General features: G+C 42.0%; 7 protein-coding genes across 10 annotated transcripts; 4 read left to right on the top strand and 3 right to left on the bottom strand.

The window, feature by feature from the left end:
- The first annotated feature begins 80,592 nt into the window (after positions 1-80,592).
- LOC109874960 (B-cell lymphoma 6 protein-like) lies at positions 80,593-87,173 on the top strand. The gene is made up of 8 exons (XM_020467041.2): positions 80,593-80,649; positions 83,302-83,473; positions 83,599-83,820; positions 84,003-85,000; positions 85,112-85,270; positions 85,480-85,610; positions 85,762-85,899; positions 86,172-87,173. The coding sequence occupies exons 2-8, from the start codon at positions 83,313-83,315 to the stop codon at positions 86,313-86,315; spliced, it is 1,953 nt and encodes a 650-aa protein (XP_020322630.1). The 5' UTR covers positions 80,593-80,649; positions 83,302-83,312; the 3' UTR covers positions 86,316-87,173.
- Positions 87,174-89,708: 2,535 nt separating this feature from the next.
- On the bottom strand, positions 89,709-95,097 carry cmpk (cytidylate kinase). The gene is made up of 6 exons (XM_020466722.2): positions 94,810-95,097; positions 92,753-92,899; positions 92,226-92,378; positions 91,952-92,028; positions 91,284-91,380; positions 89,709-91,035 (listed from the first exon to the last, which is right to left on the bottom strand). Exons 1-6 carry the CDS (start codon positions 94,951-94,953, stop codon positions 90,994-90,996), a joined length of 660 nt encoding a protein of 219 aa, XP_020322311.1. The 5' UTR covers positions 94,954-95,097; the 3' UTR covers positions 89,709-90,993.
- LOC109875225 (protein FAM78B) lies at positions 95,089-98,703 on the top strand. Its single transcript, XM_020467486.2, has 3 exons — positions 95,089-96,527; positions 96,925-97,204; positions 97,734-98,703. The coding sequence occupies exons 1-3, from the start codon at positions 96,193-96,195 to the stop codon at positions 97,974-97,976; spliced, it is 858 nt and encodes a 285-aa protein (XP_020323075.1). The 5' UTR covers positions 95,089-96,192; the 3' UTR covers positions 97,977-98,703.
- Positions 98,704-99,543: 840 nt separating this feature from the next.
- slc35a3b (solute carrier family 35 member A3b) lies at positions 99,544-118,427 on the bottom strand. 3 transcript variants are annotated; one of them, XM_031810359.1, is made up of 8 exons: positions 118,314-118,427; positions 107,972-108,242; positions 107,620-107,774; positions 107,349-107,471; positions 106,880-107,054; positions 103,854-103,972; positions 101,971-102,104; positions 99,544-101,597 (listed from the first exon to the last, which is right to left on the bottom strand). In XM_031810359.1, exons 2-8 carry the CDS (start codon positions 108,174-108,176, stop codon positions 101,504-101,506), a joined length of 1,005 nt encoding a protein of 334 aa, XP_031666219.1. In that variant the 5' UTR covers positions 108,177-108,242; positions 118,314-118,427; the 3' UTR covers positions 99,544-101,503. The 3 variants fall into 3 exon arrangements, with proteins under 3 accessions (XP_031666219.1, XP_020322659.1, XP_020322658.1); XM_020467070.2 differs by lacking the exon at positions 118,314-118,427 and adding an exon at positions 117,048-117,780; XM_020467069.2 differs by lacking the exon at positions 118,314-118,427 and adding an exon at positions 112,086-112,219.
- Positions 118,428-124,967: 6,540 nt separating this feature from the next.
- On the top strand, positions 124,968-127,211 carry imp3 (IMP U3 small nucleolar ribonucleoprotein 3). Its single transcript, XM_020466655.2, has 7 exons — positions 124,968-125,223; positions 125,570-125,677; positions 125,814-125,888; positions 126,016-126,095; positions 126,266-126,317; positions 126,411-126,483; positions 126,648-127,211. The coding sequence occupies exons 1-7, from the start codon at positions 125,087-125,089 to the stop codon at positions 126,672-126,674; spliced, it is 552 nt and encodes a 183-aa protein (XP_020322244.1). The 5' UTR covers positions 124,968-125,086; the 3' UTR covers positions 126,675-127,211.
- LOC109874653 (vesicle-trafficking protein SEC22b-B-like) lies at positions 126,823-131,482 on the bottom strand. Its single transcript, XM_020466654.2, has 5 exons — positions 130,728-131,482; positions 130,405-130,514; positions 129,718-129,878; positions 129,292-129,438; positions 126,823-127,700 (listed from the first exon to the last, which is right to left on the bottom strand). Exons 1-5 carry the CDS (start codon positions 130,800-130,802, stop codon positions 127,546-127,548), a joined length of 648 nt encoding a protein of 215 aa, XP_020322243.1. The 5' UTR covers positions 130,803-131,482; the 3' UTR covers positions 126,823-127,545.
- On the top strand, positions 131,243-138,907 carry LOC109874656 (uncharacterized protein C1orf21 homolog). 2 transcript variants are annotated; one of them, XM_020466656.2, is made up of 7 exons: positions 131,243-131,536; positions 132,805-132,965; positions 134,013-134,148; positions 136,812-136,894; positions 137,041-137,111; positions 137,253-137,313; positions 137,493-138,907. In XM_020466656.2, the coding sequence occupies exons 2-7, from the start codon at positions 132,963-132,965 to the stop codon at positions 137,529-137,531; spliced, it is 393 nt and encodes a 130-aa protein (XP_020322245.1). In that variant the 5' UTR covers positions 131,243-131,536; positions 132,805-132,962; the 3' UTR covers positions 137,532-138,907. The 2 variants fall into 2 exon arrangements, with proteins under 2 accessions (XP_020322245.1, XP_020322246.1); XM_020466657.2 differs by lacking the exon at positions 131,243-131,536 and adding an exon at positions 131,677-132,525.
- The last annotated feature ends 5,272 nt before the right edge of the window (positions 138,908-144,179 follow it).

The following is a 144,179-nucleotide window of genomic DNA, read 5'->3' as shown; positions in this document are numbered from 1 at the left end:
CCAGTAGCACTCAGGTCTGTAGCCATTAAGTGCTTTGAAACGCTGGTCATGGCTCAAATCAACACCGTTATCCCAGAAACCCTAGATCCACTCCAATTTGTGTACCACCCAAACAGATCCACAGATGACACACTCTCAATCGCACACCACACTGCCCTTTCACACCTGGACAAAAGAAACGCCTGTGAGAATGCTATTAATTAAAACCATAAACACGTCCCTCTGCAACTGGATCCTGGACTTCCTGACAGGTGGTAAGGCTAGGTAACAACACGCCCTCCTGTACTCCCTGTTCACTCATGACTGCACGGCCAGGCACGACTCCAACACCATCATTAAGTTTGCAGACGACACAACAGTGGTAGGCCTGATCACCAACATCGACAAGCAGAATATTGGGAGGAGGTCAGAGACCTGGCCGTGTGGTGCCAGGACAACAACCTCTCCCTCAACGTGATCAAGACTAAGGAGATTATTGTGGACTACAGCAAAAGGAGGACCAAGCACGCCCCCATTCTCCTCGATGGGGCTGTAATGGAGCAGGTTGAGAGCTTAAAGTTCCTTGGTGTCCACATCACCAACAAACTAACATGGTCCAAGCACACCAAGACAGTCGTAAAGAGGGCACAACAAACCTATTCCCCCTCAGGAGACTGAAAAGATTTGGCATGGGTCCTTAGATCCTCAAAAGGTTCTACAGCTGCACCATCAAGAGCACCCTGACTAGTTGCATCACCACCTGGTATGGCAACTGCTCAGCCTCCGACCACAAGGCACTACAGAGGGTAGTGCGTATGGCCCAGTACATCACTGGGGCCAAGCTTCCTGCCATCCAGGACCTCTATACCAGGCGGTGTCAGAGGAAGGCCCTAAGAATTGTCAGACTCCAGCCACCCTAGTCATAGACTGTTCCATAGACTGTTCTGTCTGCTGCCGCACGACAAGCGGTACCTAGCACCAAGTCTAGGTCTAAGAGGCTTCTAAACAACTTATACTCCCAAGCCATAAGACTACTGAACAATTAATCAAATGGCTACCCAGACTATTTGCATTGCCCCCTCACCCCTCTTTTACACTGCTGCTACTCTGTTATTATCTATCCATAAGTCACTTTATTAACTCTACCCACATGTATATATTACCTCAATTACCTCAACTAACCGGTGTCCCTGCACATTGACTCTGTACCGGTACCCCCTGTATATAGCCTCGCTATTGGTATTTTACTGCTGTTCTTTAATTATTTGTTACTTTTATTCCTTGTTTTTTTAGGTATTTTTCTTAAAACTGCATTGTTGCTTAAGGGCTTGTAAGTAAACATTTAATTGTAAGGTCTACTACACCTATTGTATTTGGTGCATGTGGCAAATAAAATGTGATTTGATTTGATTTGTAAGGGCTATTTGACCAAGTAGTATGGTGATGGAGTGCTGCATCAGATGACCTGGCCTCCACAATCACCCCAATTAAGATGGTTTGGGATGAGTTGGATCGCAGATAGAAGGAAAAGCAGCCAACAAGTGCTCAGCATGTGGGAACTCCTTCAAGACTGTTGGAAAAGCATTCCATGTGAAGCTGTTTGAGAGAATGCCAAAAGTGTGCAAAAGTGTGTTTTTTCCCCATCAATCTACACACAATACCCCATAATCACAACGCAAAACAGGTTTTTAGAACAATTAAGCAAATGTATTAAATATAAAAAACTTAAATATCACATTTACATAACTGTTCAGATGCTTTACCCAGTACTTTGTTGAAAAATATTTGGCAGTGATTACAGCCTGGAGTCTTCTTGGGTGTGATGCTACAAGCTTGGCACACCTGTATTTGGGGAGTTTCTCCTATTCTTCTCTGCAGATCATCTCAAGCTCTGTCTGGTTGGATGGGGAGTGTCACTGCACAGCTATTTTCAGGTCTCTCAAGATAAGTTTGATAGGGTTCAAATCTGGGCTCTGGCAGGGCCCCTCAAGGACATTCAGACAGTTGTCCGGAAGCCACTCCTACATTTTCTTGGCTGTGTGCTTAGGGTCATTGTCCTGTTGGAAGGTGAACCTTTGCCAGAGTCTGAGTTCTTGAACGATCTGGAGCAGGTTTTCATCAAGGATCTCTCTGTACCTTGCTCTGTTCATCTTTCCCTCGATCCTGACTAGTTTCCCAGTGCCTGCCACTGACAAACATCCACAAAGCATGATTCTGCCATCCCTCATACTTCACCGTAGGGATGGTGCCAGGTTCTCCAGATGTGATGTTTGGCATTCAGGCCCAAAAGTTCAATCTTGAATTCATCAGACCAGAGAATCTTGTTTCTCATGGTCTGAGAATCTTTAGGTGCCTTTTGGCAAACTCCAAGCAGGCTGTCATGTGCCTTTTACTGGGGAGTGGCTTCCATCTGGCCACTCTACCATAAAGGCCTGATTGGTGGAATGCTGTAGAGTTGGTTTTCCTTCTGGAAGGTTCTCCCATTCCCACAGAGGAACTCTGGAGCTCTGTCAGAGTGACCATTGGGTTCTTTGTCACCTCCCCGACCAGTGCCCTTTTTCCCTGATTACTCAGTTTGGCCGGGCGGCCAGCACTAGGAAGAGAATTGGTGGTTCCAAACTTCTTCCATTTAAGAATGATGGAGGAAACTGTGTTCTTGGTGGAGGTCACTGTGTTTTTTGGTATCCTTCCCCAGATCTGTGCCGACACAATCCCGTCTCAGAGCTCTACGGACAATTCCTTTGACCTCATGGGTTGGTTTTTGCTCTGACATGCACTAACTCTGGGACCTTACATAGACAGGTGTGTGCCTTTCCAAATCTTGTCCAATCAATTGAATTTACCACAGGTGGACTACAATCAAGCTGTAGAAACATCTCAAGGATGATCAATGGAAACTAGATGCACCTGAGCTCAATGGTTATAAAACCCTTAAGGGTTTGACATGTCCTAAAGCAAAAGGCATAACTCCTCACAGGCACAACACGTCTATTATAAACTTGGAGTCTCTTACTAACTTAGTGGATAACTATGTGCAGGTAAAAAACTAATCTTGTTGTAATTTGTATGACCAGTTCCAAGGTCTCATTAGTCAAAAGTCCTTGATCGCTTTGCGTCACACCTTCAAGCATAATACACTCATTATATTCATCTCATAATAACATGTACAGGTGATAACAGTGAATCTCCGGACAATTCTGTATGCAAACGGTCACCTGGACCGTCTTTAAACTCTGAGGCTCTATGGATCAAATCATCCAAAGTATAATGAGTAAATAGAAAGTTCCAAAATTATTTATTCCAGCATTTACAATACCTTGGAAATGTAAAAAACTGTCTGAGTTCCCACACTGCCAAAACAATCACATTGTGTAATCCTCACATCTTCAAGGCCACCACCCTGCTATAAGATATCGTTATATCTCTCAAATTCTGCAAGGTTATCATGTTGAGAAAGCACTGGTGAGTTTATGGGTGTAGTGATTAGATTAGTATTAATCACCCCACTGTTTATCTCAGCGATTAAATCTTGGACATTTTTAGGCATGTTTTTAGGCATGTGTCAGGGCTGAAGCCAATTCCTGCCATAGCGTATCTTTCAAAATCATTAGGGTCATTGTGATAAGAAAGCATCGGAGAGTCTGACGGCAAGTCAACCAAATGTGTATAAAATTGTGCACAGTTTATTTCTTGCATCAAAGATTGCAAGTGTTGGTTAGGGTTTGTTGGCTTTGTAACATAGTTTTGGGGTGTGTTGGAATGAGCGTGTGGGTAAGGTATTGGGTTGTAGAGGGGCTGCTTGTGTTAATGTCAGTGTCATGGATTGATGCATGTGACCGGGTTATGGGTATGATAAACGAGGTGGGTTGGGGGGGCGGATGATTAAGGATGATTATTTAATCTATCAAAGATTGATAGTGATGTGGTATTTCTACAAGCGGAGGGTAACTTCGGAGTACAGTTTTGGACTATGGGCTTGGGAGTATGATTAAGATTATTGGTGGGGGGGGGGGGGTGAGCTTGAATGAGAGGTGTGTGTGTGCTAACAAATGTGTCTGAGGTTGATGTAGATGGGGGGTGTGAAGGGGTTTGGGTTAGTGTTTGGGGTGGCGTTCAGGATAACATTTTCACAAATGTTACGTGTTTTAGATTTCTCTTTACGAGTCAAAGATAATCTATTGGATCGCTGATGTGTTGTGATGTTCGGACGATTTGTTGCTGTAATGTGTGGGGTGTGTGTGGTGGATGAATGATGGGTGATGGACGTGGTATGAATCCTGTCAGATTGCTGTTGTGCTGCGTTGTTAGAATGGTGTGTGGATGGGTTGTACAGGTTTTGTGTAAGAGATGGCTGTTGTACAATGGATGAATTGGCGGCGACAACTGTGGGGTTTGGAGGTTGTAAATTGGGTAGTGGTTCGAAGTTCACAGCAGGATCACTAACTCTTCTTGCCTTGCTCTTATTTGTCAAAGTCTATTTGGCCATTTAGGACCCTTTTTGTATACCGATCAAAAAATAAAAAGGACAACATAAAAATACAATAAAGACAGTGGAAAATACTGCCAAAGGTTACATGAATATGATAAAGCTTAAAGTGACAAACCATACAAGCAATAACTGAAATCAAATAAATGTGGACAAATGTGGACCAGACCATATTATCAGTAACCATTACAAACATAAAGACTTAATTGACAAAACTTGATAAAAATACACTGCACAGTTGTGATAATAGTCCTGGTCTGTAGGATCATCACAATAGACGTAAGGCCGTTGTGCATCATCTGTTATGGTCAGGGCTAAACCAACACACTAGGGAAAGGGGGATACCTAGTCAGTTATCCAACTGAATGTATTCAGCTGACATGTGTCTTCTGGATTTAACCCAACCCCTCTGAATCAGCGAGGTGCAGGTGGCTGCCATAATCGACATCCACGTCTTCAGCACCAGGGGAACAGTGGGTTAACTGCCTTGCTCAGGGGTAGAACGATAGATTTTTACCTTGTCAGCTCTGGGATTCAATCCAGCAACCGTCCAGTTACTGGCCCAATGCTCTACCCCTTAAACTACGATTTTATTCCCTAAGAGCATGAATTTCAGCACGAATAGTGTCGTTTCCATACATGTCTTCTCTCGTATGTTGCAACTGTGTGTGTATATATCCAGGGTTGTGTAGGTTACTTTCTAAATGTAATCTGTAAATCCAAAAATGGATGTAGCAACTACAGATCCCTTTAAGCCTATCAAAAGTATACGAGTTTGATCATGTGTCCATTAGGTATATGGATGTTTGTTTTTTTATCAGCATAAATTATATTGAGTAATAAAGCCCTACTTTTATTCCATAGGCTGGGATCTGTTGCAAGAGCACATTTTGCACTGGCTGTCCACTGGTTTCAAAAACAATGATTGATAGTCAGATTAAACTTCTTAAATTCAACCATTATTGGGTTCAAATATAGATTTAGATTTTTGAACAGCCATCCACAACAAGCACAATCCATGAGGCGAAAATAGCTAAATGAGAGAGCAGCAGTGTGATTCACATCAATGCGCTATTGGATAATCTTTGGATGCAGACAGCAGTCGCACCATTGGAAGAAAACTTGGACTGTAGCCTACGAAAGCGCATTCCTGCTCTTTTCCCGCGATCCATCAAACACATTTGGTGGGTCATCATAATGGTCTCTGATTTGTGGTCAGACTCGCTCAGGTGGAACAAACTTAAATTTGCGCCGTTTTTCAGTGGTGATTTGAATGTCATTGAGAAAACAAAGAATTGTGAAAGATTTTTTTCCGCAAACATTATTTCTGAATTGAATAAGTAATCATCTAGTTTTTCAAAAGTATCTCTTATCTGGTTACAATATTTTTGCTTGTAATGGATTACAGTTACCGGGGTTTTGTAATCCCTTACATGTAATGGATTACATGTAATCCGTTACTCCCCAAACCCTGTACATATCCCAGTGAATTGTGTACACCACATGTAAATTTCCCCATGGATTCACGCAATTCACTAATGTAGCGATTGTTGTCAACAGCAATGTTATACAGTTTGATTGTTTCATTTGCACCAATAGGAGCGTCTCCTACCCTATCTGGCTGTACAATGTCTTTAGAGTTGTTGATGCTTAAACTTCATCGATGGTTGAACTTCCCCCGATTCTTCCGAGCCCCAACGATCCTGTTCATAGACACTTCTTTTTCTTCTCCTCCTCCTCCTCCTCTTCTTCTATGATATCATGGCGGTCCACAAACAATCATTTAAGTGCATGCCGTCACCTACTGTGCTGGAATGTACGATCAATCATGATCTGTCCCCCCCTCCAACCCTCCTACCCCATTAAACATTTTTATCTGTATCATGCCGAAACACTCCACCCTTAGGATCTGTTCAGCATGTCAACAACCTTTTCAACAGTAACATCTGTTACCCCCAATATCTCTTTTGCCGTCTCTACAATAAACTTCAACCTGGCACTTCTGCTTTACACAACCCGAGTCGTATTGATAACCTTACCAATAAAAGCTATGTAGTCAACTTTATTCATTATCAAAGTGTCCTTTGTCACCGCACATTCTGAACAGGCCTCCAAACCATGCCAGGACCAGCAGAAACACCAGCCCCGACATAAGGTCCACTTACTACAGGAGCGGCCATTGAAGCGCCATCGTTCCACACTGTAGTTCCACCCAATCTGTTTTACAGCCTCTGCATACGACACCTCATGACTAATTCTATATCTCTGAGCCTCTCTCTGCACCTGGCATCCACCAAATGCTGCACTATGTTCCCCCTAACACTAACAACACTTAACCTTCACCATCACCTTATCTGTACTTTCCCAGGCATAACCTTCTCAAAACTCAGCAGCGCTGATAGACTTTCACTTTTTTGACATTCTTTTCTACTGATCAACTTTTTGGCCTCAATCATTCTTCCTCCCTTCACGTTTTCTTTAATATCATCTATGGACATCGATATTGTGACCCAGTGGTGACTCCCCTCAACCTAACATAAGCACTAGGGACACGGCTTTTAATCTTTTTCCCATTCAGCTTTCATCATTTTCAGATTCTTCTCTTGCTGAGCCTGGCTACCACACAATATTAACAATCTACCATTTCCAATGAACCGAGCTAATTTCACTTTACCTACCTCTTTCTCTACTGCATTAGATAGTCGGGTGTTAGGGTGTAAGTGAAGCCCTGTGAAGCCCTGTGATCTCATCAAACACTGTCACCACTTTCCACTCCAACAAATTATTGCTTCCTCTTGCTTCCTACCTTGTCTCTCTTTATGCTTTATTTATTAGAAACTCCACTGCTTTCTGTATCATGATCTCGCTTCTTCCTATGTCTCTCCACTAACGACCATTCCGGTCCTGGTCCCTCATCCGCTCGCTCCATACCATCAGAACTGACACCCATATTGTTCATATTCCAGCACAGCTGTTGCCTCACCAACTTTTTCTCAATTTCCTCCATTTCGCCGCACTACTCGTCTCCAGTTCTGACCAAATGAGAGGCTGCTCCCACCAGCCCTAGACACTCTGGTTCACTGCGACCTCTTCACCTAGTGAGAACGCCTCTCCGGATTCTCCAAGCTGTGATGAAAATGCGCCTAAACGAGGGTGCACCACCACAACAGGCCTTGTGAGGGTGCTGTTCTACAGAACGGGTATGTCTAACAACTAATGGTGCTACCAATTGTGCTATTCCAGAATGTACTGTTAAAAGAAGATACAAGAGAAGGTGTTACACACATTTTTACATGAATAGATAATATTTTATCCGGCATCATCATCATTTTATACAAACAATATGAACAAGGTTACTAACCTTCTCAGAAGGTAGGTAAGGAGGATGCGCGCTGTGTTAAGAAGCAGTGCGGCTTGGTTGGGTTGCGTTTCGGAGGACGCATGGCTCTTGACCTTCGCCTCTCCCGGGTCCGTACGGGAGTTGCAGCGATTAGACAAGACAGTAACTACTAACAATTGGATACCACGAAATTGGGGAGAAAAAGGGGGTAAAAAAAAATAATATATATATAGAGAGAGATTTTGATTGAACACACTGTGAATAGTGGACCACACACATTGAGAAAGACAGTTTAGAAAAAAAGGTATAGAAAAAGAATAATTGAAAAAAAAGTTATAAATATTTACAATTATTTAGGCAAGTCAGTTAAGAACAAATTCTTATTTACAATGATAACCTACCAGGGAACAGTGGGTTAACTGCCTTGTTCAGGGGCAGAACGATAGATTTTTACCTGGTCAGCTCAGGGATTCAATCCAGCAACCTTTCAGGTTACTGGCCAAACACTAACCACTAGGCTACCTGCCACCCCAGGTAAACAGAAAAGGGAAAAGAGAGAGATAAGTGATTATCTCATCGACGAGGCAACAACATTTTAACCGTATAATACAGCAGGATCTCCAAACAACTGGATCATCCTAAATTCATTCTTACATATATCTCACAGAATACAGAGTGAAAAATGTACTTGCGTCTATCCATCTGTGTCTTTTGTTTGCTTCCTCTTGTTGATGAACAAATACAAAAACAAAAAACAAAAAATATTTTTATGTTGTTGGCCTATCAAAGATTCAGCACATCACTGTATTAGTAGAAGCCCTTTAAAACACACTCCCTCACAAATGTCTTCCAATCTCACAGGCTAGAAAAGTTTACACAATGACGAAGGAACCACAAAAGGCCACACAGTCACACCTGGTGACACACACTCACACACATACCCTCACATCCAACACGGACGCTTAGATACAAGAGCCTGACAAACAACCTATTGTCTAGCTTGCTCGAGCTGCTATTTGTTCCCTCCCCCCAATTGTATTCAAATTGGTTGGCTTGATCACGGGACAGGACACCTCTTCTCAAAATGGATTCATCCTCTCAGCCTTGAGTGCCTAAACGAATCAAAGTATAATGGCACACACACAAACAAAACCTACATGATTACATACCATTCAAGGTGACCACTTGGTTCCCTATTTTAATTACCCCTTCCTAAATCATGAGGTGTGAACTAGAGTTTGACTCACACCGCCCTACATTAACAACAATATACACTGAACAGAAATATAACATGCAACAATTCCAAAGATTTTACTGAGTTTCAGTTCATAGAAGGAAATCAGTCAATTGAAATACATTCATTCTGCCCTAATCTATGGATTTAAAATGACTGGGCAGGGATGCAGCCATGGGTGGAGCTGGGATGGCATAGGCCCACCCACTTCAATGCCAGGCCCACCCACTGGGAAGCCAGGCCCAGCTAATCAGAATGGGTTTTTCATCACAAAAGGGCTTCATTACAGGCAGCCCCCTTCCCCTCCTCAAATGACCCCGCAGGTGAAGAAGCTGGATGTGGAGGTCCTGGGCTTGTGTGGTTACATATGGTTTGTGGCTGTGAGGCCGGTTGGACGTACTTTCAAATGCTCTAAAATGTTGTTGGAGGTGGTTTATGTTATAGAAATTAACATTAAAATCTCTGGTGACAGCCATGGTGGACATTCTTGCAGTCAGCATGCCAATTTCATACTCCCTGAAATGTTGAGAAATAAGAAGCATTGTGTTGTGTGACAAAACTACACATTTTTTAGAGTGCTCTTTTATTGTCCCCAGAATAATCATCATGATGTTTAATCAGCTTCTTGATATACCACACCTGTCAAGTGAATGGATTATCTTGGAAAATGATAAATGCTCACTAACAGGGATGCAAACAAATTTGTGCACAAAATTTGAGAGAAATAAGCTTTTTGTGCAAATGGAACGTCTCTGGGATCTTTTATTTCAGCTCATAAAACATTGTACCAATACTTTACATTTTGTGTTTATATTTTTATGGGATCTAATGGGATCTAGAGAGGCGCGTCTTTGATGTTGGAGTTTAACCATGCAAAGGCTTCTGGGTTTGAGGGGTTATCTACTGAATACCGTGAGGGAAAAGAACATTCAGCAAAGTACCTCAACCAACCTATACCATGCTTCTTACAGCTTCCATCCCACTTATACTGGGATGTGGTGGACTGTTCACTTGTTGGTTAAAAGGGTGTTGTGTCTGATTATGACCCGTCAATTGATCCCTGGCAGGACTGCGATAATAACAGTAGCTTCTCTGACCACAACGTGAGAGATTGTATGTGTGATGATGGTTATCTTATAGCATAAGAGGTTTTCCATCACCAATGTACTTCTGTTCAAAACTGTTGTCTGCAGCATCAGTGATAAAGAATTGTTCAAGAGATCTTCAATGGTCTCACAAATGTAATTTAAAAAAAAAGTGTCATAAAATCTCCCTTCGTATAGTACAAACACAAATCACAGGTATGATATCTGTGGTCATAAATCATGACTCCTGGGTCAGGTTCTACCTAATGTTGCAACATGTGATATAAATATACATACATCAATCACAGACAACCCCCAACGCCAATTTAGAGTCTTAGTTAACATAACTACAGCCACAGGAGAACCCTCCCCTACCCAAATACCATTCCCTGAAAGCAGTCCCTCATGTTTACAACCACAGGTGAAACCACCTGGTTATCTATTATAAATACCCAATTTCATTGCCACTGGACACACTCCCAATCTAAATCAAGAGGCGTGCACTACAGTTTGTCACAAACTGCCCCTCATTAACTGCTCTCACATCTCCCACAATCTGTGAGAGTGTGAGAAGTGTGTGAGAAGAAGTCGCAGCCATCCCATTCCCCCATTCATATCCTGTTACAATTCATGACACATTGTATTATGACACATTACCTCAAATTGAAATTAAGTTTATATAGGTGAATTGACTAAATCTTTAGGACCTTTCTATCGAAGTAAAATGTGGTGTAGGTTCCTCGCTAGTCTAGTATTCAAAACCTTCATAGCATAAAATATTAAGAGGTGAGCTGAGTTTTCCTCCATTTTGTCATAATTGTGCAAGCTTGTCTTGTAGCCGACGACAGTATATCTATGAAGCAAGTTTGATAAGGCTGAACCATCCTTGCCAATTTTGGATAAGGATCTGAAGAGCCCAAGAAGAGATCAGGAAGGTGCTAGCCAGATCTAGAAACAACCCCTAGCCCCTAGTTCCTAGCCCCCAATTCTGCATACTGTGTGTCTTGAAGATCTGAAAAAGTTGGGTAGATATAAACAACATGATAGTAGGTTTAACCATTGAGATGTATTTATTTTATATTAATATGGCAAGTCAGTTAAATAACAAATTCTTATTTACAATGATGGCCTACCCCGGGCCAAACTCTAAACCGGACGACCCTGAGCCAATTGTGCACCGCCCTGTGCGACTCACAATCATGGCCAGTTGTGATACAGCCTGAAATTGAACCAGAGTCTGTAGTGACGCCTCTAACACTGAGATGCAGTGCCTTACCCCATGCCCAATCAGGATGTGTGCATGCTACCACGTGCGCAAATTGATTTTGTCCCCCCACACGAAACAATCATGACACATAGGTTGAAATATCAAAACAAACTGAACCAATTGTATTAATTTGGGAACAGGTCAAAAAGCATTAAACATTTACGGTAATTTAAATTGCTAGCTTGCAGTTCCTAGCTACTTTGTCCTATTTAGCTAGCTAGCTTGCTGTTGCTAGCTAATTTGTTCTGGGATATAAAGGTTGAGTTGTTATTTTACCTGAAATGCACAAGATCCTCTACTCCGACAATTAATCCACACATAAAACGGTCAACCGAATCGTTTCTAGTCATCTCTCCTCCTTCCAGGTTTTTTCTACTTTGGACTTTATATGGCGATTGGCAACTAACTTTCATAATACGGTGTATTACCACAACCAATCACAGTTAATCTTTCAATCACCCACGGGGGTATAACCAATGAGGAGATGACACGTGGGTATATGCTTCTAAAAGCCAATGAGGAGATGGGAGAGGCAGGACTTGCATCACGGTCTGTATCACAAATAGAAGCAAATTCCGTTTAAGCGTCTGGCAATGTAGATGCTCGTTGGCGCGCGTGAGCAGCGTGGGTGCAATGATTGAATAACATGTATCTGTAAATGTATTTTGCAACGCTTGTCCATGCGACACATCCAGTTTGGGCAGCGTGTCAGACCGCTGCGCCACTCGGGAGCCCAAATTGTATAGAGATCGCTGTCCCATTATGGTCTCTGTGAGCGCATAGGCAGCACCATCTCCATTTTGAAGTTGTACATTGTCTTCTTCACCTGCAGTGCTGGAGTCTTGAACCGAATCTTGTGTTTCATTCCTTTATTGTGGCCACTAGATGGCAGTGATATAGCTTAATGCCATTTACAAACTAGGCAATTGGTTGATGGCTCCAAACCCACAGAAATGCTCATCCAGTTGACTACTTTAAAATGGTGGAAGCCCTCAATGGCAATGTCCATGATGTGATCTCTATAAATTTGCTAGATGTAATGTCTTATTTTGCTCATAGCTATCCACTCTTTTCAAATCTACAAAGGTGCTTGGGGGGTACGACTAGAGGGGTGGTTTATGAACCACACAAAGGTTTTGGTCACGTTCCCCTACTCAGACGTTGCATGCATCAACTAATGGTTGAGTGCCACGTCATCGACTGGGCCATCGGGCACCAGTTAAGTAATACTTCAAATGCAAATCCAGGAGTTGTCAGATCTGGCATGCACCAGCAACGTCTGAGCAGGGGAACACAACCTTTCACTTTTGCACTGATTCCTTTGCAGACAACACCACCTTCTGGCAACACATAGAATTGAAACATTTCACGAGATGTTCATTTTTCATAGACCATAAAAGGTCATTTGGGTTTGAAAAATAGGCTTTTAAATCCTAAGCAACATCCTTGGGAGATGAAACAAGTTATACTGCGAAGGCCAGTAAGTCTGAGAGCATCATTTCAGGGTTATTTATTTTATTGCCACCTGTGTGGCAACATAATGTCTCTATCTTAAAAAAAAATTGCAGCTAATTTTCTCTCTGTACCGGTATTGGAACACTTGATAATAACTTTAATAAATGAATAAGCATTTAAAACATTCATAATCATGAGGCATAAGCATACATTTTAAAATAGCTTCGTTAGCGTTATTATAAAGTGTCAAAGTATCGATGAAATATCTGACAGATAAATACCATTCGTGATAGTAATACTATATTGACACAACCAAGAATTGCCATGCAGGTAAAACACCACTAGAGGACAACAGAGGTCCAATTTAGTCAATTAGATCACACTCCTCTCCTGTGGAGATAAGAGCTTCGAGAGCTCATTTGTTCAGTATTTATCATCTTGGCCATTTCAACAAGTGATTCTTTCAGGCTAAGCTGCAGCGTCTAGCTGGGGGGGATAAGGAGGATGAACAAAAGTGTGCTAAGTGACAGCTATCTCTGAGATAGCTTATCCGAGTTCACACAGAGTAGTAACAGCAAATCGTTCACCTGAGTGGTTTATATTCGTACATACTGTACGTTGGGGTCAATTTCATTCCAAGATAAGACTCATCTCCCTAGGTGATATGGCTATAGGAGTTTTTTTGGAATCATACAACACATGGAATCAATCAACCAAATACACTACCCGATGCAGCAGAGTGACCTCACTTTTAATGCTTTAAAAGTGACGTTTTATGGCCCTTATTGATAGTATAGGAGGAGACGGGCATTTAGACTGATGAAATGCATTCACACAGCAGCACTTAACACAAAGCACCGGTTCCCCCGCTTCAGCACAAACGTATCGGATCTGGATTGTATCCAGCTCTCACTAAAGCAATCCCTTCTACTGCTCTAGAGCTGTGCTGCTGTGCTGCTGGTAAATGCAGACATTTCACCTGCATGGTGCAGTGTGTGTTAGGGATGTGTCGAACCTAGATGACAAATGGAAATCCGTTGCAGCATTAACATCCGCGTTACCATGCTATTTCATAGATGCACTTTGCAAACAGTATGAGATTCCAGATGATTCCAGATGATGTCGCTGTATCAGTTCGGCTTTTAACAAAGTGCAGCTTTATTATAAAAGCAAGGAGAGAAAGGGATAACTTTGTCCAAGACTTGGTCGAATGTAGATGCAAATCTGATAGACGCCTCACACATGAAGAGTTTTTCTTGTCAAACACACACAGCTTTGATTTGTTCATATCTGTCGACAAAGCTCTGGAACTTTTCAATCGTGTCCTCGTATCACTCTGATCTCACCTTCAAGTGTGAACTAGCATGGACAACTGTGTCAAGTGTGGTCATGAGATGAGAAATGGATTCATCTGAGTTACACTCAAGGCTATAGTGCCCCAACACCCACCCGGCTTTTTTCAAAGAGGTCGTTCAAGTCTCGGGAACCAGTTTGTTCAACATGAGTGGCTTAAAGAGGCCATTGTTGCATCTGCAGACAGCACTGTTCATCAACTGTTTAAACAACTTCTGTGTGGATGAGACAAATTGAGGAGGGCGGCTTCCTTTGAGGTTGGATTTGTTTTTCTTATCCAAAAAGGATCTTGCGAATTCAAGGAACTTAGTCAATAATGCGATAGAATGGTTAAGGCTTCTACTCTATCATGACTTTCAGTAAGACATTTATCCGTAGATAAAAAGACCAAGGTACAATTTATAGAATTGGGAGTGCATATTCTATAGTGTTTCATTCTATAGTGTTTCAAGTGTGGCTTGGTCTTCTGACTGTAGGGCTACAGGCCATGTACATTCTAAAGTCATTGCACAACACATATGTAAATTAACCCTGTATCATCCTCACCTCTTGCTATACACATGCCACCAAGCTTTCACACGTATCTCAGTCACCAACTAGTTAAGCATTTCCCAATAGCTCTCTTGAACAGGAATCTGTGGTGGCGCTCCTTCCGGATTAACACTTTAATAGGACAATAATCCCTCAAGGGGCTCAGTGGAGATCGTCAGAGCTTTGCTTTAGGGACTGTTCGTATTCCTCAACCTCACCTAACATGACCTTTAACGAAGACTCCGCAGACCTTTAACCAGAGAGAGTTGGCATTTAGCCAAAGACCATGTGGGGACACCAAGGGTTAAACCAGGCAGAAACACCTGCCAGGAATCTCCCTTTGACAATTAGTGAGATTTAGTTCAAGTAAGTGGATTAGTTGATTAGTGAGAGTCAACAAGAATCTGTGTCGGTGTAATCTTGACCTCTTTGCTCGGGCATCCAATCGTCATCACTGACCAACCCTCATGAAAAAGTACTACTAAATTACTACACAAAACCTACTTTTGCCGTAGTGACTATAGAGACTTGTAGTTGTATTCATTATGGATCCCCATTAGCTGCTGACATGTCAGCAGATACTCTTCCTGGGGTCCAGCAAAAATTAAGGCAGTTATACATTAAAAAAATTAAAATACACTACATTCACAACAGATTTCACAACACATTAAATGTGTGCCCTCAGGCCCCTACTCTTACTATCACATATCTACAACATGAAATCCATTGTACGTGTGTGTATAGTGTGTATGTATCATATGTTTGTTAGCATGTGTCTGTGCATATGTTTGTGTTGTTTCACAGTCTCCGCTGTAGTTACACAGTCATTAAAAACGTCTTAGGGATCGGCCCCTTTTTTCTCCTTTCCGCCTGAATGACCTGCCCAAAGTAAACAGCCTGTTGCTCAGGCCCTGAAGCCAGGATATGCATATACAATTGGTAACATTGGAAAGAAAATACTTTGAAGTTGGTAGACATGTTAAAATATTGTAAACTAATATAACACAATAGATATGGTAGGAGAAATTCCAAAACCAACTGGAATTCTTTTTTTGAGAGAGAGACCATCCTCTTAAAAATGCAAGAGAAAGGTCACATTGTAAAATAGCTGGGATGGCACAGAACCTACAGTAAGTGTCTATGCTTCGTTGAGTCCACATGGTCTTCTGAGGAACTTGACTAATTTACCACACCTTTCAAACATCTAACAGGAGCTTTTTCAGAAACTGTATTTACCCAAATGTAATTGTATGAGACATCACTTGTTATGGTACAATGCAGAATGTTGTAGTTTGTAGTACATATTGGAGACTCACTGAAGAGCCAGTGATCTGACCTTGCAGTAGATGATGGGGATAGGACCCACAGGATCCTACACAAGGAAATCTAAGCAGAAAGAATCAGTGATGCAGGAAACATATAACCTATGGAGAGCAAATAGGAGATGTGTGCAACCAGAGCAGCTCGCAGGGATCACAATTGACAAGATTATGGCAACTTGGCAAGACACACCTAACCTTTTTAGCTTCAGATAATCTTCAACTGTTGCTTTTGACAGTGCGCTACAGGTTTTAATTTTAAGATGAATATAAGCCAAAATGAATGATTTGCAGTCAAGATGATCTTTTTTTAAGCTAAGGTAATTAGATCCTGCTCTGTTGATGCCAATTGCAATTGACTCAGCATCACTCAGCTAGGCTGAGTAGCTGGGGGTGGGGGAGGGGGGAAACCCAGCTGACACATAACGTTCTGAGAACCACATGTTTCTTAGAGCTTGGTGAAAGCGTGGTTGTCCTATGGTTAATTTGCATACAACCTTCCCTCAACTTTCTGGGAATGGTGCAGGATAGTTGCTTGGCTTTGGAACATTCTCAGCACATTTAAGGAACTTAACATTTCATTACTTTAACAGAACGTTTTCTAAAAGTTCAAACATTATTACATTTCAATTTTGGTAATAGTTCAGAGAACCCCCTAGAGTCGATGTCCGTGCCTCCATAATTTAAAAAAATCCCCATACAAATAATTTGAAAATCATTTTTTTCTGAGCTTTCTTATATCTCTCAGATATAGGATAGACACTTCAAAACATACTTTCTTTTGATTTACATTTGGACTATCTGTTCATTGGAGTTACCAGCCTCAGAAATTGCAGTCCAAATAAATGCGTCACAGTGTTCAAGTAACAGACACATCTCAACATCAACTGTTTAGAGGAGACCGCGTGAATCAGGCCTTCATGGTCGAATTGCTGCAAAGAAACCACTACTGAAGGACACCAATAAGAAGAAGAGACTTACTTGGGCCAAGAAACACAAGCAATGGAAATTAGACTGGTGGAAATCTGTCCTTTGCTCTGGTGAGTCCAATTTTTAGATTTTTGGTTCCAACTGCTGTCTTTGTGAGACGTAGAGTAGGTGAATGGATTATCTCCGCATGTGTGGTTCCCACCATGAAGCATGGAGGAGGAGGTGTGGGGGTGCTTTGCTGGTGACACTGTCAGTGATTTAATTAGAATTCAAGGCATGGCTACCACAGCATTATGCAGCAATACGCCATCCCATCTGGTTTGGGCTTAGTGGGACTACCATTTCTTTTTCAACAGGACAATGACCCAACACACCTCCAGGCTGTGTAAGAGCTATCTGACCAAGGAGTGATGGATTGCTGCATCAGATGACCTGGCCTCCACAATCACCCGACCTCAACCCAATTGAGATGGTTTCGGATGAGTTGGAAGGAAGAGTGAAGGAACAGCAGCAGTGCTCAGCATATGTGGGAACTCCTTCAAGACTGTTGGAAAAGCATTCCAGGTGAAGCTGGTTGAGAGAATGCCAAGCGTGTGCAAAGCTATCAAGGCAAAGGGTGGTTATTTGAAAATATATTTGGTTACTAAATTATTTCATAGTACTATATATATATATATGTGTATGTATGTGTGGGTATGTATGTTCTAAAATTCTATGACCGTCTTCAAACAATTACATATGTTCGCTTCATAGAAACCCAGCTATGGGCTCTTACGAAGAAACCACGCTCTTCTGTGTGAGAATTTCAGTACTTCAGCATAACATTTCCTACAGGTTTCCTCATTAAGAAAACTTTAGTAAAAAAAACACAGCTTTAGTAAAGTTCAGAGAATGTTCTAAGAATGTTATTTTAAAACATACATTTCCGTTCTCAGAATGTGAAGAAAACTTTCCATAAAAACCACAGCAACACTTTAGGGTGTGTATAAATTTACTCTGGAGTGCCAGAGTGTGGTCAGAGTGCGCTCTGGGTGTTCGTAAATTGAGAGCATTGTCAGATTGTCTGTTTCTAAATTCAGAGCGTTTTGCTCTCAGAGCGTTCAGAGCGCAGACTGGACGCTCTGGCCGAGGAGTAGGGTTGATCGGAGCCTTCTGTCCTCACAACAGCAGTCAAGCACCCAAGCTAACTGGCTAAAGTTGGCTAGCTTGCTAGCTACTACCAGACACAAATGAGAGAACAACTCAGTGGTTAGGCTGAGAATGTTATTTAAAAACATATACATTCCGTTCTCTGCAGCAACAAAATTCTTTCTATCCCCTATCTTGTTAAGTGTGTTCAGGTGTGTTGGCCATTCCCTCTAATTGTCCACACCTGGTCTTAATGAGTGCTTGTTTCCTCAGAAATGGGGTTTGTTTGAGTAGACTGAAATGAACAGCTTTGTATGAGTTTAAAAACACATGGCCTGCTAGTTCCATCCTGGTGGCGCAGTGGATTAATTCCATTGATCAAGAACAGACGATTATAGGTTCCAATCTCACAGATGCTGTGTCAAAATAAAAAAAATATGTATGTTTGCATTATTAATGCTTGAGGAAATAAATGTCTATATGTTTCAAGTTTTAATGTCACGTGTATAAGCACAGTGAAATGCCTTTCTTGCGAGCTCCAAACCCAACAATGCAGTAATCAATATCAATGTAGCACTAAAAATAACATAAAGGTAGAACAAAAGTAACAAAGTAATAAAAATAGGAAATAAGAAGAACACGAGAAAGTAACGGTCAGATTCAATACCATATTTACAATGTGCAGGGATACTGGAGTGATAGAGGTAGATATGTATAGGGGTAAGGTGACTAGGCAATCAGGATGTATGATAAACAGAGTAGCAGCAGCGTAAATTATGATTGTGTATGTGAACGTGTGTAGAGCCAGTGTAAATGTTTGTACATGTCGCATGTGTGTTGGAGTGTCAGTGTGCATGAGTGTGTAGAGTCCTGTGAGTGTGTAGAGTCCTGTGAGCGTGTAGAGTCCTGTGAGCGTGTAGAGTCCTGTGAGCGTGTAGAGTCCTGTGAGCGTGTAGAGTCCTGTGAGCGTGTAGAGTCCTGTGAGCGTGTAGAGTCCTGTGAGCGTGTAGAGTCCTGTGAGTGTGTAGAGTCCTGTGAGTGTGTAGAGTCCTGTGAGTGTGTATAGTCCTGTGAGTGTGTAGAGTCCTGTGAGTGTGCAGAGTCCTGTGAGTGTGCAAAAAAAAATCAAATATAAAATATGCACTCTGGGGTTCAAACATATCAAAATATGCTAGCAGTGTTATTACAAGTCTTATTGAAACATTCACTGAAAGTTAAGGAAGTTATAAATATATATAATGTTTTACTCTGGTTCCTTGAAAGTGTCCCTGGGAGTTTTTATTCATGCTCTGAGAACTGAATTTAAAAAAAAATATATATATATATATATATATATATATATATATATTTTTTTTTTTTAAATTCAGTTCTCAGAGCATGAATAAAAACTCCCAGGGACACTTTCAAGGAACCAGAGTAAAACATTCTCAGAACCTCCCCACAACCTAATGAAATTTTCACTGATGTTCTCAGAATGTTTCAAAAGCTCGTTTCACAATAAATGTGAAACGAAAAACATACATACCCACAACTTCCAGGGAACCAAATGTGCTAGCTGGGAAACAATCTGAACAGCAGCATCTCCAGTAAACAGCATGTCCATAATATTCCCGTCTCCTTCTCAACAGTATCATACATTCCACTGACCTGAACAAGCTACGGGATCACACTGTACACCAACTGAGAATGGGTTACCGTGGCAACACATGTGTCATCCATTATCCCTTTATTTACCTCAGCAGGGATGTTATTGTCTCTGTCCATTCGGCACGGTGTGTGTATGCGCGTGCATGTGTATGTCCCTGGGTTTGTGTGTGTGCGAGTAATAGTGTGTCTCTCTCTCTCTCTCTCATCTCGTCAGACCATTTTGTAACAGTATACTAAAATAATATAATGTGCTTGTTTTAACAAGGTGTTCCTTGTTAACACGGAGAACTTCTTTTATCCTAGAAACATGGGACGGTTTCCCGCCATGCCGTGATCTAATTCATTCAATGAGCCCCGCTAGCACATGGCTCCTATGACGGGACTCAGAAAACCAAAGAGGTAGGCTTATTTTATTAATAGATACTGTGTATGATTAGAATCTATCTACATTAGTTCTTGGGTCGAGTCGGGAAAGCGCACCTGGAGCACAAATTGTGCATACTGTATCCACCAACGTCGATTATTCATGCCAGAAATGTAAAAGGAAAATCTTTAGTGAAACCATGAAATAAGATTTCAAAGAGTGCTCCAACAAAAGACAGCAGGTGCAACCTGGCTATGGACATTTTACTTGTGACAGAAGAGTCATATGACATAAGAGTTATATCTTGAGAATGTGTCATGACAGGCTGCCATGGCATTCTGTTTTTAGATAAAGTACTATTCAAGCACCCTGTTTGTGGGACTACTGCCACTACTACCGTGCTCAAGATAACAGCACAACACGTACAGATAGATGAGCCAAACATGGTACGTTGATTTGCCCAAGGTTCCGCTTTCCATAACAGAAATCATGTGTGGATCGTGTAGATTATGGAATGTAAACATTTAGCTTTCCTCGGGCAGGAAAGGGTTAATGGGCAATAGAAATATGTCAATTCCAATGAGTTTAGAGGCGCTGTGGCGGCAGGAAGCTCGTGGGGCCAGCTAAGTTCACGCTGTGCGGAATGTGGACGGTGTTTCCAACTGACTTAATTTACAGGCGACGTAGGCGTATCGTGCAGCACTCAGAGGCACGTCGAGAGGGGGGACAGAAAGGGGAAGAGTGGGATTAGAGGAAGCCAACTGTGAACGGCAGTAGACATTGTTTCATTGTGAAGTGTAACAGTATTTTATTTTAACTAGGCAAGTCAGTTAAGACGAAATTCTTACTGACAATGACGGCCTACCAAGTCCAAACCCTGGGCCAATTGTGCGCTGCTCTATGGGACTCCCAATCACAGCCGGTTGGGTTACAGCCTGGAATCAAACCAGGGTCTGTAGTGACACCTCTAGCACTGAGGTGCAGTGTCTTAGACCGCTGCGCCACTTTGGAGCCCACATAATACAACCTCTCGCTACCTGTGGCTTTCCCGCCATCTGCCTCCGTATGTGCTCTCTCAGATACCTGACAAAGAGGGAAACCAGCGTGGTCGAAGATATGCAAAGCTTGTTTGGAGAGCTGTATTTGTCGCTACCAGCGGGGAATAGGTAATTTTCTGTGATCATTTCCCTGTAACATGCTGGCCTTCTTGGTCTCTGTCTGCTGACATGAATAAATTGCAGGTTACTAACCTAACATTGTCTTTGTTTGTCCCTTCCTTGCTGAGAGCGGCAGTGGTGATCAGAGGAGAGTGTGCAGTTGAACAGCCGGTGACTATTGAGCCTGAGCCCCTTCAGCATCAACTGGAAACCCCAGAGAGCTTCTGTTGCCAAGGCCCATCTCAGGCAATAAACCCACGGGTCACTAAGTGTGCGGCTCAATGTGATTCATCTCTATGGAAAAATCAAAGGGGGCTGGCTACACTGCCCTGCTGGCAACGCAGCATTGCTGGACTTTCAGAGCCAGAGGAGGCATCCCAATCCAAATTAATTGTACGGTTTACTTTCAGAAGACAGGCCTCACAGTGTGAACTCATAAAAGTCAGAAGTGTTGATCACAATGCACTCCATATCTACCAAGTTCAATGTGCCATTATAATGTTAAGGGTAGTTAAAATACTGTCATATCTCTGTGTTAGTAGAGCGTTTACATCATATGTAAGATAGAACTCTCCTGATATATACAGTGCCTTGCGAAAGTATTCGGCCCCCTTGAACTTTGCGACCTTTTGCCACATTTCAGGCTTCAAACATAAAGATATAAAACTATTTTTTTGTGAAGAATCAACAACAAGTGGGACACAATCATGAAGTGGAACGACAAAAATTGGGCGTGCAAAATTATTCAGCCCCCTTAAGTTAATAGTTTGTAGCGCCACCTTTTGCTGCGATTACAGCTGTAAGTCGCTTGGGGTATGTCTCTATCAGTTTTGCATATCGAGAGACTGAAATTCTTTCCCATTCCTCCTTGCAAAACAGCTCGAGCTCAGTGAGGTTGGATGGAGAGCATTTGTGAACAGCAGTTTTCAGTTCTTTCCACAGATTCTCGATTGGATTCAGGTCTGGACTTTGACTTGGCCATTCTAACACCTGGATATGTTTATTTTTGAACCATTCCATTGTAGATTTTGCTTTATGTTTTGGATCATTGTCTTGTTGGAAGACAAATCTCCGTCCCAGTCTCAGGTCTTTTGCAGACTCCATCAGGTTTTCTTCCAGAATGGTCCTGTATTTGGCTCCATCCATCTTCCCATCAATTTTAACCCTCTTCCCTGTCCCTGCTGAAGAAAAGCAGGCCCAAACCATGATGCTGCCACCACCATGTTTGACAGTGGGGATGGTGTGGTCAGGGTGATGAGCTGTGTTGCTTTTACGCCAAACATAACGTTTTGCATTGTTGCCAAAAAGTTCAATTTTGGTTTCATCTGACCAGAGCACCTTCTTCCACATGTTTGGTGTGTCTCCCAGGTGGCTTGTGGCAAACTTTAAACGACACTTTTTATGGATATCTTTAAGAAATGGCTTTCTTCTTGCCACTCTTCCATAAAGGCCAGATTTGTGCAATATACGACTGATTGTTGTCCTATGGACAGAGTCTCCCACCTCAGCTGTAGATCTCTGCAGTTCATCCAGAGTGATCATGGGCCTCTTGGCTGCATCTCTGATCAGTCTTCTCCTTGTATGAGCTGAAAGTTTAGAGGGACGGCCAGGTCTTGGTAGATTTGCAGTGGTCTGATACTCCTTCCATTTCAATATTATCGCTTGCACAGAGCTCCTTGGGATGTTTAAAGCTTGGGAAATATTTTTGTATCCAAATCCGGCTTTACACTTCTTCACAACAGTATCTCGAACCTGCCTGGTGTGTTCCTTGTTCTTCATGATGCTCTCTGCGCTTTTAACGGACCTCTGAGACTATCACAGTGCAGGTGCATTTATACGGAGACTTGATTACACACAGGTGGATTGTATTTATCATCATTAGTCATTTAGGTCAACATTGGATCATTCAGAGATCCTCACTGAACTTCTGGAGAGAGTTTGCTGCACTGAAAGTAAAGGGGCTGAATAATTTTGCACGCCCAATCTTTCAGTTTTTGATTTGTTAAAAAAGTTTGAAATATCCAATAAATGTCGTTCCACTTCATGATTGTGTCCCACTTGTTGTTGATTCTTCACAAAAAAATACAGTTTTATATCTTTATGTTTGAAGCCTGAAATGTGGCAAAAGGTCGCAAAGTTCAAGGGGGCCGAATACTTTCGCAAGGCACTGTACCTGTAACTGCCAAAATAAAGGAAACACTTGGGTAAATTAGGGATACAAAGTATATTGAAAGCAGATGCTTCCACACAGGTATGGTTCCTGAGTTAATTAAGCAATTAACATCCCATCATTAACATCCCATCATTATTTTGGCTACTATGGCTAACAGAAGAGATCTCTGACTTTGAAAGAGGGGTCTCAAATGAGCATAGGGGGTTTAAGTGTGTGTGTGTGTGTGTCACCAGATGTCAACCCAATTTAACACTTCAGGAGCGGTGCCATAGACAGCGTTTTCCACCACCATCAACAAGACACCAAGAAGAATGGTGTCGCATCCCTCCAATAGAGATCCAGAAACTTTGCCAAGGTGCATTGAAGCTGTTCTGGCCGCTCATGTTGGCCCAACGCCCTATTAAGACCATTTATGTTGTTGTTTCCTTTAGTTTGTCGGTTACCTGTAGGTACCCTTTGCATTGCTACGTGCAAAATAAAAATAGCCTTGGGTAGATCACGAGTTGGATATGGTGGATATGGGGGTGTTGATAGTATGCATATTTTCTCCGTCCTAGTTAGGCTGGTTAGAGTTGCTGAGGAGGCAAACTAGATTTTGAAGGTGTGGCTGGACTTTAAAGGGATAATCAGTCATTCTGATTTATTTTATTTGATCTTTATTTAACTAGGCAAGTCCGTTAAGAACACATTTTTATTTACAATGACGGCCGACACAGGCCAAACCCGGACGACACTGGGCCAATTGTGAGCCGCCCTATGCGACTCCCATTCACGGCTGGTTGTGATACAGCCTGGAATCAAACCAGGGTGTCTTTAGTGACGCCTCTAGCACTGCTGCGCCACTCGGGAGCCCAAATTATAAACTATAGGTGAGACCTAAAGGTGTGTGGTCATTCAGATGTGATGAGACAAAGATCAAGAGGTCTCATAATGACTATGAGTGATGAATAGTGAATGGGGATTGTAACAGTGAAAGAGGAGTGCCCATGTTGTGTAACTTGTTTCCAATCACAGTGTGAGCAGTGTTCCCATGGGAACAGTGCCCAGCTACAGCAAGGGCTGCTGTGCTGTGTACACAACTGATCCCTTTACAGGAAATACATGGGGGTTACATTTCCTGCCTTTTAATGACGTTTGTAATAAAAAATAAATCTTGTGCGAATTATATGGAGACTGTACATAATGTAGTTTGTGGTTCAGAGAGCTGTTTATTTTGGTTCTTGACGCCTCAGGTCTGCCTGAATAACTTTTATACTTAGAGCAAAAACGCTGAGCCGACCATCAATATCTGTTCTGGTATAGTTCTTGAGTGAATCCTTAGAGACATTTGGAGTGTCTTTCCACTGTATTGTACATAAACGTCTTGCTTATTACCTCGAGTGGTAAAACCAACCGGCCAGTGGGCCAGCCTGTACATTTTCCAACTCGAAAGGGGACATTTTTGTTACGTAACTGTGTCAGATATGATCAATAATTGGACTTTGAAAAACCAGTTGTAAGATAAATAAGTTTATGTTTTCATCTGTATATGTAAAGAATATACTTATAGTAGTGTAATAATAAAGCAACAACAGTACGTGAAGTCCTGACCTAGTTGACTCTTGGAGGCTTCATAAAAATATATCCTTTCACCTCTATATCCTCTCTTGCTCTCATTGCAATACTGTGGGGATGTGTTGCAATATGAGAGTGCATCTACGTGCGCGTACACAGACAGACACGAGCACACACAGCCCTTTCCAGTTTATCCCCTCACTTTGATTATACTCATCTTTGGCTGGCTGGCGGCCAAGCGAAGGAGTCCTGAGCAGAGGAGATGCTATGACTCTGCGCCTCCTCTACAGTAGGCCTGGAAGGAATGTTCCCAGCTCTGGGAATCCACCCAGATCTCCTGTAAGATTCTCCTGACTGTGGCCTGTATGTGAACCGGAATACCTCAACTGAAGCTAGCTAGTTAACTAGCTACCAGCTATCAATCAGCTAACCACTGCTAGCGGTCATCAGCTTACCTTTAGCTCGGAAAGCTCTCGCCAGTTTGTACAACGCGCTTCAAACCAGAGCATACCGGACCTATTTTTCTCTCCATATCCCCGAATTCCTACCACAAACTCTGAACCTTTTCATCTGAATCATCACAGCTAGCTAGCCGCAACCCGGTTTGACTACTACTGGCTAACGTTTCCATTCCGGAGCTAGCACCAACTAGCCTGGGGCTGGCCCATGCCAGACCCATCTCCCGGCTCACTACTGTGCTACAATATCCGGACCCCTTCTACTGCCGGTACGGGGCATGGAACACCACCGTTCCTCTACGACTGGAATACCGACATAATCTGCCCGAGGATTCCAACAGGCCCCTCAGGCGCTACGCCCGCTGAAGGCCCATTCTGCTAACCGGCTAGGCCTGCTAGCTACCTAGAGCTACTTGGAACCCTACTAACTCCACGACGTCGCCGCACGAAGAGGCAAAAACAGACTTACCCCCATCACGACGTCCCCCAAAGGCTAACTTGCTAGCCCCGGTCTACTAACTGCTAGCTTGCCTGCCCCGGTCTGATAACTGCTAGCCCCTGCTAACTGCTTGCTAACCCGGTCTGCTAACTTCTAGCTTGTTTAGCCCCGGCCTACTAACTGTTAGCATCGGCCTGCTAACTGTCTGAATCGCCGTGTCCCCCAGTCAGCCCAACCACTCACTGGACCCACATGTTCACTTGGCTATGCATGACTCTCTCTTGGCTATGCATGACCCCAAAGGGGACGGTGTTGCAATCTACTGCAAAGATAGCCTGCAGAGTTCTGTATTACTATCTAAGTCTGTACCCAAACAATTCGAGCTTTTACTTCAAAACATTAACCTTTCCAGAAACAAGTCTCTCACTGTTGCCGCTTGCTATAGATCTCCCTCCCCAGCTGTGCCCTCGATACCATATGTGAATTGATTGCCCCCCCCATCTATCTTCTGAGCTCGTGCTACTAGGTGACCTAAACTGGGACATGCTTATTAACACCCCGGCCATCCTACAATCCAAGCTTGATGCCCTAAATCTCACACAAATTATCAATGAACCTACCAGGTACAACTCCAAATCCGTAAACACGGGCACCCTCATAGATGTCATCCTAACTAATTCGCCATCCAAATACACCTCTGCTGTTTTCAATCAAGATCTCAGCGATTACTGCCTCATTGCCTGCATCAGTAAGGGATCTGCAAACAAACGACCACCCCTCATCACTGCCTTTCTAATCGACCTGGCCGGGGTATCCTGGAATGACATTGACCTCATCCCGTCAGTAGATGATGCCTGGCTATTCTTTAAAAGTGCCTTCCTCACCATGTTAAATAAGCATGCCCCATTCAAAAAACTTAGAACTAGGAATAGATATAGTCCTTGATTCACTCCAGACCTGTCTGCCCTTGACCAGCACAAAAACATCCTGTGGCGTTCTGCATTAGCATCGAACAGCCCCCATGATATGCAACTTTTCAGGGAAGTTAGGAACAAATATACACACGCAGTTAGGAAAGCTAAGGCTAGCTTTTTCAAACAGAAATTTGCATCCTATAGTACTAACTCAAAAAAGTTCTGGGCCACTGTAAAGTCCATGGAGAATAAGAGCACCTCCTCCCAGCTGCCCACTGCTCTGAGGCTAGGAAACACTGTCACCAATGATAAATCAACTAACCGGCACCCTCCACAGCAAATTCAGATAGCTGATGTTCTGAAAGAGCTGCAAAATCTGGACCACTACAAATCAGCCGGGCTAGACAGTCTGGACACTCTCTTTCTAAAATTATCTGCCGAAATTGTTGCAACCCCTATTACTAGCCTGTTCAACCTCTCGTATCGTCTGAGATTCCCAAAGATTGGAAAGCAGCCGCGGTCATCCCCCTCTTCAAAGGGGGAGACACTCTAGTCCCAAGCTGCTTACAGACCTATATCTATCCTACCCTGTCTTTCTAAGGTCTTCAAAAGCCAAGTTAACAAACAGATTACCGACCATTTCGAATCCCACCGTACCTTCTCTGCCATGCAATCTGGTTTCAGAGTTGGTTATGGGTGCACCTCAGCCACGCTCAAGGTCCTAAACAACATCATAACCGCCATCGATAAGAGACATTACTGTGTCAATCACCACATTCTTATTGGCAGACTCGACAGCCTTGGTTACTCAAATGATTGCCTCGTCTGGTTTAACAACTACTTCTCTGGTAGAGTTCAGTGTGTCAAATCGGAGGACCTGTTGTCCGGACCTCTGGCAGTCTCTACGGGGGTGCCACAGGGTTCAATCCTTGGGCCGACTCTCTTTCTCTGTATACATCAATGATGTTGCTCTTGCTCCTGGTGATTCTCTGATACACCTCTACGCAGACGACACCATTCTGTATACCTCTGGCCCCTCTTTGGACACTCTGTTAACTAACCTCCAGACGAGCTTCATTGCCATACAACTCTCCTTCTGTGGCCTCCAACTGCTCTTAGACGCAAGTAAAACGAAATGCATGCTATTCAACCGATCGCTGCCTGCACCTGCTCGCCCGTCCAGCATCACTACTCTGGACGGCTCTGGCTTGGAATACGTGGACAACTATAAATACCTAGGTGTCTGGTTAGACTGTAAACTCTCCTTCCAGACTCACATTAAGCATCTCCAATCCAAAATGAAATCTAGAATTGGCTTCCAACATTGCAACAAAGCATCCTTCACTTATGCTGCCAAACATACCCTCGTAAAACTGACCATCCTACCAATCCTCGACTTCGGTGATGTCATCTATAAAATTGCCTCCAACACTCTACTCAACAAACTGGATGCAGTTTATCACAGTGCCATCCGTTTTGTCACCAAAGCCCCATACACTATCCACCATTGCTACCTGTATGCTCTCGTTGGTTGGCCCTCGCTTCATACTCGTCGCCAAACCCACTGGCTACAGGTTATCTACAAGTCTCTGCTTGGTAAAGCCCCACCTTATATCAGCTCACTGGTCACCATAGCAGCACCCACTCGTAGCACGAGCTCCAGCAGGTATATCTCACTGGTCACCCCCAAAGCCAATTCCTCCTTTGGTCGTTTTTCCTTCCAGTTCTCTGCTGCCAATGACTGGAACGAACTGCAAAAATCTCTGAAGCTGGAGACTCATATCTCCCTCACTAGCTTTAAGCACCAGCTGTCAGAGCAGCTCACAGATCACTGCACCTGTACATAGCCCATCTGTAAACAGCCCATCTATCTACCTACCTCATCCCCATACTGTATTTACTTCTGTATCTTGCTCCTTTGCACCCCAGTATCTCTACTTGCACATTCATCTTCTGCACATCTACCATTCCAGTGTTTTAATTGCCATATTGTAATTACTTCGCCACCATGGCCTATTTAATGCCTTAACTCCCTTATCTTACCTCATTTGCTCTCACTATATATAGACCTTTTGTTTTATTTTGTTCTACTGTATTATTGACTATGTTTTGTTTATTCCATGTGTAACTCTGTGTTGTTGTATGTGTTGATTTGCTATGCTTTATCTTGGCCAGGTCGCAGTTGCAAATGAGAACTTGTTCTCAACTAGCCTACCTGGTTAAATAAAGGTGAAATCATTTTTTTTTAAACGTGGAACCCGGACATGGGCCATCTATATACATGGGCAAACTGTGGGGTAGACCCTGTCAATGAACAGCAACACTGGGGTTGTGGAAAACTAACACACATATACAGTAGTTGTAGTGCTTGAATGATCTGTTGCGTTACGAAACCAATAACTGACCTACTGATTTTTGCTGCACTCAATATGTCTAAGGGTCTTAGGCCTATCTACATGGTATGTAATCTGATTTGATGTGTGCATTAAAAGTGGGAAGTAAAGCGGGTGCGACTAACCATTGAATGTATGTAGGCTACCCAGGACACAGCCATCTTACCTTAATTCAAGGGCCAGCTCCTTCTTGACCTCTTGGTCGGCCAGTCCGAGCAGATTATTGTTTGTTCAGATGGTGACGAAGCATAAATACCCTGTATGTACAAAAAGGACAAAATACCAAAGGCATGCCCAAACTAAAACCTCCAAAACAAACGAAAGGCCTAATGGCTAGGGCTGTGGCGGTCATGATATTTTGTCAGCCGGTCACTGTCATGCAAATAACTTACCAGTCTCATGATAATTGAGCGTTAATTAACATAAACACATTTAGCATCTGCGGGTCTCCACGCATAGCCAGAAGCCACTAATGCAGACCTTTGGAACATCAACATTTGAAAAAGTCTAATAAATCCATTTAATATCGCCTACGCTTCACAATAAATCCATTATTTATTTTAGGCAGGTCTAAAGAAACATGAAGAAATGAAGAAAACATAGCCTATTTCAGAAGAAGAATATATTCTGAGCTGTCCTTATGTTAGGCCCTGATCTGGCTATTCCATATAGCTGTGGGCTACACTTTTTCATTTAGCAGTCAAGATTTGCTTATATTTCCCGTGGCATTATTTTATAGTAAGAAGAATACAATTGAACTTAGCCAAATAAAATAGAAAGGATGTCATGTCTTCTCCTGCTAACCCGCTCCGGGCTCGATGTCACAGGTTTACTAACCACCGGTTCTGGCAACCCATCATGACGCACACCTGGCAACCCTCATTGCGCACACCTGGACTTCATCACTACCCTGATTACTTCCCTTTTATCTAGCACTCCCTAGCATCACTCCTCAGGCAGTAATGGTTTAGTTTTCTTGACCAGATGCTATGATTGTTTTGCACTTGCCATGTTTGTTATTATTAAACGCACCTGACGCACCTGATGTGTCTATGTTACAAAGGATGTGGTGGTAGTATGTTGTTGGGAAATGCTGTATGAGTATTTTCCAATTATTTAAATATTTTTTTGCCTTCTTGCCATTAAATGAAGTTAATGAGGACCTTGAAGCTTATGCAGCCTGACTGGAGAATGAGGGATGTGCTTAATATTAGCAAAGTTGAGAAATAAATATAGTAGGCCTAGCCTATAGAAAGCTGATGGGATCCTCCTCTTTTTAATAGAGGCCATCAAAAGTCTGTTTTCTGACACAATTGCATAGCCTATAGAAATGTGGCTTAACATGGGCTTATAGGAACACTTATTTCATTCCATGCATCAACCAGCTATGAGGAGCTGACTCTCCCTGTGATCCTATTACGCTGAAACTCTGAGTGCCAGGGCTCTCATGAAGTGTTTGATGTGATTTTAGACTGCATTTGCATTGACGTCAGAGTGATTAGAGGGACAATGGAGCGCTGAATACCAGGCCATTAGCGACTGGCAGTTAGCAAGTTGGGTAGCCTACTAACGACCATCAGAGAAGCCTAGTTACCGGTGACTCAACGGTCACATGGAATTTGACTGTAGTCATGACTGCCGGTGTGGCGGTAATACGCTCACTGTAACAGCCCTACTCATGGCTACCAAAGAGAACCAGCAGCCTCACAGCTTTTGCAACTGGGACACTGACTGACAATCCCCTTAACTGGCAACACCTGTGTGCCAATGAAGGCTTGGCTCATCACCAATACCCGGTTGCTGCTGCGACCTGGGGATGGAGTGTGGAAGTGTATCATGGTAGCGTGTCTATGTCCTAACACTACCCCCCCCCTTATCATAATAGTTTCACTTTACATATTTGTTTTAAGGAGAAAGAATATTATTTTGTAATTGTACTTTTTTCATGACAGGACAGTCAGAAAAGGGGGATAGACAATGAAAGGAGTCACAGGCAGTAAGGGCACAGACAGTTGCTGATGCTCAAACCCCTATTGCCAATGGTGGTCTGAGGTTGAGAGCGTTACCATTTGACCAGACTCCGGTACTATAGTGTTTTTGAAGGTTAACATTCATTCTTTTGTACTTGTTTTCAGTGTTACCAAATACCACTTAAAATATAGTGAAACGAGGTTCAATGTGGAATGTGTAAAGGTATCATCTTCCTACATGCCTTTGGGCCATGTCTGTCCAATTTCCTAGACAGAAAATGTACTATATCCATACTACAAACAGGGTCATCCCTCACTTCAATGCGTGGCATTCTATACGCTACAAAGCAAAATTACGTTACTGTAATGTGCTTATCTGTAATAGGTTCAAACAGACCAGACAAGGGTAGTAGTGAGAACCTGTCACCTACAGCTTTCAAATACAAGCCCCAGGAGGGAGCCACTTGTGTGCTGTGGTAGGGACCGAAACAAGCCTGCTGACTTGTCTTCTCTTCCCTCCCCTTCCAGCCCGCTCCTAGACTGCGGGGGTTGGGTTACCGTTGAGCTATTTTGGCAGCATGTGTCTTGTGAAACCAGAGATGGCATGGAATTTGATCCTTTGACCGTTGAGACCCGTGAAAGGCACCCCTACATCAACGTTTGCCTACATCTCACCGCCATCCCATTGAACATTCAAACCATTCCCTTTGAAAGGTTTGATTCATATTAGCAATAGTTTCCAAAAGTTGAGCCAACATAGTGTAGTTTAAAACGTTTTCATGCAGGGCCAATGTTGTTAGCCATATTTGCACATGCAACAGTAGCACCAACTTGTGCTTTGTGAAACAGGATACAACTGTAGTGTTTACATAAACCATGACACTCATTGGAACAGCTATCTATTTCAAAAACCTTGGACGGGGCACATTTTTCACACAGGTTTGTTGAAAACATAAGAATCCCTCTGCTGTTGCTACTTGCAGTCTACAATCTAAAGCCTAGCTAAATTGGTGGCCATGACCACCAAATAGCTAAAATAGTTTTTCAGAAACCTACCGACCCATTAGGTTAAAAACCGCTCCAAAGGCATTAGTCGACTGACCTTCTGCTGTGGGGTGATCTGAGTGATAGTTTACCAACACAGAAATCACCCTTATAGACTGACTGGGCCTGTGTGGCCTAGAAGCACATGTAAAGGGTTACTGAAGTTACGTAAGAGACAGTTCAATAAACAGGAAGCTACTGTGAGAGTGGGAAAGTTCATGATGAAAAGGAGAGAGATTGTGAACATTCATGCTCGGGTACAGTGCAGTCCTTTGTGAGCCATGCTGTGACTAATGGCTTACTGCTCATGTTAGCAACCAGTTCTTCCATCCTAGCACCTGGTGAAGAAATGTTTGTTTTAGTGGAACGAGAATCGGACATAACAGAAAGTGCTCTTCACTGTAATCAGAAGGTTAATATTTATACTATGCATACCAGTCTCTCTTAGCTAAGAATTGAGAAAAGACTGACTGCGTCACTTATTTTTTTAACTAAGAAACTATGTTGGAAATTCCACATTTTTTGCATAGTCAACTTACTCACCGCACACTTACCCCACCAAACATGCCACCAGCCACCAAGTGAACAGAACGTGGTTTAAAAAAAAACAAATAAAGCAACACCTCACGGCACATCGCCTCTCCCCCATGTGACCTACTTGTTGTGGGTAACTGATAGATGCACACACACAGGTCACATGGGGGAGAGGCGATGTGCCTTGAGGTGTTGCTTTATTTGTTTTTTTTTAAACCAAGTTCTCTGTTCACTTGCGCGATATAATATGGAAGGGAGTTCCCATGCACTCATGGCTCTGTATAATACTGTATGTTTCCTTGAATTTGTTCTGGACACACACTACATGTTAATGTTTTAAAATGTATGTCAAGTAATTTTGTCTGTGTGTTTTTGTTATTTGTCAGACCACAGTAAGACTAGCTGTTGCCATTGGCTAATGGGGATCCTAATAAAAATACAAATGAAGAGGTCACCAGATGACGAACTGAGATCAACCCAATTGCACAGCAACCTTTGTCTTGACATCAAGCCAGAATATAATCCTTTAGTTTAAACTGGTTCATCATTATCTTTAGTCAATCTTTGTACTGAAACCCCAATTGTTTCCTAAATTAAGCTCTTCTAAGCCTGATTACAAGCCACTGTGCCTTACAGCTTGTAATTTATCCCCTTAGCTCGTTGGTTTGCTCATTCAACAACACTGCCTCAGCAATGCTGTTTGTCCCTAATTCATTCACTCGCTCTCCAACTCACAGAACATTAGATTTGGATCATTCAGTGACTCAATCCAACCATCATTGTCATTACATTGAGTCAACTGTTAAATGATGCCTTCGTGCGGGATACAGTTTTCCTATTCATTGCTTGATTAGATGAATTAGGTCAAAATGCATGACCATTTACGTAAATTTGCCATAACGACTTTAGGAACACAGTGCTTTAAAGTGAGCGATTACATAAACGGTTCACTAACGAGGAAGAACCAGATATAAAATGCGTGAAAGACCACAGATATTAGACGGTCACATTTTGATCAGTTCAAACCACTTACAGTGATTCAATCTTCTGCACTTCCCAAAGTTAAACTCAATAGGGGCCATGTTGTCATATGATTTTTCCGAAAGGATATCTCAATTTTGCTTAACTCACGTCACACTGTAACAATCAAAGAACCAAATGAGTGTCCTACCCTAGGGGCAGGCATGATGTAGGGTCATGACAGTTGCCTGTTGTCCTTTTTCCAGCTCCGCCTCTCTAGAACATAAGAAAAAGCCAATCCAAACAAAGCAGCATAAATCCCCAATAGAGAGACATCCAATGGGCAAACAGAGACAGAGGGAGGCGGGGTAATCTTTCAAGGTGACAGTAATAGCTGGCTAATCCCATCAGGACAATCAGTTGTTTAGTTTATAAAAAGTTGTGAAATGGCAGCCTGAGTGATGTAACAAAAAAAAGTTGGATTGTCACATACAGTACACTGGATAGGCACAGTGAAATGTGTGGGTGTTTACTGAGTCAGTCATTGTAGTACAGCGCCCCCGGAGAAAATTAGGCTTACATATCTCACTCAAGGGAACATCGGCAGATATTTCAGCTTGTCGGCTCAGGTATTCGAAACGGCGACCTTTCGTTTACTGGCCCAACACGCTAACCTCTAGGCTACCTGCCACCTGTTTTCAACAGTTGTTATATTTACATTTGCACACTTTTGGCATTCTCTCAACCAGCGTCACCTGGAATGCTTTTCCAACAGTCTTGAAGGAGTCCACACATGCTGAGCACTTGTTGGTTGCTTTTCCTTCACTCTGCGGTCCGACTCATCCCAAACCATCTCAATTTGGTTGAGGGCGGGGGATTGTGGAGGCCAGGTCATCTGATGCAGCACTCCATCACTCTCCTTCTTGGTAAAATAGCCCTTACACAGTCTGGAGGTGTGTTGGGTCATTGTGCTGTTGAAAAACAAATGATAGTCCCACTAAACCCAAACCAGATGGGATGGACTATCGCTGCATAATGCTGTGGTAGCCATGCTGGTTAAATGTGACTTGAATTCTAAATAAATCACAGACAGTGTCACCAGCAAAGCACCCCCACACCATAACACCTCCTCCTCCATGCTTTACGGTGGGAAATACACATGCAGAGATCATCCGTTCACCCACACCGCGTCTCACAAAGACACGGCGATTGAAACCATAAACCTCCAATTTGGACTCAACAGACCAAAGGACTGATTTCAACCAGTCTAATGTCCATTGCTCGTATTTCTTGGCTCAAGCAAGTCTCTTATTATTGGTGTCCTTTAGTAGTGGTTTCTTTGCAGCAATTCGACCATGAAGGCCTGATTCATGCAGTCTCCTCTAAACATTTGATGTTGAGATGTGTCTGTTACTTGAATTTGAGCTGCAATTTCTGAGACTTGTAACTCTAAGGAACTTATCCTCTGCAGCAGAGGTAACTCTGGGTTTTCCTTTCCTGTGGCGGTCCTCATGAGAATCAGTTTCATTACAGCGCTTGATGGTTTTTGCGACTGCACTTGAAGAAACTTAAAAAATTCTTGAAATTTTCTGGATTGACTGACCTTCATGTCTTAAAGTAATGATGGACTGTCATTTCTAATTGCCTATTTGAGTTGTTCTTGCCATAATATGGACTTGGTCTTTTATCAAATAGGGCCATCTTCTGTATACCCCCCTACCTTGTCACAACACAACTGATTGGCTCAAATGTATTAAGAAGGAAAGAAATTACACAAATTAACTTAACGAGGCACACCTGTTAATTGAAATGCATTCCAGGTGACTACCTCATGAAGCTGGTTGAGAGAATGTCAAGAGTGTGCAAAGCTGTCATCAAGGCAAAGGGTGGCTACTTTGAAGAATCTCAAATATAAAATTATATTTTGGGGTTTCTACATGATTCCATATGTGTAATTTCATAGTTTTGATGTAATCTCTATTATTATACAATGTAGAAAATAGTAAATATAAAGAAAAACCCTTGAATGAGTAGGTGTTCTAAAACTTTTGACCGCTTCTGAAGAATGTAACTTATAAATGCTTTGTGGGCTTATTTCAACTGTCATACCCCAACAGAACCCAAAATACAAGCTAGTTTTACTCCGATGTTAGTAAAGAAACACTGTACAGTCTCAACATGATTAACTATAATGTTGATATCATGGACGGACAATCCTTGCATCCATAGCTATGAATTTGAGTGGTTACATTTCTCCAGGCCCATCCCACACCATTCACCAAAACACAGGCGGGGTGTAGCTTTGTTATAGTTTCAATTAAGGATTCTAGCTTTAATTTAGGGTCTAATCTGCAGGAGCCCTCAAAAACAAAGGGGCTTTGTGAAAATAAGTTGTTTTCCCTTGTGAAAACATGATATTTAACGATAAATCAGATTCGTTCAAGACACTCAGAAGACACTCAAACAGCCATATTTTCTAACATACTTTAACACAACTGTAGCTACACCCATCTGCTTAGCCTCTCCAGTCATTCTCTCCATGCTTGTGGAATGACCACTATGTACGGTATTCCGACTGCCAAAGCCCTGACCTGCTTACAGTATGTGAGTAGTAGAGTGAACTACATTCTTAGACGTTTAGTAGCCTGGTACTTCATCGATTGCAACTCTCTTTTTGCTCATAGAAAAGAGAATCGCAGTAATCTTACTGAAATCTGAAATTGTTTAATGTCAATTTGGCACTGTGAAGTGTAATGCATTATAATCGTAGGACACAGCATACCCTTCGGTTATACGATAATACCAAACAATGCTCTTTTTGTGGATACCGGGCATACCCTTAAGATTCCAATAGTGTTATGAGATGGAAGTGAGTGAAAGTGTTATAGTGAAAATCCAAAGGCATGTTTATCTCATAACACTTGGTGTATTAGCATTGAATTATAGAACAATTCATTGATTTATTGTGACATCCTGACCACTTGAATATGTGCATTCAAGTCCAACTTGCACATTGATCCTCTCTCGGCACATTTTGTGACAACTATAAAACAGCAGTTGGCAGTAGCCGTTGCAATGCCGTTAGTATTACAATGGCCTTAAGGCGTGGTTAAGTGGCTTAGGTGTGGGGGATCAAAATGCAGTCTGGTGAATGGCTGACGCTCTGGGTCGGGGGACATGGGACAGCGCTGTCATGTGACAGGAACATGTGTGTCCTTGTGAGGATCAATTTCCCCAAAGAATAAATAAATACATTTGGAACTCAGTCTGGGTCTACACAAGGTGCAACTTGAAATTTGGTTGTGCATCAGCAGTTTTTCTCTTATGTCAGTCACTGACAGTGACTCAATTAGCCCATGTTGATTGGTAAATTAGTCTAGCCAGCCATCTAAACGTGTAGTAATCATGGTCGAATTACCGACCGGAGGGCCCCATTGATTTTGTTAGTCACTCTCACTCAGATATCCTATTAAAAACTACAAACATTTCTCTCCACCCTATGGCAAAATGTGCAAACAGACTAATTTGGATAGAATTGCAGGCAAATAGTGGTAAAACTACTAATTCTTCTCTCTGCCCAATGGGAAAATGAGTAGAATTGCAGGAAATTAACTAAAAAAAAGAAGGAAAAAAAAAGATCTCCGCTGTCAAGATTTCACTTTGGGTCTCCAAAATGCTACGGCTGGTTCTGACTGCATATGTGGGTATGGATGAGGGTACGCAGCCCCTCATGATGAGTGCAGATGTTTTGTGGCTCCCACCCCTTTTAAAGTTGCCCATCCCTGGTCTACATCTATGTAGGCTGGCATGTACCCTGGCAGGCTATATTACTTTCGCAGTGCAAAGCCAGTTCACCTTGAAACATGTGGAGCATGGATACCGTATTTCACTGGCTCACTGAAATGGGATCAATTATCAGCCTTTCATAGGTCAATGGCCAGAGTTTTGTCAGATTTGTGTAACGGTTTACATGGGGTTGGGTTTTGAGCATGCCCACTTGGGATTGTAACATCTAGGGATAATTATCCGAGAAACAGCAGTGCTGATTGTGTTCTATCCAATGCTACGGCAGAACAGACAGTAACCACGTTTCCATCCAACAATTACATGCAGATTAATTACCTGACGCATGAAAAAAGTCATGACTGGGCTGATGGAAACAACATGAAATTCTATAAATGCTGACAGACAATTTGTTTGTTTGATGTGGTGTGTTATTTTTGTGTTTGTGAAATTAATTATGTGAGAAATGCCAGTGGAAACTCCTTTATGGTCTAATAAACCATACAGTTTATTTGGCAACAGATTAAATAACTTATGAGGAACTTCACAGGCCGGTGACATGATGTAACTGTAGATGCTTGGCTGCCATTTGACAAATAAAAATATTCTCACTCTTATCCATTATAACCTCATGTAGACTAGCCTACCCGCACTGTATCTGCGAGCTATTGGCAAGACTGCAAGTCTGAATATTTTTCTATTCACAAATTTTTTATTTATTTATATGAAGGATTTAACTCTAGATTACTTAGGAGTTCAGCATCAGTTGCTGAATGTGTTGAATATTTGAGATCCTGTTTGTATAGTTTATTTTATGATCAGTTTATGTGTGCACGTGTCAACCAGAGTAGGTACATTTGTTATTTTACGCAACAGTTTTTGTGACAAAACTATCGGTAGAGTTGAAAATGTGATGGAAACACAGGTGCACGAGAATTTAAGCGAAGAAGTACATTTTTTTTTAGCACTACGTCATCACCACTGATTTAAAAAAAATCAACAACAAGTCCATTCGGTGGAAATACGCCACTGGTGGGGGAAAAACATGCATATATTCTTTATGCTGATTTTGGAATATCTGCATGAAAATCTTAGCGCAAATTGGATTGATACCTAGCTAGTTAGAAAGACCTGTCCACGTTACGCAGTGCCACGGACTTGTTTACATAACACATCCCCAATGTTATGTTGAAAGAACACTTGACCCCTAAACCCTTTATGGAGTGGCCACCTGTCGATGTGTTTGATAGCGATCACTCCAGTCTGCCCAGTGCTTGACTTGGACTGAAATGGGTGGAAGCCCGGTAGCCTACTCATTTTGGGTGTCGGTACTGTTTACATTTAGGTGCAAGAACTCCATAATACCGATTAGCTAATACTCTCTATAAGAGGAGCAGGAAGTCGAGCAGTAAAAATTGAGGTGTCGGTATTCAGTTCGATGACTTCCTGCCCAAGTCGAGCACTGAGTCCTCCACCGTTATGGGCTAAATGAGAATCAACTGAGACAATGCCCACTTACTTGAATCCCAACTCGTACCCGGATCCCCTCAGTTGAAACTCTTGCCACCTCAGTTTTAGTTTAATGTCCTTTTATAAAATTAGCCAAAAATATGAAATGATTGAGTGACAGGTTGGCACAAAATCTGTTTCTCCACTGCTCTGTGTCAGCACAATGGACATAGCACACAGTGGTGTGTGTAGGGGGCCTATGGAATGTCACTGGGGCGCATGGTTTCCGTTAGCCGGTCATTTCTGGCTTTTGGCAGATAAAATAAATGAAAAGCCAGATTAAATAAAATTATAGCAGGCCATATTGTCCAGGGCTTCCCTGCTTGCTGAGGAAAGAGAAAGTGAAAGTGGAACCTTGGCCTAGGCTACTGTTGATTGTGACGGATGGATGCCTTTTTCATTCAACTAAAACAAAAGTTTGAGTATGCCTAGAGTGAAAAGCCTTACAAGGTAGGGCTCTAGACTGCGATCATTTAGTCACGTTTAGGGCTCTAGACTGCGATCTTTGACACCTGGCTGTGGGAGTAAAACAAATATTGGTTGGATCGGTGTGTGCTGCGCATCCATTCACCTCACTAAAACGTCCTATTCTTTTTTAGGAGGCTGAAACCATGATTTGGTCAAACAGTTTTAGGTTGTAGTTATTATAGGAATATTTCTCTCTATACCATTTGTATTTCATATACCTTTGACAATTGGATGTTCTTATAGGCACTATAGAATTGCCAGCCTAATCTTGGGAGTTGATAGGCTTGAAGTCATAAACAGCACAATGCTTGAAGCACAGGGAAGAGCTGCTGGCAAATGCAGGAAAGTGCTGTTTGAATGACTGCTTACAAGCCTGCTGGTGCCTACCATCGCTCAGTCAGACTGCTATATCAAATCATAGACTTAATTATCATATAATAACACACAGAAATACGAGTCTTAGGTCATTAATATGGTCAAATCCTGGAAACTATCATTTTCTTTCAGTGAAATACGGAACCGTTCTGTATTTTAAGTCTGTAAGTCTAAATATTGCTGTTACATTGCACAACCTTAAATGTTATGTCATAATTATGTCAAATTCTGGCAAATTATTTACGGTCTTTAGGATTTAGGAAGAAATAGTCTTCACACAGTTCGCAACTATCCTGGCAGCCCAAACTGCTGCATATGCATGAGAAGTGACACAATTTCCCTAGTTAGAGAAATTCATGTTAGCAGGCAATATTAACTAAATATACAGGTTTAAAAATATATACTTTTATATTGATTTTTCAGAAAGGCATTGATGTTTATGGTTAGGTACACATTGGTGCAACGACAGTTCTTTTTTCGCAAATGCTCTTGTTATATCATCACCCGTTTGGCGAAGTAGGCTGTGATTCAATGATAAATTAACAGGCACTGCATCGATTATATGCAAAGCAGGACAAGCTAGATAAACTAGTAATAACTACACATGGTTGATGATAACTAGTGATTATGTTAAGATTGATTTTTCTAAGATAAGTTTAATGCTAGCTAGCACCTTACCTTGGCTCCTTGCTGCACTCGCATAACAGGTAGTCAGCCTGCCACGCAGTCTCCTCGTGGAGTGCAATGTAATCGGCCATAATCGGTTTCCAAAAATTATTATGAAAACTTGAAATCGGCCCTAATTAATCGGCCTTTCCGATTAATCGGTCGACCTCTAGTAGGAAGCTCTCTCATCCATTTATATGCAGATGATAGTCTTATACTCAGCTGGCCCCTCCCAGGATTTTGTGTTAAACGCTCTACAACAAAGCTTTCCTAGTGTCCAACAAGCTTTCTCTGCCCTTAACCTTGTTCTGAACACCTCCAAAACAAAGGTCATGTGGTTTGGTAAGAATAATGCCCCTCTTCCCACAGGTGTTATTGCTACCTCTGAAGGTTTAGAGCTTGACGTAGTCACCTCATACAAGTACTTGGGAGTATGGCTAGACGGTGAGGCTAGGAGGCTGAAACCATGATTTGGTCCAACAGTAAAGAGCACTATCATTATGATTCCTGTTATGAAAGTGTCTGCCAGCCTGCCCCTGTACCTGTTTCGCCTGGGCCTTCTGCTGTGTTTAGAGAGCCACTCTGCTTTCCCAGGGCAAAATAAATGCTCTGGGAGAAAAGTGTTCTGATTGTATAACATTTTAAAATCCAATTGCTGGGAATCCTGTTGTCGCAGATGGAGAGAGGATGTTCTCAGCTTTCTGTAGGTATACTTTTTATACCTACAGAAAGATATTTGATATGGCTTTGAGATATGGAGCGTGTAAAAAGCGCGTTGGCCATTGCAAGTGCATAGGCCTCATTGGATGGTAGGCTACAGTACAACTGCAATGTTTTTTTTGGACATTAAATGGCCAAAGCTTTTGAACCTTGTTCTGAACACCTCCAAACCAAAGGTCATGTGGTTTGGTAAGAATGCCCCTCTCCCCACAGTTGTGACTACTACCTCTGAGGGTTTAGAGCTTGAGGTAGTCACCTCATACAAGTACTTGGGAGTATGGCTAGACGGTGCACTGTGCATCTCTAAGGACATATCCAATCTGCAGGCTAAGGTTACATCTAGACTTGGTTTCCTCTATCATAATCGCTCCTCTCTCACCCAAGCTGCCAATCTAACCCTGATTCAGATGACCATCCTGCCCATGCTAGATTACGGAGAAGTAATTTATAGATCGGCAGGTAAGAGTGCTCTTAAGCGGCTAGATGTGCTTTAATATTCGGCCATAAGATTTGCCACCAATTCTCCTTATATGACACATCACTGCACTCTATACTCCTCTGTAACCTGGTCATCTCTGTATACCTGACACAAGACCCACTGGTTGATGCTTATTTACAAAACACTCTTCGGGTGGAATGAGGTCTAAGGCCTATCTGAGATACCCCTTATCCTCCACATACAACATCCGTTCTGCCAGTCACATTCTGTTAAAGGTCCCCAAAGCACACACATCCCCGGGTCCCTCTTTTCAGTTCGCTGTAGCTAGTGACTGGAACGAGCTGCAAAAAAACATTAAATCTGGACTGTTTTACCTAAATCTCTTCAAAGACTCAATCATGGACACTCTTACTGACAGCTGTGGCTGCTTTGTATGATGTACTGTTGTCTCTACCTTTTTCCCCATTGTTGTTGTCTGTGCGCAATGTTTGTGCTGCTATCATGTTGTGTTGCTGCCGTGTTCTTGTGTTGCTACCATTCTGTGTTGTCTTAAGAGTCTCTCTTTATGTGGTGTTGTGGTGTCTCAATCCTGATGTGTTTTTTGTCCTACTTTTTTATTTTTTATCCCAGTCCCTGTCCCCTCATGGGGCCTTTTGCATCTTGGTAGTTTGTCATTGTAAATAAGAATTGGTTCTTTACTTACTTGCCTAGCTAAATAAAGGTTAAATAAAAAATGCACTGTTTGATTTATAGATAGCTACTATGAGTGGTTCTTTTCTTAGGAGTTAATGATCTAGCTAATGCGTTTTGAGTTTCCACTTACTCAGGTGGTAAATTAGCCCCAAATAAATGTGCCTATGATATTAGAGCACATAAAGATGCAGGCAAATTTATATCTATTGAACCCCCCAAAAAATCTGAAATCCTGGTGCCCTATTTTAACAGTAAAATATAACAACAATGGGATAATTGTTTACCCAATATGCATGACAATCACTTGGTTTGGTTGCACATTAAAATATTTATATCTCAACATCACAAGATGATAACTAACAATACCATCTCAGCAGCCTATTACACTTTTTAATAAAGCACTGTGAATGACTTTATAAGATGATAGACATAGAACAAATTACTATTACGTGATGCCACAAAAACAATTGGTGCGACCAATTTATGGTCTGGTGCCACCAATTGAAAAAGGGGGAAAATATTAGTCTGCTACAAGGGGAAGGTCCTCCATATGGAAAAGTTTGAATATTGTAGTGGACAAAGAAGAATGTTGGCCCGGCCCAAGCAGGCTATTGTGCAACTAGGTATTCAGGAACGATGCCATTTTGGAACTTTTTTTGTATTTATAATAATTTGTTTTATCACTATTATTATTATTGCATATCATTGTCTTTATTGTAGGCCTATTTATTAATCCAAACCATTTCTTTAAATATTCCAAATGTATTTTGTTTCATTCTGAGACGTTTTCGGTGGAAAAATGTGTGTGCTCCATATTTATTTTAAGATATGTTAAGAAGGCCTGTTGTAAAATTAATATCATTAGCATATTGCTGTCATTTGTTGTGTCCGGTAAGGCACTAGCCTTTCTTGCTTATTGCTGCAAATTAGCCTGTTACATTTTTTTGTGACGGTTTAAACCAGTTTGCAAGTGTTTTGTTTCATTCTGTTGAGCCATTTTCTTTGGCCAAATTAAGTTCCAACTATAATGTTGTGTTTGTCGCAATATAATATCCTTCTCGTATTTTCCCTATAAACAATGGCTTGACTTACTGTTGATATTACCCTAATAAAGTTTACAAACTTTTGTGAAGGTTTGGTGTGGTATGGCTATTAGCCTATTATACTGCAGGTCTATGGTATGAAGGCAGTGCGCACAGGTGCTCCAAATGACTCCGACACTTGAACTTGAGGTGTTGAAGAATGGTTTAGGCCTATAACCTAACAATATAATGCTTAACTTTAATAAAAACATATTCTAATAGAAAATGTACAAATGAACATTCTTCTACTCCTTTATATGGAATGTATAAAGAAATTAATGTCGGGGTCGTAGCATGCCACCAGCATATATCTCCCCTCTCTCTAGGCCTTAGCTTTTCTCTCTTCTCTCTCTAGGCCTTAGCTTCTCTTCCCTGCATATGCAGTGGATGCCTATGCATGCAATGGCTTGATGTATTTAGAGCTAAACCTGAGGTGGACAATAAAGGCTATACAGTTTTGCATATGCTACATATAGAAGCACAAGGAATAGTGTTTTTGTTATTTGTTTTGCCTGTTTTTAAAGGCATGTAAATGTGGCTCTTCTGAAAAGGTAAGAAACAGTCCAGCTGGTTGTTTCTTAATCAATATTTTGCTTTCGTTTGTAGGGCGTGTCCATGGTGCAGATAGAGCACAGCTGAGATTTTGCACCAACCTGTCACTTCTTGGTCAAAAGTATTTGAACTGTTATGTTTATTGTGGTATAGTGCGATATAAGCAGAATATAATAATTCCAATGCAAGAAACCAAATGACGCCCCTAGGTATAGCTACATATCGGTATGTTTCATCATAGAAATGGATACAATCTGGTATGGTTTTCTTGGTAGCCTATTTGTTTTCGTGGTTGTAAATGGAACAGTATGTATTGGAAACGTGTTCGAATTTGAGCCACAGAAGGGTATTGTGCCATATCACAACGTGTTTGAAGTGGGCCTATAGACCTATTTATTTATTGATGGGAAATGATGTAAATATATCACTAGCCACTTTAAACAATGCTACCTTATATAATGTTTACATACCCTACATTATTCATCTCATATGCATACGTATATACTGTACTCTATCATCGACTGCATCCTTATGTAATACATGTATCACTAGCCACTTTAACTATGCCACTTTGTTTACATACTCATCTCATATGTATATACTGTACTCGATATCAGCTACTGTATCTTGCCTATGCTGCTCTGTACCATCACTCATTCATATATCCTTATGTACATATTCTTTATCCCCTTACACTGTGTATAAGACAGTAGTTTTGGAATTGTTAGTTAGATTACTTGTTGGTTATTACTGCATTGTCGGAACTAGAAGCACAAGCATTTCGCTACACTCGCATTAACATCTGCTAACCATGTGTATGTGACAAATAAAATTTGATTTGATTTGACAAGACAGCTGTGCATGGCTCCATCTCAATGTAGTAGGCTGTGTTTTGGTTATTTGGATCCCCGTTCACCTTTTTGTTTGCTGTGTTTGTTCACCATTAATGTCACTAGCTTAAATATAGATTGTCGTGCCTTTTATCGATCTGATATTTTGTTGAGTAGGCCTACTATTTGGTTCCACTGTTGTTCTGTTTTCTTTCATTCGCAATCGCAGTTGTTGGTATTTTAAACCAATGTTTAGTAATTGGTGAATTACCCCATCTATCTTTTGGCCAATATTCATTACCAAAACTGCCTCGCTTTACTGTGTAGGGTGTTGTCCGTTGTGCTGATAAAGATTGTTGTGAAATCTGTAGTTCACCTGTAACTTCAAAAGCACTCAATGGTGTCACTGACTTCAACTGACCCCTTAGTGACTTTATCCCGGCACTGTGTCAGTCCCAACTGCCACTTATGAATATTCAACATTTTTAAACCCATTTGCGATCATCTCGTGTCCAGCCGTATGGCGCCCACAAGCCTCACAAGACCCTGAAAGTAAAACATTACTGGTCCGAAACATTTATGGAAGGGAAAAGGGCATTTCCACGTCAAAGGTATATGGGTCATTCCAAGGTTAAACATTTTTTACAGGCTAGTGTCCGTAGAGGGTTTAAATAGCTAGCATGTTAGCTAACCCTAACTCTAACCTTAATAACCCTTTAACAACTTAGGCTTAGGTAACATGCTGGTGTCGTGTCTTTACTATGGATTAAATGATGACATGCTATTTTATAAAATCAATTCTCTGTAATTGATATGACCTGATTAAACTAATCATGTAAATGTAATTAACTAGGAAGTCGACGTACAAATGTTTATAGAGCTGTTGTCTTCCGAATAAACTCTTAAAGACCTGGTAATATTTTCTATCAATAATAGTCAATTATTAATCACCTTATTCAGTCTCATCTGAACGTCGTAAAATTATTGGTTATCTTCACGAACCCTGGCTAACAAGTTGAATCAGCAATACAAATTTTGGTTTAATTATTTATTTACTAAATAATTACACACAATTACATGTACACAGGATGGATCATACATTATTTACTAATTATGTCATTAAATAAAACGTCCCTAGCGGACAAAACCGATATGACGGCTGTTTACACAAAGAAAGGGGGTTGGGTTTAAATGAAAGCGCGGGAAGACTGAGGAAGAAAAGGATTGAGTCTCTATCGGAACTTATGAAGCAATGCCATCGTAAATACAGAATCTTATGCATTCTAAAAAACCGCCCATTTGGAAAAGGAAAATGCAAGAAATATTTACTCTGAGCTGCTCTTCAATAGATTGGTCGTAGATGGAAGGCTGGGTTGCCCAGCAGAAATCTCCCTTGTCCTTTGAAGAATATTTCTGGGTGGATACGTTGTAGTACCCTGTCGTCTTGTGGTCGAACGGATATTTTGTAGTACCCTGTTGTCTGAAGAGATTGTCCGACCTTTCCTAGGCCACGCACGTTTACAGCTGCTGCTGATAACTCGACGTCTAGGATGTATCCCTTCTTTAGTGAATAAGAGTTCAAAGTTCATACCAAGTTGCCATACTATAAGCTCATGCTAGATTCTGGCTGGTTTAGTCGAAATTCATCCTTCCAGTGTGGCGATTGTCACCTCCACATTGAAATTCTCCCTTCTAAACGTATGGACATCAGTCCTCACGTCATCGGGAACACAATATTAATTTTGTTAGGTTGTAGTCGTGCAATTAGAGCTCACGCTGAGATTGGCTTAGTTCGCTGTGATTTGGGTTACGGGTCTCTTATAGGAAAGGGGTTGGGTCATTTCCAACCAATGCCTATTCACGTGGGTGTGGCCACTGATTGAGCATATTTTACTTATGAAAACAATTCTCTAATTTTAAAAACTAAAATTACATTGAATCTTTTGACAAATAGTTTCATATTTAAACATTTAAATTGCACAACAATTCCATGTGAATCTGATGTGTAGACTTAGAATGTGTAGACTTTCCAAGATACAGTTTATGTCATCCTATCATCAGTAATAATTTCTCAGATGACTACTGATCTGACATCATATTCTTTAAGTACCAACGGATACTTTCAACAGGTTGGATTCCCGAAATATTGTTCCATTCCCAACCTTTTGATTTTGCCATACTTTCTCTGTGGTAGCAAAAGGCTTTCCAATAGTACATTCTGTAGAGTAGAGAGAAAAGGGGGAAAGGTATTTATGGGGGTCATAAACCTCACCAACAGGGCAATGTCATGACAGCATCTAAGTCCAAGGGTTAAGGTTAGAGTTAGGGTTAGCTAACATGCTAGCTAACGTTAACCCAACCTTAAACTCTAACCCCTAGCCTAGCTAACATTAGCCTCCTAGCTTAGCCACAACAAATTTGAATTTGTGTAATGTACACAAATGATTTATGAAGAAAGAAAAATTGTGTTATACACCCAAAATTAGTTATGAAAACAATTGTGTAATACACGAAATGTAGACTTTTTCGTGTGCCTGTCAAGAATTTTGAATAAGTAATTTGTGTCTATTTCACAATAAGCTGTGATAGTGTGTTGGATTTTGGGCACTGATAAACAGCGAGTAGCTTGTGTGTTATTTAGGATAGTTTCACAGTTTGCTCAATAGTCTGCAATGCACTAGAAGTTTTCAAGCACATTTGAGAAATACTGCACCTTAGCTAGATGCAAAATTGCATGACTAAAAAAAACATCCAAAGGAATTACAGATTTAAAAAAATGTAGTTTCGATTCATTCTGACTATTTTGAGGAAGTGGTAGGCTAGTGGCTATGTTTTTGCTACGATGTCTCAAGAGCAACCAACAACAGTAACTACCAGGGTATGATAACATACCCACATCGAACCACACCCCCAAGACTGAAATCTCATTTGTCTTTATGAGCAACATAAAAACACATGGGGAATCAATGATTTCAGTCATTCTTTAAACTCTCACAGGCCTGTGTTTGTTTCTGTCTCAATTCTCTTCCGCTTTAATTGCTAACCTCTGTTTGCTTGTTTGGCTCACTTTGAGAAGATGGTGATTCTACTGATTGACAAGACGACAAGGGAAATATAGTGTTCTTGTTCAAATTTTCCATCACCTTTATCCCAATGTGGTCTCAGGGCAATTTGTATTTTTCTGTACAAAAATCTGTGACAATCCATTTGGTATAATATACAGTACCATTCAAAGGTTTGGACACCTACTCATTGAAAGGTTTCTTTTCGTTTGACTATTTTCTACATTGTAGAATAATAGTGAATACATCAAAACTAAGAAATGACACATGGAATCATGTAGTAACCATTTTTTTTTTAAACATAACAAAATATATTTGAGATTCTTCAAAGTAGCCACCCTTTGCATTGATGACAGCTTTGCACAGAAATACGTAAAGTATGCTCCGTATGGCTCTGAGGCCAGGTTGTTTAGCCACAACATGTTTCAGGGTGCATTAGCATTGGCTGGTTTCAAGGGGGATCAAACAGACCTTATTTCACTTGAGTAATGATAATATCCAATATGTTCTATATGTTTCCCAAAGTGTTTGGATTTCATCTTAAGCCCATCATGTCAGAATGATATACCTTTACCAACCTGGAAACATAGTGTACATGATGAGCTGTATGTTACAGCAACGTATTTGACAACTTTGTCTGGAGATTATAGGCCACATGAAGGGGGTGCAAGTTGTGCAATGGGCCTATTGATAAGTTCCTAGACTTCCAAACATTTTAATCTTTGAAGAAACATATCAGTGAGAACAATTGACAAAATGTAATATTGTGAAACTACTAGGCCTCCTTATCCAAACAAATTGATTCACACTGAATTGTCTCAGGTTACTGAGGAAAGACTCTCAGATGGAAACCTACGTTGACATGAACACTAACCTGTATTTGTGTGCTCAAACATGGTTTGTTTATGTAAACTGATACTTGCTCATAGAGCTCGATAAACGGCACAGGGCCATGTATTCCGTCCATGGCTATAGCATGCTCTGTCCAACAGCTGTCACATGGTAGATGTATGCTTGTAAACCAAGGCCCAACTGATTTTGCTGGGGGTGAAATCAGACGACAGAGGTAGCTTTATGATGAATGGGGGAAACAAGGGGTTACTTGTGGGGGAAAAAAACAGATTCAGGATGATCAGGGCCTCATTTACTAAAGGCTCTTAATCGCAAATTTGATTGTAAATTGTGCTTAGCCTATGTCACAATCAACCATAATGCTTTAGAAACCCTGAATTTTGTGATTTGGTTTGATTTTGTATGTACATTTGTGATCTGACTGTAACCATCTGGTTTGTAACTTGTTTAACTTTATTCATGCGTTTAGAGACCTTAATAAAACTTATTTCCTCACTTTTTAAGAAAATTATATTTTGCCTACATGTTGTATATCATAAAGCACTTGGTCAGTTCATGGTGCGACTGTAAATGAAGTGTAAACAAAAAAACAGCATTAAAAAGATCTTGGTTGTCACTAGTTACCACAAAGTCAAAATTATAGAGCGCAATTAGCACGGCTGTTTCTCCATGCAATACCATGTTCGTGGGAATGATCGAAATCAAAAACCCAACCCCATGTAAATCGTGACGACCTTAGTTCACAAATCTCACAAAGCTCTGTTTTGGAATATACTGACTTTATGACAAATGTCCTACTTACACTTCTTAGTAAATTTTGACACTGGAATAAATGTTTTAGACTCATATCGATGCCACGTAGGCCGTTTTGAACCAGATATGTTGTTTCTTGCATTCAGTTCCCCTTTAAAGCATGAAGTCTAAACTACAGCATGAAATGACTTAATACCGTGGGAAACATTTTATTGACTGTTGGTTTTAATACATGGTTGATGGTCCAACATATGGGCCTGGTCTAATTAGCTCTGATTATAGGTATTTGTGTAGTGGCCTTTTGAGTGAGTAGAGAGAAATCCTGTGAACAAGCTGCGTTGCATTTGAACTAGACATATTGGCAACCCACAGAAATGTCGTCAGCATAAAGACGGGATGTTTCAGTTAGCTCCAGTTTGTAAAGTATGTGGCCGTTGGGGTGTTGTGTTGCTGCGGTTGTTTTTACCTTGGCGAAGGCGTTCATTCTACAATGACATTACTGGTCATATCAAATATGGGCAACTTCAAATACTGTTCAAATGAATTGCTATGAAACGCCATTTTAATCTGCAATTAGCAGTAGAAACGACGATAAAGCGCAGTCCCCGCCCCTTAAAGTAGTCTAAAGTGTTGTATTTGGTTCCATATTCCTAGCATGATTACATCGAGCTTGTGACTCGACAAACTTGTTGGATGCATGGGCAGTTTGCTTTGGTTGTGTTTCAAATTATTTTGGTCCCGATTAAAAATTATTCTTAAATAATGTATTGTGTCATTTTGGAGTCACCTTTATTGTTTATAAGAATAGAATATGTTTCTGAACACTTCGATATTAATGTGAAGGCTACCATGATTATGGATTATCCAGAATTAATTGTGAATAATGAGTGAGAAAGTTAGAGGCACAAAGATCATATTGTCCCCGCAGGAGCCCAGAATTTTCCCATATATGGGTGAGTTCTTGTCTCTGACCAGGGTGGGATCCTTTCGATATACCTACGGGGCTTGGGCACATGAATGGTCCTAGAGAGAAGGGGGAATACTGAAGCATGCGTTGATGACAGTTCTACGGTCTCCAGTTGGCCCTGTGTAGGGTGCCGTCTTTCGGATGGGACGTTTAACGGGTGTCCTGACTCTGAGGTCATTAAAGAATGAAAAATGAAATACAGAAATATATCATTTACATGAGTATTCACAGTCAATAATTTGTAGAAGCACTTTTGTCCGCATTCGATATGCTGATGAAGATGAGGGAGCCTTTGTTTTCAGATTAGCCTTGTTATAATCCCCAGCTACAATAAATGCAGCCTCAGGATATGTGGTTTCCAGTTTACATAGAGTTCAATTAAGTTCTTTCAGGGCCGTCGAGGTGTCTGCTTGGGGGGGGGATATACACGACTGATTATAATCGAAGAGAATTATCTTGGTAGATAATGCGGTCGGTATTTGATTGTAAGGAATTCTAGGTCAGGTGAACAAAAGGACTTGAGTTCCGTATGTTGTTATAATCACACCTCGACTCATTAATCATAAGGCATACACCCCTGCCCTTCTTCTTACCAGAGAGATGTTTGTTTCTGTCAGCTCAATGCGTGAAGAAACCAGGTTGCTGTACCGACTCTGATAACGTATCCCGAGTGAGCCATGTTTCCGTGAAACAGAGAATGTTACAATCTCTGTGTCTCTGGAAGGCAACCCTCGCTCGGAATTCGTCTACCTTGTTGTCAAGAGACTGGACATTGGCGAGTAGTATACTCGGGAGCGGTGGGTGATGTGCCCGTCTACGGAGCCTGTCCAGAAGCCCACTCCGTCTGCCCCTTCTGCGGCGCCATTGTTTTGGGTTGCCTGCTGGGATCCGATCCATTGTCCTGGGTGGTGGACCAAACAGAGGATCCGCTTTAGGAAAGTTGTATTCCTGGTCATAATGTTGGTAAGTTGACGTTGCTCTTATACCCAATAGTTCCTCCCGGCTGTATGTAATAACACAAGATTTCAGGAGGCTGAAGAAATTTGGCTTGAAACCAAAAACACTCACAAACTTTTACAGATGCACAATCGAGAGCATCCTGTCGGGCTGTATCACCACCTGGTACGGCAACTGCCCTGCCCACAACCTCAACGGTCTCCAGAGGGTAGTGAGGTCTGCTCAACACATCACCGGGGGCAAACTACCTGCCCTCCAGGACACCAACACCCCCCGGGGTCACAGGAAGGCCAAAAAGATCATCAAAGACAACAACCACCCGAGTCACACACCTGAGTGTGTAATTGTTTATTGTTAATGGTGTATGTTCATGCGCTATACTTTTGTTTATTTGTTCCGTGTTTTTTGGGCACTTAGATGTCATTTTGTGCCTATTTTTTTAACCGGAATAAAAGTGAGCCTCTTTACTCTACTCTGCTCTCCTGCACCTGACTTCGCCTCCCTTACACAGCCTTAACAATAAGAATGTTTCACTGTCATATACAAAGAAAATCAGCTCCTCCCTCGACGGGGATTGATCAATCTCACGTTTTTCGACTTCGGCCGACCACCTAATATGGATGAAAATACCCTCCAATGAAAGCTGATAGTCTGCACTTTAACCTCATAGCCATTGTATCATTTCAAATCCAAAGTTATGGAGCCAAAACAACAACAATGTGTCACTGTCCAACAAATACTTTGGACCTCACTGTATATTTTTCAAGACTCAATGGGTAAATATCATTCATTCATAAGTAAAGAAAACAGATGCAGCAACTGCTGATCACCCCTTTTAAGTTAAGGTCAATGGATAGGATAACTTGATATCTTGGTGAGTGTCATGTGAGGCAACTGGGAGTGGGCCAAGGTAATCTGGTATCATTGAGTGGAAACCAACTGCTGATCTGGGGATTGACGTAAGACTGGACATCCAGTGACAGCCATTTTGTGCACTGCTTATGGGAAGGATTATTTTTTATTTTATTTTTTTTTTATCTTCAAAATTGTCTGTAGCGTCCGAACAGTTTGGGCTACACGTTAATATTATGATCCCTCTGTAAAGGTGAGACTCTCACAGGCCTCACTTGGTACCACTTGAAAAAATGTGCAAACTATTAATAGCTCATTTGGAAACGTGAAAGAATAATTACAGGGGGAAGTGATTCTGGGCAGATGAGCACGTTGGGAATTCAGTTAATCACTTTTTTATTTTTATTACAGACCTTTATTATTATTAGGTTAAGCAAAGGCTATTCTAAACTCTGGTAACAACCTGTTGATTGGGATCACTTTAAAGCCTCTTTGTTGGAAAAGCTACAGTGCCCTGCGAAAGTATTCGGCCCCCTTGAACTTTGCGACCTTTTGCCACATTTCAGGCTTCAAACATAAAGATATAAAACTGTATTTTTTTGTCTGCCAACAAGACAATGATCCAAAACATAAAGCAAAATCTACAATTGAATGGTTCAAAAATAAACATATGCAGCTGTTAGAATGGCCAAGTCAAAGTCCAGACCTGAATCCAATCGCATTTGTTCACAAATGCTCTCCATCCAACCTCACTGAGCTCGAGCTGTTTTGCAAGGATGAATGGGAAAACATTTCAGTCTCTCGATGTGCAAAACTGATAGAGACATACCCCAAGCGACTTACAGCTGTAATCGCAGCAAAAGGTGGCGCTACAAAGTATTAACTTAAGGGGGCTGAATAATTTTGCACGCCCAATTTTTTAATTTTTGATTTGGTTAAAAAAGTTTGAAATATCCAATAAATGTCGTTCCACTTCATGATTGTGTCCCACTTGTTGTTGATTCTTCACAAAAAAATACAGTTTTATATCTTTATGTTTGAAGCCTGAAATGTGGCAAAAGGTCGCAAAGTTCAAGGGGGAAGAATACTTTCGCAAGGCACTGTAGCAAGAAGGTGCATGTATTTTTGTCTGTAAACATGCCAAACCAGCTCTAAAGGCCTACTGGTGGCAAACGTCAGCTAACTTTAGCTACCACTAGATAACAATCAATGCGAGTGAAAGGGGCATGCGGCACATGTTTAAAAAAGGAGACAAATCACCTTTTAAAGTAACGTTAAATCAAATAATTGAGTTGATTTTCAGTTGATTTGTCCATGATGTTTTTAACAGGCTGCATGACTCCCATTGAATCTTAGCCAGCATTTAGTTGAAATTGGCTGAAATTTGTAGTGGCTTTTTAAAGAAAACCAAACCATAGATTACAGCTGACCATTGAATACTCAGTGTGAATAACGATCTAACATAACGTTAAATACGGAACTTCCCCTTTAAGTAACTTTCAATTAACATTGTGTCTACTTGGGGCACATGATGACTTGCAACTAAGGGGAAGAATTTAGTAAGCTGCAAATTCAATGCATCAATACAGAATAGAAATATGTTTTTAATATGTTAGTAACCGTTTTATAAAAGCTAAGAGGCACCTCAGGCGTTTGTGATATATGGCCAATTATATTGAGTTGCCCTCAGAACAGCCTTAATTCGTTGGGGCATGGACTTTACAATGTGTCGAAAGCGTTCCACAGGGCTGCTGGTCCATGTTGACTCCAATGCTTCCCACAGTTGTGTCAAGTTGGCGGTCCACCTTTGGGTGGTGGACCATTCTTGATAGACACGGAAAACTGTTGCGTGTGAAAAACCCAGCAACGTTGCAGCTCTTCACACAAACCGGTGCGCCTGGCACATACTGCCATAGCCCGTTCAAAGGTTTTGTCTTGCCCATTCACCCTCTGAATGGCACACATAGACAATCCATATCTCAATTGTCTCAAGGCTTAAACATCCTTCTTTAATCTGACTCCTCCACTTTGTCAACACTGATTGAAGTGGATTTAACAAGTGACATCAATAAGGGATCATAGCTTTCACCTGTATTCACCTGGTCAGTCTGTCATGGAAAGAGCAGGTGTTCTTAATGTTTTGTACACTCATTGTACACAAGGCAGAAACATTGTTTCCTTGCTGAAAACATCAATGCAACTTTGTAGAAGCTGACCCCGTTTTTCCAAAGCCAAACCCTCCCATTAGCCTCCGAGTCGACATTTTAAGGTGCCAAAATGAAAAATTATATTTTAGCAATTGTTTTCAGTATCCTAATGTTTTTATGTTGTGTTTTCTGTTTCAGTGTAAATCTGCTTGAAAATCTGTAGCAACACTTTTTCAACACATTTGCAAACATTTCAAAAACACGTTTTCACTTTGTCATTATGGGGTGTGGATGAGTAAGGAAAAATATACATGTGTATTTAATCCATTTTTGAATTCAAGCCGTAACACAACAAAATGTGGATGAATACTTTCTGAAGGCACTGTATATCAGCCTAATCGAAGTGTAGGTTACATCACACATTCCAATGTTCAAACTTGCAACACGGCTGCATGAGATTTCTACTAATGCAATTCGGTGCATCCAATGGCAATGTCCGTAATAGGTATAACGCCGCAACGATATATTATGCATTTGCCGCTTGTCGCAGGTTATTCCTGAACTGATTTGAATCCTGGCCATAGTTGAATAGCATGAGCAACTTATGACCAAGAATGTATCAGTTCCTCCTCGTCTTGTTTGTATGCGTACACTTCAGAGAGTGTGGGCACACCTCAGAGACACAATCGCACACCTGCTTTGGAGTTGATTTGTCACCCTACTTTCCACACTCCACTTTAGAAGAACCTTCACTTATGGCCAACAAATATCGCTGGCATATATTCCTACACATACAAGTGATAAAAGTCCAAGTTGTGTTGGTCTCTGGTCTTCAGGCTGTTTTACCAGATGTCAGGCTGCTTTAAGTGACTTGAATTACGGGACAGCCATGCTAGATTGCGCCGGTCACATTCCACCCTCATCAACGCATTGGAAACACCCCTGGTGGTTTTCCACTGGCAATTATAAAATACAGTGCATTCGGAAAGTATTCAGACTCCTTGACTTTTTCCAAATTCTGTTACGTTATAGCCTTATTCTAAAGTGGAATAAATAGTTTTTCTCCCTCATCAATCGACACACAATACATTTTTTTTTGCACATTTATAAAAAAATATATAACAGAAATATCACATTTACATAAGTATTCAGACCCTTTACTCAAGTACTTTGTTGAAGCACCTTTGGCAGTGATTACAGCCTAGAGTCTGACATGTCGCAAAGCCACTCCTGCGTTGTCTTGGCTTTGTACTTAGGGTCATTGTCCTGTTGGAAAGTGAACCTTCACCCCAGTCTGAGGTACTGAGCAGGTTTTCATCAAGTATCTCTCTATACTTTGCTCCGTTCAACTTTCTCTCGCTGAAAGACATCCCCACAGCATGATGCTGCCACCACCATGCTGCCACCACCATGCTTCACCGTAGGGATGGTGCCATGTTTCCTCCAGACGTGACACCTGGCATTCAGGCCAAAGAGTTCAACCGTGGTTTCATCAGACCAGAGAATCTTGTTTCTCATGTTCTGAGAGTCCTTTAGGTGCCTTTTGGCAAACTCCAAGCCGGCTGTCATGTGCCTTTTTTTACTGAGGAGTGGCTTCCGTTTGGCCACTCTACCATAAAGGCCTGATTGGTGTAGTGCTGCAGAGATGGTTGTTCTTCTGGAAGGTTCTCTGGAGCTCTGTCAGAGTGACCATCCTTGTCAGAGTGACCGTCCTTGGTCACCTCCCTGACTGAGGCCCTTCTTCCCCGATTGCTCCGAGTTTGGCTGGGCGGCCAGCTCTAAGAAAAGTCTTGGTGATTCCAAATGGATTTTCAATGTTGCAGAACATTTTTTGGCACCCTTCCCCAGATCTGTGCCTTGGCACAATCTTGTCTCTGAGTTCTACGGACAATTCCTTCAACCTCATGGCTTGGATTTTGCTCTGGCATGCACTGTCCACTGTGGGACCTTATATAGACAGTGATGTGCCTTCCCAAATAGTGTCCAATCAATAAAATGTACCACAGGTGGACTCCAATCAAGTTGTGGAAACATCTCAAGGATGATCAATGGAAACAGGATGCACCTGTTTTTGAGTCTCATGTCAAAGGGTTTGAATACTTTTATAAATAATGTATTTCCGTTTTATATTTTGAACACAATTTGCAAAAATGTCAAAAAACCTGTTTTCACTTTGTCATTATGGGGTATCGTGTGTAGATTGATGAGGGAAAAAAATATATGTAATAAATTTTAGAATAAGGCTGTAATGAAACAAAATGTGGAAAAAGGGAAGCTGTATTGTTAGCTCATGTCTGTATAGGACCCTTAAGGCCAAGTGATAAAGCAGCTCAAAGCTTACTCTATATGGACAGCATGTGCTATATCATGGGGATAATCTTAACTTCTACGGTTTAACTGATGGCCAGATTTACTAGACGTTTGCAGATGAGTCATCACAGTCTGCCTCTTACATCCATGAGGCATTAAAGTCTGCTTCCTGTTATCTCATGAGGAAATACATACTTAGAAGGTAAATAATAAAGGTTAATGAGAAGGAAGAGGATGTGAAGTTTCATGTTTTGGATTTGTTTTTTATGTTGTACCCAGTGTAAATGCTCTCCTTTTTGCTATGTGAAAGGACAAAAAGATAGCGTGTAAAAGTATTTCTCAGAGTTCCAATTGTAAAAAAATATATATCTGTATACCGTATGTCTGAAATTAAGTTTATGGGGGAGTTGTGATAAGCCAAGAAAGTAATACTAACCTATTTGAGACATTTTTAGATCCCATTCTTCAAAACAACAAGGGAAAGTATTTTCAAAAGTTGAAATATATGAAATATTGCAGGTGACTCCAACACCTGTCTGTAGGTCTCCTGAGGACACGATCAATGCAGGTTAAAGTTAAATCCATATAGATTGCATATGGCTTATCATGGGTAAATAAACCCAGCAAAAAAAGGAACGTCCCTTTTTCAGGACCCTGTGTTTAAAAGATAATTGCTAAAAATCCAAATAACTTCACAGATCTTCATTGTAAGGGGTTTAAACACTGTTTCCCATGCTTATTCAATGACCCATAAACAATTCATGAACATGCACCTGTGGAACGGTCGTTCAGACACAAACAGCTTACAGATGGTAGGCAATTAAGGTCACAGTTATAAAAACTTAGGACACTAAAGAGGCCTTTCTACTGACTCTGAAAAACACCAAAAGAAAGATGCCCAGGGTCCCTGCTCATCTGCGTGAATGTGCCTTAGGCATGCTGCAAGGAGGCATGAGGACTGCTGACGTGGCCAGAGCAATAAATTGCAATGTCCGTACAGTGAGACGCCTAAGACAGCGCTACAGGGAGACAGGACGGACAGCTGATCGTCCTCGCAGTGGCAGACCATGTGTATCAACAGCTGCACAGGATCGGTACATCCAAACATCACACCTGCGGGACAGGTACAGGATGGAAACAACAACTGCCAGAGTTACACCAGGAACGTACAATCGCTCCATCAGTGCTCAGACTGTCCACAATAGGCTGAGAGAGGCTGGACTGGGGGCTTGTAGGAGTGTTGTAAGGCAGACATCACTGGCGGTTTTGTCTCACCAAGGGTGATGGTCGGATTCACGTTTATCGTCGAAGGAATGAGCATAACACCGAGGCCTGTACTCTGGAGCGGGATCGATTTGGAGGTGGAGGGTCCGTCATGGTCAGGGGCGATGTGTCACAGCATCATCGGACTGAGCTTGTTGTCATTGCAGGCAATCTCAACGCTGTGCGTTACAGGGAAGACGTCCTCCTCCCTCATGTGGTACCCTTCCTGCAAGCTCATCCTGACATGACTCTCCAGCATGACAATGCCACCGGCCATACAGCTCGTTCTGTGCGTGATTTCCTGTAAGACAGGAATGTCAGTGTTCTGCCATGGCCAGCGACAAGCCCGGATCTCAATCCCATTGAGCACGTCTGGGACCTGTTGGATCGGAGGGTGAGAGCTAGGACCATTCCCCCCCAGAAATGTCCAGGAACTTGCAGGTGCCTTGGTGGAAGAGTAACATCTCAGCAAGAACTGGCAAATTTGGTGCAGTCCATGAGGAGGAGATGCACTGCAGGACTTAATGCAGCTGTAAATCCCCGACATAAAAAAAATATTAAAAAAATAATGTTAAGCTTTTTTTTATAGCCCAGTTTAAAGTAGGACTTAATTGTTATTTGCATGTTAACAATGTACACTTTCTGGTACTTATCTAAATGTCTGAAATATAGTTACTTCATGTAATTAAAATACAATATTAGGTCAAAAAAGAAGCATTACCAATTAAAAAGAAACGGATCAACTTTGTGGCTTCTTGAGGTACGATTTTATCAAGAGAATTAAACAAGATATCACTTTCAAATGGACTTCTTACCTTCACACTATCTGCGGTGACTGAGCTGAGCCCTATACTACCGTGTGGGGGTTGAGGAGTTAGCGAGGGTAACTTTGGTCAACTCTGAGTTTAACTCCAGATTACCGGTACCACAAAAGTGGCTCACCTTTTAGCCAGGTAAATTTCTATGGCAAAGAATCCTTCAGAACTAACCTCTTCCGGGCAGACAAACTCAGGGCTAACTCCAATTGTCAGATTCCCTCCCCCTCGCAAAGATCGCGTCATCATCCACTTCATTTGAGGAAGAGGACTGATTTTAAATAGTTTATCAATCAAATGTTCTTTTGTATTGAACAAAAATATGAATGTTAAAGTACCTATCACATTTTACATTTCGTGATGACAGAATGCATTTGAAACTTCACGCACGGTAAAACTTGTGTATGACAATTGCAATTATTTTATCACTAGGGGAGGCAAAAAAGGTGCTTGTGCATTGATTAAGACGTCATTAACGATAAGTAATCAAATAAAGACGCCACTTCAACAAGCCTATTTCACGCCATAGCCTGCTGAGTTTGCTAGATAACTTTTCTGTCATTTTGACTTCGGCACAAATGAAAATGTGGCGCTGAATCCCACATGGATTGATGTTTCAGCGTTGTCTCGATGAAGAGTTCGACATTCGACTTGCCACGTGTGACATGCACGTGCAGCTACAGCCTGCTTAGGGTTAGCGGCAGGCGGAAGAGCAATACCCACCTCCGTAGTACGGATGAAGCCTGAGCTGGAATATGAACCTAACTAAAGCTGGATAGCTTTAGAAAACCCTGAGTGGATCTCGCTTCAATCGTAGTGTTTTTCCAAGATGTTTTGCAAACATGACCTTTGACCCCTGTCAGGTAACTATGCACCTGGGCAGTAGCGGTACGTAGGTAAAATAACTGGGGAAGCTAAGCCAGCCTATGTGTTGTGATAAGTGAGTTGTTTGCTCTATAACCTGTTAGTTCATATACCTTGTCACTGTGATATATAGACCTAAGGCCGGTAGAAATCTGTCATTCTGCCACTGAACAAGGAAGTTAACCCACTGTTTGTAACTGACTTGCCTAGTCAAATAAAGGTAAAATAAATAAAGGCCAAGACAATAAGAATACACAGTGGCAAAATAAATTCAACCACACCTTTGTTTAATCACAAAACAGGAGAGTAACTTCTATCTGGTGAAGTTCACAAAGCATATTGTATGTAACAAACAGTTGCATGACTTACAGCACGGTCAAGTGTAACAGTATAAGTTTAGACCGTCCCCTCGCCCATACCCGGGCGCGAACCAGGGACCCTCTGCACACATCAACAACAGTCACCCACGATGGATAGTTACCCAGGGTCTCAGAGCAAGTGACATCACCGATTGAAACGCTATTTTAGCACGCCCCACCGCTAACTAAGCTAGCCGTTTCACATCCGGTACACAAGCAAGTTAACGTTTTCAACATTTTCGTACTACTTAACAACTATTGATTTAGAACCACAGAGAGTTACCGCAAATCACCTATGCTTAGTCTAATACAGTGACAACTAAAAGATACCAGTTTTTGTTGTCCTCGGCCACCTGCCTAAAATGCTTGCACGCTAGCCTAACTTCCTTTCATGGGCAACGATGAGCCAGCTAGTTAACATTAGACCACTACATCTAGCTACATAGTGAACCTCCATCCTCTCAAGCCAGGGGCACGATGTATGAATTTATGGTTGGATCAGAATCGCCATTTACAATAATTAGCCAGTACAGAGAATTAAGTAAATCCACAAGTCCAAATCCCTATCTCCATCCATGACTAATTTAGAGAAGCTAGCGAGCCACCGGAGGATAACGACAATGAGACGCAACATTTTTATTTTTTTATTCTGTCAATGACGTTTTGTTTTTGATTTGATTGGAGCTGGCTTCCTTTGACACTTTTTTTGGGTGCGCCAGGACCATTCACAGTTGAGCTCGCTCAGTTTAGCTCGATGCTGATTGTCTATAAATGCTTGCTGGCTTCCTTTGCATTCAATGCTACAGGCAGCAACAATGGCATACTCTTTTTGACCAGACGCACCAGATAGGTGGGCTACACACACAGTGACAGAGGGGTGCTTTTTCGCCCAATCGGAAGCTTTCTCCAGTGAGATACATTTAGCCTCTTGCGGATTGAAAGAAAATTATGAAACACAGAGAGAAAATAAAAACATAGTTTTTTGGGGGGGGGGGGTGGGGGCAGGTTTGATCTCATGTGAAATGTGACATTGGGATGCAAAACTTCAACATGAAACTACACGTGACAACATTTGAGCAGATGTGAAAACGCAGGGCTCAAATGTGATTTAAAATATTTGACTTTGAAAGGCATAATTGACATTAATTAAATTGGTCATGGTCCCCTGCAGGTTTTGTCTATTTCCCGGGTTTGTTCCAAGGACGTCTTTAGGACGTTCTTAGAACATTGTGTCATGGTCCCATGGAGGTTTGTGTCTAGTTGTAGATTTACCGTATTTTCAACACAACTAGTTACTGTATTTTTACAGATAAATTCAGGTGTTAACAGACAGTATGCTGCTGTATACTAATTACTTGGGAGTCAACCTCACTTGGGATTTGAACTCACAACTCTTTGCTGCTAGCTACCTAAAGTTCCTGCTGTGTCACCACATCTGTGGACATGAGAGATTGGCAAGAATACATATCTGCACTTTGCCTAAAGTTGCAGTAAAAATAAAGTAAATATACACAAATTGAAGGTGTTATTTCTATAAAATGACAGTATGCTGCTGTATTCTGATTTAAATTACTGTAAGATCTTGTACAATGACAGCAATTGGGACTCTAAGCTTTAAATGGGATTTGAACTCATTACCTCTTGGTTGCTAACAATCTGAAATGTCCAACAACAGTGCAACTACACCATCAGATCTGTGAGCATGCAAGATATTTGGCCACAGACTTATTGACAAGAATTCATTTCTGCACTTTGCTAAAAGCTGCCCAGAATCAAGTAAATAATTGTCAAATTATCATCACCAACGTTGAACTATCAGTGCTCAAGGACACTTGACATAGAGGATAGAATCATGATTTGGGGATTTCAACGTGCAACCTTTTGACTAGGAGTGTATCGATGTTTCTGCAGTGCCACCGAGTTCATAAACTGTCAAAAAATAAGGTTATGGGCAGTGTGCACTACAGTGTTGTAACCTGGGGGACAAAAACGTCAAAGGTACACTTCACAGGTACATACAGTTGAAGTTGGAAGTTTACATACACCTTAGCCAAATACATTTTAAACTCAGTTTTTCACAATTCCTGACATTTAGTCCTAGTAACAATTCCCTGTCTTAGGTCAGTTAGGATCACCACTTTATTTTAAGAATGTGAAACGTCTGAATAATAGTAGAGAAAATGATTTATTTCAGACCCAGTGGGTCAGAATTTTACATACACTCAATTAGTATTTGGTAACATTGCCTTTAAATTGTTTAACTTGGGTCAAATGTTTTGGGTAGCCTTCCACAAGTTTCCCACAATAAGTTGGGTGAATTTTGGCCCATTCCTCCTGACAGAGCAAGTGTAACTGAGTCAGGTTTGTAGGCCTCCTTGCTCACACACACCTTTTCAGTTCTTCCCACAAATGTTCTATAGGACCGAGGTCAGGGCTTTGTGATGGCCACTCCAATACCTTGACTTTGTTGTCCTTAAGCCATTTTGCCACAACTTTGGAAGTATGTTTGGGGTCATTGTCCATTTGGAAGACCCATTTGCGACCAACCTTTATCTTCCTGGCTGATGTCTTGAGATGTTGCTTCAATATATCCACATAATTTTCCTGCCTCGTGATGCCATCTATTTTGTGAAGTGTGCCAGTCCCTCCTGCAGCAAAGCACCTCCACAACATGATGCTGCCATCGTGCTGCTTCACGGTTCGGATGGTGTCCTTCGGCCAGCAAGCCCCCCCTTTTTCCTCCAACATAACGATGGTCATTATGGCCAAACAGTTCTGTTTTTGTTTCATCAGACCAGAGGATATTTCTCCAAAAAGTACAATATTTGTCCCCATGTGCAGTTGCAAACCGGAGTCTGGCTTTTTTATGGCGGTTGTGGAGCAGTGGCTTCTTTCTTGCTGAGTGGCCTTTCAGGTTATGTCGATATAGGACTCATTTTACTGTGGATATAGATTCTTTGTACCTGTTTCCTCCAGCATCTTCACAAGGTCCTTTGCTGTTGTTCTGGGATTGATTTTCACTTTTCACACCAAAATACGTTCATCTCTAGGAGACAGAACACGTCTCCTTCCTGAGTGGTATGACTGCTGCGTGGTCCCATGGTGTTTATACTTGCGTACTATTGTTTGTACAGATGAATGTGGTACCTTCAGGCGTTTGGAAATTGCTCCCAAGGATAAACCAGCCTTGTGGAGGTCTACAATTTGTTTTCTGAGATCTTGGCTGATTTCTTTTGATTTTCCCATGATGTCAAGCAGAGGCACTGAGTTTGATGGTAGACCTTGAAATACATCCACAGGTACACCTCCAATTGACTCAAATGGTGTCAATTATCCATATCAGAAGCTTCTAAAGCCATGAAATAATTTTCTGGAATTTTCCAAGCTGTTTAAAGGCACAGTCAACTTAGTGTATGTAAACTTCTGACCCACTGGAATTGTGATACAGTGAATAATAAAGTGAAATAATCTGTCTGTAAACAATTGGAAAATGGAAAAATGGAAAAAGGACTTGTCATGCACAAAGAAGATGTCCTAACCGACTTGCCAAAACTATAGTTTCTTAACAAGAAATTTGTGCAGTGCTTGAAAAATGAGTTTTAATGACTCCAACCTAAATGTACAGTGCCTTGCGAAAGTATTCGGCCCCCTTGAACTTTGCGACCTTTTGCCACATTTCAGGCTTCAAACATAAAGATATAAAACTGTATTTTTTTGTGAAGAATCAACAACAAGTGGGACACAATCATGAAGTGGAACGACATTTATTGGATATTTCAAACGTTTTTAACAAATCAAAAACTGAAAAATTGGGCGTGCAAAATTATTCAGCCCCTTTACTTTCAGTGCAGCAAACTCTCTCCAGAAGTTCAGTGAGGATCTCTGAATGATCCAATGTTGACCTAAATGACTAAAGATGATAAATACAATCCACCTGTGTGTAATCAAGTCTCTGTATAAATGCACCTGCACTGTGATAGTCTCAGAGGTCCGTTAAAAGCGCAGAGAGCATCATGAAGAACAAGGAACACACCAGGCAGGTCCGAGATACTGTTGTGAAGAAGTTTAAAGCCGGATTTGGATACAAAAAGATTTCCCAAGCTTTAAACATCCCAAGGAGCACTGTGCAAGCGATAATATTGAAATGGAAGGAGTATCAGACCACTGCAAATCTACCAAGACCTGGTCCCTCTAAACTTTCAGCTCATACAAGGAGAAGACAGATCAGAGATGCAGCCAAGAGGCCCATGATCACTCTGGATGAACTGCAGAGATCTACAGCTGAGGTGGGAGACTCTGTCCATAGGACAACAATCAGTCGTATATTGCACAAATCTGGCCTTTATGGAAGAGTGGCAAGAAGAAAGCCATTTCTTAAAGATATCCATAAAAAGTGTCGTTTAAAGTTTGCCACAAGCCACCTGGGAGACACACCAAACATGTGGAAGAAGGTGCTCTGGTCAGATGAAACCAAAATTGAACTTTTTGGCAACAATGCAAAACGTTATGTTTGGCGTAAAAGCAACACAGCTCATCACCCTGAACACACCATCCCCACTGTCAAACATGGTGGTGGCAGCATCATGGTTTGGGCCTGCTTTTCTTCAGCAGGGACAGGGAAGAGGGTTAAAATTGATGGGAAGATGGATGGAGCCAAATACAGGACCATTCTGGAAGAAAACCTGATGGAGTCTGCAAAAGACCTGAGACTGGGATGGAGATTTGTCTTCCAACAAGACAATGATCCAAAACAAAAAGCAAAATCTACAATGGAATGGTTCAAAAATAAACATATCCAGGTGTTAGAATGGCCAAGTCAAAGTCCAGACCTGAATCCAATCGAGAATCTGTGGAAAGAACTGAAAACTGCTGTTCACAAATGCTCTCCATCCAACCTCACTGAGCTCGAGCTGTTTTGCAAGGAGGAATGGGAAAAAAATTCAGTCTCTCGATGTGCAAAACTGATAGAGACATACCCCAAGCGACTTACAGCTGTAATCGCAGCAAAAGGTGGAGCTACAAAGTATTAACTTAAGGGGGCTGAATAATTTTGCACGGCCAATTTTTAGGTTTTTGCTTTGTTAAAAAAGTTTGAAATATCCAATAAATGTCGTTCCACTTCATGATTGTGTCCCACTTGTTGTTGATTCTTCACAAAAAAATACAGTTTTATATCTTTATGTTTGAAGCCTGAAATGTGGCAAAAGGTCGCAAAGTTCAAGGGGGCCGAATACTTTCGCAAGGCACTGTATGTAAACTTCCGACTTCAACTGTATATGAACTTACACCGTACAGTTTGGTACCTTGTAGGTATAATGGGACATGTTTCTGGCCAGCTGCGACAGAGCCTGGACTCAAATCCAGAATCTCTAGTTAACACTGCGATGCAGTGCCTTAGACCACTGCACCATTCGGGAGGCCCATAATTGTAACTTTTTGCTGTGAATTTGTCCTCTCTTAACTGGAAACTACTTGTTAGTAACTCATTGTAAAAGTCACATTAACTTCCTGGCAAAATCATATCAGTAACCTACAGGACACACTTGCTAGTAACATACTGTGTCTTCACTGACGCTTATGTTTATAACATACACATCACTTGCTGATAGTCACTGTTACAGTATGCTGCCAATCAGAAGATTGCAAGCATGGCTTATTCGAGCCTTTGGTTTCAGCTAGCTCTTTTTGGTCTCACAGTGGGAATGTCATCCCAGTTAATGTGCTCTGTTCATAAACATTAAGGTTGGTGCATGTGATACAAAAGAACCATTTTATGTTTAATTTATAGCTAATCACAATGTAATTGTAATACTCACCTTCCTACCAGACAATCACGTAAGTGAGTGTGATGGATTAGCTACAGTAAGTTACTGTGAATTTTACAATAGCCCAGTTGTTGACAATAGGTTATTGAAAATGTACTTCCTGTGAACAAGCTGCAATTAAGAGTCTGGAAAATGAACTGTAACCTCTTAAAAGTGGCACTCTTGATTGTTACAAGTTCGTACAAAGACAAAGGAACTGGCAATGTCAAAAAATATGCTCAACCTTAATTAACAGAACGATCAAACAACTTAAACTGGTAAAACATTTCCACTAATGGATAGCACAATACAGAATATTTTAGACCATACCCCAGCACATTGCTGGCCCTACCTACATTTCAAAGTGCAGTAACGATTGTACCTAATGCTGCATTCGTAACCAAGTAGGGATTTACCACATACGACTGGGAAAAATCCACTTGAATGGTCCTCCAACTCGTAATTACTATTGGGAAACGTGTCTCTCATCCCTGAAATCCGACTTCTCACACATACTGACCTCTGACGTAACCTACTAAGGTAATTACCACAATAACCACATTTAGGTCTAAAATTTTGTTTCTGGTTTCCTTTGACAGCTATTTGGTCTTGGCCATAGTGGAGTTTAGAGTGTGACTGTTTGAGGTTGTGGACTGGTGTCTTTTATACTGATAACAAGTTCAAACAGGTGCCATTAATACAGGTAACGAGTGGAGGACAGAGGTCACAGGTCTGTGAGAGCCAGAAATCTTGAGGATTAATATGGAGTGGTCCCCCCTTTGCTGCTATAACATCCTCCACTCCACACTCCACATGGGAAGGCTTTCCACTAGATGTTGGAACATTGCTGCAGGGACCTGCTTCCATTCAGCCACGAGCATTAGTGAGGTTGGGCACTGATGTTGGGCGATTAGGTCTGGCTCGCAGTCATCATTCCAATTCATCCCAAATGTGTTCAGGGCTCTGTGCAGGCCAGTCAAGTTCTTCCACACCGATCTCCACAAACTATTTCTGCAGATTTAAGCATGTTAATCTTGGTGAGGCAAAAAAAAAATCTAAGGTTTTAAATGCATTCCAGCAAACCCACGACACAACACAATACTAAACAATACATTAATTGCACTATCAACGGTGACACAGTGCCCACAAACTGTTAGGGCCTACGTCAAGCTGTCCCAACAGCAAAGCTTTCTTTTCAGCACCAAGGAGTGAATCCTTAACACCGCTACAACTGGCTATCAGTGGAGCCTTGTCTGGCAGGTAAACAGTTCATTCAGCCTCATTTACTGCCTTTTTAACAAATGTGGTTTCTACTGACAATTGAGATGTACAAACTATGACAAGGGATGAGAAGCGGATAAGTGGCAATCCGTAAATTCGATTGACATTAATGAGCGAGCTAAGATGGACGTAGTCAATATAACTATTTGCTCAGCACTTTCAAATGTACAGCAACAGAATTCAGAACAAGGGCCATTCTTACAGTATTCTCCCTGTACACTAAGTCAGAACTGTAGGAAAATAAAGTGGGCATATAAGCAGACAATGAAAGCTCGTTTTTTACAGAGTTCCCAGGTGTCTTGAACTCACTGAAGCCTGAGATTTCTCAGTTCCGAGTTTCCAATTGTTTTGAATATGGCAGAAGTCATGCTGTATTGACAGCATGGCCAATGTATTGAACATTTTCTGGCCCATGGTGTTGCCTGTGCATGATTTTCCTTTTAAGCTTGGAAAAGAGACCTTTAAACACAGACTTGGACCACACACATTTTCCCACCAAATAGCAGGCAGGGGAAGCAAAATAGGGATTGCTTTGCAACGTTTGCAGTTAGCCACTGATTCCTTCCAAACCACTCATTGCTTAATTTGTCATTTTCAACTTGTTGTGTAATGTTTGTCCAATGAACACAGATACACTTTTATCTATAATTTCTCTTCATATGACAAGGATTGAAAAGAATTTGCCAGTAGATTGTCTACATGATTCATGATGATGACTGCTTGCCTAGCTTGCTAGCTACGGTAGATATAACGTGATTTGAAGTTATTTTATTTGTGGCCAATGACCTTGAAACTTCTTGGATGGACATTTCTAATGTATATTTATTGCAGCACCCAAGGGGGCTTGAACTTTCTAGCTCCCTGTTGATTTTGCGGTGACGTAGTGTACCCATGAGTGACAGAACACTGAGCCAATCACGGCACAACTAGAGAAGATTACAGCTTTATTAACTCAATGTTGTTGTTTTTTTAACATTGTTTGCAAACTGATATGTGACACATATTAATGCCAAAATAACATGTAAAACAGGCAACAATCATTATAAAAAAATATATTTTAAAAAGCCACACCTGCCCTGAATGACGTGTCACCACTGCATTTCTGTATGGACCCTGCTTTGTGGATGGGGACATTGTCATGCTGAAAAAGAAAAGTTCCTTCCTCAAACTGTTGCCACAAAGTTGGAATTACAGAATCACCTAGAATGTCATTGTATGCTATAGTGTTAAGATTTCCCTTCACTGTAACTAAGGGGCCTAGCCGGAACCATGAAAACAGCCCCAGACCCTTATTCCTCCTCCACCAAACATTACAGTTGGCACTATGCATTGGGGCAGGTAGCGTTCTCCTGGCATCCGCCAAATCCAGATTTTTCGGTCGGACTGCCAGATGGTGAAGCGTGATTCATCACTCCAGAGAACATTTCCACTGCTCCAGTCCAATGGCGGCGAGCTTTACACCACTCCAGCAAACGCTTCGCATTGCGCATGGTGATCTTAGGCTTGTATGCGCCTGCTTGGCCATGGAAACCCATTTCATGAAGCTCCGGACAAACATTTATTGTGCTAATGCTGCTTCCAGAGGCAGTTTGGAACTCAGTAGTGAGTGTTGCAACTGAGGACAGATGATTTTTACGCGCTACACGCTCCAGCACTCAGTGGTCAATTTCTGTGAGCTTGTGTGGCCTACCACTTCGCGGCTGAGCCGTTGTTGCTCCTAGACATTTCCACTTCACAATAACAGCACTTACCGTTGCCGGGGCAGCTCTAGCAGGACAGATCTTTTTTATTTTCTTTTGTACTGTTTACCCCTTTTTCTCCCCAATTTCGTGATATCCAATTGGTAGTTAGTCTTGTCCCATCGCTGACACTCCCGCACGGACTAGGGAGAGGCGAAAGTTGAGAGCCATGCATCCTCCGAAACATGACCCTGCCAAGCTGCACTGCTTCTTGACACACTCCTCGCTTAACCCGGAAGCCAGCCGCACTAATGTGTTGGAGGAAACACCATACAACTGGCGACCGAAGTCAGTGTGTACAGCCTGGGATCAAACCCGGGTCTGTAGTGATGCCTCTAGCACTGTGCTGCAGGGCCTTAGACCGCAGCGCCATTTGGGAGGCAGCAGGACAGAAATTTGACCAACTGACTTGCTGGAAAGGTGGCAGCCGATGACAGTGCCACATTGAAAGTCACTGAGCTCTTCAGTAAGGCCATTCTGCTGACAATGTTTGACTATGGAGATTGCGTGGCTGTGTGCTCGATTTCCTACACATGTCAGCAACGGGTGTGGCTGAAATAGCCGTATCCACTAATTTGAAGGGGGGGGCACATACTTTTGTGTATAGTAGTAGTTGTCGCTTATTAATCATTCTAAATATTTCATATTTGTTGTTGTCCACTTAAAGGATTGCTGTAGATCCGGGGTATTCAACTCTTACCCTACGAGATCCCGAGCCTGCTGTTTTTTTGTTCTACCTGATAATGAATTGCATCTACCTGGTGTCCCAAGTCTAAATCAGACCCTGATTAAAGGGGAGCAATGAAAAAGAGTTTGAGGGCTGTAGATGGTGAGTTATTATTTCTCCTATTGCCATTATGTCTCTTTTTTTCCACCTTTATGCTTCTACCCTGAGAGTATTCTGAATAAGTTAAGTTTATATGTTTACCAATACTGATACGTGTTACGTTTGGGTCCTGTCTAATTATTTCTGCAAGCAGTTCAATTTCCAGTGCAAACGGGGAGAGGGGAAATCCCTGTCTTGTGCCCCTTTCTAAAGCAATTTCATGAGATAAATGTATTATTTTCGCTTTAGGGCATTTATATAATGTTTTTATTAAATGTATTATTTCAGCTGGAAAGTTGAAAGCTTCCAGTGTCTTGAATGGAAAAGGGCATCAAGACGGCCGAAAGCCTTTTCGGCATCAACTGCCATTATTGATATATCTATATCTTGTTTTTGTTGCGTATTGTATTAAACTGAAATATGTTCTTGCATTTGCTTGTAAGTGTTTCTTTTTAATAAACCCTTTTTGATTGATACAGTATGTTTCAAGCCTGGTAAGACTTGCCATTCTATTGCGTATAAGCTTTGTTATTGTTTTATTGTAAACTCATGGGTAGGGGACTTCAGATTTGTATATAACTGAAATAACTGTTTGATACATGGAACTAGGAAGTACTGAATTTTCTCAAAATCTTGAATAGAATTCTATGGGAAAGCAAACCATTTCTGCTGCTTTTATCTGCGCAAATGTTTTAACAGTAAATATTTATTTCTGGGTGATCTCTTTTACCAACAAAAATTTTTTGTCTGCTGATGATTGCTTCAGGGTTGTTGAGTCTAAGAAGGCTATAGTATCTGTCCAACTGTTGTTTTATTCTGATTTATATACATTTTCATAGAAGCCGTTAAAATGGTAATTTATCATGTTGTTATTTGTAATTACTCCATTTTATCTTTATCTTTAAAAACTATAACTGGTTTAATTGTATTCGTTTTGTGAGAGCTGCAAGATATTTGTCAAGTTTATTTGCCATTGAGTTTAACCTGAAATTGTTGCCTCTCTTCAAAAGTAAAAGATACTATTCCAAGTTCAGCCATTTTATTTTCTTCTTTACCTTGTAAAGATGTTTTATGGGCTTTTTATAAGATAGTGATTTATTTTCCTTTCATTTTCATTTCTAAATCAGATTTAGCTTTTGCTGAGTATGAGATTATCATTCCCTTAAAGGCCTCCCAGATTATATCACGGTCGGATTTTCTCTATCCTCTATGACTACATTTGTAATGGTAAAGGTTTAAATATTTTCGTACATTTCGGGTCCTGAAGATGCGCTCTGTTCATTCTCCAAATTGTATTTTCTATTGGTGCAATTAAGCATGATACTGGACAATGATCCGATATCACTTTATTATGAATTTTTGAATCCAGTAAATTAAGTTACTTTTTGGAAATGACAATGTAGTCAATTATTGAATAGCTTTTCTTACTTTGAGAACAAAAGGAATAGTCTTTTGTAGTTGGGAATAATAATATTCAGGTGTCCACAGCTGGTATGTGGACTGAGCAGACATTTAACAAAAAACACACAAAAAACATAAAGCAAAGGATGTCTTTATACTTGAGGCGCTATGCCTTTTTTGTGTTTTTAAGCTCCATCTCCTCTCCTAATGTACCCCTCAAAAACAGTGGATTATGTCATTATACATACATTGGACAAAGATTGCCACTCGAGTACAGCGGTGGGTTTATATTACCTTAGAAATTAAATGAAAGTATAGTGGAAGAAGATCTACTTGGGGAGAGTGACAAATGGGATGAGTGGAGGCCAATCACCCTGTAACGGCTGTCTTCCTCCTCCGACGACGAGGAGGAGTAGTAAGGATCGGAGGACCAATGCGCAGCGTGGTAAGTGTCAGAAAATAAACACCCACAAGGCACAAGTGGGAAAAGGCTACCTAAGTATGATTCTCAATCAGAGACAACGACACCTGCCTCTGATTGAGAACCATACCAGGCCAAACGCAAAACACAACATAGACAAACCCACCCAACTCACGCCCTGACCATACTAAAACAAAGACATAACAAATGAACTAAGGTCAGAACGTGACAGTACCCCCCCCCCCCCCCTCCCCCCCAAGGTGCGGACTCCGGTCGCAAAACCTGAACCTATAGGGGAGGGTCTGGGTGGGTGTCTGTCCGCGGTGGCGGCTCTGGCGCGGGACGTGGACCCCACTCCACCATAGTCTTTGTCCGCCTCCGTGGCCTCTTTCGAGCAGCGACCCTCCCCATCGACCTTGGACTGGGGACCCTAGCAATGGGTCCCGAATGGACAGGAGATTCCGGCAGCACCGGACAGGCGGGAGACTCCGGCGGTGCCGGAGTGAAGGACAACTCTGGCTGCGCCGGAGTGAAGGACGACTCCGGCGGCGCCGGACGGTGCCGGCGGCTCCTGGCTGATGGGAGGCTCCGGCGGCTCCGGGCAGGAGGAAGACTCTGATGACGCTGGACAGGCGGGAGCACCTGTAGGGAGGAGACGGAGAGACAGCCTGGTGCGGGGAGCTGCCACCGGAGGTCTGGTCGGTGGAGGTGGCACCGGATAGACCGGACCGTGAAGGCGCACTGGCGCACTGGAGGTCTCGAACACCGAGAAGGCCCAACCCTACCTGGCTGAATACATTTTTGGGGCTGCCTCTCGGGCTTCCAGCCGCACTGCCGTGCTGCCTCCTCATACCACCGCCTCTCGGCTTTCGCTGCCTCCAGCTCAGCCTTGGGGTGGCGATATTCTCCAGCCTGTGCCCAGGGTCCCTTGCCGTCCAGAATCTCCTCCCATGTCCAGGAGTCCTGAGATCGCTGCTGCTGCCCGTTACCACGCTGCTTGGTCCTTTGGTGGTGGGTGTTTCTGTAACGGCTGTCTTCCTCCTCCGACGACGAGGAGGAGAAGTAAGGATCGGAGGACCAATGCGCAGCATGGTAAGTGTCCATATTTAATAGAACAAAATGAACACGACAAAATACAAAAATAACAACGTGAAATAACAAACCGAAACAGTTCCGTGTGGAACACACAGACACAGAAAATAAACACACATGAAGCACAAGTGGGAAAAGGCTACCTATGTATGATTCTTAATCAGAGACAACTAACGACACCTGCCTCTGATTGAGAACCATACCAGGCCAAATGCAAAACACAAACAGAACATAGACAAACCCACCTGACTCACGCCCATACTAAAACAAAGACATAACAAAGGAACTAAGCTCAGAACGTGACAGACCCCATCCCAATCCCCCGGCTAAAGCCCCTCTCCATTCTCACCATGTCACAGAAACATTTCCTAATTACATTGTAGTTTAATTAAGTCCTTCCTTTCCTCTCTCCCAAACCAAATCCATCCTTCTCTTACCACCCCTTCCCAGTTCTCCACCATCCTCTGCGTTCCCTACCATACCCACAGCACTGCTGGGAATCGGAGTTGAGTCTTGATTGTTTTTTCCTCCAGTAACTGTCTAATCGGAATGAATTGTTTACATTTTTTCCTCAGCTTAGCAGACAGATCCTAGATGAATCAAATTGACTGGACATGGATTTTAATCTCCTTTCCTTCCTGTGCCTTCAGAATATTGACTTTGGTCTGATAGTTCCACATCTTAAAGATTACCATGCAAGGGTATTTAGCTTTCTTCTGTTTCACACTGATCTGATGGCATCTCTCCAGGTCCTTCGGTGATACATCCATGCCAAGCTCCTCCGATAGCAGCTTGATCACGTAACTGGAAAGGTCTCCTTTTGCCTCATCTTCCGGTAGGTAGAATATTCTATTTTTTTGTTCTTGTCTCATTCTGTTTTCTTGCTGGTCCAATTCATCATCTAAAGTTTGCATTTTGTTGTCCTCTTCGTCCACATGCCGGCCCTGTATATGCATATCTGACATGATAGACTCTACTTTCCTTTCAAACAAATCAAAATGTTTAGGTTGTAACAGTTTGTTTGTTTTGGTGAACATTGAGAGCATTTTAGCTATGTTTTCCTGAATATCCTTTAGCTGTTCGTTCCTTTCATTTGCATCTCCAAGTAGTTTTTTGTCTTTTCCTCTAAGGGAAGCCATGGTTTGTTGGGTTCGAGGCGCATCGTCGCTTTTCCCACAGATTGGTTCACTCTTGAATTGAATGTTAATTTCACTACCATAAGCTGCCTCCAATGTCGTTATAGAGAATTTGGCAGTACATCCAACCGGACTCACAACCACAGACCACGTGTATGGCGTCATGTGGGTGAGCGGTTTTCTGATGTGAACAGAGTGCCGCATGGTAGCGGTGGGATTATGCTATGGGCAGGCATAAACTATGGACAAGTCCCACCCATATTCTGAAATTTCATTTATGTCCCAGTCAATTCAGAAAGTAAACAAAGGAGCAATTCCTACTTTTCTGGAATTGAAAATAATTGAATTCGAATTTGAATATTTGTGTACTTCCTGAATCCAGTTTGTTTGTTTGTTGTTGTATATTTAGTAACAAAATATAGTTCAGCTGTAAAAATACATTAAAAGTTGTTTCCACTATGATTTCAGGAATTATTATTGTTATTATTATTTTTACCATTTTGTGCTGTAAGAGCATCTAAAGTATCCTATAAATTTAAATGCAATTGCAAGGGAGGCATGCCAAGTTCATTTGCAGGATGGGCCAAAAAGTACCCAAGTGCATTATTCTAAAATGGATTAAATTGTTTTTTCCCCTCATCAATCTACACACAATACCACATGGACAAAGATAAAACAGGTTTTTAGACATTTTTGTAAATGTATTCCAAATTAAAACTGAAATACCTTATTTACATAAGTATTCGAACCCTTTACTATGAGACTCGAAATTGAGCTCAGGTGCATCCTGTTTCCATTTATCATCCTTGAGATGGTTCTACAACTTGATTGGAGTCCACCTGGGGTAAATGTAATTGATTGGACATGATTTGTTAAAGGCACACACCTGTCTATATAAGGTTCCACATTCAAAGGAATTTTCTGTAGAGCGCCAAGACAGGATTGTGTCGAGGCACAGCTCTGGGGAAGGGTACCAAAACATTTCTGCAGCATTGAAAGTCTCCAAGAACACAGTGGTCTCCTCCATTCTTTAATGGAAGTAGTTTGGAACCAGAGCATTCAGGACCTCAGTCTGGGGGCGAAGGGTCACCTTCCAACAGGGCAACAACCCTAAGCACACATCCAAGACAACGCAGGAGTGGCTTCGGGACAATGTCCTTGAGTGACCCAGCCAGAGCCTGGGCTTGAACCCGATTGAACGTCTCTGGAGAGGCAGTGACACTATCCATCCAACCTGACAGCGCTTGAGAGGATCTGCAGAGAAGGGGAGAAACTCCCTAAATACAGGTGTGCCAAGATTGTAGCGCCATACCCAAGAAGAGTCTGTAATCGCTGCCAAAGGTGCTTCAACAAAGTGCTGAATAAAGGGTCTGAAAAATTGTGTTTTTCATTTTTTATAAATTTGCTAAAATTTCTAAACCTGTTTTCTCTTTGTCATTACGGGGTAATTATGTGTAGATTGATTTTTAAAAAAATCCCCTCATCAATCTCAGAATAAGGCTGAAACGTAACAAAATGTGGAAAAAGTCAAGAGGTCTAAATACTTTCCCGAAAGCACTGTCGCAATACACAAATACAGTATTATATTACTGTAGAAATTTACTGTATGACTGTAAAATCTACCACAAAATGAATAGCAATGGCTGATGGTGTCATTTCAGGTTTTCACAAGTTGAATCACATGATTTCATTTATGGGAAATCATATATCACACATGAAGTTTCACATATGAAATCATGTAAAAACTTATTTTTGGAGCACACTTCTGAAGTGTGCCAAAAACACATGATTTCACTTGTGCAAAATGTGGAAATGTCACGTGAAATCATGTGGTTTTTCCATCTTGGAAGACCTGATAATTGGTCTTTGTTTAAGTAAGTATTTACCACAAGCTGTGTGTGTGTGTGGGCTTGTTCTTTCCCGTGTTCAATTTACACCAAAGGGTACATCGAGTCTCAGAACGATGCCGCTAAGATGATTACACCGCATGATATTTCAACTACTGAAGATAACAGCGAGTACGACAGACCTACAGATTAGGCATCACATCCTAAAATAGACCTCTTAGTTGCCATGGTCACCTAAACCTCTTTACCTTTTGTTAAATCTGTAGGCTTGAGAACAGCTGGAGATGTTCCAGCTTCAAATGCCTTAATTAAGATATTACAGGGTAGCGTTTTATTTTAGTCTAATTTCAGCTGGTGTTTGTCTGTTATTTACTAAGCAATAATGTAGTAACAATGAGTACTTGCTGTTAGTTGCTTTTAAACACAGTTAACTACAGGTATGAAATGGTAAGTCATATTGTTTATTCTTTACATCATTATGTAAATAAATGCCCCTTTCACAAGTCTATACCATTTACCTTCACCTCCTCAGTCTTACCACATCATTGGGTTTAGATTAGCCTACTCAGGAATCACAATATAGATTAGAATGCAAATAAAATTGACAACTCAGAGAGTGCTTTTCCAAATGTTTCATAACTCACGGCTAGAATTGCATCACTGCCATACGTTGCACGCAGCTTCTTGCCAAAGGCTTTGAATGGAAACATATATTACATCTGTTTTAAAGAATGCGGAAACATGTTTGGAGTCCCATTGGACTCTGTTTAAAAAGAAAAAAAGATTTTACCAAAAATGAAACCTCTGCGATACTAGAGTGAGGTCAATAGATGAAACATATTTTGCTGTGCCTTTGAGCAAGACTTTAACCCTCATTGCTCCTCTAATTTGCTCTGGATAAGAGTGTCTGCTAAATGACTAAAATGTTAGTGGCTTTAACTAGACAGCATAAATCTATGATAAAACACAATTGTATTGTATCTTTGTTTGGGGTTGGCCTGGTTATTTAAAAAAACATTTAGTACAAATATGTAAATGTTTTCCTTTTGGGCTATCTGCTTATCTGAATAGATTGATTCTAGTATTTTACTTTGCAATAATTTACAATTAGCATGATTGTATTCTTGTTTCTATTATTCTGTCATAATGCGTAATAATGCATGTTGTCCAACATGTATAACATGTAGCAAAACAGGGCTTCATAATAAATAATGGTAGCCTTAGTATGTGTCCCACACACCCCATTAAAGACGTTCTATTGAAATGGCTTCATCTGTCCGTTGTTCCATTTTCAACATTTCAAGTACAGGGAAGTAAGCACAGGGAAGATTTCTTGTCACAGTTCTTGAAATTGACAACACACAGAACATTATAATTCATGTCATTGTAATTAGTAGACTTTATGGAACACCCATTTGACAGTTTTCGGTGTTTAAATGAAAAGAATATAGAAAAGTATGTTCAAGAATCAGGACATTTGGTAGATTTTTGGGCACTTCACCAGTTTTCTACAACATATCTAAAGGATACATAGATATGGCATACTTGGGCCATTTTATTGTGTTCTCCAGACCCCCTCAAACATTTTAAGCCATCTTTGGTCTGTGTACCAACTATTTATGGAGATACGACCATATGAATCTTGTCCAATATGGAACTGGTTGGTGGTCATTTTGGAAAACGATGTGTAATCAGCGGTGTCGTACAGCCATCATTGAGAGCTGTAGAACAGAACCCAATGGAATTAGCCAAGTATGAGACTGTTTTTGTTGATGTTGCCAAATGTTTTGGATCCTATCTGAAACGCTCATTCACTCACACACTCTCACTCACTCACTCACTCACTCACACACACAATGTTACTTGATTTCAAGTATACATAGTAGCCTACTAAACAGGGAATTCCAGAAAACCCTATGGGAGAGTTAACTAGGCAAAATAGGCCAATGTTGTATATCTCCTTTAAGTGTTCCTGAAATTTGTATTATCTGGGTAAGACCAAACGTGAACTTCAGAAGGATTTGTGAGCATAAGAGCTCCATTCGCAAACATAACACCTGTTGCCAGGCATTTCAAAAGCCAGAATTATGAACTAAGTGCCTTACGGTCATATGGTCATTGAATGGTGAAGGTGAGACATAGGGGAGGAGATGGGGATAAATGACTTCTCCAAAAGAGAGATGTATTGGATAGGCTGCTTGGGCACTCTTGCCCCAGCAGGTCTCAGTGAGGAATGTTTCTGTCCTCATTTTTTGTAGGCTATAAATACCCTGCTGACATTTAGGCTTTATTGTGTGTTTGCGTATAGATTTTGTATTTATTTGATTTTCTTGCCTCCCCCCCAGCTCCCTCTGCTGGGATCTTTTGATTGGGCCATTACTGACTTTGTGAATCTGTAAGTATGCCCACCTGTGTGTGGCCTGTATTATTGTTGTAACATTGATTGCCATTGCGTCTTATGCACGCTGAAGAAGAGCTCATACCCCAAACGTTAGTGCATAAATATAACTGTTAATTTAAGTTTATTCACCGGAGTGCTGTCCTGTTTTAGATACTTTTGTATATATAGTGCATGTGAAAACTCCTTCAAATATGTGGATTCAGCTATTTCAGCCACATCCATTGCTGACAGGTGTATAAAATTGAGCACACAGCCATGCTTTCTCCACAGACAAACATTGGCAGTAGAATGGCCTTACTGATGAGCTCAGTGACTTTCAATGTGGCACTGTCATAGCTTGCCACCTTTCAAACACGTCAATTCATAAAATGTCTGCCCTGCTAGAGCTGCCCCGGTCAACTGTGTGCTGTTATTGTGAAGTAGAAACGTCTAGGAGCAACAATGGCTCAGCTGCGAAGTGGTAGGCCACACAAGCTCACAGAACGGGACCGACGAATGCTGAAGCGCGTAGTGCATAAAAATCAACTGTCTTCGTTTGCAACACTCGGTACCAAGTTCCAAACTGCCTCTGGAAGCAATGTCAGCACAATAACTGTTCATCTGGAACTTCATGAAATGGGATTCCATGGCCGAATTGTCTGGGGCTGTTTGTCATAGTTTGGGCGAGGCCCCTTAGTTCCAGTGAAGGGAAATCTTAATGCTACAGCATACAAGGACACTCTAGACGATTCTCTGCAACATTTTGGGGAAGGCCGTTTCCTGTTTCAGAATGACATTTTGTGCCTCCGTGCACAAAGTGAGGTCCATACAGAAATGGGTTGTCGAGATCGGTGTGGAAGAACTTAACTGGCCTGCGCAGAGCTCTGACCTCAACCCCATCGAACACCTGTTGGATGAATTGGAACACTGACTGCGAACCAGGCCTAATCACCCAACATCAGTGCCCGACCTCACTAATGCTCTTGTAGCTGAATGGAAGCAAGTCTCCGCAGCAATGTTCCAACATCTAGGGGAAAGCCTTCCCAGAAGAGTGGAGTCTGTTATAGCGACAAAGGGGGGACCAACTCCATATTAATGCCCATGATTTTGGAATGAGATGTTCGACGAGCAGGTGTCCACATACTTTTGGTCATGTAGTGTAAGTAGGCCTAAGGTTTTGTTTAGCCTACATTTTGCCTGGCACCTGCACTTCATAGGTTGGGCTACTTAAAGCAGCTATCAGCAGTTGAAACAATAACAAAGTGAATTCCCCACCCGTTTTTGTAACAAGCTGGGGGATGGGGCTGGAGAAATGTAACCACTCTAAAATTCATAGACAGAGCAATGTATGCAAGGACTGACCGTAAATTTTTTACATTTACTTACTTTACAAGCATTGGAGTGAAACATTTTGGGGTCCTGATGGGGTATGACAGTTTAACTAACCCCATTAGGCATTTATAAGTTATATTCTTCAAGAATCAATGGGTTCATATCATCAATTTCAAGTCCAAAAATGGATGTATCAACTTCAGATTTCCCCTTTAAGTTACATGGATGGAATAGCCTAAACACAGGAAAAGTTCACACCTAATTTTGTGTCTCAAGCAGCCTACTCGTCGGGCAATATGCTATCCCTAAAGGAATGATCTCATCTTCGTGTCCCAATCTCTTTATTGACCGCGCGTGCTAGGGGATATTGTAAACGAGTCATGTAACAGTAGGTTAAATAAAATAGGGTTCAAGTGTAAATCCATTCCAACATGTGTATTACAATGTAATCAATAGATAAACAATACAGAGCGGTTCCGCATGACGCCTAGCCTATAGCCATATAACGTTAGCGCATAACCATTGCTGCCTTTGTAGCACTTGCGCAAGTTTTATTCACGCCTATGTAGGTGGAGATTTCTGTACGTGTTTTTGCCTATACTTACTATTAAATTACTACTAATACAGAGTCCAACCACCTTAGACTACAACGTTGGGCATTGTGGTGCTATAGGCTACTATTTCCTGAAACTAGCGTGCGTTTCAGTCAAAGATTATAACTGTTTTGTCCCCCACAATACAAAAATGAATGTAATTGCTCCTACTTCCACACAACAGTGAACGGAAAAAGGTTTTACAATCCAAAGTGGATAGCTGAAACTGAAGACGTCTCCAAAAAGTAGTCTGAACATGTTCGGCAACAAATAGTAGTGATGGTAGGGTTGCGCATAAAATAAAATAAAGCATCTAATGACAGGCAACCCACCTACCTACCTATCGCCTGATTTATAGATCAAATCTCTTTACGCAAAATCTTGCTCGTGTCCATCCTCGTGAACGAGCTCGTTTTCTTCGAGGTCTATATAGAATGGTCAGGTGACCTTGTATGTGGACAGTTACACTACAGAGGTATAATAGAGCAATAATGAAATAGTTGTCATAGTTAAAAATCCATGTCACCGTTTATTTTTGAAACTTGATCAATAGTATATCGTCTCTAATTTACGGCCTAAATAGAATATCCAAATATATGTCGTGTAATGACGATAAAAAAGACACACACAACACCATGTACCCTCCCCACTGATTTGGAAATGGTATGGCCCACTGGTAGAATTCCGAGAATTAAACCCTTGAGTTTCTTAGAACTTGATTCTCAGAACTGGTGATGCACGAAGTTTCCAGGAAAGTTTTATAAGGTGAATTTTTTCCCCTCATTATTTTACAGTATAACGCTAGAAGTTGCTTGTAGTGGTAGACATTCGTTGTGGCTCATTGACCTCTATTGATACACTTGAAATACTTAAATTCTTTAGATGGTTTTATGTTTTATTTCGTTTTGGGAACAGTAGGGTCTCTTAGGCTGCAGTTGCTAGACTTCTTGCTGATGTTTATACTTGATTAATGGTCAAGTCGTCTAGGATCTCCTCTGCTTAAGCAGCATGCTTGCCAGAGATTCAGTCGGAAGTTCGTGGTTCATTCTGTCATTGGGAAACTGTATTGCCACATTATGCTCACTTTTTTTTAAATCATGTTGGTTAATCGAATATCTAGATATTATCGAGAGATAATATATTAGGCCGAATGTGCAGTTCCTTTATAGCCTATCCTACTGTACATAAAGATTACTTTTGGGTTTATATAGTCAGAATGTTTTTGATTTATAAACCAAAAAAATCCGGATAAAATGAATTTGATATTATCAAAAAGTATGCATCTTTAATAGTCGTTAAATATCAGTAAACTTAAGAGCAAGAAAAATTCGCGCAACAGGGCGAGTCTGTCTTGTTAGATCACTGCGTACTACATTTTATCTTTGAGCACTGTACTTTTCTCTCTCTTGATGTTGGTTTAACTTCGCTGGTAGATATCCACTAAGGATCTGTCGAATACTTTTTCGTTCAATGCTGAGACAAAACAAACAATATGTTGATGTAGGCCTACATTCTTGATTTGTTTTAATGGACCGTTATTATCAATAACTGCCTACTCGTTTTTGTACTACATTTACAGTGGGAGCCTCTGTGCAATGTGTAGTCCTGTGGGTACATGAATTTGAAACTCCTAAAAATCCCACAACCTATTATTCGCATAGCCGTATTCCAATTTCTCGTTTATTTTTCTAGTTCAAATAAATTGGGTATAGCCAGTGTTAAATGTCATATGTTAAACAAGCTGGCATTCCACGTACAGGCCTATCGAAGAACAGGAAGCGTATTTAGAAGCAACCTAATCTGTGCGCACCCCAAAACGGAATGTACTAAATGCGAAACATGTTCCAAGCGTGAGCCGTCAGCATTTATGGGCTTGGCTATAGGTCAAAAGCAAATAGGAAACGGGGTTTAAATGTGTATTTTATTAAAGTGTTTCTTAAGTAATGTATAGTAAAATATTTGCAGTGAAATAAAGGTCATAATTCCTAAATGTACAAATATTTTATTTGTATGTTTATTGTAAGGGTTAATCATATCTATGGTAAGTCTAATATCAATATGTAATATTTGGGTACCAGCAAATGGCCTAACTTGTTTACTGTAGCCTGTATAAAGTCTACCTTTCCACAACAGTCATGGCTTGGCACTATTTTTATGTCATTAACATGAGTTCAATGCCTCGGAGTTAGCTATAGTTGACATAGTATATTAGATCTGTAGCCTCCCTCAGACGTGGTCCCATTTCCAGCAATGCTTTTTACTTCGTTGGACATTGAAATGGTGCCGCCTACACCAAGTTCAATAGTAATAGGATTACAATGGTAATAGGATTATGATGCTACAGTATGTCCTCATATACACTATATATACAGAAGTATGTGGACACCCCTTCCAATTAGTGGATTCTGCTATTTCAGCCACTCCAGTTGCTAACAGATGTATAAAATCGAGCACACCGCTATGCAATCTCTATAGACTAACATTGCCAGTAGAATGGCCTTACTGAAGAGCTCAGTGACTTTCAACGTGGCACCATCATTGGATGCCACCTTAAAAACAAGTCAGTTTGTCAAATTTCTGCCCTGCTAGAGCTGCCCTAGTCAACTGTAAGAGCTGTTATTGTGAAGTGGAAACATCTAGGAGCAACAACGGCTCAGCCGTGAAGTCGTAGGCCACACAAGCTCACAGAAAGAAAGCGTAGCACTCGGAAGCTTCATGAAATAGGCTTCCATGGCCGAGCAGTCGCACACAAACCTAAGATCACCATGTGCAATGCCAAGTGTCAGCTGGAGTGGTGGACTCTGGAGCAGTGGAAACGCATTCTCGGGAGTGATGAATCACGCTTCACCACTTGGCAGTCCATCAGGCTGGGTTTGGCGGATGCCAGGAGAATGCTACCTGCCCCAATGCATAGTGCCAACTGCAAAGTGTGGTGGAGGAGGAATAATGGTCTGGGGATGTTTTTCATGGTTCGGGCTAGGCCCCTTAGTTCCAGTGAAGGGAAATATTAATGTTACAGCATACAATTACATTCTAGACGATTCTCTGCTTCCAACTTTGTGGCAACAATTTGGGGAAGGCCCTTTCCTGTTTCAGAATGACAATGCCCCTGTGCAAGCCAGGCCTAATCGCCCGACCTCACTAATGCTCTTGTGGCTGTGGAAGCAAGTCCCTGCAGCAATGTTGCAACATCTAGAGGAAAGGGGGGACAAACTTCATATTAATGCCCATGATTTTGGAAAGGGATGTTCTACGAGCAGCTGTCCAAATACTTCTGGTCATGTGGCATATAACATATGACAAATATATGACTAGAGCAGCTTTGCATACTTTATGTTTATGTTAATCAGCAACTCTCCCAGTCTGAGCTTGGTGGATGGTCCTTTATCAATACTGTATTTTTCCATGTTTCTCCAGATTCTAACATCATGGCCTCATTGGCAGATGGCTGCATTCAATTCACCCGCCATGCTGGTGATGTTCTGCTCAACTTCAACCGCCTCCGCAGTAGAAATATCCTGACTGATGTCACAATCCAGATTGACGGCCAGCGCTTCTGCGCTCACAGGGCAGTTCTCGTTGCCTGCAGGTACGTTCAAGACCCAGCTACGTGTTTTTCGGCCAAACGTCCTTCTTGTGCTATGCGACTGCCATTGTGAGAGAAAAGGGCACAATCGTAACATGCGATTTTCCATTTTTTCCCCCGTTTTATAGTGGGCTCTTTTACTCCATATTCACCGACCCCCTGAAGAGTAACCTGAGTGCCATCAGCCTGGACCCCACGGTGGACCCTGATGGTTTTGCCATCCTGCTGGACTTCATGTACACCTCCACCCTGACCCTGAAGGACAGCCTGGTTTTGGTTACCATGAACACAGCGTCATACCTCCAGATGGAACATGTGGTGGACACCTGCCGCAGGTTCATCAAGTCCAGGTACAAACAACATTTACATAATTGCTCGTCCATTTATACTTGGTTGGTAGCCTACTAGTACTTTTCCTGGTCGGGTCTGTAAATATTCCAGGCCCTATTTTTTTTATTTTTACTTATTCACATCTGAATAGTATTTGTTTGGAACTAAATGGGTGTTTCTCCTTCTTTCCTGGTCCTTTTAGAGAGCAGTCTGTGACTCTGCAGAGAGATGAGGTACTGACTAGCCCGATGCGTCTCTCTCAGGACCTCCCTGCTTTCAGGGCTCTGGATGGGTTGGCGACCAGCCCCAGCCACACATCCATGTCTCCCCTCAGAGACCGGAGGAGCTACTGCCCCAGTGTATTCACTGGTATCAATGCTTCGGGTAGCTCCCACCACGTCCACGGAAAACACATCCCAATGCCCATCGGAAAGCTGCCAGACGCCCTCAATTTCAGTGACCTCCACAAAGGGGATTCCATCTCTCAGAAGCTCTTCTCTCCCGCGAATCGCACAGAGGCCACCACCATCGTCCACCACCCTCTTTCATCCCAGTCCTCATCCTCCTCCGTTACGATCCTCCGCCCCCTCCCCTGCTCCAGCCGCCCGTCGGGGCCCTTCATGGGGCTCCAGGGACCTAAACACAGAGGGGCCTCCCCCATGGAGGAGGACAGCATCCAGCCCCCCCAGCCAGACTCCCTCAGCCTGTCCCCAGGCTGCAGCAAAGGTGTGATCTGCAGCCCGCAGAGCCCCCTCCGCTCTGACTGCCAGCCCAACTCCCCCACCGAGTCCAGCGGCTGCAGCAGGAATGCGACCCAGCCCTCTGGCTGCTCCCAGGAGCCCAAGGCCCGTAACTGGAAGAAGTACAAGTTCATCGTGATGAACCAGACCTCCAGGGAGAAGGACGAGGATGAGGCCCAGGGAGGGAGCGTTGAGGCTGGGGACTGCACCACTCCTCAGGGCTCTAACAGGACTAGTGGATCAGAGGGACTGATGAAGGAGCTGCAGGCTGCAGAGATGGTCAACGTGCACGGAGAAGAGATCCTTGTCCCACAGGCCAGCCATCACAACATTAACCAACTGAGATGCTCCTCCTGTGGTACAGATGCCCCTCAGCACCTGGTGGTGTGTCCCCGCTCCCCTGGCACCTACAGTGGGGAGGACAATGAGCTGCACTCTGAGTACTCCGACTCAAGCGGTGGTGAGTAGTGTACTTCAATTAGTGGGGACAGTGCTATAAACATTGACGCAGTACATTTACATTCATGCTGTTCCACTTTTCATTGACTAAATCTCAATGTTTCTGTTGTAGAGAATGGTTGCAACTTCTGCAACTCAAAGTTTGCGGAAGCGGACTCCCTGAAAGGCCACATGCTCCAGGTCCATGCTGCCAAGCCATACAAGTGTGACCGGTGTCAGGCTGCCTTCCGTTACAAAGGGAACCTCGCCAGCCACAAGACTGTCCACACCGGTAAGACTTCTGTTACATCTTAAAGGAGAGATTTGCCCATTTTCAATGTTTTATCGTATTTGTGCATCTCTGTGCGATGCACCAGGATTCACCTGGTCAGTCTGTCATGGAAAGAGTAGTTCCTATTGTGTTGTGTACTCAAGCGCACATACAAGGTCCTGGAATGGTATCAGTGTCATGTTTTTTTTTAAATACTTCTTGCAATCCAGGTGAGAAACCGTACCGCTGTAACATCTGTGGTGCTCAGTTCAACCGGCCGGCCAACCTCAAGACCCACACCCGAATCCACTCAGGAGAAAAGCCATACAAGTGTGAAACGTGTGGCTCTCGCTTCATACAGGTGAGGAAACGGCTATGAACTGTGATTCACTCATGAAGGACAGCTATGTCCAAAACTGTATGTGTTATTGTAATATAATTAATGTATTATTTTATATTTACTTGAATTTATCTCCGACAAATCTAAAGTATCTTATGGATTTTCTTCCTAGGTCGCACACCTCCGCGCCCACGTGCTGATACATACGGGGGAGAAGCCGTATCCCTGTGAGATCTGTGGGACACACTTCCGCCATCTTCAGACCCTCAAGAGCCACTTGCGCATCCACACAGGAGAAAAGCCCTACCATGTAAACACCTTATCTTTCCGTTCACTTGACCCAGTGTGTATCGGCTAAATTGGGACTGGTCCACTTCCTCAATCCCTTCCTGGCTTCCTGTGACTGTCTATCAATAGCATAAGCAGAGTATCGCTATATACAAGCCAGGGCATCAGCTTAAATGAATATCGGCTATAGCCTCTGTCCTCCCGCTAACCCTTCATTGAATGCATGAATGAACCCGTTGACAGACAGTTTGATTGAATTAGTGACTCATTGCGTTCCATTCTTTTCATCCTCAGTGCGAGAAATGTGACCTCCACTTTCGCCACAAGAGCCAGTTGAGGCTGCATCTACGGCAGAAGCACGGCGCGGTCACTAACACCAAGGCTCAGTACTGCCGGGCGAACACGGACATGCTCGTTGGCTTGGCCAAGGCCTGCTAAATGGACACTGGGAAGATGGAGTTTGATTGGCAAACAACCGTCTTACGGTTGTAGTAACACATCATAGCGTCTTAGTACCACACTGTCAGAGATTGTTGTGTTTGTTGGCAAATGGCAGATGGCTTCCCTCCAAATGTGAACATAGAACCATATTGTATAATTCATAGACATTCTACATTATGTTTGTATAGAAGTCCGGTACGTACTGATGGAATGTACATTTAGAAAATTAAAGTTTTGGAATATGAATTCTTATATCGTGTAATGCTTTTTTGCTGAATGTTTTCAATTGAAGGACAGTGTTCTTTTAGAAGACACTCAAAACTGTTAGAGAATGAGAAACACTGTTACATGGGGTACAATTATATTATAGATTAAAGTATATTGGGGCATGTTCAGCTAAAGATAAGCTAATTTATTATCCAGTTCTTTGTAGTTTCTTATATCTTGTATATTGTGAATACATATAATGTAATATCTATCCAGATTACCCTCTGCTGGCAGAGTATATGTCTGTAATTACTAAGGTACCAGCCGCTTTTGTCTTTCTACCTAGTGAAAGTTTGTTATTGCCTCTGTCATTTGGTCAAAATAATATATTATCCGACACGGGTACATATGCAATGTATTTAAGGTGCCTTACACTAAGTTGTTTTTTTGTCTATTCAGTTCATTACCGCAAAGTCCTACGTCAGCACTTTCTACCGTATTTGTTTTGTCTGCTTTTTGTCTCAGGCCAACAAGCTGTAAATACGCCAGCTCTCAAGCTACAAGTCCTCAGGACCGTTATCAACATTTGTCTTTGTAAACTGCAGAGCTTTATGTGAAATAGAAATAAAGGAATGTGTTATGAAAACACGAGTGCGTCTTTTGGTGTCATTTGTCAATGTGACAATGCAAATAAGAACGTCTCGGAAATATCACATCCTATCATGATCTGGATTGATATGTGATAAAGTTGATAGTATGTGTGGGGAGACGCAGACCGATGTATTACCCAGGGGGAAGGGAAACGGGTTAACCATGTATGTTTAAGAACCATATTTAAGTAGTTTTTTTTGTTTGTACTGATATTCTACCTTTGACCTGTTTCTTCTGCCAGTATCAAATGTCTGCCAGTGTTGACTGTTATGGTTCAAGTTTGATGCCAGACTGAGCAAAGGGCACACTGATAATGTTTTGGCGACACTGTGTTTCTGTAGCCACTGATGTGACTTCCTATTCAAGCCTCTCGGTGAATAAATGCCTTCTCATTAAATTCACCTTTTAAAATCTCTATTACACAGTGTGTTTCATTAAACTAAATAATGTGCATTCACAGAAAATCTATTTTGGCAACCCAAGTTTATCATTGAAAAGTTATTTTGTTGCATTGGGAAAGTTTCTGAAGATTTGTATTTATTTAATTGTGATTAGTGATTCATTTACATGTGTCAATCAAGTTTAAGGTCAACTCTGCAAGGTGAATTTTTTATTTATTTTTATTCTTCCCAAAAGAAACATTGAACATCTAATAGTCAAATGAGTGTCAAATTAAGTGTGCTAATTCTAATTTTTGCAATTGTCTGTTTTGTGGTGGAAAACTGAGTGTGCTGAGCATAATACGTCAACCCTGTTACCCATAGATAAGTAGGCTAGAAATGTTTTGTGAAGCTTGCATTCAATTGTCCATCCCTGTTGCACACAAGCTTCCGTTCCCCGTTACAAGGGAATGTATGGCTGATTTAAGGTGAAATCGTCAACCCTGTCACTTTAATTGGAGTTTTTTCTTAATTTAACCTTTTGAGATGGGAAAGCATGTTTAATATTACGTTGTTATTAAGTGGAATTAAGTTAATGACAGAATGTCAAATATGTGAATATTTTTTTTTTTTTACAAAATGACACTGCCCAAAAGGCACTCTATTCGTGGAATGACACAGGTAGTGAAAGGAAACAGGTACAGTTTGGCATTATAGTTGACTTATGATTGTGTAACAATATTGAATGTCCTCATTGGTCATGTACAGACAGACAACACATTGTTTTAATATTAGGCCAGAGTTGAAAAAGCACTTAATAATTACATTTAGTTTATTAGTGCTCTTTAAAGATACGATGATTCAATGGACATTTTCCTTGAGCACATAACACAGATAAGATACAAGATACAATTCGATGATGTGTATAATTCATTGCATAAGATGTGAATGCGGGAGTTTAAAGGGACTATCAGCAGTTGAAACAATAACAAAGCATGCTCCCATCAAATGTGGGATGGGGGCTGAAGAAATGTAACCACTCTCAAAATCATAGACTGAGCTATGGATGCAAGTCATGACCAGCCAGGGTATCAAAAATGCTAGTTTTAACCGTCGAGGCTCTAGTCTTTGTTTTACATTTACTTTGTTCAGAAATATTGGAGAAAAACAAGCTTGTATTTTGGGTTCTGCTAGGGTACGGCAAGTAAACTATGCTCATGAGGCATTTATAAGTTATATTCTTCAAGAAACAATGGGTACATAGCACTAAGTCAAAAAAACGGATGTACTGTAGCAACTGCCGATTGCCCGTTTAAATTGAGAAATTGACATGAAAAACTCAAATAACAAATAAAGTCAAAATGGCGACGTGACATTTCTCAACAAGTGAACCACTGGTGATGTCAGTCTGCCCTCTGCTGGCTTATTGGGTTGACTGACATAGAAGTGATTCCTATCTGTACCCATCAGTATTTCCATTGTGGTTACATGGTTAGGTAGTGTTGCAGTGGAACTGTACATTGTTACATAATACTTACTATGATGGCTGTTTGTACACTTAAATAACACAATTGCATTCTCAGTTTAAAAAAAATGTATAAATCAAATGTAACTATAACTCACCCTTGAGTTGAGCAATAACACACCAGGAGTTTAGCTAAAACTTTCTAAATGGCATATATTATATAAGCACATTTGTGATCATGGTAGCCGACAGAAAGCATGGATGAAATCAAATTAATGTAAACAACGTCGAAGGAGTTTGGTCTGATATGGCAAACTAGTTATGCCAACAATAACCGTTAGTACAAGGCTTGTGGTAGGCACAAAATTAAGAGATTATAAAATAGTTCAAAAGATATCAAAACCTCAATGAGGAACAATTATATTGAGCTCTGTAGAACTAGCCACATTAGTCTCAGGGACCCATCAGAAAACAGTTGAGACACCCTTGAAACAGTGTGACCTGTCTGACTGGAACTACTGGTGAGTTTGTCTGGTGCCATAAGTTTTCACCTGTCGAAGTCTAGATTCTTAGGTTGACTGTTCCCTTAAAATAGTGTGGCCTTCTGTGAATGCTGGAATTACCTGTTTCGAGTTGCTCCATAAGTATTCACCTGTCAAAGGAAATAAAGTACACACAGACACAGAAGGGGGTATATTTGGTTTGTTTGTTTTTGACGATTTCTCCCACTTTACATGGCAACATACTCCGATTCGACAAAACAGGTCCTTCATCCTTTGTCGCATAATCAAAGATTTAACAAATAACACACAACAGAAACTTAACTGTCGGGAGCTGATCTTTGTGCACTTTTGTAATGACACATACATAACACAGCCAAGTCCTTGTTGGAGAACACGGTAAGCATTGGACTTCACATTTTCAGCCACACTACATGGGGCGACAAAGCATGTCAGTATTTCAGCATTCGTGAGAACACCAAATACTCTTTCATGTGCAGTGACACAAACTTGCGGATAGTCCCAAATTTAAACTTGATTTAACAAGTTTAAGTTCAAAATTGGTCCCACACCGTATGTGCAGTAACAACTATCGTTGCCATGCCAGTTTAATCCACAAATTTGTAATACTGCAATCACGGCTGCTGTGACTCGATTCCCTGTGGTCCTATGGGACCGCTGTTCATATTTTTTCCAACATGAGACTGGTGCTTTATATATTTTATTAGTACACAGGGGAAGTTCATAAGACAATGTTCATCTCTGAGTACCTGTTCCTCGAGCTCTATCGTCCTGTAGGTTCAGTCCAACCCTAATCTAACACGAGGTTTCCCAACTCGGTCATGGCGCCCCCCCTGGGTGCAACCCTGATCTAATTAGCTGGTTAATAAACTGAATAAGGTTAGTTATACCTGGGGTTGGAGTGAAAATGGACAGGATGGTAGCTCTCCAGGAACAGGGTTGGAGAGCTCTGATTTAGTCCATAGAATTGGTTGGTCGGTGAAAATGCACGTTTTCGCTTAGGGAATGGCTAACAATGGTGTGTGTGTACGCAGATTTTATCACAAAAAAAAAACCAACATTAATTTAACATACAGTACTGTATATACCTCTGCTTGACAACAAAAATAAGTGCCTCGCCAAGCTAAGAGCAATTCTATTAGTCTTGTCCCTATACAAAGCCCCATGACTACAATGACAGGCTTGTCAGTTGGTGTACAACTACCATAGTGAAACCCAGTGCGGTTGGTCAGTAGAGCATCTTACTACCCATCTTATTCACTCTTACACACACATTCAATCACACACTTGGAAGAGCAGCTCGGCACTGACAAAAAAAATCTTTTTTTTTTTTTTTATGTAAAAAGTAATTTGAATGGACATGTAAACTGAGTATAGTGTTGCTGCAGTTGAGACAAAGACAAACGAAACGTAACTGTGAATGTTACAGTTGTTGGCAGTTGGCAGGGATTTCAACCCTCTTTGTCCAGGATGGCTTTGACGTTGTCAAAAACCTGAAACAGAGAGGGAGAGAAAGAGATGCATTAGAGAAAACAAGAGAGACATTGTGTTTTTTGACAAGTGTGTGATTGCCAGAGGGTGCAGGGAAACAGAGAGAAAACCAAAAGGGAAAGAAAACCTCAGACAGAGGGAATTAACACAAAACTAAAACATAAGATAAGAGTGAATAACTTTGCACTAATGAGTGTGTTCCAACTGCCCATCATGTGTGCCTTCAATGGCTGTAAACTCCTTTGCTTACCTCGTCCACACCGCACGAGGCATCCACGGTGCGCACCTTGCCCTGTTTCTCATACAGTGAGATGATAGGCCGTGTCGACTGCAGGTATGTCTGGATCCTTCAGGGGAGGAAATGGAAGCTTAGAAACATGCCTGACCAGCACCCAGGACTCAGAAGAGACCCAAAATGGGGTCACAGTGACGTATATACAGCCAAGCTAAAAATGAAAATCGCAATCTCAAAAGCAATGTTTTTTTTCACTAGAAAGTCCATTATTAAAAAGGTCCATTATGTCGTTTTGTGAACAACCCGACTGATTTCATACAGAAATACACGTTATAGATCTGTCACACTCATGGTAGATCTGTTGGGAAGCATAGAAATATTGCATATACATCCGTAAATTGTTTTAACGTCTTATTACTTTCAGTTTTGTATCACACCTTACAACTCCAGAAAATACAGTATTTTTGGTGACTAAAACTATATTTCACAGCAGTTTAGATGGTACAATGATTCTCTACACTTTGCTTATGTGTCGTATGAACTGAAATCAGGCAAACATTTTAGAAACCAGGAATGTAAGTACCCTTTTTTTTATATGAACAAGAGCAGTGTCTCCTTTTGAGAGTTCCAGTTCATATGAAAGAGGTCAGTGATCATTGAAAGCCTTAGTGTTTGGACGCTACCTTTTCTCCAGGCTCGCTCTGTTGTCATCGGTGCGCCCGCTGCTCTTCCCTCTTTCTAGACATCGGTCGATACAGACCTGTAGACAAGCAAAAACACAGAGCTCTCAGCATAAAACATTACACTGTCAGCTAAGCAATAAAGACATTAACACTAGGATTAACACAAATGTGGCTTATATCTGAGGTATGTCTTCCCCTTCCAGTGATTTTGCCCCTTCCATTTCATCCCCTCCCCTTCCTCTTGGGAGATCCTCCTCCCAAGGTGTTTTATTACCTCACTAGTACAGTCGAAGAAAAGCACAAATTTGACGTTAGCCTTCCCTTCCATGACAGTGGTCCACCCCTGGAGGTTGTCTTCATTTCGGGGGAAGCCGTCGATGAGGAAGCGGAACTTCTTCTCGTCCATCTCCATGGTTTCCTCCATGGCCTGAGGACAAAGGAAAGTGAATGTTAAAAAAGGGATATTCTGCCCCAAATCAAAATCTATTTTTTTTATGCCTAAAACATGGTGCGTCTTTATTACACACCAGCTGTAGACCTTCCTATATGCATCTGACATCAAAAATATTTTGAGGTGAACTATTTCTTTTGAGTATGGATTAATTCAGCCCATGGAGCAATGACAAGAAACTATTTCAGTAAGAGGAGGGAGAAAGACTTACTCAGACCACAATGACTGTATAGTGCTACTACGCTCTACCCCATGTTAACTAAGCGAATAGTAATTCTGATTCCTAACTTACTGTACGTCAACAGCCAACACAAACCTTGTAGCCATAGGTACCTGGAGTTGGTGCATACCTTCCTGAGTAAGTTAATGGTGATCTCGACAGGGACGATCTTGCCATCCTTGATGTAACTGTCAATGAGCTGTCCGAACTCTGACCCCTCTCGGCTTCGCTCGGCCCTCAGCAGGTCTCCGGCAGACAGGTGAGTGTAACTGTAGTTCTGTGAAAAACGCAAATTAATGCCAGCTTTTACTAAAACAACAACACACTCTAAGAATAATCACTGATCCAACCGCTTACGTGGGACAATAGTACAGAAACATACCTGTTCTGTACTAACAAAGTATGTTACTTTCCATAGGAATCAATTGGATATAAGAATTCAATTGTCTGGGACTAATGTCATTTATAAAAAGGAGTCCAATAGTAACAATGCATTAAGTAGAGAATACACAGAAAATAACATTGTCATAGGCATCGTGGGTTATTGTTCTAAAATGACGCTGCTGTGCTCCATTGACACTGAAAGCAAGGGGAGGGATTTTTATATTTCGCTGTATGAAGACAGGCTTTATAAGTGGGTGGCTGGCTTAAGAACGCGTGTGGTTTCGTCATGCTTGAACAGGATGCTTGCGCAAACACAAGTGGCCCAGCTCTGTTTGAATAAAGGTCTAAACAAAGTCATTTGCAAATGCAGGAAACAGAAGAAAGCCCATGGGGAGCTACAATGTAGTGTGTTAATAGTCAGACAGCTGAATAGCAGTAGTTTATCTTTTGACTAAAACCCCACCCAGACTCAGATACACGTCAGCCTTCATTTCTCAAGACTACTTGTTCAAGGGCATTGGCTTGAGGTTTAGAGCAGGTGCATTGCAGATAAACTGAACTTTACATAATGTGAATTGCAAAACAGCTGAACTGATAAGATGTAGACTACACATGGGTGTGACATCAAGAGCAGTGCATAGGTTACTCTGTGTATGTAGCTAGAAGCTTTTCACAACGAACATAGAGCTAGCCCATTCCGAGACGGTATATACCGTCCATTCACGAACCTGTCTGCCGGCTGAGGACAGCGTCCCGACGATGCCAAAATGCTCGGTCTAAAATGTAAACACGTCTCCCACGCGATACGGTTTGAGAACATTTGGAACATTAACTTTTACATCAGCGAGAAAATTTAAATAATAATAATAATTAAAAGGTTAATTTCCTACACTCCTTTATATGGTTAGGGTTCCCACACGGCAATATTTCCGTTCCAGCGCTTGTTTACCGAAGACGGAGGCGACTACCGTTGCTAATTAGCTTTCTGCGGGCGCCGCACACCTGTGTGTAACGGAAGGACGCCCACAAACAGGTTGTAACTGAAAAATAAGTGTCAGCTGCAACTGTTAAAACCGCTTAAAAGTGTACATTCTATCTCTGGGAAATTCTTTTTGATGTCATATCTAAGTAGAGGGCTTTATGTATCTATGTACTGCAATTGAGAAGCACATTTAAATGGAGTATTTGGCTGCCAGAGGCAATTCGCCTCTGAACATAATAGGTCTTTGGACTAAAAGGAGTAGGCTACCCTCTTCTGTCACTTGGTGAGTCATAGCCCACTTTGACTCATGGGGGGTATACTACCAAGCAGGATCAATGAGTTTTCCAGATAAAATTGACTAAATATTCTGAAAGAGTTCCTTTTTAAGAAAAACTAGAAATGGGCATGGTCTAATTTACTCAACAACCCCAAAAAACATTTCTGGATGTTTATCAACGTTTGCTAGCTAACACATTGATTCTGCTTTGTAGTACACCCTTCTGATATTCAGGAAGAATCTTTAGATAGTCAACCTTTCAACAAGAAAACTAATTGAAATATCATGTATTAATTGCTCACATGACTAGCTAGTTAGCTGGCTAGCTAGTGCAGTCTTGCATGGCTATGCTAGCTAACATAACAAGTAGATTACATTGAGGACAAGAAAGGGAAGTTGATCCATTTAGCTGGTCTCCCGTGGACAGAAGCCAACAAAAGTGAGCACAAACCCCTCATATCTGTTAGTGTTTCCCCCCCAACACAATTCAATGCCCTGTCAAATTATCTTTGTCCTTTTCATTGTTCTTTTCTCGCCATCTTACCTCAACGATTCTGGCACACTGGGTCCCTTTCCCCGCCCCAGGCCCTCCCAACACGAACACAACCTGCGGCTTCATGATCAACGCGGCCCTGTACACAACGCTCGGCACATTCGCTGATAACCTACTCAATAAATGGAAAATCATAAACCGACAAAACAATACACTAAGTGAACCCGGTTCGATGAAGAACAGATCTAATGCCCGGTTGATGCGTGTCAGTGGGAAGTCCGCCAAAGCAACACCACTTCCGCGTTTGACGTGGCCAACCAATGGCAACAAATGGGGGAGTGTCCATGGGGTGTAAATCACGCCCACATGATGTAAACTTTTCAATACAGGCGTCTAATGACGCCTCTCCCTCTGTTGTTGCCGCTGTCTTATCCTCCCAGCATCAGCACCTAGCCGAACTGAACAGCGACCGTTGTCGAGGAAATGATGCTCGACCAAGCGAGGGAGTTTGAGCAATAATGCTCAATCGGGAGACGGAGGTATTATATATGGATGATTCGTGTCACCAAAACATTTTAGGGATGTCTGGGCGTCTGGGTATCACACCTAGTCGCGGGCACGTTTGTGAATCTCTCGTTGCGTTCTCTCACCATTTATGATGCACCATTCATGATGCGAGCTTCCCTCATCATTGATCCCAAGAATGGAATGAAGAAAACGTTGAAATTGCGCTAAGGCGATTTATTGTCTCAACAGGGCACCATAGCCTGCCACGCGCACGTTTCGTTGATTTATATAGCCTATAGGCTATACTTAGCCTACTTATCGTCGGTTTTAGGTAGGATATGAGCCATTGTATAACGTCTTTTTGTTGTGACGACCAAGACTATCTCATTTGAGGGCGCCGTACAGATAACAGGGCTATGCAAGCCATCCAAACAAAGGCACCCGAACAACCCCATTGACACACCTGCTGCCCCGTCGCCACTGACATGACAACGCTGAGTCGAAGGAGCAGGTGCAAAGGGCACCGACCTGCAGCCGGACGCGTGGACTCGAAAAGGAAGTGGGACTTCGGGCTCGCAGAGAGTAAGCAGCATCCCGGAGGGGGACCTATTGCAGTTTCTGGGGACAAGCACCAAGGGCAGTGCGGCACACAACAGTCACACCGGGGAAGGCTGCAGGGGGCTGTTCAGTGTACCTTCCCCACACTCACTCTCCATACCGCACTTGCATTAACGTTCCGTTTTCCCAGTGCAGAAAAATGCTTAACTGCTGCTGTATTGATTTGATATCGAATGTTGCCTCAATGTCTGTATTCGAAATGATGCCTCTATTTCGTTTTCTTCAACCCAGTAATTTGACCGTATCAGTGATGGGTAAATGAAAAGATTGATATTGATTTAAAAGCTGGATGGAATCCGAGAGGGACTGATGTGCATACTGGTCAGGTATCATCTTCTCCCTTCGTCTCTGGTTCTGCTTACTCTGCTACTTGCCAGCACCATGGGCTGTATCCAGAGCATCTCCTGCAAGCCTCGCATTAGAAGGGAGAACATTGTAGTCTACGAGGTATCGGCCTCCATTGACCAGTGCCCAACGGTGATAGAGGAGAACTCGCCCATAGTGCTGCGGTATAAGACACCTTACTTCAGGGCCTCCGCAGGGATCGTGATGCCTCCGGTGCCCCGCAATGAGACCTGGGTGGTGGGTTGGATCCAGGCTTGTACACAAATGGAGTTCTACAATACTTATGGGGACATTGGCATGTAAGTTCTGAGTTGATGTCATCCACCATCAGTCATCTCGAAGTGCCACTCATTCAATCTCTTGACACACACTCTCTCTCTCTCTCTCTCCCTATGACACACACACACACACATTACGCCCACAGCACTTAAGTGTATTGGCCTAGGATTTAGTTCAGTGGGCTAACACAGTCTTGAGTCACTTGGCCAGGCAATCGTAGTCGGTCACGTGAGCTGTAATATTGTCTGTTTGTATCAGTTGTAGACCTTGGTGAATTACGAGCGCCGGTGAAATTCTAGCCGTGCATGGCCTACTATAAAAACAGAGTCCCATTAAGTGAGGTCTTTGCACATGTATCATGTTCTGTTGTATTGTTTTGTGTATTACTAAAGACTTTCTGCATGTCCACTACCCCAGGTCCAGCTGGGAGTTACCAGAGCTCCGTGAGGGCCGGGCCAAGGCCATCAGCGACTCGGACGGGGTCAGCTACCCATGGTACGGCAACACCACTGAGACGGTCACCCTTACGGGTCCCACGTCCAAACCGTCGCACCTCACAGTCAGCATGAACGACAACTTCTACCCCAGTGTGACCTGGGCCGTTCCCATCAGCAACAGCAACACGCCAATGCTGTCACACATCTCCCGAGACCAGAGCTTCATCACCTGGTTGGTTGCCATCAACTCTGTCACCAAGGTAGGATTCAGAAAATGGACTTTCTTGGATTTTGTGAACTGCTCTGTTAAATTGTATGTTTTTTTATCTTAAAGGGATAGTTCACTTAAAAATCTAAGTTTGTCAGATGTTTTCAGACCTCTAAAGTGGTCTAATCTCAAGATAAATCCACATCCCACACCATCTGTTGTGTGGATCCAACAATATGTAACTCAATCCCAAATGAATGGTAAAGATTAGCCCCATCTAACTAGTTTGAGCAACACAACGGATGGTGTGCAATGTGGACTCATCCCAACATACTTGAGGTCGGACTTTTGTCTGAAAACATCTGACAAACTGTGATTTTGAAGTGAACAATCCCTGTACATTTTTTGTCGCTCAGTGTTAATTCTGGACAAGAACAGAAATGTACAGCCTTGGGGTCAAAGTAGGCTACAGATTGTGAAGCAATGCTCCAAGTGCTAACTGTAAAGCACTTTTGGTTGCAACATATTACATATAAGTTGCTATAATAGTTAACTTCACTACTATGTTTCGAACTATCCAGGAGCGCATCGTGCTGCAGACTGTGCGGTGGCGGATGCGGGTGGACATCGCCGTGGACCCTGACATGCCCCTGGGTTCCCGGGCCTCCCTAGTAGGACGTCCTCACCAGGAGCAGCCCCATATTCTCAACTACCAGGAACCAATACCCCCCAACGCCCTGGGACGACCCAATGCCAATGACGCCCAAGTGCTGATGTGGAGGCCCCGCAGAGGGGCACCCCTAGTGGTGATACCGCCCAAATAAGGTTGTAAAGACTGAGAAAACACAATGTGAGTAGTTCATGGTAATGAGGAAGTGTGGCCCATCGAAGGAGAGGGAAATTAGGGAAATTTGATAAGGGAAGTTCCCTTATCAAACATGGCAGCTGCAGCTCTTCACTCGCACCTACTGTCAGGGTTCAATGGATGATAGAAATCGTGAAAAAGTTTAGGTATTTTCTCTGGACTGGACTGCATTGGAATTGACACAGCGGAAGCCTATAGAGCTAGACTGGTTTCGGAGGCAGGCTCAGCACTGCATCAGCGTTTGATTGAGTCCGACTGTTTTTGGACGGCCACAGTGCTGTACTAGAGTTCTATCTATCTGCCTTTGGAAAGAAAGGGACAGAGCTATCGGAGTTCTACTGAGGTGGACTGAACACAGAACCTATCGTACAGTAGGTCTTATTGCATGAGAGAGAAAACGGTCTTTGACTGGAATAAGAATAGTATTTTGTATCAGCTGATCACACTTAGGACATGGAATGGAACTTCTTACATTGGCCATGATATCCTGAAAGCTGGAAAACTCCCTCAGTGCCAATTATGGACGTAACAGCCTTTAACATAGAACACTTTAAGAACACTTTGTTAAGATATTTAAATGATGAGGCAAATAATATTATATGAATCTTCTGTTAGTTTAAGATAAACTGAATCATCCATCAGATTGTATTAAGAGCACCTACTTGGCATAAAGGTCTAAAACGAAATGGGCTGATTGTGGTCTCATTTAAATGTGCCATGTCTATGCACTCACATAGAAAGGTTTAAACGGTGTGGGTTTTCTGGTGTGAGTTGAGTATCTACATGCATACACATGAATGTCCAATGTCTCAATCCAACCTGCTAGCCCCTAACCATATTGCTTATCTATACAATCGTTTCAGATCTACACCAAGTGCCTTGTGTTAGGGGCTAGGGGTTGATTTTGGGATTGGGCCATAGCGCCACAGTACACTATCAAGGCAATAGCCTGGGCTAGCGGGTTCATTCAGAGGGGCCCCTGCCATATGACACAATGTCACAAGACTCATGCTCCATCTGTGCTGCTCACCAGTTTCAGTCGTCACCTTCCCATCTGTCTGTCCATCATTTTCTCCCCTCTCTCCAATCCCTCATCTCCACTTCAAGACTATGCAAACACAGAGGGACTGTTGACCGAGAGAGAAGGATACATGATCAGGAAAGACAGGGTGGTGGTAATATTCACAATGACGGCTTTGTCGTGTCCCCAAAATAGCTGCCATTGATTGGGTCTCTTTCTATCCACATTCACAAATTGTCATTCTTGTGTAAGATGGAAGCTTTTTCCATGTTAGATACACAATGCAATGAAAATATATTATATGAACAGTTTATGAACTTTTGAATTGGTACCAAACATATTCAGTGATCTCGGCTCGATAGGAACCAGGATTGCCTTCCTTAAGGGCACACCACAGCAAAATGTTTTTCCAACACAAAACGCATTTCTTATTGGACGAGTTCGGGCAGTCTGTCCCTGTTTCTGCCCATTTTGTTCCATTTGGTGCCTCATGAATATGACCCAGTTGTTGAGAAACATCAAATAATTTATGACCTCTTACTCATCAAACAATCCTGCATTGGGATTTCATACCTAGATGAAACAACATCCACAATACAAAACATCGGTTTAAACCCTTATTTTACATTTGATCACTTAATTTATTCATTTTATCTTGCACGACAGGCCATTTTTGCATAAAAACATCAGCAACTGGATGTGTAATTCTTTGGATCTGAATGGCCGGACAATGAGCAGCAAGTTTAAAGCATTCCTTCCTTTAATCTTTTTCTTCCTTGTCCCCAATAAAAGGACATCCAGTATCTCTACAGTCATTGGTCTCAACCCCTCCCCTCTGCAGTAAATGTGCTACAACCCAACGCTCCCACTGGGTGGAGCTGTCACTCAAAAACAAATGAGGGGCGGTAACCTGTGAGGCATTACATTCATTTAAATGTCCTCCCCCTTACTGACCATCAGTACCCTAAAATACATTCATACTACAAATTCCCATTCCCCTACTCCCCAAATACATTATAAAATATTTGTAAAAATAGAACATAAAAAAAACAGTAACGTTGGCAGTGAATTCTTGGATTCGTCGATGAATTCTCGTTGTTCCCTGTAAAGTCCATTTTCCTATGATTCCATGCTTTGGTGTGTTTGGCTCTATCACCCCTGAGGTGAGAGGTCACATGTGAGCATAACCGTTCATATGCCCGGCTTAGGCATCATAGTGGCTTCAGCTCCATGACGTGTGTGTGTGTTTGACGTGCATACAAGTGTGAACTGTGGAGGAGTCACATTCATGAGCCTGTTCGATCAAGAACTTGATGGCATCACTATGGGAGAGTGTGGTTGCATTACTAACCCCATGCAACGTAAAGCGCTTCGAATTTCAATAAAGAGCTTTAGAAATGCTATGACCTCCATCTTGACTACTAGTACCAGTATTGGACAATCAAAACCTTGTTTTGAAACCAGGCGACTCCCATCTGTTGTTGTGTACATTAAACATCTTACGACTCCTTCCGCCTACACTCCTTTCCCAGGAGTTCTGCTCCTCCTTGACTACGCGGACCTTCTCAGTAGCTCTGAGTGAGTATTGCTTTTCGAGGTTGTTTTGTGGTTTCAGATTTTAAAAGAAAATTTAAATAAAAAAAATGACATTAAATGCACTATGCATTACATCGAATCAAATGTTATTGGTTGCATACAGATATTTAGCAGGTATGTTATCTGGGTTGAATGCTGGAACACAGAATATTACCAAATAAAATAAAAAGTCCTATGATGGTAGTGACTGCACATTACTGCTTATTAAACTATCAGTTATTCACATGACTTTAATAAAATATTTTAGTTGTATATATTGCATTTGTTTCATTTGATGACTTTTATTATTTCATTCCAAGTCATCATCTCTTCTCTTATAGAGCTGCTGCCTATGCTCTCTGACAAATCTCTATTTTGTAGATCTTCACAGTAAATAAGGCATGCTTTTTATGACCGCTAAATACCAATACCTCACGAAGCAACTGCTCTCGGATGTATGCACTCTTGATCGCTCATCCCTCGTCTCTTACGTTGCAGGTGTAAAAGAAACAGACCAGTCAACTAGCCGCGCAATGAATTATGGTCTTTGTAGTTAATTATCACGTTTTCTGCACTAAACTATGAAGAACATTGGCCTGTTGGAAACTACAACTCCTTACTACACCGCACAGTTCTGGCATGGTCTTATTTATCTCTATAGAAACTGCAGCGCAATGTGTGTATTGAGCAAAGAAATTAAAAATTAAATGGAATGAAATTCAAATAATTGAACTAAGGTCGGTCAATTAGTTGTTTTAAAACTGAAAAATAACCAACATTTTGGTTAATTGCTCAGCACCACTTCTTGGCAACATATTCCTCCCTCCATCTTGCTCCGTGTGTCTCTTCTTTGAGGTTTCTGGGCTGTGGGGTGGTGGAGGGGAGACGCTCTATACTTTGCTGTGGTTGATGGCAGGCCTCTTGCCCTCATAGCCATAGAGGAAGGTGGCAGCAATGACCAGCATTGCTCCCAGGAAGAACACACTGGGAGAGAGAGAAAGATGATGTTGTTAGAGCTATAGGCAGAAATGCATAATCAGGGCGTTTTCACATATGAATTCAGCTTCCTGGTGCGGATGCCTTGAACAACTGCTGGTACTCTGGTCCTGGAAATTGGGCAGGGACCGGGATTGGTTTAGGCCAGGATTTGTTTGAGTTTCAAATATGCTTCATAGCACAGATCAGGGTATCAAATGCTCCAGGATCTAGATAATATAGGTATGTGTGAAAATGTCCTTGATTTGTATAGTTTCTTCTTCTTCTTAATATTATTATTATTATTATTATTATTATCTCTATTTTACCTCTGGACCTGGCCAAATGATTTATGAAAGTGTGTGTGTTTGTTTGTGTGTACCTGGTAGGGTCGAAGTCCTTCAACCAGAAGTAGGATATGAGTGTCGACAGGATGATGGAGAGTGACGTGGCGAAGCCCTTCAGGATGTTGTCTGCATACTTAATGACTGCTGCTATGACCAACCCGCCCAGAGCCTGGAAACACACAAAAGGACATGGGTTTGATGGAAGACACAATACACACAACCAGTCACACATAAAAATACACACAAATACATAGGCGTTCATGCATGAACACACATACACTTACTTTGCCTCTCTTTCTCATTAACTCTTGCTTTCTCTCTCACACACAAGTGTGTACACACACCTAGAGTAAATAGTCAGAATAGGGTAAAGGTTGTTAAGGTATTTTTTTAAGGAGTTTCACTTCCTTTTACGCTGGCTTACCTCACTTTACAGTAAATCAGGTTTGTATGGCCTACGTCAGGGGTCGGCAACGTAAGGCAAGCGTGCCAGCCTTGGCACACGACGGTATTTGCCTTGGCACACCAAGGCTTGGCAAGCAACCCCTCAAAATTAAAACAGTGGTATAGATGTTTTTTCCTCACTTATTTTTGCCAGTTTATTTTTTTAACTGGAGAAAATATTTGAAATTGAATGCAATGGTTTTGATATTGCATTGGTATTCACTGCAATGTAGTAGTTCCCAAGGTATGTAATTCCTGATTAGCCAATGGGCTTTCATGATTTTGCAGGAGTTTCATATTATTAGTTCAAGGCAAGACAACCCACCTCGCCTCTCCCGCCAAATTCAAATCCCAAGGCAGCGCTGAAGATGAGATTCATTTTCACATAGCTAGCAAGCCTTCTTTAGTTATTTAAAAAAGTTCAGGGTGCAAAATGTCATCAGTAAAGAAAAATGTATTGCTTCTTGGACAAAGGAATATGGATTCGTTGAACTGAAGGACCAGTCTGTTGTAAAACTTGTTTGTTGGACATTAAGTGTGCCCCGTCCTTTTGAAACGAGACATGAGGAAAAACTTCAAGGATGAGGGGGATGGCAGAAGGAATCACGAGGGCGGTGTCCAGGTATGAAAAGCAAAGCAGTGTGTTTACAAATCTACATGCAGTCAAAAATCAAGCGCTCTAGCGACTCCTAGTGGCAGGCTGGGCGCTTGCAGGCTGACCCCAGGCATCAGTTGAACTGTGTTTCCTCCGACACATTATTGTGGCTGGTTTCGGGTTAAGCGGGCGGGTATTAAGAAGCACGGTTTGGGGGGTCATGTCTCGGAGAACATATGACTCGATCTTCGCCTCCTGAGCCATTTGGGGAGTTTTTTGTTGTTGTATTAAATAGATGCACCTGTGATTAGTGTTGCTCTTGTTGAGAGTGTGGATGTGAATGACATTCCACGTCTGACAGTTGTTGCAAGATACTGTGACTCCGAGCAGGTACGTGAGGAGCTGCTTTGTCTTAAACCCATGCATAGTACTACTGAGGGAGAAGACGTAGCAAGAGCCTTCACAGATCATTTTGAGAGAGGTTGTCAATATTAAAAACACATTCGCTATTACAACTGATGGTGCCCCCGCTATGGTGGGAAAACAGAGTCGCAAAGCTGATTGAAGATAAGATCGGCCATCCGTGGTTAAATGCCACTGCATCACTCACCAAAGAGAATCTGCGTTCCAAGATGAAGTCCGTGGAGCTAAATGGACAGCGCGCCTCTGTTCAGCGAGCTATGGAATTCTTCCATTATTCGGGCAATTAGACATTCAATAGACAATTATTTGTAATGCACATATGAAAATCATAACTGGCACGCAGATCGTTAGAAATTTGTAGGATAAATTGTCAAATTGGCACTCCACACAAAAAAAGATTGTCGACCCCTGGCCTATGCGCTTTTTGAAACTATAACTTAAGCATATTTACAGTACCTGCAGGGCCACAACAGTCCAGGTGAGTGAGTTGTAGCCTTGGAACACTCCGGACTCCCTCACTCTCTCTCCGTCGTACACAAACACTCCAATAAGACCAAACACCAGACCAAACAAACCTAGGAGAGAGAGGGAGATCAAATCAAAGTTTATTTGTCACATGCACAGGATACTTTATTTGCATTTAGTTATATAACCTTTATTTAACTAGGTAAGTCAGTTAAGAACAAATTCTTATTTACAATGACGGCCTACCAAAAGGCAAATGGCCTCCTGCGGGGACGGGGGCTGGGATTAAAAATAAATTAAATAAAAAATATAGGACAAAACACACATCACGACAAGAGAGACAACACAACACTACATAAAGAGAGACCTAAGACGACAACATAAGGCAGCAAAACATGACAACACAGCATGGTAGCAACACAACATTGTAGCAGCACAAAAACATGGTACAAACATTACTGGGCAAAGTCCACAGCACAAAGGTCAAGAAGGTAGAGACACCAATACATCATACAAAGCAGCCACAACTGTCAGTAAGAGTGTCCATGATTGAGTCTTTGAATGAAGAGATTGAGATAAAACTGTCCAGTTTGAGTGTTTGTTGCAGCTCGTTCCAGTCGCTAGCTGCAGTGAATTGAAAAGAGGAGCAACCCAGGGATGTCTGTGCTTTGGGGACCTTTAACAGAATGTGACTGGCAGAGCGGGTGTTGTATGTGGAGGATGAGGGCTGCAGTAGATATCTCAGATAGGGAGGAGTGAGGCCTAAGAGGGTTTTATAAATAAGCATCAACCAGTGGGTCTTGCGACAGGTATACAGAGATGACCAAAAACACTCAAACTTTTATAGATGCACAATCGAGAGCATACTGTTGGGCTGTATCACCGCCTGGTACGGCAACTGCTCCGCCCACAACCTTAAAGCTCTCCAGAGGGTAGTGAGGTCTGCACAATGCATCACCGGGGGCAAACTACCTGCCCTCCAGGACACCTACACCACCAGATGTCACAGGAAGGCCAAAAACATCAAGGACAACAACCACCCGAGCCACTGCCTGTTCACCCCGCTAATCATCCAGAAGGTGAGGTCAGTACAGGTGCATGAAAGCTGGGACCAAGAGACTGAAAAACAGCTTCTATCTCAAGGCCATCAGACTGTTAGACAGCCGTCACGAACATTGAGTTGCTGCTGCCAACATACTGACTCAAATCTCTAGCCACTTTAAAAATAAAAAATTGGATGTAATAAATGTCTCACTAGCCACTTTATATAATGTTTACATACCCTACATTACTCATCTCATATTTAAAGACTGTACTCTATACCATCTACTGCATCTTGCCTATGCCGTTCGGCTATCGCTCATCCATATATTTTTATGTACATATTCGTATTAATTCCTTTACACTTGGGTGTATAAGGTAGTTGTTGTGAAATTGTTAGATCACTTGTTAGATATTACTGCATGGTCGGAACAAGAAGCACATGCATTTCGCTACACTCACATTAACATCTGCTAACCATGTGTATGTGACAAATAAAATTTGATTTGACCAGTTTACAGAGGAGTGTAGAGTGCAGTGACGTGTCCTATAAGGAGCGTTGGTGGCAAATCTGATGGCCGAATGGTAAAGAACATCTAGCCGCTCGAGAGCATCCTTACCTGCCAATCTATAAATTATGTCTCCGTAATCTAGCATGGGTAGGAAGGTCATCTGAATCAGGGTTAGTTTGGCAGCTTGGGTGAAAGAGGAGCAATTACGATAGAGGAAACCAAGTCGAGATTTAACTTTAGCCTGCAGCTTTGATATGTGCTGAGAGAAAGACAGTGTACCGTCTAGCCATACTCCCAAGTACTTGTATGAGGTGACTACCTCAAGCTCTAAACCCTCAGAGGTAGCAATAACACCTGTGGGAAGAGGGGCATTCTTCTTACCAAACCACATGACCTTTGTTTTGGAGGTGTTCAGAACAAGGTTAAGGGTAGAGAAAGCTTGTTGGAAACTAAGAAAGCTTTGTTGTAGAGCATTTAACACAAAATCTGGGGAGGGGCCAGCTGAGTATAAGACTGTATCATCTGCATATAAATGGAGAGCTTCCTACTGCCTGAGCTATGTTGTTGATATAAATTGAGAAGAGCGTGGGGCCTAGGATTGAGCCTTGGGCTACTCCCTTGGTGACAGGCAGTGGCTGAGACAGATTTTCTGACTTTATACACTGCACTCATTGAGAGAGGTAGTTAGCAAACTATGCCAAAGTCCTCTCAGAGACACCAATACTCCTTAGCCGGCACACAAGAATGGAATGGTCTACCGTATCAAAAGCTTTGGCCAAGTCAATAAAAATAGCAGCACAATATTGCTTAGAATCAAGGGCAATGGTGACATCATTGAGGACCTTTAAGGTTGCAGTGACACATCCATAATCTGAGCAGAAACCAGTTTGCATACCCGAGAGGTTACTATCGACATCAAGAAAGCCAGTCAGTTGATTATTGACAAGTTTTTCCAACACTTTTGATACACAGGGCAAAATAGAAATAGGGCTATAACATTTAGGATCAGCTTGATCTCCCCCTTTGAATAAAGGACGGACTGGAGATAGGCTTTGCGATGATAGGAGCAGCAACCTTAAAGGGTCTGACCCAGATGCAGCAGGTGAAAAACAGTACAGTGAAATGCTTACTGGCAAGCTCTTACTCAACAATGCAGTATTCAATATAAAAAACAATATTGAAAAGTGTCTTAAAAAGAGCATAGAATCAATAATACTAAGTCAGGTAAAATACACACAAGAATTTTTTGGGAATATACACTATATACAAGGTCAATACCAGTACCAATATCAATGTGCAAGGATACTGGTGATAGTTGAGGTAGTTATAGTATGTAGATGTAATCAGAGGTAGAAGTGACTGAGCAGCAGGATAAATATTATAAATAGTATCAGCGGCGTATATGGTGATTGTGTGTGTGTGTGCACACAAGGACAGACACACACAGATTTCAGTGATGCTGACCTAACTGGATGTTGCGGACCCATACACTCTGTTTGGTTTCTTTGAGGATCTTCTCAAAGTAGACTCCAGCGAAGCCACTGGAGAAGCAGGCTATTAGTACGGCTATCACACCGACTAACTGGGAGCCTGCAGACAGAGGCTTCGAAGATGGCCCACCCAGAGACTCTGTAGGCCACTGTGGAGACAAACACACAGTACATCAACAACATTCAGTATGTAACATCCACAAACAAGGATGTGCATGTGGAGTATGGTTGCAAAATCCTGGAAACCTTTCATGGAGATCGTGTTACCACTGATTTATGCAAATGATTCGGAAAAACCTGTGAACTTGAGGAAAGTTTAGACTTCTGCCTCCCTAATGTGGATACATGACTAATCTGACAAAAACACACCCAAACAGTCCAACCAATTAGATTTGGTATGAATGAGACATTATTGACTTGTGGGGTGTGTTTAATCTTGTCACCTGTACGAGAGCGATACCAGTCATGAGGATGAGCAGAGATAGCCACTGGTAGAGCCCCAGTCTCTTCCCCAGCATGGACACTGAGAACAGGGCCGTGGTCAGGATTTTCAGCTGGTACGTCACCTGGTTGGGGAAAATATCGATTTAAATTCCTGCCAGTCAAAACTGGTCAAGAAATGCAGTGTGGAGTCCCACAGGGCGCCATTCTTGGTCCACTTTTGTTCCCCTTATACATGTTGCTACACACAAGCGCGCACGTCACGTCTCTCACCTGGTAGGTAGCAGCATCCAGGTTGGACAGGGCGACATAAAGCAGGTTGTTCTGGAGTGTGTAAATGCCTGATGGGATGGCCAGCTTCAACGTCTCCATGGGCTTGTTGAGAATCTCTTCATTCAGCACACGATTCAATGCCCGAACACTGAAGCCTGACAGGAAGAGAAACAGAGATTTAACACCCATACACTGAATCCTAAGAACGAGATAGATAGACAAAGAGACTGTAGCATAGATCCTATAGATAGACAAAGAGACTGTATTTTCTGTGTTGTCATTGTTTATCCATTCACTGTGTCACAGACAGAAAGCCAGGCGGCCGGACAGTCAGATCGATCACTATACCCACTGTGGTCGTAGAAGACGAGCAGCAGGCAGGTGAGGATCTTGAGCAGCTCGGCCGAAACCACGGCTGAGGAGGCTAGGTAGCGCGGCCCCTCGCCCAGCAGCGTGCGCGAGTACCTCATGGTGAGCACCAACGAAGTGGTCTGCAGCACCAGCACTCCCAGGGACACGTACTTCAGCCGCGACTGGGAGGCTGAGGGCAACGACATGGAGACGTGGCAGGACGACTCCTCAGAGCCAGGGGGCGAGGCCAGAGGGGACAACCCTGGGTTAGGCTGTGGGAGAGATGAACAGTGAGACAGGCTGTGGGACACACATACAGGACAGTGAGGACACAGGCTGGGTTAGGCTGGAAGGCGGATATTTAACACACGCAATCCCTTGGTCATTATAAATAAAGATTTTGTTTACGCATGACCAAAAATCTAATTTATGTTATAGTGAGTTTAAGACCGTTAGGTGGAATATTACGAAGCTGTGTTGTTCGTTTCGAGAAGTGCTACCAACTGATTGATTTGACTCTGTATGGTTTATGCATCAATATCCAATGAAAAATGTTGCTGAGAAGTCAAGCTGCCAAATACATATTCGCAGGGAACATTGTTCATCAACCCAAATTGCACAATCACTTGTATTTAGGCCTTACACAGTAAACACATGCATTAACGGTGCAGGAGTCTAACCCACAAGAAACATGGTGAACACCAAAAAAAAGAGCTTGCTACTAGAAATGGAGGACAGACTATCCTGGGTGCCAAAACTGTTTCTGCTCTTTTTTCCAACTCCTTATGGAATTGTCATGCTGTGTTTGGCTTGACGATGACAACAGAGTAGGCAAAACACAAACAGACCACATGCATACTTGAAATACCAGTATGCATGGCATGCCAACGCAAACATGCATACAGTAAGTACTATAACATTCAGTCTAACCTGTGTACAGTGGTTCAAAAGCCCAAAACAGTCATTCAACTATTAACTACTGAGAGTTAGAACTTAATTATATAAATACAATGATAGACTTCGGGGCAATTCCACGGAAACAGAATGACACACTGAGACTCAAGATGTTTTTTTTTTTTACGAGAAAAGTATGCCAAACAAGAACCGTTGATAGCAAAGCTAAACCATACAACTGACCATTTTAAACAAACACATTTACTAAAAAAAAAAAATGCAGATGTGAAGTTTGGTAACAGAATGACGGTCAAATCTCCCTCAGTTTTTAACGTGACCATGTTTTCCAAAAACATCTACTCAAAAAAAATAAAATTATAATAATATATATCTACTCCAAATTAAGATTGAAAATATGTCTCACAGATCACAGTACAGCATATTTCAGTACAGTATAGTACAGTACTGTCCAAAATTGTGAAACGGATGTCTATGATTGGTTCAGAGTTGGACTGACAAAATGTCAACTTTTCCTTTGTCAGTTGGTGCTCAGTGGGGGAGAGGGGTGGTTACATAAAACAAAGGGGGGGGGGCTCATGGGTAGGTGTCAATAAGAGCCATGGGTAGGTGTCAATGAGAGCCATGGGTAGGTGTCAATAAGAGCCATGGGTAGGTGTCAATAAGAGCCGGGAGAGGTGACATTAACTGGGGAAAGAGAAGAGAGAAAGGGGGAGGGGTTGTCCAGACTCACACTCTTGCTTTGACCACCACATAACAGAAAGACAAAGAGAACAGTTATGAGCTGAACATAACAGTATTACAATGGAAGGGAGGACAGTAGCAAGTGACCAAAGGCGATTTGTGATTACCATGAATTCCCATTGTAGCCAATTCAGTCATTCTGTTACCGATTTCTTGGTCATTCTGTATTACAAGTTTTAAATCACTTCATAGATCATAAACCAAATGATCAGTAAAAATACTATAACTATTTGGTAGGTCTACCTTTATATGTTACTTATTTGAACTTTTCTTTATCCTCCCTGAAAAAAATCTAAAAATTATGTGTTTTTGGTAACAGACAACAAGGCAAAATCTCTCAAACCTATAGGAGACAAATAAGGGCCCTGGTACAATGGTGACGATGGGGGAGTGGTGCCAGGAAAATGACCATCAACGTCAAGTTTGGACACACCTACTCATTCAACGGGTTCTCTTCATTTGTACTATGTTCTACATTGTAGAATAATAGTGAAGACATCAAAACGATGAAATAACACATATTGAATCATGTAGTAACCAAAAAAAAGTGTTAAACATATCCAAATATATTTTTGATTTTAGATTCTTCAAGTAGCCACCCTTTGCCTTGACGACAGTTTTGCACAATCTTGGCATTCTCTCAACCAGCTTCATCAGTTAATCACCTGGAATGCATTTCAATTAACAGGTGTGCCTTGTCAAAAGTAAATTTATGGAATTTCTTTCCTTCTTAATGTCTTTGAGCCAAATCAGCTATGGAACCATATGCAGCGGTCTAACACGCTACCCAAACTGGACGTGTCGCGTGCGCGAGCGTTGCAAAATAAATGTACACATGTTATTCAATCATTGCACCCACACTGCTTGTGCACGCCAACGAGCATCTGCGTTGCCAGGCGCTAAAATAGAAGTTGCTTCTATTTGTGATGCCGAACGCGATACAAGTCCTGCCTTTCCCATCTCCTCATTGGCTTTTAGAAGCATATACCCACATGCCATCTCCTCATTGGTTACACCCACGTGGGTGATTGAAAGATGAACTGAGGTCGGTTATACACCTTATTATGAAATGCCAATCGCCATATAAAGTCCAAAGAAGAAAAATCCTGGAAGGAGGAGAGATGACTAGAAACGATTCAGTTGACCGTTTTATGTGTGGAGTAATTGTCGGAGTAGAGGACCTTGTGCAGTTCTGGTAAAATAACAATATATCTATACCCCTGGATAAATTAGCTAGCAACAGTAAGCTAGCTAGCTAAATTGCCATACATGTTTAATGCTTTTCAACCTGTCCACAAATTTATATAATTGGTTGAGTGTTTGTTTTGATATTTCAACCTGCGTGTCATGATCACGTTTGGTGTGGGGGGACAAAATCAAGTTGCCGGTTTGGGCATGGTGTTAAGACACTGCATCGTAGTACAAACTGCATTGCTACAGATGCTGGTTCGAGACCCGTGCCGGCCCGACCGGGAGACCCAAAAAGTGACGCACAATTGGCCCAGCGTCATCCGAGTTAGGGGAGGGTTTGGCCGGCAGGGATGTCCTTGTCCTATCGCACTGTAGCGACTCCTGTGGCAGTGAATTAAATAGTTTCTTTGTCATCTTGCTAGGTAGACATCTAGCTGTGGCCATCTGGCTACGATCAACAAGGGCTTTCTACAAAATAGCAACATTAGCACAGCTAGCTGAAATTTGTGAATGGGGGTCGGGGGAGAAGAAAAAAACCTATACAGTTACATATCAGGATATTATTTTTGACGATATATCATGTGGACAATATCAAATATTATTTTTTACGATATATCGAATGGACAATACCAAATATTATTTTTGCGCTAGTTGGCTGTACCTGAACCAAAAGATCAGTATTTTTCCTTCATAGCCTGTTCTCAATCTTCTTTTTAAACAGGGAGCCAATTTGTTTTCAGCACTTATTTCCATGACTCATGATCAAAACTTGGCTCTCTCTTATCCCTCTGCAGCAGACATTTGGTGAGCAATGTATTTGGAACATCGAATCGCAATAAAAACACAGTATTGAACCGCAATACATATAGTATCATAAGTATCATAATAATATTGTATTGTTCAGTCCCTGGTAATTCTCTGCAATAGCTAATATTGGAATCCAGAACATAAGCAACACACACAGACTTGCATTGTCAAACAAAGGTACTGCCACCTTCTGGTTTGGAGTATTTTAACACTGCTTAGTGGCTGATGACTTCAGGTCTTTGCTGTGTGAACACAAAAGAGTACTGTCGACAGGCAAATGTTTGACAATCCTACCGGTGTGTCTTGAGCTATAACTTGTCCCACAAAAAAACTCCCCAAACCTTTCCTGAGCAACTCATAACCTTAGGAGTGGATGTTCCTAGGTGAGGCCAACCGTAGCCTGAGCTAATACCCCTCCGTCAACCCCCTTCCCTACCCCCAATCAATAAAACAAGACAAACCATAGAAGGACGGCTGAGGAGGCAACGTGGCTCCTGGAGGTAAAGTCAGCTGTGTCACCTTGGCCAGCTAGAGAAGAGATTTGAGCAGAGGAGAGAGGCAGGCTGCCACTCCTTCCCATGTGCTTAGCGCTCAGTGACTGGTGAGCCGGATGGGAGAAGGATATTCAGTGGTGTTGCAAGAGCTATGTCAAAATCCTGAAAGGGCAGGGCCCCGGTCGTGGACTGTAAGTTGTTTACGCATGCTGACTGGGCCAGCTGTAAGCACACTCACAGGCAGGCACTGTTTTTAACTCTGTTACCCATAGTCCTAGTTTATTTCAGGCTCCCCTGTCTCAACCCACCACTACAATGTCACCAAGCAAGATTGTCAGGCGTTGGGTTTCTTTTGAGTGCATTCAGGGAACTTAATTTCAAGGGCAAAATGTGATGCTCTGATGAAGGTCGACCGACCGAAAGCTTAGCAACCATTAAAATAAATGTGCATCTGACTGGAAGTGTGCATAGACTTTTTGTTGTTTTTCAGGTTTTGCATTTCCCATCAGCACCTACCCTAATCGGACTTGGGTGTGTGGTAGATTTAGCTTAAGGGCAAAAATGTTACCACTGATACACTACATGGCCAAAGGTATGTGGACACCTGCTCTTCGAAACATCTCATTCAAAAATCATGGGCATTAATATGGAGTTGGTCCCCCCTTTGCTGTGATAACAGCCTCCACTCTTCTAGGAAGGCTTTCCACTAGATGAAACTAGTTGGAACATTGCTGAGGTCGGGCACTGATGTTGGGCGATTAGGCCTGGTTTGCAGTCGGCATTCCAATTCAACCCAAAGGTGTTCGATAGGGTTAAGGTCAGGACTCGGTGCAGGCCAGTCAAGTTCTTCCACACCGATCTCGACAAACCATTTCTGTATGGAACTCGCTTTCTGCATGGGGGCATTGTTATGCTGAAACAGGAAAGGGCCTTCGCAAAACTTGCCACAAAGTTGGAATCACAGATCTAGAATGTCATTGTATGCTGTAGCGTTATTTCCCCTTCACTGGAGCTAAGGGGCCTAGCCTGAACCCCAGACCATTATTCCTTCTCCACCAAACTTTACAGTTGGCACTATGCATTTGGGCAGGTAGCATTCTCCTGGCATCCGCCAATCCCAGATTCAGCCGTTGGACTGCCAGATGGTGAAGCGTGATTCATCACTCCAGAGAACACATTTCTACTGCTCCGGAGGATTCCAACGATGGCAAGTTTTACACCACACCAACCAATGCTTGGCATTGCGCATGGTGATCTTAGGCTTGTGTGCAGCTCCTCGGCCATGAAAATCAATTTCATGAAGCTCCTGACGAACAGTTCTTGTGCTGACGTTGCTTCCAGAGGCAATTTGGAACTCGGTAGTGAGTGTTGCAACCGAGGACAGACGATTTTCACACGCTACGCTCTTCAGCACTCGGTGGCCACGTTCTGTGAGCTTGTGTGGCCTACCACTTCATGGCTGAGCCGTTGGTGATCCTAGACGTTTCCACAATACCAGCCCTTACAGTTGACCGAGGCAGATCTAGCAGGGCAGAAATTTGAAGAACTGACTTGATGGAAAGGTGGCATCCTATGCAGGTGCCACGTTGAAAAAGTCAATGAGCTCTTCAGTACGGGCCATTCTACTGCCAATGTTTGACTATGGAGATTGCATGGCTGTGTGCTCAATTTTATACACTCGTGAGCAACTAATACGAAGGCGTATCCACATACTTTTGGCCATGTAGTGTATATGCAAACGATGGAAATTGTTGCTCAACTATTTGTAAATCATCTCAGTTAAGTCTCACTCTCACTCTCAGTAAGCCCAGTTGTGCAGGCTAAGTTATCTCCAGTTTAACTGCACACAACAGCCACTGGAACTTCATCTGGGAGAGAAACAGCAATTTCATAAGTAAATATTAGTTAGGCCTACTTTGTAGCATAAAATGGAAAATGTGTACATGCTCTAATATTAGTGAGGTGCAGAGAGCAAGTCGGGCTAACGGTGAGAGAGCAGAGTGGTGACGAGGCAACAACACAGTGGCCTCATTATGTAGACACTCTCCAGCTGCTGCTAGTGGGGAGTGGCCACATAATCCCTCTCTGTGTGTGTATACCGGGAAGGGGAGGGGAAGGGAAGGGGTGTAGGGATGTCAAAGCACTGGGTTGCAAGAAAGCCGACCTTCACACACGCATACACAGTCATCTTAACACACACACACCACTCTGCCCTCTTAGGAACCAGACCTGGGTTCAAATACTATATTCATTTCTTTCAAACATTTTGAAGTACAGTGCGTTCGGAAAATATTCAGACCCCTTGACTTTTTCCACATTTTGTTACGTTACAGCCTTATTCTAAAATGGATAAAAAATATATATTTCAACAACCTACACAATACCCTATAATTACAAAGCAAAAACAGGTTTTTAGACATTTTTGCAAATGTATAAACTGAAATATCACATTTACATAAGTATTCAGGTCGGCAGGTGGTTAGAGCGTTGGGCCAGTAAGCGAAAGGTTGCTAGATCGAATCCCCGAGTTGACAAGGTAAAAATCTGTTCCTAGGCCGTCACTGTAAATAAGAATTTGTTCTTAACTGACTTGCCTGGTTAAATAAAAAAATTCAGACCCTTTTCTCAATACTTTGCTGAAGTACCTTTGGCAGCGATTACAGCCTAGAGTCTTATTCGGTATGACGCTACAGCTGTATTTGGGGAGTTTCTCCCATTCTCCTCTGCGGATCCTCTCATGCTCTGTCAGGATGGATGGGGAACGTCGTTGCACAGCTATTTTCAGGTCTCTACAGAGATGTTAGATCTGGTTCAAGTCCGGGCTCTGGCTGGTCCACTCAAGGACATTCAGAGACTTGCCCTGAAGCCACTCCTGCGTTGTCTTGGCAGTGTGCTTAGGGTTGTTGTCCTGTTGGAAGGTGAACCTTCACCCCAGTCTGAGATCCTGAGCGCTCTGGAGTTGGTTTTCATCAAGAGTCTCTCTGTACTTTGCTCCGTTAATCTTTCCCTTGATCCCAGTCCATACTGCTGAAAAACATCCCCACAGCATGATGCTGCCACCACCATGCTTCACCAGACCAGAGAATCGTGTTTCCTATGGTCTGGAAGTCCTTTGGCCATTTACTGAGGAGTGGCTTCTGTCTGGCCACTCTTCCATAAAGGCCTGATTGGTGGAGTGCTGCAGAGATGGTTGTCTTTCTGGAAGGTTCTCCCATCTCCACAGAGGATCTCTGGAGCTCTGTCAGAGTGACCTTCGGGTTCTTGGTCACTTCCCTGACCAAGGTCCTTCTCCCCCAATTGCTCAGTTAGGCCGGGCAGACAGCTCTAGGAAGAGTCTTGGTGGTTCCAAACTTCTTACACTTATTAAGAATGATGGAGTGCCAAATCATGTCCAATCAACTGAATTTACTACAGGTGGACTTCAATCACGTTGTAGAAACATCTCAAGGATGATCAATGGAAACAGGATACACCTGAGCTCAATTTCGAGTGTCATAGCAAAGGGTCTGAATACTTATGTAAATAAGGTATTTCTGTTTATAATTTTTAATACATTTATAAAAATGTCTAAAAACCTGTTTTCGCTTTGTCATTATGGAGTATTGTGTGTAGATTGATGAGGAAAAACATTTATTTAATCAATTTTAGGATAAGGCTGTAACCTAACAAAATGTTGAAAAGGGGAAGGGGTCTGAATACTTTCCTAATGCACTGTAAGTATTTAGATATTTAATGTGATTGAAATCTTGTACCTTATTATTATTTGGAATTACATTTGTCGTACACCATTTAAAGCTGGAATCCTTAAAGAAAAATTCCACCCCAAAACTATTAGTCCATTGTTGACGTAGTTCAAAAACGTTTTGCTTGTCAGCAATCAAGTTGTCATGATATGCAACTTTCAAAATAGAGAAATCATTCCCGTATGATACATTTTGCGTCATATAATGCAAAAAGCTTCATACAGGGATCACTGTATTTTGAAAGTAAAGGCAGGGGAGAGCAACTGCGCCCTCACCACGAAAATTTGAAGTTGAAGGCAGTCCGCGATACTGCAGGCATTGTTCCATAAAACAGATCATCAAACACAATCATGTTAACAATAATTGCTTCTATTTCACCAGATGTATGTCCTTGAACAGATTACTTTAAAATCACACACAGACTAAATTAGGCCGTCATTGTAAATAAGAATTTGTTCTTAACTGACTTGCCAAGTTAAACAAAGGTTAAATAAAACAAAGTTAAAAAGTTAAAAGAATCATTTAGTTGCTAATGGCAGCCTGCAGTACCTCAGTCGGCCTACTTGAGATACTCAATGAGAGGGGGAGCACTGAGCTGGCCTGCACCATAACTTCCTATAACTAGAACTGCGCATGTGATGATTCCAAAAACTCCTCCATATAACAAGATGGTGACATGCTAAAATGACACTTCCTGATCTTCAAATGGGCCACTGAGTATCCCAATAGGAAACAATTGGGTGACTTCATACATATTTTTTTTTACAGTCTATGAGTAAAGGCGAGGCACCTCCCGTTGGCGGCATTCAGTTTCATTCTCCATGCCAAAACTCACAATTTGCTCACTCCTACCAATTGATGCATTGACATCAGTCTTTATTATGGCAATTCAAAATGGCGCTACCCATACCTGTTTCTATTCCCCTTTTAAGTCCCATCAGGTAGCCTGATTTTAGATGTGTCCATGTAAACAGGGTTATTATGGAAATCGTCCTTCTTGCAAAGCATGTAAACGTTTCAAACCAACTATGATATTAATCTGACTAACCACAATAATCGTGTTACTGTGTGCATGTAACCGTACTCATGTTGCAGATATAACAGTAGGCTTCTTGCTGGCGTGCGAATCTTGACATATACACGTGTTTAGAATGACAGTAAACACTTGAATAGAGTCGCAACATACCTGTAGTAGGAGAGGTGAGCAGGGGGAAATACTTATGATGACGACAATTTATTCAAATAACTCTCTCTCTCTCACACTGTCCCACTCTTCCGACTGGTCTAACAGACTTCTGGCAGAAATAAATAGTCTAGATGGCAGAGATGCTGATGTCAATACGTTCATTCCAGGAATGTGGGGTTTCTTTCTCAGTACTTCTCTTTGTACATCTGGCTGAAACCTTCCTCCACAAACCATCAACATGTTTCAGTTTACTTTTCCCTAACCGAGGTTTAGAAACTCTGTGTCTGAGCGGAGTTCCCTCATCCGTTTTTCAGGGGAAGCGTAAAGTCGGTTGAAAATACTTTATCCTTAAAAAAATATATATATACTGCGAAACGAGCTAGATGTACTCAGGCTTTTATGAAGCTAGCCGGCTTCAGTTAGCGTTACATTCCAGGTCAGGCTTCATCCGTTCTACGATGGTGAATAATGCTTGTCCGCCTGCGGCTAACTCTAGCAGGGGACACACCCTTTTCGCGCCATTTCGCCCGTTGTTGGGCAACGTTAAAAGTCATATGGTGAACGTAGATTTCAGCGCGCGCACGGTTATGCTAGTGATGTGCTGTTCGCGAGTGACTCGTTCTTTTTTGAACGACTCTTTTTACTGACTCAAGAGTCATGATTCGTTTTTCGGAGTGACTCGTTCATTTCAGTCATCTGTTTGACCAGCTGGCTGACCGCAATTACATGGAGTGTCTGAAAGTGGGGGGGATCAACAGCGACAGGCGTTACACCTGTGCTATGTAATTGGTTAGATGGTTTTAATTACACGTTTTTATTGTTCAGTTCCCGACCGTGTGAAACAAGACTGGGAGAGCTAAAAAAAAGGCACTATTCTTGATAGACAATCATACTGTTCCATTTGAATGTTAACAAAACACATAACAAACACCTCACTTAAACTAAAAGGAATGTTGACGTTAGTTATTAATCTATCAGTTTTTCATTTATTACCAATAAGTCTTAATTATTAGGCCTATAACTCATTATGATGTCTCTTCGGCTGTCATCTGTTGTGTTTTGTGAATAAGGGTTATTATAATTACTCTTGTATAATTGGGCAGCAAACAGCCTACCGGGTTTTTCATTTACCAATAAATCTATGTTTGATTATTAGGTAAGACTTCCTTTAAAGGGTGAATTATTACTGTGTAATTACATGTGTAATTAAACTAACAAGTATTGTAGTTAACTAATGACTCATAGTTACAATGTAATAACATGTACCTGGTAGTAGTTGCAGTCTGTAATTACAGAAATTACAGAAGGATCTTGCTAGCTCATGCTTGGCTCTGCCCACCTCCTTGCTTGTTCTGCCAACTCGACTCACAAGTGTCCCATTGGAAACATCAAGGTGTGGTCTATCTTGGGTCAGTTGTAAACATCTATGGTGGTGGGGATGGTGCCAGGTTTCCTCCAGACTTGACTCAATCTTGGTTTCATCAGTTCAAACTTGATTTCATCAGACCAGAGGATCTTTTTCTCATGGTCTGAGAGTCCTTTAGCCTCTGGTCACTCTACCATAAAAGCATGATTGGTGGAGTGCTGCAAAAATGGTTGTCCTTCTGGAAGGTTCTCCTATCTCCACAGATGAACTCAGGAGCTTTTTTCAGAGTGATCAACAGGTTTTTGGTCACCTCCCTGACCAAGTCCCTTCTCCACCAATTGTTCAGTTTGGCCGGACAGCCAGCATTAGGAAGAGTCTTGGTGGTTTTACATTTAAAAATAATGTAGGCCCCTGTGTTCTCGGGGACCTTCAATGCTGCAGACATTCGCAGATTCCTTTGACCTCATGGCTTGGTTTTTGCTCTGACATGCACTGTCAACTGTGGAGCCTTATATAGACTGATGGCTGCCTTTCCAAATCATGTCCAATCAATTGAATTTACTACAGGTGGACTCCAATTTAGTTGTAGAAACAGCTCAAGGATGATCAATGGAAACAGGATGCACCTGAGCTCAATTTCGAGTCTCGTAGCAAAGTGTCTGAATACTTGTGTAAGGTATTTTATTTTATTTTATTTGTAATACATTTTCAAACATTTCTTATAATCTGTTTTCACTTTGTCATTATGGGGTATATGTGTGTAGATTGATAAGACGTGTTTTTATTTAATCAATTTTAGAGTAAGGCTGTAATGTAAGAAAATGTGGGGAAAATCAAGGGGGTCTGAATACTTTTGAAATAGCTCAATCCTGTGTAACACCTAGTAACTACATTGTATTTATACAGATATAACATGTGCTCGATAGTATCTTAATCCTCATCTGGGGTGACTCTCGTATTAAAATCTGTTTTCATAAACTCGACCAAATTAATCTAGATGGTATGCTATATTTTGGGGGAAAGTGCTAGCAACAACGTTGACTGGAGATACTGTATATTTTGAACAGTGCATATTCATGGTTAAGCATAGGCTATAATCTCTCAGACACCCAGCGCATCCACAATGGATCCCAACCTTTGTCACAGGATGCAGCTGAGAATCAGCCAAGCAATAAGTTGGTGAATTTAGTGGGAACCTGCCCATTTGTAACAAGCATGATAGCAAGCATTAGTTGTTACACTTCTGTAATTACAGACTGCAACTACCTCCAGGTACATGTTATTACATTGTAACTATGAGTCGTTACAGTCAACTACAATACTTGTTACAGTGTAATTACACATGTAATTGCACTGTAATAAGGACTGCTTAAAAGGAAGTGTTAACAATTATTATAACTCATGGCATTTATTTGACTATAATCAGATGATGACAATAAAATTGTGTTTTGCTCAGTATAATTACTCTTGTGGGGCCAGCAACCCAGCTTAGAATAAGAGTATTCAAGGACAAAGGTCAACAATAAAAGCCATCACAAATATGACTCCCACCAGAAAACTACTGTACACAACAGATGAAAAGACAATGGCAAGTTAACTTAATGACTTCTACATAACGTTTGACTGATATTTACTTCTCTGCCAAGTGTGTTTACATGCTCAACACCATTGTTATGGATGGCTGTGACCCTAAGTTAGAATTTAACCGTAAAGAGGCCACAAGAGTCTTTAGGCAAACTGGCAACAGGACCCGATTGCATCTCTGCTTTATGCTGAGGAACTTACACTAGCCTGGGTCCCTGTCTTTCAGAGGTCTGTACATTCCCAATCATCACCCATCTTCCCCAAAAGCCTTTGATTTCCCCCAAAAAAGCCTTTGATCTCCGAAAGAAGACCGTAGACCTGTTGCTCTGACCTCTATTGTAATGAAGTGTCTTGAAAAGATCATGGTGAGCAAGCTTCAGTCAGACTAAACACACTGTTGGACCCGTATCAGTTTGCGTCCAAATGCAAAACGTGGCACTGATGAAGCAATCCTCAGTGTAGTGCATTTCGTCATGCAACATCTGGAGAACCTCAAGGCCTATGCTCGACTGCTATTTGTGTATTTTAGTTCAGCAATTAAGATCTTGCAGCCACACATCCTCCTCAGTAAGCTCAGACAGATGTCAGTCAAACCCTACACCATCAGGTGGTATCACTCATTTCTGAACAACAGGACCCTGTCTGAGCCCCAAGGTCATTAAGGTGCCCCGCAAGGCTGAGAGTTCACCCATCCTATTCACACTGTATACAAATTAATGTACAAGTAGACACCCTGACAACTATATTGTCCAGTTTTCTGATGATACTTCCATTCTTGGTCTAATGTATAGACACTGACACTACTGTGTGTATGTCAGAGATACAGAGGTTTGTGCAGTGGTCAAACAAACTGAGGAAACGGTTTTTGACCCCATATCTGTTGGTGACCACTCACCTGTGGTGGTCTATAATGTGGACATTACTCAGGTCCAGTCTTACAAATGCTCTAGGGTCCATCAACGCTGTTATTTTCGACATAGGTTCAGGACTTTTGGAGTCAAACAGAAGGTCATGCTCCTGTTCTTGTCAGTTACCTTAAAATCACAAATCAATGGCCTGGTCCAGACAGCCATGAAGGTGATAGGTGTGAGGTAGCACCAGTCACTGCAGACTGTCTTTGATCAAACAATCGGAGACAGGCTAAGAAAATAATATCAGAGCTCTCCCATGTACTCCACCCAGAGTTTCAGCTTTTCCCTTCAGGCAGACGCAACATGGTCCCTCAGTGTAAGCTGAACAGATATAAGCACTCCTTCATCCTCCTGTCAATCAAAATCCTAAACAGCAATATGTAGGGGGAGACCGTTTGCAATGTGACATACACTGAGTGTACAAAACGTTAGGAACACCTTCCTAATATTGAGTTGCACCCCCTTTTGCTCTCAGAACAGCCTCAATTCATTGGGGCTTGGACTCTACAAGGTGTCGAAAGCGTTCCACAGGGATGCTGGCCAATGTTTCCTTCAATGCTTCATACAGTTGTGTCAACTTGGCTGGGTGTCCTTTGGGTGGTGGACTATTCTTGATGCACATAGGAAACTGTAGAGCATGAAAAACTTGTTGTAGTGTAGCAGTTCTTGACACAACCAAACCGGAGCACCTGGCACCTCCTAACATACCCTTTTCAAAGGTACTACAATATTTTGTCTTGCCCATTCACCCTCTGAATGGCACATACACAATCCTTGTCTCAATTGTCTCAAGGTTTAAAAATCCTTCTTTAAACAGTCTCCTCCCCTTTATCTACACTGATTGAAATGTATTTAACAGGTGACAACAATAAGGGATCATTGCTTTCACCTGGATTCACCTGGTCAGTCTACGGTATGTCATAGAAAGTTTACATACACTTATGTTGGAGTCATTAAAACTCATTTTTCAACAACTCCACAAATTTCTTGTTAACAAACTATAGTTTTGGCAGGTCGGTTAGGACATCTACTTTGTGCATTACACAAGTAATTTTTCCAACAATTGTTTACAGACAGATTCTTTCACTTATAATATACCGTATCACAATTCAAGTGGGACAGAAGTTTACATGCACTAAGTTGACTGTGGCCTTTTAAACAGCTTGGAAAATTCAAGAAAATTATGTAATGTCTTTAGAAGCTTCTGATATGTACAGTCGAAGTCGGAAGTTTACATACACCTTAGCCAAATACATTTAAACTCAGTTTTTCACAATTCCTGACATTTAATCCTAGTAAAAATTCCCTGTCTTAGGTCAGTTAGGATCACCATTTTATTTTAAGAATATGAAATGTCAGAATAATAGTAGAGAATGATTTATTTCAGCTTTTATTTCTTTCATCACATTCCCAGTGGGTCAGAAGTTTACATACACTCAATTAGCATTTAGTAGCATTGCCTTTAAATTGTTTAACCTGGGTCAAACGTTTTTTGGGTAGCCTTCCACAAGCTTCCCACAATAAGTTGGGTGAATTTTGGTCCATTCCTCCTGACAGAGCTGATGTAACTGAGTCAGGTTTATAGGTCTCCTTGCTCACACAAGCTTTTTCAGTTCTGCCCAGAAATCTTCTATAGGATTGAAGTCAGGTCTATGTGATGACCACTCCAAAACCTTGACTTGGTTGTCCTTAAGCCATTTTGTCACAACATTGGAAGTATGCTTGGGGTCAATGTCTATTTGGAAGACCCATTTGCGACCAAGCTTTAACTTCCTGACTGATGTCTTGAGATGTTGCTTCAATATATCCACATAATTTTCCTGTCTCATTATGACATCTATTTTGTGAAGTGCACCAGTCCCTCCTGCAGCAATGCACACCCACAACATGATGCTGCCACCCCCGTGCTTCACGGTTGGGATGGTGTTCTTCGGCTTGCAAGCCTCCCCCTTTTTCCTCAAAATAAAACAATGGTCATTATGGCCAAACAGTTCTATTTTTGTTTCATCAGACCAGAGGACATTTCTCCAAAAAGCATGATCTTAGTCCCCATGTACAGTTGCAAACCGTTGTCTGGCTTTTTAATGGCGGTTGTGGAGCAGTGGCTTCTTCCTTGCTGAGCGGCCTTTCAGGTTATGTTGATGTAGGAGTCGTTTTACCGTGGATATAGATACTTTGTACCCATTTCCTCCAGCATCTTCGCAAGGTCCTTTGCTGTTGTTCTGGGATTGATTTGCACTGTTCGCACCAAAGTACGTTCATGCGTCTCCTTCCCGAGCGGTATGACGGCTGCGTGGTCCCATGGTGTTTATACTTGCGTACTGTTGTTTGTACAGATGAACGTGAAGGTAGGCCTTGAAATCCATCCACAGGTACACCTCCAATTGACTCAAATTATGTCAATTAGCCTATCAGAAGCTTCTAAAGCCATGACATTTCTTCTAAAGCCATTTCCAAGCTGTTTAAAGGCACAGTCCACTTACACTGAACCCAAACTGGCAATGCTCGTGCGCCATCGTGCATAAATGTATTTTGTCCCCCCACACCAAACGCGATCACGACACGCAGGTTAAAATATCAAAACAAACTCTGAAACAATTATATTCAATTAGGGACAGGTCGAAAAGCATTAAACATTTATGGCAATTTAGCTAACTAGCTTGTACATGCATGCTAATTTGTCCTATTTATCTTGCTTACTGTTGCTAGTTGATTTGTCCTGGGATATAAACATTGAGTTGTTATTTTACCTGAAATGCACAAGGTCCTCTACTCCGACAATTAATAAAACGGTCAACCGAATCGTTTCTATTCATCTCTCCACCTTCCAGGCTTTTTCATCTTTTAACTTATATGGTAATTGGCATCTAAACTTTCATAGTATTACCACGACGACCGGCAACAAAGTTCATATTTCAATCACCCACGTGGGTATAACCAATGAGGAGATGGCACGTGGGTACCTGCTTCTATACACCAATGAGGAGATGGGAGAGGCAGGACTTGCAGCGCGATCTGCGTCAGAAATAGCAACGCAGATGCACGAGCAGTGTGGGTGCAATAATTGAATAACATAGATTCCTAAATTTATTTTGAAAAGCTCGCAACGCGGGCGGTGTAGTCAGGGTATTAGGTGTTCAACAAGCCATGTGCGACATGCACGTGCAGTTACAAGCCTGCTAGAGTTAGTGGCAGGCGGACAAGCAATATCCACCGTCATAGTACAGATGAAGCCTGATCTGGAATGTGAAGCTAACTGAAGCTGGTTATCTTTATAAAAGACTGAGTAGACCTAGCTTGCTTCATAGTATGCCACTCTGGAGTGGCCCTATAACATGAACTGTCTGTCTGCAGCAGAGGAGACTGTGGGAGGAGCTATAGGAGGAAGGGATGATTGTAAAGATTGGAATGGAGTAAATGGAACAGTAACAAACAAATCAAACATATGGAAACCATGTATTCCGTTCCTGCCATTACGATTCGCCCGTCTTCCTAAAGATCCTCCCACCAGCCTCTTCTGGTCTGCAGTGTAGTTGAGTCTCTCACATTACATTGTCTTGAAGTCTATTCCCAGAGCCCTGTACTACATATGTGGTTTGAGGAGTTAGTGAGGTAACTTTGGTCAACTCTGAGTTCAACTTGGGATAACCGGTACCAAGACAGTGGCTCAACTTTTAGCCAGGTACATTTCTATGATAAAAAATCCTTCAGAAATAATCTGCTCCCGGGCAGGCTAACTCCATAAAATTATTATATTGATAGGAGTGGGGCAAAAGAGTACTGTGTGCATTGATAAGCACACCAAAGGACCTCAAACACGTTATTAATGTTAAGTAATAATAAAAAGAAGACAGCACTTCAACAAGCCTATTTCATTCACACCATAAGCCTGCTGAATTAGCCAGATAACTTTTATTTTATTTAAATTTAGGCACAAATGAAAATGGGGAACGTTCGACATGTACGTGCAGTTACAAGTACATACTCCTGCTCAGTAGATGGCGGTATCACACAATTGATTTATTTATTTTTGGAGGTATGATTCTCTTTGTTTGCGAATCAGCACCAGGTCGCCGAAGAAGAAAAACATGCGCTTCCTCTTGGTCCGGAAAGCGTGGAAGTAAATGTATCTTGGTAATTACATGTTAGTTTTCTAGTCACAAAATTATTACGGCAAAATGGTTCGAAAATTGAAATTTCATGAGCAGAAGCTTTTGAAGAAGGTTGACTTTATCAACTGGGAGGTAGACAACAACCTGCACGAGGTGAAAGTATTGCGGAGGTATCACATCGAGAAGAGAGAAGACTACACCAAGTGAGTATGCGGTTTTATGGCCTTGTTTTTGTCTCCAGCTATATGTCAAATGTGTTTTAAGTTAATCAGTTTAGGTTTTGATGCGGAAGTTATTGTTAATTTGGTATATAGTATAATAAGGGTGACTATTCCAAATTCTAAAATGGCCTACCTACAGGAAGCATTCTAGTTTAATTATGATGGCTTCGATATGGGCAAACATCCAACCATATTATTCCATCTATTGTATTCAAATTTGTTCTATGTGGAGGCATTTTTAGCACATTGACAACCCCCTAGAACACTGTCCCTATTCAGCAGCCTCCGTGTGTTTTGATTAGCCACAGTGCTAACGTTATATCCATAGGTACAATAAGTTGAGCCGTAACATCAGAGAGCTTGCTCAGAAGATACGTGATCTGGACGAGAAGGATGGCTTCAGAGCCCACAGCACAGGTCAACTACTTGAGAAACTGTGAGTATCAGTGGAACTGAATTCGAACCCGGGCCCCTGCGCCCATAGGAAACTGTATGTCCTCTAAAAGTAACGTGTAACACACGTACTAGAGTGATGATGGTGTCTAGCATTTTGCATCTCTTCTTTATTAAAGGTACGGTACTGGGCTGATCCCCACCAAACAGAACCTGGCTCTTACAGAGAAAGTCACTGCCTCTTCATTCTGCAGGTGAATAAACAAACTCATTCCATCTCCCAATAACAATAGTAAGAGTAAAAGTAGATGTTGCATTCTATCCATCGCTTGCAATACCTCTGGCTCAATTCGGTACTATCTCCATCTCTCTGATTTCCAGGAGGCGGCTACCCACCATAATGGTAAGCTTACGAATGGCTCAGAACCTGAAGACAGCCATCACCTTCATCGAACAGGGACGTATCCTTCACATGGTAACAGTACTAGTGATGTAGCGCCTGTGCGCATGATGTGGCAATGGTGTTTTTTTTTTAACCCTCTTGTAGGGATCATAGACTGAAATGTGAATTAGATTGTTATTCTGTGTTGGATTATCTATGTAGTGCTTTGTGGCCTTGACTGTACCTTAGATGTGCGTGTGGGACCAGAGATTGTCACAGATGCAGCTTTCCTTGTCACTAGGTAAGTGTAGGGTTTTGTCTGACTACTTTTGGTACTTTTCTTCCTTTCTGACATCGTCAGCCCCCCAAAATCCTAAATGTTTTATTTCATCAGAAATATGGAAGACTTTGTAACATGGGTTGACTCTTCAAAGATCAAACAGCACGTCATGACCTACAATGATGAGGTGAGAGACCACGGTCTAAGATAAGTCTGACAAAGTTCAGTTTGTTTGAATAGCTCAAAGGTCCCAGGCATATTTGTTTGGATATAAGATGGTCTAGTCTGATGGTAAATCCTGTTGTACAAATGGGGATTCTGACTGTCTCATTGGTGCCCTTTGTTTTCCAGAGGGATGACTTTGATCTTGTGGTATAGACCTACAGTATTCATCGCCCATGGGAAGGACAAGAGGAATGTGCAGAGGCTTGCATGTGTGTGCATAAGAAGTATGCGCATTTGTATGTGTGTTTGACTGAGTGTGTATGGGACAATTTTTTGAGGGAAGGAGTGTTATTGCAACATGTAGTGTTCAACTTTTTATAAACATTAAGATAAATATACATATCAACAAATCCTTTTTTTTTACAGTTGTAACCTTTGAAAACAATATACAACTTTTTTTGCCATGGTAAAGGGTTGTTTCACACTTAAGACCATTTGCATATAGATAGAATTGTCCTTCAGTGACATTGTAAAAAACTAATTAAAACGGAATAATGTAAACTATTGAGTTTTCAATCCCTTTTATATTCCAACTAATGGGATTATACCTCTACTGTGAATTAAGAAAGCTCTACTTTGCTCACATTACCAACCACAGGGCAGTATCTTTATACAGGTGTTGAAGGATTCTGTGTTTGGTTAATCATGTCACCTGGATTTTAACCTTTAAATAAAAGCATTTTCCATCAATCTGTCCCCATATTTTTGTCAGATGGTCCAGTACCATCATCCTCGGACAATTGCTTTATTTCTGTGGTCTAATTCTCATTTCTGGAAAAGGCTTCAAATTAAAATCCAGGTCATTTGACATGATTAACCAAACAGTGCCCTAGGTACGAGACATGACAAAGCTGAAGAAGGCACAGTTCCTTCCACTACTTACAAGGTCTCTCCCTAAGGCATCGATGTAGGAACTTGAGCTTTGCTGTTAACAGAAACCACCAATATGGCATCCTATAATTAATAGGTACCAGCGAGTTTAAATGGGAATTCAGACTGTCACCAACTTAAGTCCTTATGCCAATCAGATCCACCAGAAACGCATATAGACGATGAGTGTAATGAAGAAGACTGTCCCTGCTGCTATCTTGGCATAGATGGATCGTGTGTTGAGGTACTTGGCGTCGCTGCGGTACTTCTTTGAAAGGCTGGACAGATCGCTGGCTTTGGTGTCGAGAGCTGGAGGGAAAAATAGCAATAAAAAATTTGAGGACTAGTGTGACCAATAATAGCTGTATTAGAGTGTATTCGGACCCCTTGACTTTTTCCACATTGTTACGTTACTGCCTTATTCTAAAATTGATTTTTTTTTTAATTCCCCTGTCAAAGCAAAAACAGGTTAAGCCTTTTATTTTTATTTTTTATACATATGTAAGTATCATATTTAGATAAGTATTCAGACCCTTTACTCTGTACTTTTGTTGAAAAACCTTTGACAGCGATTACAGCCTCAAGTCTTTTTGGGTATCACGCTACAAGCTTGGTATGCCTGTATTTGGGGAGTTTCTCCCATTCTTCTCTGCAGATCCTCAAGCTCTGTCAGGTTGGATGGGGAGTGTTGCTGCACAGCTATTTTCAGGTCTCTCCAGAGATGTTTGAACTCCAAGCAAGCTTTCAGGTGCGTTTTACTGAAGAGTGGCTTCCGTCTGGCCACTCTACCATAAAGGTATGATTGGTGGAGTTCTGCAGTGATGGTTGTCCTTCTAGAAGGTTCTCCCATCTCCACAGAGGAACTCCGGAGCTCTGTCAGTGACCATCGTGTTCTTGATCACTTCCCTGACAAAGGCTCTTCTCCCCCCGATTGCTCAGTTTGGCCAGGTGGCCTGCTCTAGCAAGTCTTCGTGGTTCCGAACTTCTTCCATTTAAGAATGTTGGAGGCCACTGTGTTCTTGGGGACCTTCAATGTTGTAGACATTTTTTGGTACCCTTCCCAGATCTGTGCCTCGACACAATCCTGACACAGACCTCACAGCTTGGTTTTTGCTCTGATGTACTGTCAACTGTAGGACCTTTTATAGAGACAGGTGTGCCTTTCTAAATCATGTCTAATCAATTAAAATTTACCACAGGTGGCCTCCCAAGTTGTAGAAAAATCTCAAGGATGAGTAATTGAAACAGGATGCACCTTAGCTCAATTTCAAGTATCATAGCAAAGGGTCTGAATACTTATGCAAATAAGTTATTTCTAAACCTGTTTTTCGCTTTGTCATTATGGGGTATTGTGTGTAGATTTAAGATTTTTATTCATTTAATCCATTTTAGAATAAGGTTCTAACTTAACAAAATATGGAAAAAGGGAAGGGGTCTGAATACTTTCTGAATGCACTGTATGAAAGCTTCAATCTTAAATGGGAAAGATAGGCACCACTTAAAAATATGGAAATAGATGTTGCCCATTCATTTGGGATTGAGGCCTGCAGTTTTACCTTAATTGATATTGTGGTTCAACAACTGATAGCATTGAATATGGACTCGACAACATCTGACAAACTTACAATCCCAGTCAAAAGTTTGGACACCTACTCATTCAAGAGTTTTCCTTTATTTTACTATTTTCTACGTTGTATATGCGTCATTTCATAGGTTAATATTCTACAATGTAGAACATAGTAAAAAAATAAAGAAAATCCCTTGAATGAGTAGGTGTCCAAACTTTTGACCAATACTTTAGATTTTGGACTGAACCATCCCTTTAAATGAATTAGGTGTATTTTATGTCTATGGCGGGTTTGATGCCAGGGCTATGTATTATACAAGGTATGATGATTACCAGATAAGGCCTCTCCTCGTTGCAGGACCTCTTCAATGTTTGCCACCATGATACGCTGGACGTCCTGCAGTTCTGTGTTGATGCTGCCCAGGTTCCTCCGTGCCCTGCTGTCAATGTAGTTCTTCTTTGTCTTCTGGATGTACACGTCTGAGGAAGGAATATACACAAATAACACACTACGTGTTGGTTTAGGGTGCATCTCAAGTCTAATGTGGCGTCCGCTCGTCATTACTTACATATGCGCTGAGAATTGAAAAACAAGGGATGGGGAAATGCAATATGGTGGACGTCTACTGGGATTTTCTTTTACCAGTCTTATCTAGTTGTCTTTTTTTACATCAGCTATGATGCACCCTTACTTCAAATATATGTTTGCCTAGGGTGTCTTGAATTGGATGTTAATGATTGAAAAGAGAAAGGTCTCACCAAACTCAATGAAAGAGTATGGCCTGGAGACTGTGGGGACTTTCCTTCCATGCTGTTCATTGAATTCTGTTTGGAGGACTTCCAGGTACCCAAATACCAGTTTCTTGGGAAACACAGCTTCACACAAGGCCAAGTAGCACACGCCATGTTCTATTACATAGCTGGTGAGACGAACACAGATGTGAACCATTAGTGGGAGAAACACTTATTACATTACAGTTTCTCAAATAGGCCGATTAAGATTTCTACATACAGCACAGCGGCCGACCAGTCACAGACTAGGGGGTTATTGAGACAGTTTTTCCTGAACACGTAACCAAATCAAATGTTATTGGTTAAATATACATGGTTAGCAGATGTTAATGTGAATGTAGCGAAATGCTTGTGCTTCTAGTTCTGACAGTGCAGTAATAGCTAACAAGTAATCTTAACAAATTCACAACGACTACCTTATACACACTGTAAAGGGATTGAAAAATAATTGGTACATAAATATATGGATGCGCAATGGCCATGCAGCGTAGGCAAGATGCAATAGATGGTTTAAAATACACTATATACACATATGAGATAAGTAGTGTAGGATATGTAAATATTATTAAAGTGGTATTAAACCCGAGTTTTGCCTTGTTAGGAATGGAAACTCGGCACCAATGACACAGAAGACTCCATAGAGCTCATACTTACTGGAAGGACATGACCCCAGCCTCCAGAGTACATCTATTGGGACTCTGGGCATTTAGTTTGCGGCACAGCTGCTTAGCCTGGCTCTGGTAATGTTGCAAGTCTCTTCCTGACTAAACATAGGGAGAGCTAAAGGTTTATGAAATCATTCTTTCAGTAAAAAAAAACACCTACAATATGTATGATAGAATTGCCTCTAAAATAAGGCAATATAAGTGTTAGTAGTATTCATCAGAATATTATGTAATTTAGCTGCAGTTTGTAAATAGTTTGTAAACCGTTAAGTTAGCAAGGCTAGCTAGGAAGAGTATGTGGTTCATTCAAACCTGCTCGTCTTCTTGCATCGATGCAGCAAGCGGCAGACCATCTGCTACTCGAGCGATCATTGTCAGTAAAATCATATTGATTGAAACCTCTACAATCCACACTACAGACTGAGACGTAGGTTTTTGCTGGCTGTGTAAAAACTTCAAATAAACTTGGGTGCCTAGCTTCTGCTGTCAAATCTGACGCCCGAGTAGCTCGATGCGGGTGCTGATACCGCGTTCACAATTTCCGACTTGCTGATTCGTTGGAACGCGACACGTGTGTAACTACAACCAGCAAGCAGGTCGAACATTTTAGACTTTTCGGAATTTACTTCTTTCGTAGCAGGTTAGGATAATTAACGTGGCAGGTTAGGAGGCTTAGGTTAGGGTTAGCTAAAATGCTCTCCTAACCTGCTACGAAAAGTCACTTCTGGTCGTAGCTGTACTCCAGAGATACTTTTGGGGAGATTGGAATCGTATTACTAACTCTCTTCTGTACGTTGCCCATGCGTCGGCAATGGGTCGCGCGGTGCATTCTGGGACAAGGAGAGCTCTCGTCAATTGGGCGCATACTCAAAAACCCAACATTAGCATGCATTTTGTCAACAATAATACAACATTACAAATCTTTTCCGAGATGTGAGATACTTAAATTGTTCTCTATAATATCGTATAGCTTTGGAATCGTGATATGACGTACTTTTTAGGAAAATATCCAGGTTTCTCGACTCATACACTGACTTCAAGAAGTGATTGCGATACGATTAGTTTATCAACTGGGTGACGCAGCATGACATCTTGGACACGATTGGTCGACCGTCTGCTGGGTGAGGCGTTACGTTTTTCAATTTATGGCGCAATTGGATTCCTATCTTCACATTTCTCTAATACCTCTGTGTCCTCCCTAAAGACACACAAACCCCTCAATGCGCGAGGGGTCGTCACTAGTTATCATAGCCACAAATAAACCCCGCCCATTTGTACAATTTATATTTTTTAAATGTGATTTTAAAGCATACCCTAACCGTAACCACACTGCTAACCGTATGCCTCGTCCTAACCTTCAATTAAGACCAAAAATATAATATTAGGTTTAATACATTTTTAATATGTAGGCCAATTTGACTTTGTGGCTGTGGTAACTAGTGGAAGATCTTGTTGCGCACTGGAATTGGGTCCGACTGCAACTCTCAACCGTAGAGAATGATAGAGAGGCCTGTATAAGTGCCCAAAGGCCTTTTTAGCATGAGCAGCACCATTGAGTGCTTCCACCACTGCAATGTAGTCAACTGGGTGAGACGTCCAACTTCATTAGCTGAGCCCTCCTGGTGACCCTGTTGGAGTCATGTCCGACTTGGACATGAAGGGATCAGCGAATCGAGAAGAAGAAAATGGACTACTTTAAAATGGAGATAGCCTCAATGGCGCTGCCCATGCTCTCACATAAATTATAATGGCACAGATACAAAGACGAGCCCTCTATCTATCTCTATGCTCTAAACTTTCTTCTTATTCTTAGTGTGGTTTTCCAGCTGCCTTTCACAGGTCGGAGTGTGAATTGCACATTTGTTCAAAATTGTACCCTCCAGATTTCACAAAAAAAGGGCAATGGGAAAAATAAATGGCCCCACCATCTAACTTTACATAAACGCCACTATCCCCAACAAACCCACCACCCTTTCCCACTATTTTGGCCCTAACAGATCCTCTCAGAACCTCCTGTAGTTTTTCTTCACCAAAATCTCTGACACCCAAAGCTTCTCTGCTGCTGCTATTACCTCATCAATCTTCTTGGATTTTCCGTTCCATTTATGAGGTACAATTAATGACCATGGTTAATTTCCTCACTGCTTCAGCATAACACTCTGCACTGCTCGAAAACTGGCAACCTCAAACGGACTCTCTTGACCCACACAGCTCTTTCCACCGAAACTAAACACAAGTCAGATGTTTTATGTGAATGTTCTTTCAGCCATAATATTAGAATATAGTTAAGTCTCATGAGGCTCGATTACATTTAAAAAAATGTTCTGGGTAATGTCTGAAAATCATCAAGAAACAACCATTTGTGTCATCAGTTTCACTAATTCTCCAGACCCGACAGTGAGCCAGGCGGATAGCATCTCGATTGCTAATGTCTGACGGTGTATTGAGAGATGCAGATGCTGTCCCCGATGCGGGCGCCTGTCGTTTGAAGCCGGTCGAAACTCCAAGAACCAATACAGGCAGAACCATGGACAGATCCTGTAAAAAATGGTAAATTTGCTAATGTTTGTACTTGGAATAACATTGGATATTTGTATTGGTCCAGTCGTTTTGTTTGTTTGTGGATGTTGCCTGGATCGTTGTGCAATGAAACCGTGCTCTATTGCACTATTGCATTTTCTTTTATTATAGTCGATAGCAAACATTCAGCCTTCGTCAGTTTTTCGATGATATTCGAGTCAATATTGGTGCCGTTTTTGCAGTTTTCTGTTATTAAATGAAATAGCAATGGATGCTGCCAGCCACCTGCCTATAAATACAGCTCAATTGATAGCATCATCGATGCACTGGAGTAGCATGATGATAACACAGCCTACATTTTCATATAGCTTTCTAATGTCATCGCGCTAACTCAGTAGAATACAGTAGAATATCGAAACGTGATGACAGTCCAATCGGTCAGCTGACACCGCAGCTGGACACAGCTCATCAGATCAGTGCGCTCAACCAGAGACCCGTCTGTCCAATAATAATCAGGTCGTCAGACCAGTCTCCATTTGAGGGCTTATGCTATGAAATGTATCTGCTCTTGACTAACAACCACAATGCCTCAATAGCACACACGGCAAGCTATTATTAGCATACTCTCTCGGTCTACCATGTCAATACTTGGACGGTAAATTGATTGGGTCACGAACGCATAGTCCTAATTGTCACATCCCCCTCATTCGCTGGTGCCCAACAATCTAACCGGTTCGCAGTAGATTATACGATGCCTTGGCACCATTGGCATCGCGAGCACCTTTGAATGGCCTATTGTGTGAGGTGCAGCTGGTACGATCGTGTGTTGTGATTGTAGTTCTCAACTGCGCATCGCAAAATTAGGCAGGCGTAGTGAAAGGCCTTGTTCAGTGCGTTATTCTTAGATATTTATGATTAAAACAAATTTTAAAAAGATTAATGATGGGGGATTGTTCATTTGGGTGGAATGCTTCTAGGCATGTTGCCACGGACACAAGGTCAGATATAATCCTTAATATCCTTAAAATCTCCTTCTCCCTATCAAACCAACCTCTCTCCATCCCTTCCTTCCTCTAGGTCAGCCTGTGGTGTGCGTGGGTGAGGAGGAAAGCGGGTAAGGAGATGGGCTGCACCTCGGCCAAGCAGGTGTCGGCAGTGCCAAGTGGTGAGGAGGGCCGCAGTAAAGCCTACAGCAATGGGGACCTTCTTTCCGGTCAGTACTCATTCACCTGTACAGGCCTATTCTGGAGGGTTAAAGAATGTTTTGAATGTTCAGACTTGCAGAACGTTCATATGGGACAATATTTTACTGTGTGGCTCATTCGTTAGAGCATGGCGCCTACCATGCTAAGGGTTGTGGGTTCAATTCCCGATGGGGCCACCTGTACTTAAAATGTAGGGTTATGCGCAGATGACTGTATGTCACTTTGGATCAAAGTGTCGTCCAAATGGAATAAACAGATATGCTTGTGTGGAAAAATAGAATGTTGAATGGTATGTTAGCTTCATTTGTTACATTTCGTACACATTTTGGCAATGTTTTGACAAACTTAGCAAAAAAAAAGAAATGTCCCTTTTTCAGGAACCTGTCTTTGAAAGATCATTCGTAAAAATATAAATAACTTCACAGATCTTCATTGTAAAGGGTTGTTACATGGGTTGTTACACTGTTTCCCATGCTTGTTCAATGAACCATAAACAATTCATAAACATAAGCACCTGTGGAACGGTCGTTAAGACACTAACAGCTTACAGACGGTAGGCAATTAAGGTCACCATTATGAAAACTTAGGACACTAAAGAGGCCTTTCTACTGACTCGGAAAAACACCAAAAGAAAAATGCTCATAGTGCCTTAGGCATGCTGCAAGGACGCATGAGGGCTGCAAGGACGCATGAGGACTGCAGATGTGGCCAGGGCAATACATTGCAATATGAGTACTGTGAGACGCCTTAGACAGCACTACAGGGAGACAGGACGAACAGCTGATTGCCCTCGCAGTGGCAGACCACGTGTAACAACCCCTGCACAGGATCGGTACATCCGAACATCACACCTGAGACCAACATAGCATACAGCAGTAAAAGAGGATTCAGTAAAACACTTGCTGTTAGGAAACTATCAAATTACAGTACTTTTGTTTTTAGGTCAGTGCCTGTCCGGATTTTGTTTTGGTCGGTTTGTTTTTACAGGATGGCAGGTACAGGATGGCAGGTACAGGATGGCAACAACAACTGCCCAAGTTACACTAGGAACGCACAATTTTTCTTAGAAGGAATGAGCGTTACACCGATGCCTGTACTCTGGAGCGAGATCGATTTGGAGGTGGAGAGTCCATCATGGTCTGGGGTGGTGGGCCACAGCGATCATGGGACTGAGCTTGTTGTCATTGCAGGCCATATCAACACTGTGCATTACAGGGAAGACATCCTCCTCCCTCATGTGGTACCCTTCCTGCAGGCTCATCCTGACATGACCCTCCAGCAATGCCACCAGCCATACTGCTCGTTCTGTGCGTGATTTCCTGCAAGACAGGAATGACAGTGTTCTGCCATGGCCAGCAAAGAACCCGGATCTCAATCCCATTGTGCACATCTGGGACCTGATGGATCGGAGGGTGAGGGCTAGGGCCATTCTACTCAGAAATGTCCGGGAACTTGCAGGTGCCTTGGTGGAAGAGTGGGGTAACATCTCACAGCAAAGAATGGGCAAATCTGGTGCAGTCCATGAGGAGGAGATGCACTGCAGTACTTAATGCAGCTGGTGGCCACACCAGATACTGACCCCCCCCCCCCCCCCTTTGTTCAGGGACACATTATTCAATGTCTATTAGTCACATGTCTGTGGAACTTGTTCAGTTTATGTCTGTTGTTGAATCTTGTTATGTTCATACAAATATTTACACATGTCAAGTTTGCTGAAAATAAAAGCAGTTGACAGTGAGAGGACGTTTCTTTTTTTGCTGAGTTTACAACACACTGAGTACTAGCATACCTACCCACGTGCTTTACTTAAATAGTGGCTGGTGGTGCTGCAAATGTTAGTGCAGCAACCTCAGGGAGTAGTCCGAGAGGAGAGTCATACATCTAAACCATTCGGTCCCAAGCATGCTATCCACAGTTCCAAGACCGTTAACATGTACAGTGGGGCAAAAAAGTATTTAGTCAGCCACCAATTGTGCAAGTTCTCCAATTTAAACAGATGAGAGAGGCCTGTAATTTTCATCATAGGTACACTTCAACTATGACAGACAAAATGAGGAAAAAATAATCCAGAAAATCACATTGTAGGATTTTTAATGAATTTATTTGCAAATGATGGTGGAAAATAAGTATTTGGTCAATAACAAAAGTTTATCTCAATACTTTGTCATTGCCAACAAAGGGTATATAACAGAGGTCAAATGTTTTCTGTAAATCTTCACAAGGTTTTCACACACTTGCTGGTATTTTGGCCCATTCCTCCATGCAGATCTCCTCTAGAGCAGTGATGTTTTGGGGCTGTTGCTGGGCAACATTTCAATCGACTGGATCGGGAATATCATGAGTGGCTGCTCTAATTCCAGTCATGCTCTAATCCGAAGCATGGAGCTGTCAAGTAAAAATGTATTGCCACAAGCAAAAAATAAGTTGATGTCGCTGGTAGTGTTAACAATCGCATAAGAACAGAAATATAAAGGCACTAGCGTGTAGAAAAGTTAGAAAGTCTTTATTGCAACTTGGTTGCCAATGTTAATAAGACCCTACCCGTTCTCACCTACACTGCGTTTAGCTTCTGCATCAGGAGTTGGACTGAAAGGGATGTGTTCATTTGTAGTACTAGTGCCACATCCTCCTAGAGCTCACTTAAAAAAAAAATGTAAAACATTTTTTACAGACGAGTACAAAAAAGGAGTGGAAAAGGTCAAGTATATCAATGGAGAAGAGGACAGACTGAACACCTGCAACCAGGACAGCACGGTGAGAACTGCCAGAATTGTATTTTTTTTATGAACCCTCAAAAGTTAGTAAGGGAAGTTAGTCAAGGGTAAACCTCTACACCTACATACTGTACACTTACAAAATGATTCTGCCAGTGATGTATGATGGCCCCCTGTGTGTTTCAGGAGAAGACTGCCCTGCTTACTAGGGTCCAACGCACAGATGACACAGGATCAAATGGCAATGGGAAGACACAGTGAGTTGAACTAACTATTTTTGTTGTCATCGTGACACAAATGAATGCAGTGTTTGTTGTCCCTTTCCATCCCTGAACTAACAGTTGAAATGCAACTAACCATAACCCTTTAGTGTGAATGACTCATTTCTTTCTCCACAGTATCCATTCTTCAGAGAGCCAGCAAGAGTTCTTCAGGATGCTGGATGAGAAGATAGAAAAGGTGAGGAGAGAGCCTGGTTCCAGATCTGTTAACTTCAGCATGACAATGACCCTAGGGGTTGGCAAGCGAGCCAAACTGATCTGGGGCAGAGCTGAAATCATGCGTGTGTGTGTGTGTGTGTGTGGGGGGGGGGGAGTCAGTGTCTGGGGACAACTCCATCTTCTGCTTTGCCTTTTCAGGGGCAGGACTACTGCTCAGAGGAAGAGGATATGACATAGCACTGACGTCCGCTATCTGCTCCCCTGAGAGGAAGGATTTGTCCAATGGAGGCTGGTGTCATTTCAGCCATTACAATGAGCCATTCCATTCCAGCCATTACAATGAGCCCATCCTCCAATTTCTCCCTCCACTTGCCTCCACTGGATTTTTCCAATGGCATGGACAGACTATACCACATATACCTTACCCAATGGCCCCTCCTCCTTTTGGACTGGCCCATTTCGTGGATGGAGTGGGAGACACGTTGACCCTCAAGCACCTTTGCTTACCACACTGTCTATATCTACAACCATCTCCCCGTAACAGATGTTTGAGTCCATTGCGACAATGTCCCCCCCCCCCCACCCCAAAGGAGCAAGGACCACTTCCACGCACCAGGCGTATAATTTTGAACAACTCTCCAAGTCTGTCGCCATGGTTACCCTGCACACGAAGTACAGCAGCTGCTCTAGACTCTGTGACTGTGGTCCGTTAAAAGACACTGGCATTCTAGTCATTTTGAACCCATGGATTGACTAAAGCCACGACCAATAACCATGATGGTATCAGTCTCAAAGAACATTTGTCAATCCTTATCTGATTCTGATTGGATTATGAACAGTGGAGGTAATGGAGAGCAGAGGAAAATGAATCTGGGAATTATTCCAGGGGTCGTATTCATTGGGCACCAAATGGAAGAAAACGTTCTGAAACAGGGAGGGCCTTCGAATAAGAAGCGGCAGTTGACATTTTCCATAGCAAAATGTTTTTTTTCTACAGTGTTCCCTAATGAATGCGATCCAGGTGGCTGAAACGTTGAGCATTGCAGATAGAAACACTAATACAGCTGCTGATGCTCCTTATCATTGCATTATATCCTTATCTCTATGTAGTGTATATCTATCTGCAACATTCCAAGCGTGCCACCCCAATGAACACACCCTTGGAGGGGAAACCGGGGTTACTTACTTCCTGCATTCCAAGACACTTTTTGAATCTTCTTTTCTACAGTATGTTCATATGCGATTCATAGTCTTATCTATGTCTTCTTACTTCACCACGTAGGGTATTCTTGTTTAATTTTAATGCTCAGGGTTGAAGTGTTCTAGTCATTGTCTTTTGTAGGAGAGCCTACCTCTTCATTAGGCTTTGTTGTCCCATTTGTGTACACACACACGGTTATTTCCCTAGCACCCTACTGTCACTATCTGTTCTTCTTACCTGTTAATAAGACCATCTCAGTGTTAAATCTACAGGCAGTATACTGTATTAGGAGCATAGATCATGCAATGGTCTTTGCATTTGTCGTCATGGTCATTTTTCTGTGCTTGTTTTTCATGTTCAAATGTTTTTTATTTTATTATAGTCAAATAAAAAACAAGAAATGTTTTCAGGTCACCATAATATAATTTGTCCAAGAAAATGGCTGCACATACAGTTCTTGTGGTGTTACTATTACCTAATGCTGCAGAGGCACAGCCACGTTTTTGTTATTACTATAGTCTGTATCTGTCAATGTCAAATGATGGCGTAGCAATGATCTAAATGAAGCATCCACGGTAGGTTTAATGCTGCCCTCTACAGTTTAAAAATGCGAAGTAAATGGGTAGCGAGACATCACACAACAAAACGTCGTGTTACAGTTATTCTAGCTAGTCTCTCCCAGTGGACTGTACATGTTCTGAGTGGTGCCATTTGGTAGTGGCCTACTGCAGTCTGCTACATTAACCTGTTGCTTAATGGAGGTACTGTATGGACATTTAATTCAATTCCAGACAGCGTTATGTATCCTCTCAGGGGTAATGTCCAACTGCATTTCACAGTGTCTTTGATGATCGATTATGTGTCAATTGTCAGAGAAGTTAAAACAACAAACCCTCAGGCCCACAGAGACTGTAGCACCTTGTGAAGGCGGTTATGGTCGTCTTAGTATTTCCGTCATATTTCATATTTCAGCCTCGGTGTCATATTTTATGTAGGCTTTTTATTACAGTTTTTAAAAGTGAACCTTTATTGAACCAGGTAAGTCAGTTAAAGAACAAATTCTTATTTACAACAATGACCTAGAAAGCAAAAGGCTTCCTGTGGGGATAAAATGTAAAAAATATAGGACAAAACACACATCACGACAAGAGGGACAACACAACACTACATAAAGAGACCTAAGACAACAGCATTAGCATGGCAGCAACACATGACAACATAGCATGGTAGCAAAACAACATGGTAGCATCACAACATTGCAAGAGCAGAACATGGTACAAACATTATTGGGCACAGACAACAGCACAAAGGGAAAGAAGGTAGAGACAACAATACTTCCCGCAAAGCAGCCACAACTCTCAGTAAGAGTGTCCATGATTGAGTCTTTGAATGAAGAGATTGAGGTAACTGTCCAGTTTGAGTTTGTTGCAGCTCTTTCTAGTCGCTAGCTGCAGCGACCTGAAAAGACGAGCGACCCAGGGATGTGTGCGCTTTGGGGACCTTTAACAGAATGTGATGGGTATACAGAGATGACCAGTTTACAGAAGAGTATAGAGTGCAGTGATGTGACCTATAAGGAGCATTGGTGGAAAATCTGATGGCCGAATGGTAAAGAACATCTAGCCGCTCGAGAGCACTCTTACCTGCCGACCTATAAATTACGTCTCCGTAATCTAGCATGGGTTGGATGGTCATCTGAATCAGGGTTAGTTTGGCAGCTGGGGTGAAAGAGGAGCGATTATGATAAAGGAATCCAAGTCTAGATTTAACTTTAGCCTGCAGCTTTGATATGTGCTGAGAGAAGGACAGTGTACCGTCTAGCCATACTCCCAAGTACATGTATGAGGTGACTACCTCAAGCTCTAAACCCTCAGAGGTAGTAGTCACAACTGTGGGGAGAGGGGCATTCTTACCAAACCACATGACCTTTGTTTTGGAGGTGTTCAGAACAAGGTTAAGAGCAGAGAAAGCTTGTTGGACACTAAGAAAGCTTTGTTGTAGAGGATTTAACACAAAATACGGGGAGGGGCCATTTGAGTATAAGACTGTATCTGCATATAAATGGATGAGAGAGCTTCCTACTGCCTGAGCTATGTTGTTGATGTAAAGGTCTGGTCGGCTAGCTGTTGACCCTATCAAAGTTGCTATGCCCGGGTTCCCAAAAACAGTTCAGGTAGGGAGCAATGAAAGCTAGGCTAGGGAGGCCCTCCCTGACAAATTTGAGGTAGGGAAAACACTGGCAAATTCTCAACAATAATCTCCCAGATGCAGTTTGGTTCATCAGTATGAGACCACAACAGCCTGCCATTCAGTCTGTGGTTCACTTCTGATCACTGCAGTGTTTATTACCAGACCATAGCCATCTACTAACGGTCCCTGTCCCCTGTGGTTCATTGCAGAATGAATAATGAGAACGCAGCGGTCACTTCCATAGTCACTTTGGTTCTCCTGCGGTTCACTCCTGCTGGCGTCTCTTGCGGTGCTGCCGGCGGCCCTGGTCCTGGATGCCCACGGTTAGTACAGGGGTCAGCAGGCCATCACACATCCTCTGTTACACCAGGCTGGAGTCAGGTGCCACCACACACAGCAGCATGGTCGACCCTCTGACCAGCACTGACCGCATATTGGGAGAAGCAGGAGAAGAGGTCAGAGATGGACCAAATTATGAAGAAAATACACTAGGCACACTCCAGTTTCAGTTCGCCTACATCCTTTGGGGGTGCGGTCATTATCTGCAGGTGTTCCGCAAGTGTTGCCAATTTTACCATTCTCGGTATAGCATTGCATCAGTCTTATGTTGTCTTCTTGTACATTCATTCCTTTAAACCTTCCCTGCATTTAGAGGTCTTATAACGGGGTGGTTATTCAATAAAAACACCCTGTCTTATCTCACCATCTGTGGCTCAGGCCTCTGTGTTCAGGTAGTAGGGCACCGTCTGGGCTTTTCCATCCTTCTCCCTTGCCTCCGGCAACACCAGTCGCAGCTCAGAGCACCCCACACAACTTGCGTCTTTACACTGACGCGCTATAGTGAAAAGGACAGAGATGATTCGCCGGCTAACTCCCAGATAGCACGGACCCACTCGGAAAGCTACGCTATTGCAATGTATTAAGGTTCCAGGTGAAAAATTGTTGGTGTTATAAATCCCGGGGCACTTCTAACTCCCTTTATTTATAGCTAAATGTGTGTTTATTTTATTTTAACTAAGATATACTGTGTAAAGGAAATAATTAAACTACAAAAGCAAATGTTTGATTAGGTGTGAAACTTCAGTAAACTGCGCTAGTGTGGACCACTTCCTTCAATCATGGACCTGGTCTGCAGCACCAGACAGGCAGGTGCTTCTCATAGCTCTTCTCTTGAGTTCAATTTGTGCGTTAGAAGACTCACTTCTTACTGAAAAGCTGCAATGCTATTATACTTGCCAATTGTATTTATTGCAGTTAGTGTGCTCCCTCTTATTTGATAGTCAGCACTTATGGTTTCAGTGAAAAACAAGACACATTTGCAAGGAAGACACAACTTTAATTAATATTCTTTCTCAATGTTCAAAACACTTTCTGATAGTGTCAACTGAAAAACGTATAGGCAAATATGAAAGGCTAGCCTATAACAGTAAATGTAACACTTAAAAGGCATTTGGTACATCACAACAAACAAAAACACAGCCAACAATTACCCGGGCCAAATTGTTCATAAGTTAACATGTTAGATATCATAGCTATTTCTACTCAAAATCCACATCGACAGCGCTATAGTGGAGCGGTTTGAGAGCTTCAAGTTCCTAGCTTCCACATCATAAGAGCTTAAACATGCTCCACACACAACTGCACAGTCGTGAAGAGGCAACGACAACGCCTCTTTCCCCTCAGGAGGCTGAAAAGATTTGGCATGGGCCCTCAGATCCTCAAGAAATTCTACAGCTGCACCATTGAGAGCATCTTGACTGGCTGCGTCACTGCTTGGTACGGCAACTGCACCGTCATCGACCGCAAGGTGCTACAGAGGGTGGTGCGGACGGCCCAGTACATATCAGGCAGTGTCAGAGGAAGGGACGAAAAATTGCCAAATATGTCAGCCACCCAAGTCATGGACTGTTCTCTCTGCTACCATCAGGCAAGTGGTCCCAGAGCATAGGGTCTAGGACCAACAGTCTACGAGACAGCTTTCATCCCTTATCTATAAGACTGCTGAATAGCTAATCAAGTGGGCTACCCGGATTATCTGCATTGTCTCTATTTTGCACGGACTCTATGCACAGTCACGAGACTACCCACACACACTTACACTGAACATCTCACACTTATACACACACGCATACTGATGACAAAAACACACACACACACTCACTTTCACACATTTATACGTACACTCCTGCTACTTTGTTTTTTGCTTTTTAAAATCTTATTATTATCTATCCTGATCATCACTTTATCTCTGCCTACATATCAACCTCATACCCCTGCACATTGATATGGTACTGGTACTACCTTTGGAAAGTATTCAGACCCCTTGACTTTTTCCACATTTTGTTAGGTAACAGCCTTACTCTAAAATTGATTCAATAGTTTTTTCCCCCTCATCAATCTACACACAATACCTCATAATCACAAAGCAAAAACAGTTTTTTTAGAAATGTTGGCTAATTTATAAAAATGTAAATCTGAAATATTCCATATAAGTACCCTTTTACTCAGACCCTTTACTCATGACTTTGTTGAAGCACATTTGGCAGCGATTACAGCCTCGAGACTTCTTGGGTATGAAGCTACAAGCTTGGCACACCTGTATGTGAGGAGTTTCTCCCATTCTTCTCTGCAGATCTTCTCAAGCTCTGTCAGTTATTTTCAAGTCTCTCCAGAGATGTTAGATCAGGTTTAAGTTCGGGCTCTGGCTGGGCCACTCAAGGACATTTAGAGACCTGTTTCCGAAGCCAGTCCTGCGCTGTCTTGGCTGTGTGATTAGGGTCATTGTGAATCTTCGCCCCCAGTCTGATGTCCAGAGAGCTCTGGAGCAAGTTTCCATCAAGGATTTCTCTGTACTTTGCTTCTTTCATCTTTGCCTTGATCCTGACTAGTCTCCCAATCCCTGCCGCTGAAAAACATCCCCACAGCATGATTCTGCCACCACCATGCTTCACTGTAGGGATGGTGCTAGGTTTCCACCAGATGTGACGCTTGGCATTCAGGCCAAAGAGCTCAATCTTGCTTTCATCAAATCAGATAATCTTGTTTCTCATGGTCTGAGAATCTTTAGGTGCCTTTTGGCAAACTCCAAGCAGGCGGTCATGTGCCATTTACTGAGGAGTGGCTTCTGTCTGGGCACTCTACCATAAAGGCCTGATTGGTGGAGTGCTTCAGAGATGGTTGTCCTTCTGGAAGGTTCTCCCATCTCCACAGAAGAACTTTGAAGCACTGTCAGATTGACCATCGGGTTCTTGGTCACCTCCCTGACCAAGGCCCTTCTCTACTGATTGCTCGGTTTGGCTGGGCGGACAGCTCTAGGAAGAGTCATGGTGGTTCCAAACTTCTTCCATTTAAGAATGATCGAGGCCACTGTGTTCTTGGGGACCTTCAATCCTGCAGAAATTCTTTGGTGCCCTTCCCCAGATCTGTGCCTCGACACAATCCTGTCTCGGCGCTCTACGGACAAATTGCTTCGACCTCATGCCTTGGCTTTAGCT

Source organism: Oncorhynchus kisutch, linkage group LG30 (assembly GCF_002021735.2).
Source record: "Oncorhynchus kisutch isolate 150728-3 linkage group LG30, Okis_V2, whole genome shotgun sequence".
In the NCBI taxonomy this organism is placed as follows: domain Eukaryota; kingdom Metazoa; phylum Chordata; class Actinopteri; order Salmoniformes; family Salmonidae; genus Oncorhynchus; species Oncorhynchus kisutch.
Note: the sequence above shows the minus strand (reverse complement) of the source record. Positions and strands in the feature narration are given on the sequence as shown.

What these genes read in the sequence shown, in the direction of transcription:
- LOC109874960 (XM_020467041.2), top strand. Translation starts at nt 83,313, where the DNA reads ATGGCCTCATTGGCAGATGGCTGCATTCAATTCACCCGCCATGCTGGT. An exon ending in GTACTCCGACTCAAGCGGTG is followed by an intron (nt 85,001 to 85,111) that starts GTGAGTAGTGTA and finishes TTTCTGTTGTAG; the next exon opens with AGAATGGTTGCAACTTCTGC. An exon ending in CCACAAGACTGTCCACACCG is followed by an intron (nt 85,271 to 85,479) that starts GTAAGACTTCTG and finishes CTTGCAATCCAG; the next exon opens with GTGAGAAACCGTACCGCTGT.
- imp3 (XM_020466655.2), top strand. Translation starts at nt 125,087, where the DNA reads ATGGTTCGAAAATTGAAATTTCATGAGCAGAAGCTTTTGAAGAAGGTT. An exon ending in GGTCAACTACTTGAGAAACT is followed by an intron (nt 125,678 to 125,813) that starts GTGAGTATCAGT and finishes TCTTTATTAAAG; the next exon opens with GTACGGTACTGGGCTGATCC. An exon ending in ACTGCCTCTTCATTCTGCAG is followed by an intron (nt 125,889 to 126,015) that starts GTGAATAAACAA and finishes TCTGATTTCCAG; the next exon opens with GAGGCGGCTACCCACCATAA.
- LOC109874656 (XM_020466656.2), top strand. An exon ending in CAATGGGGACCTTCTTTCCG is followed by an intron (nt 134,149 to 136,811) that starts GTCAGTACTCAT and finishes CATTTTTTACAG; the next exon opens with ACGAGTACAAAAAAGGAGTG. An exon ending in CCTGCAACCAGGACAGCACG is followed by an intron (nt 136,895 to 137,040) that starts GTGAGAACTGCC and finishes TGTGTGTTTCAG; the next exon opens with GAGAAGACTGCCCTGCTTAC.
- slc35a3b (XM_020467069.2), bottom strand. An exon ending in GCTCGTCTTCTACGACCACA is followed by an intron (nt 107,775 to 107,971) that starts GTGGGTATAGTG and finishes TCTTCCTGTCAG; the next exon opens with GCTTCAGTGTTCGGGCATTG. An exon ending in CTGGTATCGCTCTCGTACAG is followed by an intron (nt 107,055 to 107,348) that starts GTGACAAGATTA and finishes TTGTCTCCACAG; the next exon opens with TGGCCTACAGAGTCTCTGGG.
- cmpk (XM_020466722.2), bottom strand. Translation starts at nt 94,953, where the DNA reads ATGATTTTCCATTTATTGAGTAGGTTATCAGCGAATGTGCCGAGCGTT. An exon ending in CCATTAACTTACTCAGGAAG is followed by an intron (nt 92,379 to 92,752) that starts GTATGCACCAAC and finishes CTTTGTCCTCAG; the next exon opens with GCCATGGAGGAAACCATGGA. An exon ending in TCTTCGACTGTACTAGTGAG is followed by an intron (nt 92,029 to 92,225) that starts GTAATAAAACAC and finishes GCTTGTCTACAG; the next exon opens with GTCTGTATCGACCGATGTCT.
- LOC109875225 (XM_020467486.2), top strand. Translation starts at nt 96,193, where the DNA reads ATGTGCATACTGGTCAGGTATCATCTTCTCCCTTCGTCTCTGGTTCTG. An exon ending in ACTTATGGGGACATTGGCAT is followed by an intron (nt 96,528 to 96,924) that starts GTAAGTTCTGAG and finishes CCACTACCCCAG; the next exon opens with GTCCAGCTGGGAGTTACCAG. An exon ending in CCATCAACTCTGTCACCAAG is followed by an intron (nt 97,205 to 97,733) that starts GTAGGATTCAGA and finishes CGAACTATCCAG; the next exon opens with GAGCGCATCGTGCTGCAGAC.
- LOC109874653 (XM_020466654.2), bottom strand. Translation starts at nt 130,802, where the DNA reads ATGATTTTACTGACAATGATCGCTCGAGTAGCAGATGGTCTGCCGCTT. An exon ending in GCTGGGGTCATGTCCTTCCA is followed by an intron (nt 129,879 to 130,404) that starts GTAAGTATGAGC and finishes TCGTCTCACCAG; the next exon opens with CTATGTAATAGAACATGGCG. An exon ending in ATACTCTTTCATTGAGTTTG is followed by an intron (nt 129,439 to 129,717) that starts GTGAGACCTTTC and finishes TTCCTTCCTCAG; the next exon opens with ACGTGTACATCCAGAAGACA.